The sequence below is a fragment of the Primulina tabacum genome, chromosome 10, assembly GCF_025594145.1.
Source record: "Primulina tabacum isolate GXHZ01 chromosome 10, ASM2559414v2, whole genome shotgun sequence".
NCBI lineage: Eukaryota > Viridiplantae > Streptophyta > Magnoliopsida > Lamiales > Gesneriaceae > Primulina > Primulina tabacum.
Window position 1 is genome coordinate 33,819,020 of NC_134559.1, and position 144,179 is coordinate 33,963,198.

The window sequence follows — 144,179 nt, forward strand, 5'->3', positions numbered from 1 at the left end:
TGACACATGGAACACATTGTGCACTCCTGCCAGATTCGGCGGTAGAGCTACACGATAAGCTAGTGTTCCTACTATGACAAGGATTTTGAACGGTCCTATGAATCTCATACTCAATTTGCCTCCCCTCCCAAATCTCATAACACCCTTCGTTGGTTCTTTACAAAGACATGGTCTCCCACAGAAAATTCGAGGTCCCTTCTTCTCTTATCAGCGTAAATCGTTTGACGACTTTGAGAAATCTTCATCATGTCCCAAAATTTGAATACTACTTCGGCAGTCAGCTGAAAATCTCTAGACCAAGTTCTAATCTCTTGCCAACCTCATCCCAATGAATAGGCGATCTATACTTTCTTCCATATAATGCCTCATAAGGAGCCATATCTGTAGACGACTAAAAGTTTTTTTATAGATGAACTCCACTAGAGATAGCTTTGATTCCCAATTTCCATGGAAATCAATAACATATGCACGCTACTCCTTTAAAATCTGTATCACCCTCTCAGACTGGCCGTCTGTGTGAGGGTGGAAAGCTATACTGAGTAGCAACTTCGTCCCCATTTCGGAATGCAAACTCTTCCAAAAGGACGATGTGAATCTCAACTTCTGTCAGGCACGATCGAAACTGGGATCCCTTGCAATATGACTATCTTCCGAATATAAAGTTTTGCGTACTGTGTCATAGAGAAATTCTTCTTTATCGGCAAAGTGCACCGAGTTGGTAAAACGATCAAAGATCACCCAAATGGCGTTAGAGCCTCTTAATGACCTCGGTAATCCAATTACAAAATCAATAGTAATATTCTCTCATTTTCACTAAGGAATAGGAAGTGGTTTGATCATCCCTGCTGGCCTTTGATGCTCTGCTTTCATATGCTGGAAAGTTAGACACTGCAGCACCCTTGCCCGAGCCAATACTAAAAAGAATAATAAGCATGCAACATTAAAACTTAATAACAAAAATTAAACAACGGAAACCAAATAACTTAATCATCTTACAACCCAAATGAAAACAGAACAATAACAGCAGTTTTAAAAATTAATACAACCATAAAGAAAACATAATTCTAAATGAGAAAAGAATAAACCATATAAAACCTCCACTGGATCGCTGCCAAAAACACAACTGCTCTAGCCACTGCCCTGGTCATCCCAACCATCCAACCTAAGACATGCCCCGTAGAATGGGGTGCCCAAGATGAAAACAAGGACGTGAGCGAAAATCGTCCAATACGAGAATGTACGAGTATACAAACTGATATGATGCATGTGAAATGCAATATGCTCGGATATAAAGGATCAAGTCAAGATACTCATACTTAGTCTAGAGGCACCTGAGTGTGTATCTTATCTGCCCTAGGCATTTTTTGGCTCTCACACTCATTATCAAGACGTGGACCTACAATGTCCAGGTTATCAGAGCCCACGGGTCTCGTCGGACACTGTAGCTCTCGATGCCCCATCGTCCACAATACAGAATAGGGATGAGCGACCCACAACAAACGAGGTATATATCAAAAGATATCAAGCTGAACATGATATTTCATGCATAATATGCCAAAGCAGTAAAACATTTATCATGCAACAGATAAATATGCAGCATATAAATATGTATACTACTCTTTGATATCTCATTCAGTACATCATGTACCTCACTAAAACAATCTGAAAAAAAGCTCTAAACCTAGACAATACTAACATAATGAAATCACTATCAAACCAGATCCTGAATTACCAAACATGCTACAAAGTTCTCCCTAATGATTCTTAAATTACTATTTAAGGCTTTAGAATTATACCTGCGTTCGTCGTCAGCCCGCTGATGATGCCTTGATCCTTGTTCACCGACCCCTCGTTGAGTCGACACTACCTAAAAAACTTCTCGACACCAAATTGCCCTAGAAACTGGCTAGAAAACCTAAGGTATATGGCTAGAATTCTCTCTGAAGGATGCGACGTAGGAAACAAAAGAAATCAGCTTCCATTTATAGGTTGCATCCGGACTAGTTCAGAAAATCTAAATCAATCTTATCTGCGACATTTTAGAATCTCATTTGTCTAATTGGATTTCTCGGGATAATGTAATTCTGAAGTAGATTAGGTTATCCATTTTAAATTCGATGGATCCCAAAGCTTGATCCCAAATTATCATTTTCTTAATAATTCTTAATTAAAAAATCTTTGATTATCTCTTAATTTTACTCATCAAAATAAGGATTCAGGTCATTACATCATCCCTCCTTGCAAAGACTTCGTCCTCGAAATCAGAACTGAAGTACAATACAACTGAATAAAATACAACTCATTATTACAAAGATACAACTCAAAACAAAAATGTGGATACTCTGAGAGCATACGACTCTCTAATTCCCAAATCACCTCTGCAGTACCGCGACGTTGCCATTGCACTAGAACAAGTGGAATGGTCTTGTTTATGAGCTTTTTCTCTTTCCTACCTAGGATTAAAAGCGGCTGCTCGACATAAATCAAGTCTTCTTCAAATTGAACATCTCTTAGACCAATAACGTGCGATTCATCTGCTACATAACGTTGTAGCAACGATACATGAAAGAAATTATGAATGCTGGAGAGATACGACGGAAAATCCAATCGATACGCCAAATTTCCAACACATTTCAATATCTCGAAAGGTCCGATGAATCTTGGGACTAATTTTCCCTTGAGTCGAAATCTCATCACTCTGTGGAATGATGAAACTTTAAGGAAAAATTTTTCCCCTGACTGAAAGTGTACGGTAGACGTTTGGTATTCGCATAACTCGATTGACTATCTTGTGCAGTTTTAATTTTCTTCTTGATAAATTCAACTTGGTCAATCGATTGTTGCACTAATTCAGGTCCTTGCACTTGTCGTTCTCCTACTTCGTCCCAAAACAATGGAGTACGACAATGTCTACCATATGTTGCTTCAAACGGAGCCATATCAATGCTGTTGTGGTAGCTATTGTTATATGAAAACTCCAATAGCGGCGGATGATCATGTCATGCTGGTCCAAAATCCAAAGAACAAGCACGCAACATGTCGTCGAGTGTCTGAATAGTCCTCTCAAACTAAACATCGGTCTCTGGATGATAGGTAGTACTCATACTCAATGTCGTTCACAACGCTTTTTGAAAACTTCCCCAGAACATTGAGGTAAAGCGTGGGTCTCTGTCACTGACTATACTTATTGGCACACCATGATATTTAAGAATCTCTTGAATGTATAGTCTTGCCATGTGATCGAAACTGTATTCAAGACTATACGGAATGAAATGTGGTGAATTAGTCAGTCGATCTACAACAATCCTAATGGAATCACAATTCTTAGATGACAACGGCAAAAAAAAATCCATCGTTACATGCTCCCACTTCCATTCAATGATAGGATGATTCTGAAGTAATCTTCCTGGTCGACGATGTTCAGCTTTTACTTGCTGACAAACCAAACACTTAGCTACAAACTGGTAAACACTTGTCTTCATACCTTTTCAACAAAATCTGGTCTTCAAGTTCTTATACATTTTCATGCTTCCAAGGTGGATCTCAACTTACTCCTATGGGCTTGAGATAAAATCTCGTCTCTTAATTTAGAATCTTCTGGAACTATGATTCTTCCAGACAGAAACATGGTTCCGTCTGTTGGAAAACAAAGCTAGACGTGTTGTCTCCATTAGCTAACCTTGCTAACTATTTCACCTTGGAATCAGAAAATTGAGCTTCTCTGATTTTGGCATACAACGTCGGTTCAAATAAAATGCTCGTTACTCGAATGTATTCCATTTCTTTCTTATGACGGAAGTGAAATCCCAAAGAACAACAATCTTGGATTACACTTGATATGAAACTTTTCTGAAGTGCATATAATCTCACCTTGCGACTAAGAGAATCAGTTGTAATATTCGCTGATCCTAGATGAAACTTATTTCGCAATCAGAGTCCTTTAACAAATCCATCCATCTTCTTTGGCGCATATTCAACTATGCTTGAGTAAAGATATACTTCAAACTCTTGTGATCTGTAAAAATTTAAAATCTCTCTCTGTAGAGATAATGTCGCAATATCTTTAAAGCAAACACAATCGCGGTCAATTCCAGATCATGAACTGGATAATTATCTTCATGCTTTTTCAACTGTCTGAATGAATATGCAATCACATGACCATTATATGTTAAAACACACCCAAGTCCTTGAAGTGATGCATCAGTGTACACAATGTACCCTCCTGATCCAAATGGCAGAGCTAAAACTGGTGCAGTTGTCAAACTTTGGCGCAGTTCATTGAAACTATTTTCACAATCATGTGTTTATTCAAAATGCACATTCTTACACGTCAGCTGTGTCAATGGTTTGGCAATCTCAAAAAATCTTGAGATGAATCTCCGGTAATAACCTGCCAAACCTATGAAACTTCTTATCTCTTGAGCTTATTCCGGTCGTGCCCTACTCAACACTGCATCGATCTTGCTAGGATCCACTCATATCCCATCTTTGGATATAACATGTCCCAAGAAGACAATTCTGTCGAGCCAAAACTTGCACTTGTTCAAATAGCATACAGTTAGTGATTCCTTAAGGTTAGCAACACAATCCTTAAATGTTGTGCATGATCTTTAATGCTACGAGAGCATACCAGTATGTCATCAATAGAGACAATGACAAACTTGTCAAGATACTCCTGGAATACTCGGTTCATCGAATCCATAAATGCTGCTGGAGCATTAGCCAAACCAAAAGGAATCACAAAAAACTCGTAATTCCCATACCCTATTCGAAACGCAGTCTTAGGGATATCATGTTGATGAACTCGAAGTTGATGATATCCAGACCGTAAATCGATCTTCGAGTACACTAAAGTCCCTTGCAGTTGATTAAAACAAATCATCAATCCGTGGTAACGGATATTTAACTGTCTTTAATCTATGCAAATCCGCATAGACCCATCCTTATTTTTAACGAACAACACTGGTGCTCCCCAAGGAGACACACTGGGTCTAATTTACCCCTTGTCAAGAAGATCTTTTAACTATTGTTTCAACTCTTTCATCTCTGTTGGTGCCAATCTATAAGGCTCTCTGGAGATAGGTGCGGTTTCTGGTACCAATTCTATCTCCGCTTCCACTTCTCTCTTTGGAGGAAATCCAAGAATTTCATCGGGGAAAACATCAGGAAATTAATCAACAACTGGAATGTTCTTCAAATCGATTACATCATTCGATACGTCCACGGCATAAATGAGGTATCCCTCTCCTCTTTTCGCTAAAGACCTTTGTGCCTTTACAACAGACACTACTGGAATTGGAGTTCGAGCTCGCTCACTGAAGAAGAACCGATTCTTGTCTCCTTCTAGACGAAACTGAACGAGACATTGGTATCAATCTACAGTCGCTATATAATTAGTCAAAAGGTCGATTTCCATAATACAATGGAAATCTTCCATAGCCAACATCAAAAAAATTGGCAGACAAGTATTTTCCCTCGAACTTTAACAAACAATTTACTACAATTCGTTTAGCTAAAACCTCTTGTCCCATATATGTAGACATCAACATCAAGACTTCTAATGACACGTAGGGTAGTTTATGCTTCTTAATAAACATTGATGCTATGAATGAATGCGATGCCCCAGTGTCAATTAATACATATGCAGGAACACCACATAAAAGAAAATTACCTGCAATGACTCTCTCGTTTTGTTCCTCAGCTTGTTCTTGGTTTAGGGCAAACACTTGCCCCTGGACTCGTGGGTGTTGCTGAGATCCTTGTGATATTCCTTCACGAAAAGAACCTTGAGCAGGAAAACATTTCTGTTGCACAGTGGCCACAGACTATTTTCCACTGTAAGACCCTGTCATAGAACCTCCCCCTCTACTCTGATCCTCCAAGTTAGGACAATCCCTCTTCAACTGACCCAAATCACCACAAGTGAAACAAGCACATGTCACTCTTCGACAATTATCCATCTGGTGATTGCCTCCGCAGTGGCCACATTGCAGGTTTTTCCTACCAGAACTGTCTACCCTTCCAGAACCGGAAGAAGAAGAAGATACAGAATTCTTGAAAGACTGACCCCTCGGTCCCAACGAACTAGAATTTTTTCTATCTTGCATAGCCTTCCTCCTAGCAATACTGATCTAGGTTTGACGAAAACGATTCACTAATACTTCGTACGAAGCAGGATCATCACTGAAAAAAACTCGATCAAAAATCTCTTGGTTGAAACCATTCAAAAAGTGAGAATATTTTGTTGCAGAATTCTCAATGATGTGAGGAGCATACGGCAATAGATCCGTAAAATGCTTTTGGTAATCCACAATGCTCGAATCTCCTTGCTTAATGGTCAACAGTTCCATATCCTTCGCCTAACGAAGAGCTGGCGGAAAGTGATGATTGATGAAGGCCTGACAGAAATATTCCCAACAAATCCGCCCATGCTGCTGAACTAGAATTGCAGAAACTTGTTTCCACCATTTCCGAGCTTTTCCTTGGATCATGAATTTAGCTACCTCCATCTTCTCGTCCTCATCATAGTGCAATACTCGAAAACACTGCCCCATGATATCAACCCAAGATTCAGCAACATCAGCATTCTCATCTCCGGCCAACGATGGAGGTCCAATCTTCATGAAATCCATAATGTTAACACGGTTCCTACGTCTCCTTTCATCATTATCTCGGTGACGTCTTCCGTCATGATATCTACGACGATATTCTTGGCCAGCATCATCGTCGGCATAACGGCCATGTCCCACACTTCCGTGACTGCTTCCATCTCCTGACATCTGAAAAGAAACCAAAATCAACCTCTAATTCCTCGATATAGAATTACTAGTGTCCCAAAAATCTTTGAATGATCTGATAACACTAAATGTAGCGCCTTTACCTGAGCCACTACTAAACAGACTAATAAGCATGCAACATTAAAACTTAATAACAACAATTAAACAGCGGAAATCAAATAACATAATCATCTTACAACCCAAACGAAAACATAACAATAACAATAGTCTTAAACATTAATACAACCATAACGAAAACATAATTCGGAACGAGAAAACAATAAGCCACATAAAACCTCCACTGGATCACCATCGAAAACCCAACTGCTCCAGCCACAGCCCTGGTCGTCCGAACTGTCAAACCTAAGACCTGTCCCATGGAATGAGGTTCCCAAGATGAAAACAAGGACGTGAGCGACAATCGCCTAATAAGAGAATGTACGAGTATACAAACTAATATGATGCATGCGAAATGCAATATGCTCGGATATCAAGGATCAAGTCAAGAATCTAATGCTCAGTATGGAAGAACCTGAGTATGTAGTCTCTGATCTGCCCTAGGCATGTTTTGGCTCCCACACTCATTATCAAGACGTGGACCTATAATGTCCAGGTCATCAGAGCCTGTGGGTCCTGTAGGACACTGTATCTCTCAATGTCCCGTCATCCACAATACAGAATAGGGCTGAGCGGCCCCAACAAATGAGGTATATCTCAAAAGATATCAGGCTCAACATGATATGTCATGCATAATATGCCAAAGTAGTAAAACATGTATGATGCAACAGATAAATATGCAGCATATAAGTATATATATAACGCTTGGATATCTCAGTCACTACATCACGTACCTCACTAAAACAATCTGACAAAAATCTCTGAACCTAGACAATACCAGCATAATGAAATCACTATCAAACCAGACTCTGAATTACCAAACATGCCACAAAGTTCTCCATAATGATCCTTAAATCACTATTTAAGGATTTAGCATTATACCTGCATTCGTCGTCAGCCCACTGATGATGTCTCGATCCCAGTTCACCGACCCATCCTCGAGTCGACACTAGCTCCAAAACTTCTCGACACCAAATTGCCATAGAAACTGGCTAGAAAACCTAAGATGTATGGTTAGAATTCTCTCTGAAGGATGCGGTGTAGGAAACAAAATAAATCAGCTTCCATTTATAGGCAGCATCCGGACTAGTTCACAAAATTCGAATAAATCATATCTGCCATGTGTCAGAATATCATTTGTCCAGTTGTATTTCTCGGGATAATGTAATCTGAAGAAGATTGGGTTGTCAATTTTAAATTCGGTGGATCCCAAAGCTTGATCCCGAATTATCAATTTCTTAATAATAATTAATTAACAACTCTTTAATTATCTCTTAATTTGTATTCATTCAAAATAAGGATTCAGGTCATTACAGACACTCGGATACAAAACGTCGAATGTCTCGTTTATGTTTGGCCACCAATAAAGCATATGCAAGTCTCTATACATCTTAGTACTCTCTGGATGAATGGAATATAGTGAGGTATGTGCCTCTGACATGATATCTCCTCTAATTGAATCAACACTAGGCACCCAAATCCTCCTTCTATATCTTACAATTCCCTCGACCACCGTATAAAGCTTACTACCTTTAGATTCATCTATCGGTCTCTATATATGCATCTGCTCATCAAACTAAGGTCCACTAAGGATGTGGTCTATCAAGGAAGACTGTATTGTTAAGGTGGATAACCTAGGAGCTCTACCCCTAGAATAAATCTCAAGATCAAACATCTGAATCTCTAACTACATAGGTCTCTGTATTTAAAGTTGTGCTACAACTGCTACTTTTCTACTCAAGGCATCTGCAACAATGTTAGCATTTCTCGGATGATAGCTAATGTCACACTCGTAGTCTTTCACCAATTCTAACCACCATCTATGTCGCATGTTTAACTTTTTTGCGTGAAAAAATATTTGACTCTCTTGTGATCGGTAAATATCTTGCATTTCTCACCATACAAGTAGTGACTCCATAATTTCAAGTCAGAGACAATGGCGGCTAAACCAGGATCATGAGTCGGATAATTCTTTTCATACACCTTCAACTTTCTAGAGGCATACGCAATTACTCAATCATCCTGCATCAAAAAACGCCTAAACCGGACTTAGATGCATTGGTATATAACACAAAGTCACCTTGCTCTGATGTCATGGCTAAAACTAGTTGTTATAAGAGATTGCTTCAAAGTATAGAAGCTCTTCTCGCATTCAACACTCCACACAAACTTAGCATTCTTCTTTTTCAACAAGGTAAGTGGCAATGCAATCGAAGAGAATCCTTGAATGAATTTTCTGTAATAACTCGCCAAGCCTAGAAAACTACGAATCTCAGATGCCTTCTTCGGTACTATCCATTCCTTCACAGGTTCTACTTTGGACGGATCGACCTCAATACCACTGCTAAAGATAAAGTGACCCAAGAATGATACTTTCTCCAACCAAAACTCACACTTGCATAATGTTTCAAGCAAATTTTTGCTCTGTGCTCCTCCTAGCTCTTTGAATAGATGAGGATGTCATATACGAATACAATGAAAGAATGATCCAAGTAAGGCTGAAACTCCTGATTCATGAGATCTATGAAGATCGATGGAGCATTTGTCAACTCGAACGACATTACCAAAAAATCGTAATGCTCATAGCGAATTCTGAAAGTTGTGTTATGCACATCTGCGTCCTTCACATTCATCTAATGATACCCAGAGCGGAGATCTATTTTGGATAACACTGTCGCTCATTGTAACTGATTGAATAAGTCTTGGATCCTCGGTAATGTGTACTTGTTCTTCACTGTAACTAAGTTCAACTCATGGTAATCAATACAAAGTCTTATGCTTATGTCCTTCTTTTTCACTAATAGCACTGTTGCGCCCCAATTTGAACAACTAGGGCGAATGATTCCCTTATATAGTAGCTCATGTATCTGCTGTTTGAGATCTTTCATTTCTGCAGGCGCTAACCGATATGGTGCCTTGGAGATTGTCATGGTACCTAGCATAAGTTCAATAGAAAACTCCACCTCATGCTCGGGTGTAATACCAACAATGTAGTCAGGAAATTCCCTGACCATTGGGACGTCTGATATCGACCAACTTGTTGAAACAAAGGCTGAATTAATGCTCGCTAAGAATGCTTGAGATCCCTTATGCAGAAGCTTCCTTTCCAGAACGCATGATATCATTCGAGGCACATTTCATCATCCATCTGGATTGAATACGAATCTCTCCAGGCCCAGTGGTACAACTAACACCGACCTTTGCTGAAAGTCAATTAACACCACATGTCTCTCACAAAATTAGTAGCTGACAATTTTTCCTCAGATGGGACTATCATAGAATAATTTACGTCAAGCCTAGTGGGCTTGACACCCAAATAGCTCACAAAGTTGTCTGATATAAATGAATGAGTAGCCCCAAAATCTAACAAAACATTCGTGGCAACTCCCGCTATAAAGATCCATCTTGAGATATTATTAACATAGCACTATGCAAAAAAATTCTCAAAGGACTATACTTCACATGCACAGACTGAATCATCTATCCATAATTTTTTTTTAGAAATTCATCATGCTATTATCCAAAAAGTTTGAACCATGCATCCCAAATTCTAATAATTATAACGTGCTGAATTAATTATAATACAAGTAAGGAGAGTAATGTTTGGGTTTGCCTTCTCAGCAAGAATAGCAAAGTCTTGCCCATGAGCCTGCTGCTTCCACTGAGGGAAATATTTGAGCATATGACCAAGAGCTCCACACTTAAAGCATTAGGCTGTCCCCCATAAGCAAGCTCCCTCATGCTGGCAATTGCACTTCAGGAACACAGGATAAGCATTAGGCTTCTGAGTAGCCTTCTTGTGGGGTTGCTGTCCATTTCCTTTGAACTTCCCCTGAAATGGCTTCTTACTCGGCTGTTGAGGCTGATGATGAGGCGCATGATAAGGCCTCTTGCCCCGCTTGTTGTCCCTATGATCATGCTCGGCTGCTAAGGCTCTAGTTAAAGCAACAGAGAAGGCCATAGGACCAGCCACACGAACATCACGACGCAAGATTGGCACAAAATGACACCAATACTCGAACTTTTTCACAAACTCTGCCACATAGCGGTCCCCCTACCTCAGCGTCATATATTCCCTAGTCACACGGAAGCGGACATCTTCAGTGAAGTACTTCGAATAAAACACTTCCTTCAAGCCCTCTCATGTAAGGGTCTAAAGGTTCACAGTCATTCATACTCCTTCCCACCATAATCTAGCATCATCTTTTAGCAGATAGGTGGCATATATAACTCCGTCGGCATCTTGCGATTCCATAAAAGTAAAGATCATCACTATGGACTTAATCCAAAGCTCTGCCACCAAAGGATCTGTCGTCCACGCAAAGTCCTTGGGGACCATCTTGCGAAAGCGCTCATAAACTGCTTCAGGCCTCGTCCTTCTCCCCACCTCGGCATTGTTCCTAGCGAACTGTGCAAAGAACTGGGTCATGCCAGCAAGCATCTGTGCCTGAAGATCAATTAAGAACACTTAGGCACCATATGAATCCTATTAGAACTAGTGCCCCATCTTGTTTAGTTTTTCCTCCTGATGCATCTAATTTCAACTTTAAACCTCAAATTATTCAAATTTTACCAAATTTTCATGGCTTAGATTCTGAAAATATATATTTACATCTAAGAGAATTTGAGGAAGTTTGTAACACTTATAATGATCAAAATTGTAGCATAATTATAGTTCGATTAAAGCTTTTCCCTTTTTCTTTAAAAGATAAAGCTAAAACATGGCTACAAAATTTGAGATCGAGTTCAATAAGGTCATGGAAAAAAATGCAACAACAATTTCTTAAAAAGTTTTTCCCTTCCCATAGAACAAACTCTTTTAAAAGACAAATTACAACTTTTTCTCAAAAACAAGGAGAAATATTTTATCAATGTTGGGATAGATATAAATAATTACTTAATATATGCCCACATCATGGTTTTGAAACATGGAGAATAGTTTCTCACTTTTATGAAGGTCTTATACCTAACGATAGGCAAATGATAGAATTCATGTGTAATGGAACTTTTGAAGATAAAAACCCAAATGAAGCTATGGAGTATTTGGATTCATTAACAGAAAATGCTCAAAATTGGGATAATATAGGCACAATAGAACCACTAACAACTTAAATCAATAATTCAACAAATGGGGGTGGTATCTATAATCTTAAAGATGATATAGATATTCAAGCTAAACTTGCATCTTTAGAAAGAAAAATTGATTCATAAGAAATGAAAAAGAGTGGTCAATTAAAAAGTATTCAAGAAATTGTTTGTCATATATGTGATACACATGATCATTCTACAAAAGATTGTCCAACATTACCTTCATTTAAAGAATGTCTCCATGAACAAGCAAATTAAGTTAACAATTATAAAAAACCAATACTAGATCATTTTTCACCATCATATAATCCTGGATGGAAAAATCATCCTAATTTTAGTTGGAGGAATGATAATAATGCTCAACCCTCACAACAATATTTTCAAAATAACCAAAATCATCAAGGTTATATTCCTTATGTTACATTTCCAAGAAAAAACTTTGAAGATGTAATTCATGCATTTATCCAAAAGCAAGAGTCTATCAATATTAAAAACAGTCAATCTATGAGCGATTTGAAAGAAACTCTTGCAAAATTTGCATCTGCACTTAATGTTCATGAAAAAGGAAAATTTCCATCTCAACCTCAACCTAATCCTAAAAATCAAAATCAAGAATTAAAAAATGAAAAAATTGATCAAATAAAATATGTTATTACCCTTAGAAGTGGTAAAATAGTTAATGATCCATATAGTAATGAAAACAAGGATCATTTAAATTCAAAGAGTAAGGATGATAATCCTGATACTTTTGAGAATGATGATACCTTAAATTCTAAGAATAATATGGAAAATGATAAATCATCTGAAATAGTAAATGAGTCAAATAAACCTCCACCATTTCCTCATGCATTAACAAATCATAAAAACAAAAAAGTGATTCTGATATCTATGAAGTTTTTAAACAAGTAAAGATAAATATTCCAGTACTAGATGTTATTAAACAAGTACCTTCCTATGCAAAATTTTTAAAAGACTTATGTACTGTGTTGCATGTGAAGAAGAAAGCATTCTTGGCCGAACAAGTAATTTCTATTCTTCAAAACAATTCTAGTTTAAAATATAAAGATCCTGGTTGTCCAACAATTTCATGTATTATTGGAGAAAATAAAATTAAAAAAGCTTTGTTAGATTTGAGAGCAAGTGTGAATTTACTTCCTTATTTAGTTTATGAAAAACTTAATTTAGGAGAATTAAAACCCACTTCTGTTACTCTATTACTGGCGGATAGGTCAATCAAAATACCTAGAGGTATTGTAGAAGATGTATTGGTTCAAGTTGATAAATTCATATATCATGTAGATTTTATTGTTTTGGATACACAACCAATAGAAGTACATAATGAAATTCCAGTAATATTGGGATGACCATTTCTAGAAACATAAAATGCTTTAATTAATTGTCGAAATGGAATAATGAAATTGTCTTTTGGAAATATGACTCTAGAACTTAATGTGTTCAATTTATGTAAACAACCAAGTATAAATGAAAATGAATATGATAATGAAATAGAAACAATTGTGGAAGAAAATGTACAAGAAGAAAATCAACAATCTGAAGTTTTTTCAATTGAAAGTTGAGTCTGAAAATAATTTTAAAGAAGATAATACAAAACTTGAATTAAAAGTTTTACCATTAGAATTGAAATATGTATTTCTTGGTGAAAACAAAACATTCCCTGTTGTAATTTTTTCCACTCTTTTACCAAATTAAGAAGAAGATTTAATTAACTTACTTAAAAAATATAAAAATGAAATTGGATGGACTTTGAAAGATATAAAAGGTATAAATCTTTTAATTTGCACACATAGAATTCACTTGGAAGAAAATGATAAAACATATCAACAACCACAAAGAATGTTAAGTCAACATATGAAAGAAGTTGTTAAGAATGAAGTATTAAAAATATTAGATGCTGGAATTATCTATCCAATCTCAGATAGTAAATGGGTAAGTCCAATACAAGTAGTACCTAAAAAGTCAGGCATCACTGTTATAAAAAATGAAAAGGGAGAGTTATTACAAGCAAGGATTCCATCTAGTTGGCGTATGTGTATTGATTATAGAAAATTAAACGATGCAACTAGAAAAGATCATTTCCCACTACCATTTTTAGATCAAATTCTAGAAAAAGTAGCAGGTAATTCTTATTACTGTTTTCTTGATGGGTATTCGGGGTATTATCAAATACATATATAATTAGAAGATCAAGAAAAAACTACTCTCACTTGTCCTTTTGGAACTTTTGCATTTAAAAGAATGTCATTTGGTTTATGTAATGCTCCGGCTACTTTTGAAAGATGCATGTTAAGTATTTTCAGTGATATGATTGAAGAATTTGTAGAAGTTTTTATGGATGATATAACTGTTTTTGGAAACTCATTTGAAAATTGTCTTAAAAACCTAGAAGAAGTATTAAAAAGATGTGAAGAAAAATGTAGAGGCCCGAAATTCGTACTTGAAAATTTGCGGAAAAATTTGAAATTTTCTTTTTAAATAATTAAAATGCCTCATAAACTGATAAAAAGATTCAATGTTTAAAGTAGCAGCGAAAGTAAACAATGTTTTCAAAATAACAACTTAAAATAATTCAACAAAATAAAGATGCTGAGTTTGAAATAAAATAGTAAATGCTGAAAATGAGGTCCTCGGGTTCCTACTACTGCCGACCCAAGATGACTCACTGGTCCCCGCCCTCTGTCCCGACCTCATCAGTACCTACAACAATCAAGTCTAGTGAGTCTAAAGACTCAGCATGCATATATCATAAATAACAAGTAATAATAATAAAATAGCATGCATGGTAAAAATATCATGAGTCCGGCGTAACGTAAAAATATCATGTTATTAGAAATTATAATACGTGCATAACTGAACTGAAAATCATAAGTGAAATGTTTGCTCAATCGAGCCCTGTCATAAAATAACATGTCATAAATTTTCTGTTGTGAATATGTTCTACGCTAGTGGCCCCTGAACTGAACTGAACTGAATCGCCTGATCAGACTAAACCACAGTATACTAGGCGGTAGAGATCTACCATTACATGAACATGAACTGAACCAGTCAATGACCACCGGATGAAATAATAATCCCATGATAAGCTGCTATCCCATGAAGTGAGGTGGCCGCAAGTAATATCGCATATATCTCAAAAATAAACTTTTATATTTTCGCATGTACTATAATTAAAAAACATAATTAAATATCCTTTATTATTTAACCAAATGGGTTGGATCGTTCTAAGGCTCGCTGCGACCTAATTCTAACATGAAAAATATGCAAATGATTTAACTTGACCAAAACTTGTAATTGAATCCAAAAACGAGACAATTACGCCCAACAATTTAATATTTAATCATGACTCCGTGCCAACCCGAACCAACACCGAACCATCATTTAGTCATGATTAAAATACCCCTAAAATGATGAAATAATGCCCCTAAAATTACAGTACTCGAAATTTTGGTGAATGGAGGCCAAAACATGAAACGCTCTTTCGAGAGTCACTTTGGCACCTTGCACCGTAAATTCTCGTACGACCTCTAAACTTAAATGAATCACGAACAGCCAAAAAATTGACCTTCTTAACTCAATGAGGCACTGTCCAGTCCTAGGCCAAAGGATAAATGCCAACCAAGAACTCAAACGAGCCTCTGAACCGAAGCACAACTTGCTGTCACAAAAATACAGTAGCAGCGCTTGCGTTCCTTTGCGTTGTTTGCAAAGCTAATGGCCATTGGGGCTTGAACCACCAACCAGAGCCTCTTCCCAACATCTTAAGGTGTGGCTTAAACCATGGCTAAGGTCCCTAGGCCAGCCAAAAACCAAGCAATACCATGGATCACACGAAACTCCCACTCGAGAGGCGAATCTGCGCGCATGGGGAGAATTGCTTTGTTTGCTGTCATGGACCATTCCAGTTGCCATTTTATTGACCATGGCATGATCTAGATATCAAGGGGTATGGTGTGAACCAGGTCTAAGGGCCAAAGGCCAACCAAGGTCCACCCCAAACTACCAAAACCGAGAGTACACATGCAGAAATTGAAAAAGGGGTCGAAGGGGGGGTGCTTGTCTTGTTTTATTTTGAAAAACCGATGTAGCCATGGACCAAGTCTTAAAAGGCCGACTTGGCCTCGTCTTAGACATAACAAGGAGATGTTCTAACCATGGCTATAGCCCCTAGGGCAGCCAAGATCAGAAACATCACCCTTGACAGCAAACTGAAAAATTCGAGACTCATTGTGACACTAGGGAAGAGTTGCTGTCATTTCTGATTTCCAGCATGCATGGCGCTTGAACTAATGGACCAACATGGTCTTGACACACCATAGTACGTGTCTAGGTGCAGCCTTGGGAGCCTAGGGTCGAGCCACCCACCTGAAATCATCAAAACAACCGAAACAGTGAAGAGCACAAGGAAGACAAGAAAATCTGTACATGTTTTCAAAGGAATGCCTTGAACAATTTCGGTTTTTGCTTCATAAAAATCATTATCATGAAATGTTTAAAAATCATATTATGACTTGATTGAAGAGTGAAAGAAAATATAAACATGCCTGGATTTGTTTTGAACGAAAAACAAATGAAAACAACGACTATGCGGCGCGGAGGAGGCAGAGTGCTCTTCACTTTCTCACTCGATTTTCTCTCTTGTTTTCTCAAGGCCTTCTCACGATTTTTCCTCTCTGAAACCTACTGGATTTCGGTGATATGGTGAGGGAGAAATGGCTAGGAAGAAATGAGGGAAGGTTGCTAGATGAATGGGACTTAAATGGCAAGATAAATCATTCTATCCTAGAATTTGTTAGATGGTTTGATATCAAAGGATTTGAAGGGTATCAAGGAGTGCACTTGTTCGATTTTTGAGTCTACGAAAAAGTGAGAAAAATTGTTTGATCATTTATTTGTTGGTGATTTAAAAGTGGGGGAATTATCTAACAAGAAAAGGATTAGGAAAGAATCAAAGAAATGGGTTGTCAAATATTTTTGATCTAGAAAAGGAGGGGGCCGATTTTTATCAACTAAGGTAGGGTAGGAAATTGCTTAATTATTAATTAAATGAAGATTTAAAATGAGAGGATTATCTATGCCATGAAAGGATTAAGGAAAAATATCAAAATGGAGAGTTGACAATTAATTAAATCTTTAAAAGTGAAATGGCCGAAAATTTGAATAAAATTGAGGGAAAAATATTTCTTAAATATTGTATTTTAAATCTTTAGTGTTTTATATACTCATTAAATATTTTAGTGAATTAAGAAATTAATTATTGAACTTTATTTACTACTTAACTCAAATTATTTAAATAATTCCTTAAACATTCTTTTACATTAAATTAACTTATTATTTATCTTAAATAAATTCTAGGAATGTTTTCTTAATATTAAATTTTATCTCAATACTCCAACTCCAGTCCGACCTCACTTAAATAACTGAAAAGATAATAACTAAACTACTGCATAAAATAATTAAATTTAAAGAAAATAATTTAAATACTCATGCATAAAAATCATATTAATTTAAATACTAGAAATTATGCATGCTTATACGTACACTGATTTACGGGTTCTACAACTCTCCCCCCTTAAAAGAATTTTCGTCCTCGAAATTAAAACTTACCGAATAACTCGGGATACCGACTCCTCATCTCTGGCTCAGGCTCCCACATAGCTTCCTCCTCTGAATGATTAAGCCATTTGACTTTCACTCGCTAAACCAACTTGTTCCGAAGCTTCTTTTCCTGTCTGTCTAAGATTTGCACTAGTCTCTCTTCATATACAGGTTCGGAGTGAGCTGCAACGGCTCAAAGTTCAAGACATGCGAAGGAATTTCCATATACTTCCTCAGCATAGAGACGTGGAAAACATTGTGTACTCCGGCCAGATTGGGCGGAAGAGCAACACGATAAGCTAGCGTCCCAACTCTGTCGAAGATCTCAAATGGTCCAATGAATCTCGGACTAAGCTTCCCTTTCTTCCCAAATCGCATGACACCCTTCATAGGTGCTATCTTCACAACGACATGGTCGCCCACGGCAAACTCTAAATCTCTCCTCCTCTGATCCGCATAACTCTTCTGTCGACTCTGAGCAGTCCGCATCCTATCACGAATCTTGACTACTACATCGGCAGCCTGCTGAATGATCTCCGGACCCAACTCTAATATTTCCCCTAATTCATCCCAATGAACAGGCGATCTGCACTTACGACCATATAGTGCTTCAAACGGAGCCATACCTATAGACGACTGGAAGCTGTTGTTATAGGTGAACTCTACTAATGGCAAGTTCGACTCCCAACTCCCAGAGAAATCCATAACACAAGCACAGAGAAGATCCTCCAAAATCTGAATAACTCGCTCTGACTGCCCATGTGTCTGAGGGTGGAAAAAGCTGTGCTAAATAACAAATTCATACACATAATCGAATGCAAACTCTTCCAAAATGAGGAAGTGAATCTGGGGTCTCTGTTAGATACGATAGAAGCTGGAATACCATGAAGTCAGTGTAACGACCATGGGCTATCCCGATCTTGGGCTCCCTCGGGGGCCTTGTCCCAACTTGGGTTCCCTCTGGGGCCTTTTCCCTCACGGGCTTTCCACATGCGTCATTACTCATAGGACTCTCCACACCAGGTTGGTGGAGTGATACCTCCCCAAGTCTCGAACCCATGACCTCCTGGCATAAGTACATAGTTCAAAGAGACTTGGTACCAGCTAGCCCAACTGGTACCAAGTCTTTTTGAACTATGTACTTATGCCAGGAGGTCATGGGTTCGAGACTTGGGGAGGTATCACTCCACCAACGTGGTGTGGAGAGTCCTATGAGTAATGACGAATGTGGAAAGCCCGTGAGGGAAAAGACCCCAGAGGGAACCCAAGTTGGGACAAGGCCCTCGAGGGAGCCCAAGATCGGGATAGCCCATGGTCGTTACAATAAAAGGCGCCTCTTATTGTAACGACCCATTATAGGCCCAGTGGACCGCCCATACGGCCCACTGCCCTGATCGACCCAAGGCTATCCCGATCTTGGGCTCCCTCAAAGGGGCCTTTTCCCTCACGGGCTTTCCATAGGCGTCGTATGAGTTACTCATAGGATCTCCCCCTGCCTACCAAGGGGTTTCTTTCGCCTCCCCAGGACTCGATCCCATGACCTATAAGATAAGTACATAGATATCAAGAGTCCTGGTACCAATTGAGCTACTAGGGCGGGGGGTGATCGCCGGTGCCATCAGTTGCACGGACAATGAGCGGCTCCTGGCAGGCTTCTAGGTGGAGAGAATATGAATGAACCGACCCACATGGGAATGAGAGGGATTCCGAGACTGTTCAATGTAATGGACTGTACAGTGTAAGAAGGCTTAAAAAGATTTGATTGGTACTACTCATATCACGAAAGTGCATCTTCTTTTCGGTAGCTCATCACATAAAAACTCCAAAGTTAAGCGTGCTTGACTTGGGGCAATTTTGGGATGAGTGGCCTCCTGGAAGTTTCCCAGGGTGCATGTGAGTGAGGACATAAGCACGCTGGAAAGACTCGTCTTGATACAGTGAGGACAATCGTCGAATCTGGGACGTTACAAGTGGTATCAGAGCCTATGATCTTGTAAAGGGTTGTATTACTACTTCTCTCGAGAAGCTCATGAAGTCACGTCATCGGTCTGTAAGTTTTACGATTACGCATTTAGTTTAAAGCATGAAATATTTTTACATCATGATTGCATGAAATATTTTATGTCAAGATTACGATTATGAAGTATATATTTAAATTTAAAGAAATAGTGGAATTATGCATGTTGGTTACGTATGGTTTATAATTATGGAACAGCATGCCTCCTAGACGCATTATTGATCGCACGGGAGGTGATGAGCATCGTCATGAGGACGAGGAGAGAGATCTACTACCACCCCCTCCACCAGACATGAATGCCCAGATGCTAGCTGGGATGACTCAGTTCTTCGCACAATTTGCGGGGAACAATGCAGTGGGAGCCAGACAGACGGGGCCGGAGGCTATCTATGAGCGGTTCATGAAGATGCGACCGAAGTAATTCTTAGGGACGTCAGATCCTATGGCTGCCGAGGGCTGGATTAAGTCCCTTGAGGTTATTTTCGAGTTCATGGGGCTCGAAGATGGAGATAGGGTTCGTTGTGCGACTTATCTGTTTGGAGGAGACGCTTGTCTGTGGTGGGAAGGTGCATCTGTAGCTTTGGATTTGGCTACTTTGAGCTGGACGCGTTTCACAGAGGTATTATATACTAAATATTTTACTGAAGAGGTGCGTTCCAGGTTGACCACGGAGTTCATGACCCTGAGGCAGGGAGACTTGACTGTTACAGAGTTCATCCGTAAGTTCGAGAGGGGATGTCATTTTGTACCCATAATTTCTAATAATGCTGGAGCCAAATTGAGGCATTTTCTGAATGGTCTCGGCCGATCTTGCGCCGTGATGTTAGGGTGGCTGGCCCTACTACCTATGATGTTGCTGTTTCCAGAGCTCTAGTGGCAGAGCAAGACCATAATGATATTGAGCGCGATCACCAGGGTAAACGACCATTTCAGGCACCACACCATCCTCCTCAGCAGCAGCATCAGAATAAGAGACCTTTCCACGGTCCACCCAGGATCAGAGGGCAGCAGCAGCAACAGCAGGGACGAGCAGTCCCGAGGACAGTGGAGTATCCAGTCTCTGCCAAGTGCTCACATCGTCATGCTGGGACTTGTATGTATGGTACGGGAAAGTGTTACAAATGTGGTAGTACTGACCACATATTGAAGAATTGCCCTCAAAAGAATCTGCCTAACCAAGGCAGAGTTTTTGCTCTCCATGATGTGGAGACTAACCCGGAGACGATGCTCATGACAGGTATCCTAAATCTTTAAGTTGTATTTGAAGTTTAATGTGTTGGGTTAAGATTTTGAACTTAGAATTTATGATAGGATTGCATGTTCTAATCAGTGTTAGCTACGGGAATTTAGGTTAAAAGAACTTTGACCTTTGCATGTCTATAAGCATAGTTCTTGTAAAAATATTGGGTTTAGCATGATATTCCAATCTTTCAGGGAGAATATTTATAGCCGGTTCGGCTACGAAAGCCTTGATAGATTCAGGGGCTACTCATTCATTCATTTCAGAAACCTTTGCAAATTCTCTCAAGATCAAGACAATTGGGCTAGACATAGCGTATTCAGTAGCATTACCTTCCGGAGGGGAGATGACAGCTACTAATGTGATCCGAGATATAGACCTTGAACTTCATGGTAATCTTGTGTATGCGGATCTTATCGTTTTGCCCATGCCAGAATTTGACATCATTCTGGGTATGGACTGGCTTTTGAGGAACAGAGTTTTGTTTGACTTGCAGCGGAGATCTATTCTAGTCCGACCGCCTGGGATGGAGCAATTCTTAATCCAACAAGACAGGTAATTTCATTTACCGCGCATGATATCTTGTGTCCAGGCTAGAAAGCTCATACATAGAGGGTGCCGAGCATTTTTAGCTACTCTTGTATCTGTTCCCGAGAAGCCCAAACAGTCAGCATCCGATGTTCCTATTGCCCGGGACTTTCTAGACGTTTTTCCTGATGATGTCACTGGTTTGCCACCGGTGCGAGAGGTGGAATTTTCTATTGAGCTTATGCCAGGTACCACACCGATATCGAAAGCACCATACCGATTAGCACCGACAGAGAGGGCAGAACTCAAGAAACAGATTCAGAAACTTCTTGACAAGGAATTTATTCGTCCGAGTTTTTCGCCATGGGGCGCGCCAGTCTTATTTGTGAAGAAGAAGGATGGTTCGATGAGGCTCTACATTGATTACCGGGAGTTGAACAGAGTTACAGTGAAGAACAAATACCCACTTCCGAGGATTGAAGATTTATTTGATCAATTGCAGGGAGCTTCCGTATTCTCTAAGATTGATCTGCGTTCTGGGTATCATCAGTTACGGGTGAAAGACGCCGATGTTCTCAAGACTGCTTTTAGGACTCGTTATGGCCACTTCGAGTTCCTTGTGATGCCGTTCAGTTTGACGAATGCGCCAGCGATCTTCATGGATCTCATGAATCGCGTGTTTCAGCCATATCTTGATCAGTTCGTGATAGTATTCATAGACGATATTCTCATATACTCAAAGAATCAAGAGGATCACAGCAGACATCTAACCACAGTACTGCGGACCTTGCAAAAGAACAAGTTATTCGCAAAGTTCAGTAAGTGCGAGTTCTGGTTAGAGAAGGTGGCGTTTTTAGGCCACGTCGTTTCTAGCAGCGGTATTGAGGTAGACCCGGCGAAAGTTGCAGCAGTCAGAGATTGAGTTGTGCCGCAAAATGCATAAGAGATCCGTAGTTTTCTTGGGCTAGCGGGATACTATCGGAGGTTTATTTCGGGATTCTCCTCCATTGCAGTACAAAGACCTGCAGTTATTATATTGGTAGCCAGGAATGAAGAGAGATATCAGACGTTTTGTATCCGAGTGTCTGACGTGTCAGCTAGTGAAAGCGGAACATCAGAGACCTGCAGGTATACTCAAGCCCCTTCCTATTCCCGAGTGGAAGTGGGAGAATTTTACCATGGACTTCGTTGTCGGTCTGCCGAAGTCAGTCAGAGGGTCGAATGCTATATGGGTGATCGTTGATCGTCTTACGAAATCAGCCCATTTCTTGCCTATTAATACAACTTTCTCCATGATCCAGTATGCAGAGTTATATATCCGGGAGATCGTCAGACTTCATGGTATTCCCGTTTCTATAGTGTCTGACCGAGATCCTAGATTCACTTCATCATTTTGGAAGAGTCTACATTCAGCTATGGGTACCAAGTTGTTGTTTAACACGGCTTTTCACCCACAGACAGATGGTCAGTCCGAGAGAGTTATCCAGATTTTGGAGGATCTTCTTCGTGCATGTGTCCTCGATTTCTCCGAGAGTTGGGAATCAAAGTTGCCATTGGTGGAGTTTACCTATAACAACAGTTTTCAGTCGTCTATAGGTATGGCTCCATATGAAGCACTGTACGGTCGTAAGTGTAGATCGCCTATTCATTGGGATGAAGTAGGAGAGAGAGCAGAATTTGGTCCGGAGATTGTGCAGCATGCTGCTGATGTAGTAGTCAAGATCCGTGATAGGATGAGGACTGCTCAGAGTAGACATAAGAGTTATGCGGATCAGAGAAGGAGAGATTTAGAGTTTGCTGTTGGTGACCATGTTTTCGAGAAGATTGCACAGATGAAAGGTGTCATGCGGTTCAGGAAGAAAGGGAAGCTCAGTCCGAGATTCATTGGACCATTTGAGATCCTCGACAGAGTTGGGACATTAGCTTATCGTGTTGCTCTGGCCGGAGTACACAACGTGTTTCACGTCTCCATGTTGAGAAAGTATATGGCGAATCCATCGCATGTCTTGAACTTTGAACTGTTGCAGCTCACTCTGAACTTGTCTTATGAGGAAAGACCGAGCAAATCTTAGACAGACAGGAGAAAAAGCTTCGGAACAAAATGGTCAAGCTAGTGAAAGTCAAATGCTCAATCATTCGGAGGAGGAAGCTACGTGGGAATCTGAGCCGGAGATGTGGAGTCGTTATCCCGAGTTATTCGGTAAGTTTTAATTTCGGGGACGAAATTCCTTTAAGGGGGGTAGAGTTGTAGAACCCGAAAAATCAGATTACGTATAAGTCATGCATAATTTCTATTATTTAAATTAAAAATGAATTTTTATGAATATATGAAGTGTTTTACTTATTTTAAAAGTAGATGTTTAGTTTTATCTTTTCAGGATAAATACGCGAGGTCGGACCGGAGTTTGGAGATTTGAGATAAGATTAATAATAAGAAAAGTATTCCTAAATTTAATTTAAGTCAAGAAATAATTTAATTTAAAGAAAAAGAATGTTTTTGGGATTTAATAAATTAATTGGAGCTAAGTAATTAAATAAGTTCTCTTAGATGCAATATTTAATTAAAGCTTAAATTAAAATATGTGGACAAATGGGGATAAATTAATCTAGGCCTAGTATATTCAAGAAATGTAAAACCTAACATTTTAATACCTAATTATTAAACCAAGCAATGCCATGCAAGAGTTTATCCTAAATTAAATTGTTAATTCACTAAATTATATAATAGGTGTATTAAACCTCAAGCATTTAAAATACAAGATTTAAACAACCTTGTACCATACAATATTAGTAGAAATTCGGTCAACTCCTTAAACAAAATTCAAATGCTTAGTAAAGCTCATTCAAGTCACCTCTAAATAGTCTTCATGGTGTTTTCATTTCCCACTTTTAAATTCAATAATTATGGGTAAAACAAGCACCATAATTCACCTCATAGCTCCTCAATCCATTATACTAGCAATTTAACTTGAATCGTGGAGCAAGAATACAAGAATGAGAAAAGCTACAGCCAAGAGTGTGAAATAATTCAAATGCCATTCAAAATTCCATTCACTTGTAACCTTCAACTAAATGCACTTCAAGACCCATTAATCCCCACTTATAACATTCATCTTCATTACTTACATATCCTACACCCATATGCTCGAAAATATCAGAAGGAATCAGCTGCTAAAATCGTGAAAACAGCAGCAATAAAACAAGAAAAGAAGAAGCAATTCAAATTCCTTCAACTTCTTGACTAGTAACCCCCAACTTAATGTATATTATGGCACCTTTAACACCTCCTATAACACTCATATTTAGTGTCTAGCAAACCCACACTCTCACATTCGAAAATATCAGAGATACAGCAGCTTAGAATCGAGATACAGTAGCTGAAACAAGAAAGGAATCCAACTCCGACTCCGCCGCTCGTATTCGTCATATTGATTTGTTTTTTTTTGCAAAACAAATTCCATGCATGTATATGTTATTTCTTTGCTCTTCAATCAAGTCATATTAGATATTTTAATTCAGTATATGATCAAGATTTATGATACAAAACGAAATGCTTCAGCAACTTTGCAAGAAACCTGCACAAGGCACCCACGACTTTTGTTCTAACTTCACGGGTTGAGATGTTTTGTGGATTACAGGGTGTTGCTTCGTTTCCAGGCACACATGGATACTTCTAGGCATGATTTAGAGTGTGTTAGGGTGTTGTTGGTTCATTGGTTTACATCCATACACACTCAAACGAAGAAATGACTGCAACTTTTCCTTAAGTGCAGAATTTGAGTCAAAGTTTATCATTTGTGCGTTTAGGGTGTGTGTTCGAATCTTGGATGTCCTAGGGACTGTAGCCACAGTTAGAACCCTCCCTTATCATGTCTAGGACGTGACCAAGTCAGTCTTTCCATGCTTGGTTCAGGGCTCTTCAGATTTTTTTACAGCAACATAGCATACGTCCCACAGTTTTCAAAGGTCTGAATTTTTGGGGGAGTACACTTCGGTTTTGGGTGTGTTGCTTGGATTATGGTTGGCTTGTAGCACATAACCACGGTTCATACAACACTCCATCATGTTTAGATCGATCAATGGTCAATCAAATGGCCACTGGAACGACACTAGACAATAAAACCATTCAATACACTCCATTGCACAGAATTTGGGTTCTCGGCTAGTATGTTTCAATGTCCTATGTGTTTGCTTGGTTTGTGATTGGCTTTTAGCCCTTAGTCATGGTCCAAACCATACCTGTCTCTGGTTGGTGGTTCAAGCCCCAATGGTCATGAGATTCACAAATTGATCAAAACAAGCAAATTGCTACTGCTGCATTTTTACAGCAGCTATGGGTTGCGGTTCAGGAGGTGGTTTGAGTTCTTGGTGGGCTTTTAGCCTATGGTCTTGGACTGGACAGTACTTCAATGAGTTAGAAAAGTCGTGTTTTTGGTCGTTTGTGAATTGGTTGAGTTTAGAGGTCGTACGAGAATTTACGGTGCAATGTCCCAAAATGACTCTCGAAAGAGTGTTTTATTTTTTTGGATTCCATTCACCAATTTCGTGTACAGCTATCATCATAAACATTTTTCAGTATGTTAGGGGTATTTTAATCATGGTTAAACATCGGTTTAATGTTGGTTCGAGTTGGTATGAAACCATGATTGAAAAATTAAGTTGTTGGTCATAATCGTCTCGGTTTTGATTCATTTGTCAAGTTTTGGTCAAGATAAGGTTTATTTGCATGTGTCACATATTAGAATTAAGTCGTAGCAAGCCTGGGAACGATCCAAATCATCCGGTAAAAATAAGGTTACAATTATATTACGTGCATAAAAATATAAAATGTTTATTTTTGAGATTTATGCGATATGTCTCGTGGCCACCTTACATTTATGGGTTTGGAAGTCGGTAGGCGCAACCGAGGACCTCTCCACTTGGTGACTTACGACCTGTTTACGATTATGTATGGGTACGGATATCCAGTCCAAGGGCTGTGGTGATCTCTACCGCCCAGTATACTGTGGTTTAGTCTGATCAGGTGCTCACGTTATGTTATGGGCCACTTGCTTAGAAACATTATCTCTAACAGAAAATTATGATATGATATGACAGAGCTCTATTGAGCAAAGCTTTTACGTATGATTTTCAGATATGCACGTAGTTATAATTATTCATGATACGATTTTCACCATGCGCTTTACGATACCATATTTTTACGTTGCATGCGATTTTATGATATATTTACTTGTTATTCACAATATATACATTTTGAGTCTTTAGACTCACTAGACTTGATTGTTGTAGGTATTGATGAGGTCGAGACTGCGTGCGGAGACCAGTGAGCTATTTTGGGGCAGCAGTAGTAAACCCGAGGACCTCACGTTTTAGTTTATGTACCTTTTATTGTTCAAATTAAATTTTATTATGTTGGATTATTTTAAGTTGTTGTTGGAAACACAATGTTGACTTCCGTTGTTATTTTTAAAGTTAAAATTATTTACATGTTTATTTTATAAATGAGACAAGATAATTATTTATGTAGAAAATTTTTAATAATTCCGCTAGAATATGAATACGAAATACGGGCCTTTACAGTTGGTATCAGAGCCGACCTCTCTTAGTACGGTGTGGTTCGGGGACGAACCAAGCGGAAGCTGGTGGGCATGTGAGGCCCGGGGCCGAAGAGGGCGGGGGTGATCGCCGGTGCCATCAGTTGCACGGACAATGAGTGGCTCCTGGCAGGCTTCTAGGTGGAGGGAACATGAATGAACCGACACACACGGGAATGAGAGGGATTCCGAGACTGTTCAATGTAATGGACTGTACAGTGTAAGAAGGCTTAAAAAGATTTGATTGGTACTACTCATATCACGAAGGTGCATCTTCTTTTCGGTAGCTCATCACATAAAAACTCCAAAGTTAAGCGTGCTTGACTTGGGGCAATTTTGGGATGGGTGACTTCCTGGAAAGTTTCCCAGGGTGCGTGCGTGTGAGGACATAATCACGCTTGAAAGACTCGTCTTGATACAGTGAGGACAGTCGTCGAATCTGGGACGTTACAGTCGGACTATCTCCCGGATATACAACTCTGCATACTGAATCATGGTGAAAGTCGTCTTGATAGGCAAGAAGTGCGCTGATTTGGTAAGACGATCAACGATCACCAAATAGCATTTGATCCTCTGACTGACTTCGGCAAACCGGTCACAAAGTCTATGTGACATTCTCCCACTTCCACTCGGGAATGGGAAGAGGCTTGAGCATACCTGCTGGTCTCTGATGCTCCGTCTTCACAAGCTGACATGTCAAACACTCGGACACAAAACGTCTGATGTCTTTCTTCATCCCAGACCACCAATACAACAACTGTAGATCTTTGTACATCTTCGTACTCCCAGGGTGAATAGAGTACGGAGACATGTGGGCCTCTGATAAAATATCTGCTCGAATAGAATCACTGCTAGGAACCCACATTCTGTCGCGATATCTCACAATACCGTCGCTAACTGTATACAAGACACTGCCCTTGGCCTCATCTCTCTGCTTCCACTTTGCCAACTGCTCATCTGCTGACTGCCCACTGCGAATACGGTCTAGAAGAGAGGACTGAATCGTCAAAGTAGATAGACGGGGAACTCTACCTTGAGAATAAGTCTCTAGATCAAACCTCTGCATCTCAGACTGAAGAGGTCTCTGAATCGTCAAATGAGCCATCACTTCGACCTTCCTGCTCAATGCATCCACAACTACATTAGCTTTGCCTGTGTGGTAGCTAATGTCACAGTCGTAATCCTTCACTAACTCCAACCAACGCCTCTGACGCATATTCAGCTCTTTCTGCATAAAGAAGTACTTGAGGCTCTTGTGGTCGGTAAAGATCTGGCACATCTCTCCAAACAAATAATGCCTCCAAATCTTCAGGGCAAAGACCACGGCTGCCAACTCTAGATCATGGGCAGGGTAGTTCTTCTCATGGATTTTCAGCTGACGAGAAGCATACGCTATCACCTTCCCATGCTGCTTCAATACTGTGCCTAGACCGAGTTTCGAAGCATCGGTATATAGAACAAACTCGCCGGGCCCTGACGGCATGGCCAAAACTGGTGCTGAGATAAGAGCTTGCTTCAAAGTATCGAAGCTCTTTTGACACTCCTCGCTCCACACAAATTAAACATTCTTCTTGGTCAATGATGTGAGTGGAACTGCGATGGAGGAGAATCCCCGAATAAAATTTCGATAATATCCTGCTAGCCCAAGGAAACTGCGGATCTCTGATGCATTCTGCGGCACAACCCAATCTCTGACTGCTGCAACTTTCCTTGGGTCCACATGAATCCCGCTACTGGAAACAATGTGGCCTAAGAACGCCATCTTCTCTAACCATAACTTGCATTCACTGAACTTGGCGAATAACTTATGCTTCTGCAAGGTCTGCAAAACTGTGGTCGAATGTCTGCTATGATCTTCCTGATTTTTCGAGTAGACAAGAATGTCGTCTATGAACACTATCACAAACAGGTCAAAATACGGCTGAAATACGCGATTCATGAGATCCATGAAGATCGCTGGAGCATTCGTCAAACCAAACGGCATCACAAGGAACTCGTAGTGGCCATATCGAGTCCTAAAAGCGGTCTTGGAAACATCAGTGTCTTTCACCCTCAACTGGTGTTAACCAGAACGCAGATCAATCTTGGAGAATACCGAAGCTCCCTGCAACTGATCAAATAAATCCTCAATCCGCGAAAGTGGGTACTTGTTCTTCACTGTAACCCGGTTCAACTCCCGGTAATCAATGCAAAGCCTCATAGAACCATCCTTCTTCTTCACAAACAAGACTGGCGCGCCCCATGGAGAAATACTCGGGCGAATGAACTCCTTGTCCAGAAGTTCCTGAATCTATTTCTTAAGTTCTACCATCACTGTCGGTGCTAGTCGGTATGTTGCTTTTGAGATCGGAACTGTACCAGGCATAAGCTCAATGGAAAACTCCACATCTCTCTCAGGTGGCATACCACAGACGTCCTCAGGAAAAACGTCTAAGAAGTCTCTAACAATCAGAACATCTGAAGCTGACTCACTGGGTGCCTCGGGGACAGATATAAAAGTTTCTAACAACGCCCGACACCCTCTATGCATGAGCTTCCTAGCCTGGACACAAGGTATATGCACGGTAAAGGAAAGTACATGTCTGGTTCGAATAAGAACTGCGTCATCCCAGGTGGTCGGACTAGAACAGATCTCCGCTTAAAGTCAATCAAAACTCTGTTCCGTAATAGCAAGTCCATCCCTAGAATGATGTCAAACTCTGGCCTCGGCAGTACGATAAGATCCGCATAAAAAAGATTGCCATGAAGCTCGAGGTCTATTTCTCGGATCACATTGTTAGATGTCATCTCCTCTCCAGAAGGCAGTACTACTGAATACGCCACATCTAACCCAACGGTCTTGACCTTGAGGAAGTTAGCAAAGACCTCCGAAATAAACGAGTGAGTAGCCCCTGAATCTATCAAGGCTTTCACAGCGGAACCGGATATAAAAATTCTCCCTGAAAGGTTGGAACATCAAGCTGAACCCAATAATTACTAGAACTAACTTATAGACAGGCGAAGGTCAAAGTTCTTCTAACCTAATTCCCGAAAATAATACTGAGTAGAGCATGCATTCCTATCTCAATTCTAAGTTCAAAATATTAACCCAGATTCCCAAAACATCAAATTTCAAATATAAACTTAAAGATGTAAGACACCTGTCATAAGCATGGTCTCCAAGTTCGTCTCTGTCGCATGAAGGGCAAAAACTTTGCCTTGGGTAGGCAGAGTCCCACGAGGGCACTGCAGAAGTAAGTGGTCTGAACTACCACACTTATAACTATTCCCTGAGCCATACATACATGCTCCAGGATGGCGGCGTGTGCACTTGGGACAGACTAGGTGCTCAAAGGTCCTCGGGACTGCACGTCCCTGCTGCTGCTGCCGATGTCCTCTGTTCTTGGGTGGGCCGTGGAAAGGCCTCTTGTTCTGATGCTGCTGCTGAGGAGGAGGAGGACGATGTGGTACAGGAACCGGTCGCTTACCCTGACGATCCCTCTCAATGTCATGCTGGTCCTGCTCTGCAGCTAGAGCTCTGGAGACGGCAACATCATAAGTAGTAGGGCCAGCCACCCTAACATCGCGGCGCAAGATCGGCCGCAGACCATCCATAAAATGTCTCAGTTTGGCTCCAGCATCATGGGCGATCAGGGGCACAAAGTGGCAACCCCTCTCAAACTTACGGACGAACTCCGTAACAGTCAGATCTCCTTGTCACAGGGTCATGAACTCCCTGGTCAACCTGGAACGCACCTCATCAGTAAAATATTTGGAGTAGAATATCTCCGTGAAGCGCGTCCAACTCAGTGTAGCCAAGTTCAAAGCTACTGATGCTCCTTCCCACCATAGGTGTCCATCTCCTCCGAATAGATAGGTGGCACAACGAACTCAGTCTGCATCTCCAAGCTCCATGAACTCGAAGATAAGCTTGATGGACTTAATCCAGCTCTCGGCAATCATGGGATCAGACGTCCCTGAAAACTCCTTCGGACGCATCTTCATAAACCGCTCATAAGTAGCCTCGGGCCCTGTCGGCCTGGCTGCCACAGCATGGTTCCTCGCAAACTGTGCGAAGAACTGAGTCATCCCAGCTAGCATCTGGGCATTCATGTCAGGTGGAGGGGGTGGAGGTCCGTTCCTCTCCTGTCTCTGATCCTTCCTGTCCTCCTGGCGAGGCTCATCATCTCTCGTACACTCAAGAATGCGTCTAGGGGGCATACTGTTCCATACATAACCCATACGTAACTAACATGCATAATTTCTATTATTTCTTTAAAATTTAAATAAATACTTCATAATCATAATATGAAAGTTAAATATTTAAAGCATGCTGTTAAAATATTTCATGCTGTAAACGAAATGCGTAAATGTAAAACTTACAGATCGTAGACGTGACTTCGTGAGCTTCTCGAGGTCAGTAGTAGTACAACCCTCTACAAGAACATAGGCTCTGATACCAGCTGTAGAGGCCCGAAATTCGTACTTGAAAATTTGCGGAAAAATTTGAAATTTTCTTTTTAAATAATTAAAATGCCTCATAAACTGATAAAAAGATTCAATGTTTAAAGTAGCAGCGGAAGTAAATAATGTTTTCAAAATAACAACTTAAAATAATTCAACAAAATAAAAATGCTGAGTTTGAAATAAAATAGTAAATGCTGAAAATGAGGTCCTCAGGTTCCTACTACTGCCGACCCAAGATGACTCACTGGTCCGCGCCCTCGGTCCCGACCTCATCAGTACCTACAACAATCAAGTCTAGTGAGTCTAAAGACTCACCATGCATATATAATAAATAACAAGTAATAATAATAAAATTGCATGCATGGTAAAAATATCATGAGTCTGGCGTAACTTAAAAATATCATGTTATGAGTAATTATAATACGTGCATAACTGAACTGAAAATCATAAGTGAAATGTTTGCTCAATCGAGCCCTGTCATAAAATAACATGTCATAAATTTTCTGTTGTGAATATGTTCTACGCTAGTGGCCCCTGAACTGAACTGAACTGAATCGCCTGATCAGACTAAACCACAGTATACTGGGCGGTAGAGATCTACCAATACATGAACATGAACTGAACCGGTCAGTGACCACCGGATGAAATAAAAATCCCATGATAAGCTGCTATCCCATGAAGTGAGGTGGCCACAAGCAATATCGCATATATCTCAAAAATAAACTTTTATATTTTTGCACGTACTATAATTAAATAACATAATTAAATATCCTGTATTATTTTACCAAATGGGTTGGATCGTTCCCAGGCTCGCTGCGACCTAATTCTAACATGAAAAATATGCAAATGATTTAACTTGACCAAAACTTGTAATTGAATCCAAAAACGAGACAATTACGCCCAACAACTTATTATTTAATCATGACTCCGTGCCAACCCGAACCAACACCAAAACATCATTTAGTCATGATTAAAATACCCCTAAAATGATGAAATAATGCCCCTAAAATTACAGTACTCGAAATTTTGGTGAATGGTGGCCAAAACATGAAACGCACTTTCGAGAGTCACTTTGGCACCTTGCACCGTAAATTCTCGTACGACCTCTAAACTTAATTGAATCACAAACAGCCAAAAACATGACCTTCCTAACTCAATGAGGCACTGTCCAGTCCGAGGCCATAGGCTAAATGCCAACCAAGAACTCAAACGAGCCTCTGAACCGAAGCACAACTTGCTGTCACAAAAATACAGCAGAAGCGCTTGCATTCCTTTGCGTTGTTTGCAAAGCTAATAGCCATTGGGGCTTGAAACACCAACCAGAGCCTCTTCCCAACATCTTAAGGTGTGGCTTAAACCATGGCTAAGGTCCCTAGGCCAGCCACAAACAAAGCAATACCATGGATCACCCGAAAATCCCACCTGTGGGGACCCGGACGCTAATCATGTTCTTAATCATCATTGGGAAAAATTAATCAATTAAAATAAATAGGGTCTAAATATTTTTTTCTTTAAAATACGAGAGTACGCAGCATATGAAATAAGTCCTATCTCATTTGCAAGATCACTATTCAGATATAAGTACAAGTCCTGTACAATCATAAATCATAATAACTATTGTTTCTTCACTACATCTCAGGTGATATAACAGATGTACTCCTAAGTCCGGATCTCCATGCTAACTGTATTCTCTCATCCTCTTCTTGACCCTGATCCAGCCCCACCTGTTGTCATGCACACATACAAAACAAGACAACAGCCGGATAACTCCGGTGAGAATAAATCCCAGTATAAACAATGTAAACATGCAATCATATAGAAACGTATACAAAAGCATATAACAAATATCATTCACATGCAGCCAATCAACAAACATGTATGATATCAAAACTGTAAATCAACTAGTCGTATCAGACTTGACTCAAACAACGCGTCGTCTCAGACTCGACTCAATTCTAACCTAGGGATCCCAATGTCTGGATATTGATAATTATATCGAATCTCAGTCGATAGGAGTGAATCAACCCTAAACGGCATCGATATAATTCATATATCCAGTGTCTGGGCGAAACAGCCGCATAATTGACGAATCAGCCAATAATTAAGCGAATCGGCCAATAACTAGACGAATCAGCCAGTAATTAAGCGAATCAGCCAAAGTTTAGACGAATAAGTCGATAACTAGACGAATCAGCCAATAACCAAACGAATCAGCCGGTGACTAGGCGAATCAGCCAATGACTAAACGAATCAATAGTCAATACATGCAGTGGCTATAAATCAATTGACTACAAACATCAATATCATCAATTACAAATATCAATGCAATAAACTAAGTATGTGATTTAGGGAAACTCGAGTCAAACCTCACTCGAGTTGTGCAATCCCAACTCAACATTAATTTATACATTTTATTATGTCGCTCTGATACAATCGAAGTCTCGACTCAAAATCTGTCAATGTTCAATCTGGCAATGACAATATCAATACACTGTATCAATATTCTATTCAAATCAAAACATCCTCGTCTTATCAAATTCTGACGGTACAACAGTACAATCCTGCGATACCGGTGATACCACACCAGTATATACTAATTCCAATAACTTATAATCAACCACCGTACGAATCTCACATCACATCTCAGTCAATTTAACTCTGAAATTCATAACAATTCCATAGTCAATTTGTTTCTTAATCTGACTTCGATTCTATGATGTCTACTATGTCAAGAACACTATATATGAATTGTATCTGATTCTGGACATAGCATAATTTCAAATCTTAACAAAACGTAACAAAACTTACGTCCTGTTGTAGCTGTCGTTGCTAGGAACACGGTGCCGTACTCGGATTCAAATTTGGACAGACGGATTGATCGCAAATCGAATTGAACGTAATTCCCCCGGAAGCCCTCGTTCCTTTTCTTATTTTCTGAATTCTGAACGAATTCAATGACATATATATATATCCAAGTGCATGTAAAGATACGTGTCCCATTCTCCATGATTTTCAGTCGGCGCTCGGGCAGTTATAAACTACCGCTCGGGCGCCGAACACTCTGCCTGGTACTCGGCTTGTTACCTGTAAGGCTTGAGTTTATTAGTCTTCATTGGTGTGATACTCGGAAGATATGAGCATGCATGACATGCAACGGGAAGGATTAAGGGAGATGAGATGAGGAAATATTCAAAATAGGACAGAACAGATGGCGCATATGCACGAAGAAATGAGCGACAATTCCAGAAGCATCGGCGCACATGCGCGAGATAAGGCGCGCATATGCGCGACCAACCAGAGACATTGGCGCACATGCGCGAGATAAGGCGCGCATATGCGTGACACCTCCAGAAGCTTTGGCGCATATGCGCGAGGTGTTAAGATTTGCATTGCCGAGACCAGTAGGTCTCGCGCATATGCGCGGGTGATGTCGCGCATATGCGCGAGACGTGTACTCCAAAGGATGAGCCATGTGTTCTTAGCCATGCAATATATATATAGATTTGTTTCATTCTTCCTCAATTCATCAGCAAGAACCGAACGAATCCAGAGAAAAGCTTCACTTTTATTAGGCTCTTAAATTGTGATTTTGAAAGATTCATACATCCAAACTTTAATCCGATTTCGGTTTTGAGCTCCTCTCTTCAAGGGCTAAAAGAGGATGTAAGTATCTTTAAATTTCAACATGTTCTGAAAGGTAAAAGTTGAGGAAAGATCGATATGATTGAAATTATATGTTCTTGAGATTACGGACATCGTAGAAACGCAACCGGATCGAAGAACGGACGTTGTATGCTATTGTAACTATTTTCCAGCATGTTTAGAGTTAAGTTAAGCAGATTTTGAGTACCAGCATATGCTTATGATGATGATTATGAGTTGAGACTTATGAATTTTTGATATATGTGAGAGTTGGATTGACCGGTATTGAGAAATTACGTCGTTATGCCGTCAAATGGTACCGAGGTCAAGTATTGAATTGGATATGTGTTGATTGAGATTAGAGATTGATAGAATACATATCAATATTTCCATTTCAGATTTGATATTGACAGATTCGTCTTCGAGACTTCGACTACGATAGAAATTGTGTGACGAAAGGTATAATTCATGTTTTGTTTGGGGAAGACACAACTCAAATGAGATTCAATTTGAGTTTCCCAACCAAATCACATACTAGAATTGTTGTTTATCTTTTGATATGAATTTGATTTATTTATATATTTATATTCAAATCTCTTTATATGATGATGTCTTGTTTATAGATTTATATTCAAGCCTTTGAGATAGGAAAGTCATTGGCTGATTTGCCAAACTAGATGTTCGGTGGTATCGACGCTTCGGATCAGATTTCCTCCGATTGTAGACATTCGATACAGACAGGGTCGAAGTCTAGGAATAAGACGTACAGTTACCCCGATTGGGAGGGTAGGTAACAGACAGTGACGTCTTATTCACACCGAGATCCGTAGAGTAGAGTCGAGTCGAGTCAAGATATGATTTGATTTGAATTGCATGTTGATATAGATTGGTTTCATAGACTATGGAGCCCATTGTTATTACTTTCACGCATGATTTATGATTATGTATTAGCATGCATACATGTTTTATACTGGGATATATTCTCACTGGAGTTTCCGGCTGTTGTTATGCCTGTATGTGTGCACAACAACAGGTGGGGTAGGATCTGGGTCACGACAGAGATGAGATCGAGATAGCGTGGTGACTACGGGCGCAGAAGATCACTAGTAGTTTGTGCATGTGATATGTAATGTATTTAATTACTGGTTTGTAGAATATAGATAAAACAAGACATGTATATTATGTTTGTGTAATAAAATAAATACAGACCTTGTGCTTGTTTACAGACATTTGAATTAATGTTAAAAAGCAAAATTTTGACCCACATTTTTGAATAAAAATCCGATTAATCCCGAAAAGAATTGAGTTAGAGTCCGGGTCCCCACAACAGGTGGTATCAGAGCAGTAGGTTCTGTAGACTGAGATAGAATAGAATGAGCGGGGTAGATCGAGTCTTCTTCCTTGCTTTTGATGTGCTAGCATGATTTTTTGCTTTCCCTATTACATGTTGTATTGTTATTTGAATTTAGTTACAGCATGTACTTGTAAAGACTGAATCAGAACCGATTCTGGATCAGAGGTATATGATTAGAGGAGGACTGAGACAGATTGTATATACTGTGTACTAATCTGTTTGATAATCAGATTATGCCGCCTAAAAGGATACCACAACCAGCTGCAGGGCAAGTGCCAGAACAGGGTAGTACGTCAGGTGCTCAGATGGATGTTACAGCTACACCTATGGAAACCTTATTGAAGAGATTTCAATCATTCCATCCTCCGACTTTGAAGGGCACGTAAAATGCAGTGGATTGTGAGAGCTGGCTCGACGATATAGAGATGTTGTTTGAATCTCTAGCCTATAAAGACGAACGGAGAGTGAAGTTGATTGGGCATCAATTACGAGAAGTGGCAAAAAGTTGGTGGCTCACAACGAAACGAGCCCTGGAGCATAGAGGTATCGATATTACTTGGAAAGTATTTAAAGATGAGTTTTATCAACGGTTCTTTCCAGTGTCGTATCGAAAAGACAAAGGGGCCGAATTTGCCAACTTGAGACAGGGGCAGTGGAACATAGAGTAGTATGTTGCCAAGTTTTCTTCTTCTGCTCCGATTTGCGCCACACGTGGCATGAAATGACGAAGCGGTCGCGGACCAGTTCATCAATGGTTTAAACCCTGATATTTTTACTTTGGTGAACACGGGACGACCCAACACCTTTTCTGATGCACTGAAAAGAGCGAAGGGAGCAGAAGCTGGCTTGATTACGCAGCGAGGGGCTTCCTATAGTGCTCAGAGTCAGAGTAGTGGCAAGATAGTGGAATTAGTAGTAGTAGCAAGAAGGATTTTCTGAAAGCAAAAGGCAGACAGTTTAAGAAGTCAGGGAGCAGTTCGTCGAGCTCCAGTGGGTCAAGACAGAGAGGTCCTGGCCAGAGTGCAAAGTATACTCGTGTTTATTGCAGTTCTTGTGGTGGTAGGCATGCCACTGAGCAGTGTCAGGGAGTGATGGGCAGATGTAACATATGCAGGCAGCAGGGACACTTTGCTAGAGTTTGTCCCCAGAGAGGTGCACAGCGATCCCAGAGTGCAGCGTCCTCTGCATCAGTGCCTCAGATTGAGAGACAGACATCTGTACATTCATTCCAGCCACCATCTGCACAATCCCAGCCTAGAGCCAGAGGTGGCCAGACAGTGAGCCAACCTCCTAGACAGCAGGCTAGGGTGTTTGCACTGACCGAGGAGCAAGCCCAGGAAGCGCCAGATGATGTGATTGCAGGTAACTGTTTTCTTTGCGGTTATCCTGCATATGTGTTGATAGACACAGGTGCATCGCATACATTCATCTCTGAACGTTTTGCATTATTGCATTCATTACCTGTTGAGTCATTGTCGACTGTAGTATCTATTTCTTCTCCGTTGGGAAATGGTCTTGTATCTGTGACTACAGTTAGAAATTGTATATTACAATTCGAGGGTCATGAGATTGACTTAGATTGCATTGTTCTTGGTTTGGCTGATTTTTATTGTATTGTTGGGATTGATATTCTAACCAAGTACAGAGCCACCGTAGACTGTTTCCACAAGATAGTCAAATTCAGACCTGAAATGGCAGAGGAGTGGAAATTCTATGGGAAGGGTTCCAGATCTCGGATTCCCTTAGTATCTGCTTTGACTATGAGGAGATTGTTGCAACAAGGAGCAGAAGGGTTCCTTATTTATTCAGTAGATTTACTGAAGCCGATCTTGACGTTGGCAGATTTGCCAGTGGTTTGCGAATTTGCGGATGTATTCCCAGAGGAAATTCCAGGATTACCTCCAGTCCGAGAGGTAGATTTTAGCATTGATCTCATTCCAGGTACCATTCCTATTTCGAGAGCTCCGTATAGGATGGCATCGATAGAGCTGAAAGAATTGAAAGCACAACTAGAAGATCTTCTAGCCAAGGGATATATCAGACCTAGTGTGTCTCTTTGGGGCGCACCAGTGCTATTTTTACGGAAGAAAGACGGTTCTATGCGATTATGTATTGACTACCGGCAACTGAACAAGGCGACGGTAAAGAACAAGTACCCATTGCCTCGCATTGATGATTTATTTGATCAGTTGCAGGGATCCTCTGTTTATTCCAAGATCGATTTGAGATCTGGATATCACCAGATGCGAGTACGAGATATTGATATACCAAAGACAGCATTTCGAACCAGGTATGGACATTACGAATTTATTGTCATGCCTTTTGGTTTAACGAATGCTCCAGCGGTGTTTATGGGACTGATGAGCCGAGTCTTTCAGAGGTACTTGGATGAGTTTTTAATTGTTTTTATTGATGACATTCTGGTTTATTCTAAGAGTATGACTGAGCATGCCGATCATTTGAGAATTGTGTTGCAAATATTGAGAAATGAAAGATTATATGCTAAACTGTCAAAGTGTGAATTTTGGCTGAGACAGGTTGTTTTCTTGGGTCATATCATATCTGGAGATGGTATTTCTGTGGATCCGAGTAAAGTTGAAGCTGTGATCAGTTGGCCGCGACCGACTACGGTGCCTGAGATACGCAGTTTCATGGGTCTAGCAGGGGGTACTATAGACGATTCATCAAAGATTTTTCCAGTATTGCGAAGCCGATTACCCAGCTGACACAGAAGAATGCACCATTTGTGTGGTCTGAGGATTGCGAGTCTAGCTTCCTAGAGTTGAAGAAGAGGCTGACCAGTGCACCTATTTTGATGATTCCTTCAGGTACTGGCGATTTCGTTGTATATTGTGATGCATCCCACAGAGGGCTAGGATGTGTTCTTATGCAGCGGGGTCATGTAATCGCATATGCCTCTAGACAGTTGAAGCCACATGAGACCCGATACCCAATTCATGATCTTGAATTGGCGGCTATCGTATTTGCATTGATGATCTGGCGTCATTATCTCTATGGCGAGAAGTTTGAAATTTACTCTGACCATAAAAGCCTGAAGTATCTGTTTTCTCAGTAGGAGTTGAACATGAGGCAGCGTAGATGGCTTGATCTACTGAAAGATTTTGATTGCGAGATCAAGTACTATCCTGGAAAGTCAAATGCAGCAGCGGATGCCTTGAGTCGAAAGCTAGTAGACCTCTACGACTTGCTTCGATTCAAGTTGAACCAGATTTGATTATGCGAATCAAAGAAGCGCAGAGAACTGATCAGAATATTCAGAAGTCGATTCAAATGGTCAGATCAGGACATCAGTCAGAATATCAGGTACATGATTATGTTCTGTACGTGAATGACCATCTTGTAGTGCCAGATGTATCAGAATTGAAACAACAGATTATGTCAAGAAGCGCACTGTAGTCGGTTCAGTATTCATCCTGGTGGCAAAAAGAAGTACAACGATCTAAAGACACAGTTCTGGTGGAAACAGATGAAGTCAAACATTGTCGAATTTGTGTCTAAGTGTTTAAATTGCCAACAGGTGAAGGCTCAGAGAAAGAAGCCCGGAGGTTTACTTCAGAGTTTGTCTATTCCAGAATGGAAATGGGATCACATTTCCATGGATTTCGTGACGAAGTTATCTCGATCATCCCGAGGCTGTGACGCGATTTGGGTCATTATTGACAGATTAACCAAATCAGCGTGTTTTATTCCATACAGAATGACATACCGACACGATCAGATTGCTGAGATATATGTCAGAGAGGTAGTCAGATTGCATGGTGTGCCGAAGTCTATCGTATCAGACCGTGATCCACGATTCACTTCTCACTTTTGGCACAGTCTGCAGCAGGCTTTAGGTACGACATTGCACCTGAGCACTGCTTATCATCCCCAGACTTGTATATTTTGTTAATAATATTGGATGATGGTTTAATGTTTAAATTTGAAAAAATGGTTATGGCAAGATTTAGTCATATCTTTATTTTTATACATGTTAATTGTTTATGTTTCCCTTTCGAATGTTAATGCTTCCGCATATGTGATTTCTTTAAATTTAAGTTTCATGGGAGTGGGTTGTTTCAGGACTTGACCGTGATAAACAACATGTTAACCCCCGACTTGACCCCGAAACAAATCTTGTCAAGAAGTATGAATTTCCCTAAACAATAGAAGGTGCGGACCTTGATTAAAACATAGTTCAACGTTTCCCAATCAAACTTCATAACATCTAAATTAACTTTTAGTATACTTAGGACATAACGACTTAATAGTACCCAAAGGAAGCAAGAGCACCTAAATTTGAAGCCCAAAATTCGTCTGAAGCAGCGCAGCGGCATTGCATGTGCGTACGAGCAGCGCTGCAGCGCTTCTGGGCACGTACGGGCAGCGCTGCGGCGCTGCAGTGCTAGTTCTGCGCGAATCAACCCAAAATTCTGCACAAGAGTTCCCTTTGACTTCTAATGCATGCACAACCTCACCAACCCGAGACAACACCCCATAATTCACATGATCACCCCATTGGACACTCCTAAACACACAAAGGAACACACGACGATTTTCAACGAAGCCTGCAACACAAGAAACTCAAGAACACATTTTTATAAAATCACAATTTGAGCAGTCCCACGAAAACGATGATAAATCACTCATTTCTTATCCAAATATTTCAAATTTTACTGTCAAATCGAAGGTAGCAAAAAGTTCTACGTTTTTATATGTTGAAAGTGTTTCCAGAAAATCGACCGAAAATTCGCAGCATTTAAAATGACAGCAAATTTTTAGTTTCAGATATAAAATCGTTTCAAAACCGATCCAACAAATTTTGCTCAAACGTTTTACAACATACATGGATTTTTACGTATAATAAACATAAGAACATATAATATAACAAGATCGATGCAGAAACAATAGATTATACATGACTTTTGATAATTAACGTTACCGAAACGACGACACCGAAGCGGAAAAGATGCGAGGGTTGATCCGGAATGATTTGTGGCTCGATTAACTTGAAGAAAAGTGATGAAAACATTCTGGAAAATTGGAGAGGGAGGGGCGGCTGCACTTGGCTCTTAGAACCCGAGCTTTTCTTCAAAACAAATGGAAATGAAGAGGCAAGGAAATGTGTGTGTATGTTTTAACGTGTATGTGTGTGTGTAAATGTGTGTGCGTGTGTTTTTAATAATTAGGGGATAAAATTGTGCTTAAATATTAATTATAAACTAATTAAAATACTAACATTCCTCTAACTTCAAATAACATCTCTTAATTTAAAATAAAATGTACAAGTGACAAATCTTTAAAAACTTTAAAGTCATAAATCATCTAATAATTAAATTAGGCTTTTAAAATGCTAAAAATTAAATAAACCTTTTAAAATACCCCAAACCCAACTTAAAAGAAAATACCACATTTTAAAAAGTGTCAAAATCGTCGCCGGTCTCTTTTCTTCGGTCCCGCATCGAATAATCGCCCGAAACATGAAACTCAAAAAACATTTTAACGTGCATCACATAAACATAAATAATTTAAATAATGTAATTTCATAAATCATGCATCTCAAAAACTCATTTTAAACTTGATTAAATAATTTAACAATTAAATAAATCCATGGGTTTTACGTGTGCTGATTTTGGGCTCTACAGTTCCTCCCCCACTTAAATAAATTTCGTCCTCGAAATTAAGTCTTACTAAACAACTTTGGGTTGCGAATTCTCATATTTGTCTCGGTCTCCCAAGTGGCCTCCTCCACTGATTGATTTAGCCACCGGACCTTGACGAGCTTAGTTACTTTGTTCCGAAGTCTCCTTTCCTGTCGCTCGAGGATTTAGCAGGCCTTTTCTCATATGACAGATCTGGAGCAAGCTGCAACGGCTCTTAATTCAAAACATGCGAAGGATTTGCTAGGTAATTCCTCAGCATCGAAACGTGGAACACATTGTGTACAACGGCCAGATTCGACGGTAGGGCTACACGATAAGCTAGTGTCCCAACTCTATCAAGAATCTCGAACGGTACAATAAATCTCGGACTAAGCTTGCCTCTCTTCGCAAATCTTATAACACCCTTCATAGATGCTATCTTTACGAAAACGTGATCACCTACGGCAAACTCAAGATCCCTTCTCCTCTTGTCAGCATAACTCTTTTGACGACTCTGGGCGGTCTTCATCTTGTCTCGGATCTTGAACACCATGTCTGCAGTCTGCTGAACAATCTCTGGACCAAGTTCTGATCTCTCAACGACTTTATCCCAATGAATCGGCGATCTGGACTTCCTCCCATACATTGCCTCATAGGGAGCCATACCTATGGATGATTGAAAACTGTTGTTGTAGGTAAACTCCACTAGAGGTAACTTAGCTTCCCAATTCCCATGAAAATCGATCACACAGGCTCGCAACCAATCCTCCCAAATCTGAATCACTCTCTCAGACTGGCCATCTGTCTGAGGGAGGAAAGCTGTACTGAATAGCAACTTCGTCCCCATGGCTGCGTGCAAACTCTTCCAAAAAGACGATGTGAACCTCGGGTCCTTGGCTGACACAATAGAAACTGGGATTCCGTGCAATCGAACTATCTCCTTGATATAGAGCTCCGCATACTGCGTCATGGAGAAAGTCGTTTTCACTGGCAAGAAGTGTGCCGACTTAGTAAGTATATCCACTATAACCCTAATGGCATTAGATCCTCTGACGGACCTCGGCAAACCAACAACGAAGTCCATGCTGATATTCTCCCACTTCCACTCGGGAATAGGGAGTGGCTTAAGCATCCCTGTTGGCCTCTGATGCTCCGCCTTCACCTGTTGAAAAGTGAGACATTCAGACACAAATCGGCGGATGTCTCGCTTCATACCTGGCCACCATTACAGGATCTCAAAATCCTTGTACATCTTGGTACCTCCCGGATGAATGGAATATGGAGATGTATGTGCCTCTGTCAGAATATCCTCTCTGACCGAATCAACACTAGGCACCCACATCCTTTCTCTGCACCTCACAATACCATCGGACACTGTGTAGAGTACACTACCTTTGGCTTCATCCTTCAGTCGCCATTTTTGCAACTGCTCAATTGAAGGCCGACCTCTATGGATTCGGTCAAACAAAGAAGAGCGGACTGTCAGAGTAGACAGCTTAGGAGCCCTGCCCTTTGGATTAACCTCTAAATCAAACCTCTAAATCTGTGACTGAAGAGATCTCTGCGCTGACATCTGTTCTACTACTGCAACTTTTCTGCTCAAAGCATCTGCCACAACATTAGCTTTTCCCGGGTGGTAGCTAATTTCGCAATCGTAGTCTTTCACTAACTCTAACCATCGTCTTTGTCTCATATTTAGTTCTTTCTGCGTGAAGAAATACTTGAGACTCTTGTGATTAGTAAATATCTGGCATTTCTCGCCGTACAAATAATGCCTCCATATCTTCAACTCAAAGACAACGACAGCTAACTCAAGATCATGAGTCGGATAATTCTTCTCATGCACTTTCAACTGTCTAGAGGCATAAGATATAACCCGACCATGCTGCATCAAAACTGCGCCTAGACCGAGCTTAGATGCATCAGTGTAAGGCACAAAATTGCCTTGCCCGGCTGGCATGGCTAACACTAACGCTGAAATAAGAGCTTTCTTCAAAGTATCGAAACTTTTCTGAAATTCATCACTCCATACGAATTTATCATTCTTCTTAGTCAATGAAGTGACTGGCACTGCAATCGAATAAAATTCCTGAATAAATTTCCTGTAGTAGCCTGCTAAGCCTAGGAAACTGCGGATCTCTGATGAATTTTTTGGCTCAACCCATTCCTTAACTGCTGCTACCTTAGCTGGATCCACCTCGATACCACTGCTAAATATTACATGACCCAAAAACGCAACCTTATCCAACTAAAATTCACTCTTACTGAATTTTACAAACATCTTGCGACTCTGCAAGACCTGCAAAACTGTACCCAAATGCTGACTGTGCTCTTCATGGCTCTTCGAGTAAATGAGAATGTCGTCAATGAATACTATGAAGAACTGGTCTATGTAGGGCTGAAAAACTCGATTCGTCAAGTTCATAAATATAGCTGGAGCATTAGTCAGTCCGAACGGCATCACTAAGAACTCGTAATGCCCATATCTGGTTCTGAAGGCCGTCTTATGAATATCTGCATCTTTTACCTTCAGTTGATGATACCCTGACCGAAGATCTATCTTAGAGACAACTGTAGCTCCCTGCAACTGATCGAACAAGTCCTCGATCCTTGGAAGTGGGTATTATTTTTGATCGTTACCTTGTTCAGTTCTCGGTAATCGATACACAGTCTCATGCTCCGATCTTTTTTCTTTACAAAGAGCACTGGTGCACCCCATGGTGAGAAACTAGGGCGAATAAATTCTTTGTCAATGTGGGGACCCGAACTTAATTCAATTCTTAATCACTTTCTAGGAATAATTATTCAATTAAAATAGACAGGGTCTAAATTTTTTTTTTAAATACGAGAGTACACAGCATATGAAATAAGTCTTATCTTATTTACAAGATCACTATTCAGATCTAAGTACAAGTCCTGTACAATCATAATTCATAAAAACTACTGTTTCTTCACCACATCTCAGGTGATATAACAGATATACTCCTAAGTCCGGATCTCCACGCTAACTGTCTTCTCTCATCCTCTTCTTGAACCTGATCCAACCCCACCTGTTGTCATGCACACATACAAAACAAGACAACAGTCGGATAACTCCGGTGAGAATAAATCCCAGTATAAACAATGCAAAAATGCAATCATATAAAAACATATATTAAAGCATAATAAGGATATCATTAACATGTAGCAAATCAACAAACATGAATGATAAATAACATTTTAACATATTAAATCATAATCTTTTAAAATAACATTTTGACATTATAAATCATAAACATTTAAAATAATATTTTGACATAATAAATAATAAAAACATCCATAAACATTTAAAATAATCATATTAGCATATTAAACAGCATTCAGGACACTGCCATTACGTTTACTAATTTTCGGGTGTAAAATTTTCGTTTTACTCCTAGACATAAAATTTAATGTTTTTGACATTTTCTTAATTTCATTGACTCTAAAATATCCCAAATAAATATTTAAGCTTACATAAATTTTCTCATATTTTTATTTGGCTTAAATCGATGACTTTTAAATTAATCTTTAAATATAACGTACTAATGCCTTTTAATCCCGAATTAAACCAAACTTTAATATAAAATTCCCATATTTAAAAATTATACTTTCAGTAATTATTTGAGCTTAAATATAATTTTTCATAATTTTATTCAGCTTAGAACTAGGCGTTTCAATTAATTCTTTAATTAACATTTCGAGCGGCGATTAAATCCCGGATGAATTCAAAACTCATTATTTTCTTCCCAAATTTTAAACATAACATTTTCATTATTTATTTCACCATTGTGAGCCATGAACCATACCCGTGGACCCATGGTTCCAATTTTTCTTCCTAAATTTTTGTTTTTGACACCTATTCAAACACACAGAGCCATCTCCCAAATTAGTCGAGCCACGCCCGATCCACCTCGAGCCAAACTCGAGCCAACCCATCTAGGAACCCTACTAACCAAGCCCAAACCTCTGACCAGCCCCTTAAACCCTCGAAAAGCCCACTGCCCGTGACCCCTTCTTGTGCGTGCGTGAGTTTTGGTACAAGAGGACTCTTCTCCTTCTAGGGAACTTACAACCCCCTAAACATCTACCAGCACTGACCCTCATCGAGCCTAGACCACCCTCAGACTCTATCCAGACAAGCCCTGCCACTTGAACTCACGCACAATGCATCTGAATTCAGAAGACCCAAGCTGCGCGTCTTGTGCTTCTTCACCCCCTCTCGAACCAGCGGCCAACCCAGCCACTCTAGCCCCTAGACCAGCCCTTGTCCAACACTCTAGGATCCTGATGGACTTCCATAGCTCGCCCAAGCCCCAGCAGCGCGCCTTTTAGCCGCTGCTGCACACACACGAGCGTGGGGGATAGTCCCTCTTCACGTTGACTCTTCCCCAGCCCCAAGCTCGAACCCTAGTTGCCCTAGGACCCAAATCAACCCTAGACCAAGACCACCCTGACCCTGACCCTGCCCTGGAAAAGCCCCCTTGCCCCCATGCAAACCATCGAGCCCGTGCATCACGACAACCAAAAAACTTCGGCCCTACCTCCCTTGCTGCCCACGCTTCCAGCTTTGTTTTCTAGTTGTGTAGCCGGTTGTGGTGTTCTAGGACTCTCATGAACCATATAAAACATGACACTAATAAGTCCTAATCATGGCAGCCCCTTTTACAAAACTATAAACATGTTTTTGAATCCAATATCAAGAGTTAAACACATGCATATGCATAGTTACGAAAATTGTGAGTTGTGTGACTTCTTTTCATTCAAAAAATGATCAAATCAATATTATGGTGTGATGGATGATTAAAGGAAATAATATGGCGTGCCTTTACGTATTTAACGCATGATTATTCGTTGACGATTGAAAAACGACGACACGAAGATCCTTGGCTAGAAAACCCTTTAAGGCTTCGACTTTTCCTCTTAAAAATATGATTTGTGTGTGTCGTGAATATTGGGAGAGTTTTTATTGTAAAAGGGTGGTGGGCATGTGATATGTAGGTTATGGGGTCAAAATTACATATTAAATAGTTAATAAAGTACTAACCAAACTTAGGCCCATTAACCATGTTAATTAGGTCCATTAGTGCTTAATTAAAATATTAAAAATAATTTTGTTTAAGTAAGTTTGTGAATTTATTAGCCGGGTTGCCAAAACGTTTGTATTTTTTTTGAAAAACCAACACCGATAAAATTTATGTCCCGGCGTATAAAATCACCTCAAAACTCCTTATTTTAAAAATTATGAAATAGAATCAATCATATTTTAAATAATTAAAAACAATTATTTAATAAAAACATTTTCTTTTTTTCAGCCTTCGGTCTCTGTTCCTTGATCGCAACTTGAATAACCTTTAAAAATATATTTTAATGCAACCATGTTGAAAAATATATTTTAAACATGAAAATATGCACATCATAATTAATTTATGCAAGTAAAATAATTAATTGAAATACAAAAAGAATTTAATAATCATGTGCATGTGGTTCGCGTGGACATTTAAATTTTCGGAGCGTTACAGGTCATCACCTCTAGTCTCCTCAACCATGTCATCTGCATAAATTAAGTCTAGTAAGTCTAAAGAGTCAGCATGCATAAATCGTGAATAACGAATACTACAAAATAAAAATTCATGGAATTTAAACATACTTGATATGTAAATTACTCATGCATAAATAAATATGACGTGACTTCCTGCATAAACATGTTTAGCTTGACATAACATAAACTTAAACATTTTGTGTAAAATTCTGCTAATTGAAATGTGGCACCGTAACATAGTTCTTTTGATCAAACTAACACCACAGCTCTTGGCCGGCAAGGATCACCACAGCCCTTGGACTAGATATCCACTATCAATCATAAGATAAGTTAGAAAGGTCCCTAGGATGTTCTCCAACTTCTAGACCCGTACATGCGTAATTTCGCCACAAGAGAACTTACATACCTCAAAATAAATATTTTTACTCACTATATTTATTTAAGAATGCCGTGGACCTCGTTGGATTGACCCTCGGACCCGCTGCCACCACTTAAACTTACAATTCAAAGCATCCCATAAACTTTCATCTTACCTGTACAACTTCCGAATAAAATAAAACGACTTGCGACTTTCCCCCACGACTCGGGACTTGACTCAACCTTGAAAATCAATCTAACACACTGTCCATAGCCATAGAATCACCTCTGGAACATCCCAAAACCATCCTGAAACAAGACAAGCAACTCTAGTCTCTATACGGCCCTTTTTTGACACGTTCGGATTCTATACGGATCCAAAATTATCACGGCTCGAACCAGCCCTAGACCATGACCTTAGAACCTAACCAAGCCACTAATATAGTTCTTACCAACTCAGGTGACACGTGGAAGTCGTGGAGAAACCGGCCGTGACATGCCCTTCCCCCGCCTTCACGCTCGTGCTGCCCCTTTTTGTCTCAAGCGACTTTCCTATCAGACCAGCCCATAAACGACCAATACCAGACTCAATTTAACACCCTAAGAAACAGTCCAGACCCTAGCCATGAGCCCTATCCCAGCTCGAACATGCCCCAACTAGCCGAACACCGAAAACAGCCCCCACGCGCACAAAACAGCAGCTTGCGCTCCACCTTTTGTTTCGTGCTACCAGAACACTTCCGACCCTTCAAGGGTAGATAAAAAACATCTAAACACATCCCCATACATAACAGAAACAACACAGATTATATGCACGAATCAAACATATGAAAAACTCATGAAAACTTGAATGATCTTGGGCAGAAAAATTTCAACATGCAAATTCATGTTTTGATTCAAATATTTAATGTAAAAAAATGTTTTTCAAGCATAAATATAATCAAACAATATTAAATAACAAGATTGATGCGTGAAGAAAGATTTAGAACATGTCTTTGCGTTTAAACGCTCGAATAAACGAATAGGAGCGTGAGGAAATGTAGCGATGAACGAAGGACGATTGCTAGACGTTTTCCTTGCCAAAAATTTGTGAAAATTCACCAAACTATTGTACGTAGAAGTGGAGAAGTGGAGGAGGCTACTTGGAGGCCAAACCCTAGTTTTCTTGTTTTTGTGTTTTTTAGTGTGTGTTCGGGAGTATGTGTGTTTGTTTTTATTATTTTTTTAAAAAAAACTTGACAAATTAATTATATTCTAACTAAACAAATTTTTTTAAGTCTTAAAATAATTTAAAAGCATATTAAACATCATGCTCAAGAATAAAATCTTCTATTTATGAAAATTTTCTAATATCATGCTTAAAAATATTTTAATTCATTTAATAATTTAAATTTGACTTTAAAATGATAAAATTCGTAAATCGTTTAAAATAAATACTTATTGGCTTAAATCTGAATACGTCTCTCATCATATGACAGGTTCGGTGAAAGCTACAACAATTCAAAGTACATGTGATGGATTCATCATATACCTCCTCAGCATTGACACATGGAACACATTGTGCACTCCTGCCAGATTCGGCGGTAGAGCTACACGATAAGCTAGTGTTCCTACTATGACAAGGATTTTGCACGGTCCTATGAATCTCAGACTCAATTTGCCTCCCCTCCCAAATCTCATAACACCCTTCGTTGGTTCTTTACAAAGACATGGTCTCCCACAGAAAATTCGAGGTCCCTTCTTCTCTTATCAGCGTAAATCGTTTGACGAATTTGAGAAATCTTCATCATGTCCCAAAATTTGAATACTACTTCGGCAGTCAGCTGAAAAATCTCTAGACCAAGTTCTAATCTCTTGCCAACCTCATCCCAATGAATAGGCGATCTATACTTTCTTCCATATAATGCCTCATAAGGAGCCATATCTGTAGACGACTAAAAGTTTTTATTATAGATGAACTCCACTAGAGATAGCTTTGATTGCCAATTTCCATGGAAATCAATAACATATGCACGCTACTCCTTTAAAATCTGTATCACCCTCTCAGACTGGCCGTCTGTGTGAGGGTGGAAAGCTATACTGAGTAGCAACTTCGTCCCCATTTCGGAATGCAAACTCTTCCAAAAGGACGATGTGAATCTCAACCTCTGTCAGGCACAATCGAAACTGGGATCCCTTGCAATATGACTATCTTCCGAATATTAAAGTTCTGCGTACTGTGTCATAGAGAAATTCTTCTTTATCGGCAAAGTGCACCGACTTGGTAAAACGATCGAAGATCACCCAAATGGCGTTAGAGCCTCTTAATGACCTCAGTAATCCAATTACAAAATCAATAGTAATATTCTCTCATTTTCTCTAAGGAATAGGAAGTGGTTTGATCATCCCTGCTGGCCTTTGATGCTCTGCTTTCATATGCTGGAAAGTTAGACACTGCAGCACCCTTGCCCGAGCCAATACTAAAAAGAATAATAAGCATGCAACATTAAAACTTAATAACAAAAATTAAACAACGGAAACCAAATAATTTAATCATCTTACAACCCAAATGAAAACAGAACAATAACAGCAGTTTTAAAAATTAATACAACCATAAAGAAAACATAATTCTAAATGAGAAAAGAATAAACCATATAAAACCTCCACTGGATCGCCGCTAAAAACACAACTGTTCTAGCCACTGCCCTGGTCATCCGAACCATCCAACCTAAGACATGCCCCGTAGAATGGGGTGCCCAAGATGAAAACAAGGACGTGAGCGAAAATCGTCCAATACGAGAATGTACGAGTATACAAACTGATATGATGCATGTGAAATGCAATATGCTCGGATATAAAGGATCAAGTCAAGAATCTCATACTTAGTCTAGAGGCACCTGAGTGTGTATCTTATCTGCCCTAGGCATTTTTTGGCTCTCACACTCATTATCAAGACGTGGACCTACAATGTCCAGGTTATCAGAGCCCACGGGTCTCGTCGAACACTGTAGCTCTCGATGCCCCATCGTCCACAATACAGAATAGGGATGAGCGACCCACAACAAACGAGGTATATATCAAAAGATATCAAGCTGAACATGATATTTCATGCATAATATGCCAAATCAGTAAAACATTTATCATGCAACAGATAAATATGCAGCATATAAATATGTATACTACTCTTTGATATCTCATTCAGTACATCATGTACCTCACTAAAACAATCTGAAAAAAATCTCTAAACCTAGACAATACCAACATAATGAAATCACTATCAAACCAGATCCTGAATTACCAAACATGCTACAAAGTTCTCCCTAATGATTCTTAAATTATTATTTAAGGCTTTAGAATTATACCTGCGTTCGTCGTCAGCCCGCTGATGATGCCTTGATCCTTGTTCACCGACCCCTCGTTGAGTCGACACTACCTACAAAACTTCTCGACACCAAATTGCCCTAGAAACTGGCTAGAAAACCTAAGGTATATGGCTAGAATTCTCTCTGAAGGATGCGACGTAGGAAACAAAAGAAATCAACTTCCATTTATAGGTTGCATCCGGACTAGTTCAGAAAATCTAAATCAATCTTATCTGCGACATTTTAGAATCTCATTTGTCTAATTGGATTTCTCGGGATAATGTAATTCTGAAGTAGATTGGGTTATCCATTTTAAATTCGATGGATCCCAAAGCTTGATCCCAAATTATCATTTTCTTAATAATTCTTAATTAACAAATCTTTGATTATCTCTTAATTTTACTCATTCAAAATAAGGTTTCAGGTCATTACATCATCCCTCCTTGCAAAGACTTCGTCCTCGAAATCAGAACTGAAGTACAATACAACTGAATAAAATACAACTCATTATTACAAAGATACAACTCAAAACAAAAATGTGGATACTCTGAGAGCATACGACTCTCTAATTCCCAAATCACCTCTGCAGTACCGCGACGTTGCCATTGCACTAGAACAAGTGGAATGGTCTTGTTTATGAGCTTTTTCTCTTTCCTACCTAGGATTAAAAGCGGCTGCTCGACATAAATCAAGTCTTCTTCAAATTGAACATCTGTCAGACCAATAACGTGCGATTCATCTGCTACATAACGTTGTAGCAACGATACATGAAAGAAATTATGAATGCTGGAGAGATACGACGGAAAATCCAATCGATACGCCAAATTTCCAACACATTTCAATATCTCGAAAGGTCCGATGAATCTTGGGACTAATTTTCCCTTGAGTCGAAATCTCATCACTCTGTGGAATGATGAAACTTTAAGGAAAAATTTTTCCCCTGACTGAAAGTGTACAGGTAGACGTTTGGTATTCACATAACTCGATTGACTATCTTGTGCAGTTTTAATTTTCTTCTTGATAAATTCAACTTGGTCAATCGATTGTTGCACTAATTCAGGTCCTTGCACTTGTCGTTCTCCTACTTCGTCCCAAAACAATGGAGTACGACAATGTCTACCATATGTTGCTTCAAACGGAGCCATATCAATGCTGTTGTGTTAGCTATTTTTATATGAAAACTCCAATAGCGGCGGATGATCATGTCATGCTGGTCCAAAATCCAAAGAACAAGCACGCAACATGTCGTCGAGTGTCTGAATAGTCCTCTCAAACTAAACATCGGTCTCTGGATGATAGGTAGTACTCATACTCAATGTCGTTCACAACGCTTTTTGAAAACTTCCCCAGAACATTGAGGTAAAGCGTGGGTCTCTGTCACTGACTATACTTATTGGCACACCATGATATTTAAGAATCTCTTGAATGTATAGTCTTGCCATGTGATCGAAACTGTATTCAAGACTATACGGAATGAAATGTGGTGAATTAGTCAGTCGATCTACAACAACCCTAATGGAATCACAATTCTTAGATGACAACGGCAAAACAAAATCCATCGTTACATGCTCCCACTTCCATTCAAGGATAGGATGATTCTGAAGTAATCCTCCTGGTCGACGATGTTCAGCTTTTACTTGCTGACAAACCAAACACTTAGCTACAAACTGGTAAACACTTGTCTTCATACCTTTTCAACAAAATCTCGTCTTCAAATTCTTATACATTTTCATGCTTCCAAGGTGGATTCTCAACTTACTCCTATGGGCTTGAGATAAAATCTCGTCTCTTAATTTAGAATCTTCTGGAACTATGATTCTTCCAGACAGAAACATGGTTCCGTCTGTTGGAAAACAAAGCTAGACGTGTTGTCTCCATTAGCTAACCTTGCTAACTATTTCACCTTGGAATCAGAAAATTGAGCTTCTCTGATTTTGGCATACAACGTCGGTTCAAATAAAATGCTCGTTACTCGAATGTATTCCATTTCTTTCTTATGACGGAAGTGAAATCCCAAAGAACAACAATCTTGGATTACACTTGATATGAAACTTGTCTGAAGTGCATATAATCTCACCTTGCGACTAAGAGAATCAGTTGTAATATTCGCTGATCCTAGATGATACTTATTTCGAAATCAGAGTCCTTTAACAAATCCATCCATGTTCTTTGGCGCATATTCAACTATGCTTGAGTAAAGATATACTTCAAACTCTTGTGATCTGTAAAAATTTAAAATCTCTCTCTGTAGAGATAATGTCGCAATATCTTCAAAGCAAACACAATCGCGGTCAATTCCAGATCATGAACTGGATAATTATCTTCATGCTTTTTCAACTGTCTGAATGAATATGCAATCACATGACCATTATATGTTAAAACACACCCAAGTCCTTGAAGTGATGCATCAGTGTACACAATGTACCCTCCTGATCCAAATGGCAGAGCTAAAACTGGTGCAGTTGTCAAACTTTGGCGCAGTTCATTGAAACTATTTTCACAATCATGTGTTTATTCAAAATGCACATTCTTACACGTCAGCTGTGTCAATGGTTTGGCAATCTCAAAAAATCTTGAGATGAATCTCCGGTAATAACCTGCCAAACCTATAAAACTTCTTATCTCTTGAGCTTATTCCGGTCGTGCCCTACTCAACACTGCATCTATCTTGCTAGGATCCACTCATATCCCATCTTTGGATATAACATGTCCCAAGAAGACAATTCTGTCGAGCCAAAACTTGCACTTGTTCAAATAGCATACAGTTAGTGATTCCTTAAGGTTAGCAACACAATCCTTAAATGTTGTGCATGATCTTTAATGCTACGAGAGCATACCAGTATGTCATCAATAAAGACAATGACAAACTTGTCAAGATACTCCTGGAATACTCGGTTCATCGAATCCATAAATGCTGCTGGAGCATTAGCCAAACCAAAAGGAATAAAAAAAAACTCGTAATTCCCATACCCTATTCGAAACGCAGTCTTAGGGATATCATGTTGATGAACTCGAAGTTGATGATATCCAGACCGTAAATCGATCTTCGAGTACACTAAAGTCCCTTGCAGTTGATAAAACAAATCATCAATCCGTGGTAACGGATATTTAACTGTCTTTAATCTATGCAAATCCTCATAGACCCATCCTTATTTTTAACGAACAACACTGGTGCTCCCCAAGGAGACACACTGGGTCTAATTTACCCCTTGTCAAGAAGATCTTTTAACTATTGTTTCAGCTCTTTCATCTCTGCTGGTGCCAATCTATAAGGCTCTCTGGAGATAGGTGCGGTTTCTGGTACTAATTCTATCTCCGCTTCCACTTCTCTCTTTGGAGGAAATCCAAGAATTTCATCGGGGAAAACATCAGGAAATTAATCAACAACTGGAATGTTCTTCAAATCGATTACATCATTCGATACGTCCACGGCATAAATGGAGGTATCCCTCTCCTCTTTTCGCTAAAGACCTTTGTGCCTTTACAACAGACACTACTGGAATTGGAGTTCGAGCTCGTTTACTGAAGAAGAACCGATTCTTGTCTCCTTCTAGACGAAACTGAACGAGACATTGGTATCAATCTACAGTCGCTATATAATTAGTCAAAAGGTCGATTTCCATAATACAATGGAAATCTTCCATAGCCAACATCAAAAAAATTGGCAGACAAGTATTTTCCCTCGAACTCTAACAAACAATTTACTACAATTCGTTTAGCTAAAACCTCTTGTCCCATAGATGTAGACATCAACATCAAGACTTCTAATGACACGTAGGGTAGTTTATGCTTCTTAACAAACATTGATGCTATGAATGAATGCGATGCCCCAGTGTCAATTAATACATATACAGGAACACCACATAAAAGAAAATTACCTGCAATGACTCTCTCGTTTTGTTCCTCAGCTTGTTCTTGGTTTAGGGCAAACACTTGCCCCTGGACTCGTGGGCGTTGCTGAGATCCTTGTGATATTCCTTCATGACGAGAACCTCGAGCAGGAAAACATTTCTGTTGCACAGTGGCCACAGACTATTTTCCACTGTAAGACCCTGTCATAGAACCTCCCCCTCTACTCTGATCCTCCAAGTTAGGACAATCCCTCTTCAACTGACCCAAATCACCACAAGTGAAACAAGCACATGTCACTCTTCGACAATTATCCATCTGGTGATTGCCTCCGCACTGGCCACATTGCAGGTTTTTCCTACCAGAACTGTGTACCCTTCCAGAACCGGAAGAAGAAGAAGATACAGAATTCTTGAAAGACTGACCCCTCGGTCCAAACGAACTAGAATTTTTTCTATCTTGCATAGCCTTCCTCCTAGCAATACTGATCTAGGCTTGACGAAAACGATTCACTAATACTTCGTACGAAGCAGGATCATCACTGAAAAAAACTCGATCAAAAATCTCTTGGTTGAAACCATTCAAAAAGTGAGAATATTTTGTTGCATAATTCTCAATGATGTGAGGAGCATACGACAATAGATCCGTAAAATGCTTTTGGTAATACACAATGCTCGAATCTCCTTGCTTAATGGTCAACAGTTCCATATCCTTCGCCTAACGAAGAGCTGGCGGAAAGTGATGATTGATGAAGGCCTGACAGAAATATTCCCAACAAATCCGCCCATGCTGCTGAACTAGAATTGCATAAACTAGTTTCCACCATTTCCGAGCTTTTCCTTGGATCATGAATTTAGCTACCTCCATCTTCTCGTCCTCATCATAGTGCAATACTCGAAAACACTGCCCCATGATATCAACCCAAGATTCAGCAACATCATCATTCTCATCTCCGGCCAACGATGGAGGTCCAATCTTCATGAAATCCATAATGTTAACGCGCTTCCTACGTCTCCTTTCATCATTATCTCGGTGACGTCTTCCGTCATGATATCTACGACGATATTCTTGGCCAGCATCATCGTCGGCATAACGGCCATGTCCCACACTTCCGTGACTGCTTCCATCTCCTGACATCTGAAAAGAAACCAAAATCAACCTCTAATTCCTCGATATAGAATTACTAGTGTCCCAAAAATCTTTGAATGATCTGATAACACTAAATGTAGCGCCTTTACCTGAGCCACTACTAAACAGACTAATAAGCATGCAACATTAAAACTTAATAACAACAATTAAACAGCGGAAATCAAATAACATAATCATCTTACAACCCAAACGAAAACATAACAATAACAATAGTCTTAAACATTAATACAACCATAACGAAAACATAATTCGGAACGAGAAAACAATAAGCCACATAAAACCTCCACTGGATCGCCACCGAAAACCCAACTGCTCTAGCCACAGCCCTGGTCGTCCGAACTGTCAAACCTAAGACCTGTCCCATGGAATGAGGTTCCCAAGATGAAAACAAGGACGTGAGCGACAATCGCCTAATAAGAGAATGTACGAGTATACAAACTAATATGATGCATGCGAAATGCAATATGCTCGGATATCAAGGATCAAGTCAAGAATCTAATGCTCAGTATGGAAGCACCTGAGTATGTAGTCTCTGATCTGCCCTAGGCATGTTTTGGCTCCCACACTCATTATCAAGACGTGGACCTATAATGTCCAGGTCATCAGAGCCTTTGGGTCCTGTAGGACACTGTAGCTCTCAATGTCCCGTCATCCACAATACAGAATAGGGCTGAGCGGCCCCAACAAATGAGGTATATCTCAAAAGATATCAGGCTCAACATGATATGTCATGCATAATATGCCAAAGTAGTAAAACATGTATGATGCAACAGATAAATATGCAGCTTATAATTATATATATTACGCTTGGATATCTCAGTCACTACATCACGTACCTCACTAAAACAATCTGACAAAAATCTCTGAACCTAGACAATACCAGCATAATGAAATCACTATCAAACAGGACTCTGAATTACCAAACATGCCACAAAGTTCTCCATAATGATCCTTAAATCACTATTTAAGGATTTAGCATTATACCTGCATTCGTCATCAGCCCACTGATGATGTCTCGATCCCAGTTCACCGACCCCTCCTCGAGTCGACACTAGCTCCAAAACTTCTACGACACCAAATTGCCATAGAAACTGGCTAGAAAACCTAAGATGTATGGTTAGAATTATCTCTGAAGGATGCGGTGTAGGAAACAAAATAAATCAGCTTCCATTTATAGGCAGCATCCGGACTAGTTCACAAAATTCGAATAAATCATATCTGCCATGTGTCAGAATATCATTTATCTAGTTGTATTTCTCGGGATAATGTAATCTGAAGAAGATTGGGTTGTCAATTTTAAATTCGGTGGATCCCAAAGCTTGATCCCGAATTATAAATTTCTTAATAATACTTAATTAACAACTCTTTAATTATCTCTTAATTTGTATTCATTCAAAATAAGGATTCAGGTCATTACAGACACTCGGATACAAAACGTCGAATGTCTCGTTTATGTTTGGCCACCAATAAAGCATATGCAAGTCTCTATAGATCTTAGTACTCTCTGGATGAATGGAATATAGTGAGGTATGTGCCTCTGACATGATATCTCCTGTAATTGAATCAACACTAGGCACCCAAATCCTCCTTCTATATCTTACAATTCCCTCGACCACCGTATAAAGCTTACTACCTTTAGATTCATCTATCGGTCTCTATATATGCATCTGCTCATCAAACTAAGGTCCACTAAGGATGCGGTCTATCAAGGAAGACTGTATTGTTAAGGTGGATAACCTAGGAGCTCTACCCCTAGAATAAATCTCAAGATCAAACATCTGAATCTCTAACTACATAGGTCTCTGTATTTAAAGTTGTGCTACAACTGCTACTTTTCTACTCAAGGCATCTGCAACAATGTTAGCATTTCTCGGATGATAGCTAATGTCACACTCGTAGTCTTTCACCAATTCTAACCACCATCTATGTTGCATGTTTAACTTTTTTGCGTGAAAAAATATTTGACTCTCTTGTGATCGGTAAATATCTTGCATTTCTCACCATACAAGTAGTGACTCCATAATTTCAAGTCATAGACAATGGCGGCTAAACCAGGATCATGAGTCGGATAATTCTTTTCATACACCTTCAACTGTCTAGAGGCATACGCAATTACTCACATGCTGCATCAAAAAAACGCCTAAACCGGACTTAGATGCATTGGTATATAACACAAAGTCACCTTGCTCTGATGTCATGGCTAAAACTAGTTGTTATAAGAGATTGCTTCAAAGTATAGAAGCTCTTCTCGCATTCAACACTCCACACAAACTTAGCATTCTTCTTTGTCAACAAGGTAAGTGGCAATGCAATCGAAGAGAATCCTTGAATGAATTTTCTGTAATAACTCGCCAAGCCTAGAAAACTACGAATCTCATATGCCTTCTTCGGTACAATCCATTCCTTCACAGGTTCTACTTTGGACGGATCGACCTCAATACCACTGCTAAAGATAAAGTGACCCAAGAATGATACTTTCTCCAACCTAAACTCACACTTGCATAATGTTTCAAGCAATCCTAGCTCTTTGAATAGATGAGGATGTCATATACGAATACAATGAAAGAATGATCCAAGTAAGGCTGAAACTCCCTGATTCATGAGATCTATGAAGATCGATGGAGCATTTGTCAACTCGAACGACATTACCAAAAAATCGTAATGCTCATAGCGAATTCTGAAAGTTGTGTTATGCACATATGCGTCCTTCACATTCATCTAATGATACCCAGAGCGGAGATCTATTTTGGATAACACTGTCGCTCATTGTAACTGATTGAATAAGTCTTGGATCCTCGGTAATGTGTACTTGTTCTTCACTGTAACTAAGTTCAACTCATGGTAATCAATACAAAGTCTTATGCTTATGTCCTTCTTTTTCACTAATAGCACTGTTGCGCCCCAATTTGAACAACTAGGGCGAATGATTCCCTTATATAGTAGCTCATGTATCTGCTGTTTGAGATCTTTCATTTCTGCAGGCGCTAACCGATATGGTGCCTTGGAGATTGTCATGGTACCTAGCATAAGTTCAATAGAAAACTCCACCTCATGCTCGGGTGTAATACCAACAATGTAGTCAGGAAATTCCCTGACCATTGGGACGTCTGATATCGACCAACTTGTTGAAACAAAGGCTAAATTAATGCTCGCTAAGAATGCTTGAGATCCCTTATGCAGAAGCTTCCTTTCCAGAACGCATGATATCATTCGAGGCACATTTCATCATCCATCTGGATTGAATACGAATCTCTCCAGGCCCAGTGGTACAACTAACACCGACCTTTGCTGAAAGTCAATTAACACCACATGTCTCTCACAAAATTAGTAGCTGACAATTTTTCTTCAGATGGGACTGTCATAGAATAATTTACGTCAAGCCTAGTGGGCTTGACACCCAAATAGCTCACAAAGTTGTCTGATATAAATGAATGAGTAGCCCCAAAATCTAACAAAACATTCGTGGCAACTCCCGCTATAAAGATCCATCTTGAGATATTATTAACATAGCACTATGCAAAAAAATTCTCAAAGGACTATACTTCACATGCACAGACTGAATCATCTATCCATAATTTTTTTTTAGAAATTCATCATGCTATTATCCAAAAAGTTTGAACCATGCATCCCAAATTCTAATAATTATAACGTGCTGAATTAATTATAATACAAGTAAGGAGAGTAATGTTTGGGTTTGCCTTCTCAGCAAGAATAGCAAAGTCTCGCCCATGAGCCTGCTGCTTCCACTGAGGGAAATATTTGAGCATATGACCAAGAGCTCCACACTTAAAGCATTAGGCTGTCCCCCATAAGCAAGCTCCCTCATGCTGGCAATTGCACTTCAGGAACACAGGATAAGCATTAGGCTTCTGAGTAGCCTTCTTGTGGGGTTGCTGTCCATTTCCTTTGAACTTCCCCTGAATGGCTTCTTACTCGGCTGTTGAGGCTGATGATGAGGCGCATGATAAGGCCTCTTGCCCCGCTTGTTGTCCCTATGATCATGCTCGGCTGCTAAGGCTCTAGTTAAAGCAACAGAGAAGGCCATAGGACCAGCCACACGAACATCACGACGCAAGATTGGCACAAAATGACACCAATACTCGAACTTTTTCACAAACTCTGCCACATAGCGGTCCCCCTGCCTCAGCGTCATATATTCCCTAGTCACACGGAAGCGGACATCTTCAATGAAGTACTTCGAATAAAAGACTTCCTTCAAGCCCTCTCATGTAAGGGTCTCAAGGTTCACAGTCATTCATACTCCTTCCCACCATAATCTAGCATCATCTTTCAGCAGATAGGTGGCATATATAACTCCGTCGGCATCTTGCGATTCCATAAAAGTAAAGATCATCACTATGGACTTAATCCAAAGCTCTGCCACCAAAGGATCTGTCGTCCACGCAAAGTCCTTGGGGACCATCTTGCGAAAGCGCTCATAAACTGCTTCAGGCCTCGTCCTTCTCCCCACCTCGGCATTGTTCCTAGCGAACTGTGCAAAGAACTGGGTCATGCCAGCAAGCATCTGTGCCTGAAGATCTGGTGGTGGACGTGGAGAGGGAACCCTTTCCTCCTCATGGCCCTCACGATTCTTACGATCATCCACACATCTAGGAAGCATATTGTTTCACAACCCAACATGTTGATGAAAACTTAAAATTAATAATTTGTTATATGTTAAAACCTATATTTTAAAATTTAAGTTTCATTAAAATTATAAAATTATGTTATTTTAGTATTGTTTGTTTGTATTTAATTTTCTTACTAAATATGTTTTATTTTCAGGTTTTCTACGTGTTGGTAAAATAATGATAACTCAAGCTACAAAATTCAAAAGGAGGTGATTCAAACATGTTTGGAATCCTTGAGAAATTTTCTACAACTTTGCAGAAGACATGATTGCTTAAAAAATTCATGAACATGATCAAATTGTGCAAATATCAAAACGAGGACAGATTTACTTTTATTATGACCAGCATATAGTAAAAAATCATAACTATTTCAATATTTAACCAAATGAGGTGAACCAAAAAGCCAAAATCATCTACAGACAATTCCCCACATGTTTTCTGTTTTGAGCAGAGTCAAATTCGGTTATTAAAGTCGTGGAACATAGCATTGAAAGAAGGGCCATGGAATTGAAGTTGGACGAGACAAAAACTACTATTACAACTACATGGTATTAATAAAATTTTTCACCCTTTCTCTCATTTGGCCTATAAATAGAGGCCTTGTGCTAGCTTGAGAATCATTCTATCCCATTGTAAAATATAGTGTGTTTGTATAAAAGTTTTAAGTTTCAATATATTTTTCATTTTCCCAAATATGAGTGTTGATTAAAAGTAAGCTCATGGAAAGCTAAATCTATTATGTCAAGGTGAAGAGGATGAATTCTTGGTGAAGTAAGATTGTTTATATTTTGTATATTCTTTCTTTATTTATTTTCATTTAGCTAACTTTTTTTTATTGTAGGTATAATAATGAATTATTTGTTGTTATCAATTTACACCAAATGATTGATACCATTAAAGTGGCCGTTATCTTGATTTGTTGTTTAATTTTGATACAATAAATATTTCATCAACTATTATTATTGTTATATAATATATATATATATATATATATATATATATATAATTATATCATATATTTAATTTAGACAATAGCGTGGCTCTGCCGGTTATTCTAAATGCAATATTATGATTTAATACTAACATCTAACAATCTAACATTTACTTTATCGCAACTAACTTTTATTTTTGCATCTAACTTTTACTTTACTGCAACTAACTTTACTTTCCCGCAACTAAATTTTATTTTATCGCAACTAACTTATTAAATCATATATTTCATTTAGGCAATAGCCTGGCTCTGCCGGTTGTTCTAAATGAAATATAATGATTTAATTTAACATTTACTTTATGCAATTATATATTTATATAGTTATATATATAATCATAGGTATCATATATAAAATATCGGTTAATTCGGTATTTTCTATAGTGGGAACTATATTATATTATATGTGTGTTTAATTATTTAATTTTCTTGGAAACATTATTTATGGTGGTTTCCTTTGTTTTACTTTTAGTTAAATAATATTACATAAACCAAGAATAAATCCTTTAGCCTTGACAAAATTTATAATTTGTAAACTTTATTCTTGAATTTTGTAATTTATAAATTAATAAATGTAAACTAAAAATAACCTCTCTGTGGATCGATCTCGTACTCAGGAAATATATTACTTGCAGAAAACCTACACTTGGGTGAATTATAATTTAAGTAGTAGCAAGTTTTTGGCGCCATTGCCGGGGAGGTATAAATTAAATTTATAGTTGTTATTTATGTTTTATTTATAAGTATTGTGTTGTTTTTACTTGTATGAGTATTTTGAGTCGAAAAAAAAAGTGGTAGACTTATTCGAGTATATCTGAAAATAATTTAAACATGGATGATAATTCAAATAATCAAGATAATGATAAAAATAATAATAATCATCATCATCATCAAGAACATGATCAATTAAGAACACTTAGGCACCATATGAATCCTCTTAGAACTAGTGCCCCATCTTGTTTAGTTTTTCCTCCTGATGCATCTAATTTCAACTTTAAACCTCAAATTATTCAAATTTTACCAAATTTTAATGGCTTAGATTCTGAAAATATATATTTACATCTAAGAGAATTTGAGGAAGTTTGTAACACTTAAAATGATCAAAATTGTAGCATAAATATAGTTCGATTAAAGCTTTTCCCTTTTTCTTTAAAAGATAAAGCTAAAACATGGCTACAAAATTTGAGATCGAGTTCAATAAGGTCATGGGAAAAAATGCAACAACAATTTCTTAAAAAGTTTTTCCCTTCCCATAGAACAAACTCTTTTAAAAGACAAATTACAACTTTTTCTCAAAAACAAGGATAAATATTTTATCAATGTTATGATAGATATAAATAATTACTTAATACATGCCCACATCATGGTTTTGAAACATGGAGAATAGTTTCTCACTTTTATGAAGGTCTTATACCTAACGATAGGCAAATGATAGAATTCATGTGTAATGGAACTTTTGAAGATAAAAACCCAAATGAAGCTATGGAGTATTTGGATTCATTAACAGAAAATGCTCAAAATTGGGATAATATAGGCACAATAGAACCACTAACAACTTAAATCAATAATTCAACAAATGGGGGTGGTATCTATAATCTTAAAGATGATATAGATATTCAAGCTAAACTTGCATCTTTAGAAAGAAAAATTGATTCATAAGAAATGAAAAAGAGTGGTCAATTAAAAAGTATTCAAGAAATTGTTTGTCATATATGTGATACACATGATCATTCTACAAAAGATTGTCCAACATTACCTTCATCTAAAGAATGTCTCCATGAACAAGCAAATTATGTTAACAATTATAAAAAACCAATACTAGATCATTTTTCACCATCATATAATCCTGGATGGAAAAATAATCCTAATTTTAGTTGGAGGAATGATAATAATGCTCAACCCTCATAACAATATTTTCAAAATAACCAAAATCATCAAGGTTATATTCCTTATGTTACATTTCCAAGAAAAAACTTTGAAGATGTAATTCATGCATTTATCCAAAAGCAAGAGTCTATCAATATTCAAAACAGTCAATCTATGAGCGATTTGAAAGAAACTCTTGCAAAATTTGCATCTGCACTTAATGTTCATGAAAAAGGAAAATTTCCATCTCAACCTCAACCTAATCCTAAAAATCAAAATCAAGAATTAAAAAATGAAAAAATTGATCAAATAAAATATGTTATTACCCTTAGAAGTGGTAAAATAGTTAATGATCCATATAGTAATGAAAACAAGGATCATTTAAATTCAAAGAGTAAGGATGATAATCCTGATACTTTTGAGAATGATGATACCTTAAATTCTAAGAATAATATGGAAAATGATAAATCATCTGAAATAGTAAATGAGTCAAATAAACCTCCACCATTTCCTCATGCATTAACAAATCATAAAAAACAAAAAAGTGATTTTGATATCTATGAAGTTTTTAAACAAGTAAAGATAAATATTCCAGTACTAGATGTTATTAAACAAGTACCTTCCTATGCAAAATTTTTAAAAGACTTATGTACTGTGTTGCATGTGAAGAAGAAAGCATTCTTGGCCGAACAAGTAATTTCTATTCTTCAAAACAATTCTAGTTTAAAATATAAAGATCCTGGTTGTCCAACAATTTCATGTATTATTGGAGAAAATAAAATTAAAAAAGCTTTGTTAGATTTGAGAGCAAGTGTGAATTTACTTCCTTATTTAGTTTATGAAAAACTTAATTTAGGAGAATTAAAACCCACTTCTGTTACTCTATTACTGGCGGATAGGTCAATCAAAATACCTAGAGGTATTGTAGAAGATGTATTGGTTCAAGTTGATAAATTCATATATCATGTAGATTTTATTGTTTTGGATACACAACCAATAGAAGTACATAATGAAATTCCAGTAATATTGGGATGACCATTTCTAGAAACATAAAATGCTTTAATTAATTGTCGAAATGGAATAATGAAATTGTCTTTTGGAAATATGACTCTAGAACTTAATGTGTTCAATTTATGTAAACAACCAAGTATAAATGAAAATGAATATGATAATGAAATAGAAACAATTGTGGAAGAAAATGTACAAGAAGAAAATCAACAATCTGAAGTTTTTTCAATTGAAAGTTGAGTCTGAAAATAATTTTAAAGAAGATAATACAAAACTTGAATTAAAAGTTTTACCATTAGAATTGAAATATGTATTTCTTGGTGAAAACAAAACATTCCCTGTTGTAATTTTTTCCACTCTTTTACCAAATTAAGAAGAAGATTTAATTAACTTACTTAAAAAATATAAAAATGAAATTGGATGGACTTTGAAAGATATAAAAGGTATAAATCTTTTAATTTGCACACATAGAATTCACTTGGAAGAAAATGATAAAACATATCAACAACCACAAAGAATGTTAAGTCCACATATGAAAGAAGTTGTTAAGAATGAAGTATTAAAAATATTAGATGCTGGAATTATCTATCCAATCTCAGATAGTAAATGGGTAAGTCCAATACAAGTAGTACCTAAAAAGTCAGGCATCACTGTTATAAAAAATGAAAAGGGAGAGTTATTACAAGCAAGGATTCCATCTAGTTGGCGTATGTGTATTGATTATAGAAAATTAAACGATGCAACTAGAAAAGATCATTTCCCACTACCATTTTTAGATCAAATTCTAGAAAAAGTAGCAGGTAATTCTTATTACTGTTTTCTTGATGGGTATTCGGGGTATTATCAAATACATATATAATTAGAAGATCAAGAAAAAACTACTCTCACTTGTCCTTTTGGAACTTTTGCATTTAAAAGAATGTCATTTGGTTTATGTAATGCTCCGGCTACTTTTGAAAGATGCATGTTAAGTATTTTCAGTGATATGATTGAAGAATTTGTAGAAGTTTTTATGGATGATATAACTGTTTTTGGAAACTCATTTGAAAATTGTCTTAAAAACCTAGAAGAAGTATTAAAAAGATGTGAAGAAAAATGTAGAGGCCCGAAATTCGTACTTGAAAATTTGCGGAAAAATTTGAAATTTTCTTTTTAAATAATTAAAATGCCTCATAAACTGATAAAAAGATTCAATGTTTAAAGTAGCAGCGAAAGTAAACAATGTTTTCAAAATAACAACTTAAAATAATTCAACAAAATAAAGATGCTGAGTTTGAAATAAAATAGTAAATGCTGAAAATGAGGTCCTCGAGTTCCTACTACTGCCGACCCAAGATGACTCACTGGTCCCCGCCCTCTGTCCCGACCTCATCAGTACCTACAACAATCAAGTCTAGTGAGTCTAAAAACTCAGCATGCATATATCATAAATAACAAGTAATAATAATAAAATTGCATGCATGGTAAAAATATCATGAGTCCGGCGTAACGTAAAAATATCATGTTATTAGAAATTATAATACGTGCATAACTGAACTGAAAATCATAAGTGAAATGTTTGCTCAATCGAGCCCTGTCATAAAATAACATGTCATAAATTTTCTGTTGTGAATATGTTCTACGCTAGTGGCCCCTGAACTGAACTGAACTGAATCGCCTGATCAGACTAAACCACAGTATACTAGGCGGTAGAGATCTACCATTACATGAACATGAACTGAACCGGTCAATGACCACCGGATGAAATAATAATCCCATGATAAGCTGCTATCCCATGAAGTGAGGTGGCCGCAAGTAATATCGCATATATCTCAAAAATAAACTTTTATATTTTCGCACGTACTATAATTAAAAAACATAATTAAATATCCTGTATTATTTAACCAAATGGGTTGGATCGTTCTCAGGCTCGCTGCGACCTAATTCTAACATGAAAAATATGCAAATGATTTAACTTGACCAAAACTTGTAATTGAATCCAAAAACGAGACAATTACGCCCAACAACTTAATATTTAATCATGACTCCGTGCCAACCCGAACCAACACCGAACCATCATTTAGTCATGATTAAAATACCCCTAAAATGATGAAATAATGCCCCTAAAATTACAGTACTCGAAATTTTGGTGAATGGAGGCCAAAACATGAAACACTCTTTCGAGAGTCACTTTGGCACTTTGCACCGTAAATTCTCGTACGACCTCTAAACTTAAATGAATCACAAACAGCCAAAAAATTGACCTTCGTAACTCAATGAGGCACTGTCCAGTCCGAGGCCAAAGGCTAAATGCCAACCAAGAACTCAAACGAGCCTCTGAACCGAAGCACAACTTGCTGTCACAAAAATACAGTAGCAGCGCTTGCGTTCCTTTGCGTTGTTTGCAAAGCTAATGGCCATTGGGGCTTGAACCACCAACCAGAGCCTCTTCCCAACATCTTAAGGTGTGGCTTAAACCATGGCTAAGGTCCCTAGGCCAGCCACAAACCAAGCAATACCATGGATCACCCGAAACTCCCACTCGAGAGGCGAATCTGCGCGCATGGGGAGAATGGCTTTGTTTGCTGTCATGGACCATTCCAGTGGCCATTTTATTGACCATGGCATGATCTAGACATCAAGAGGTATGGTGTGAACCAGGGCTAAGGTCCAAATGCCAACCAAGGTCCACCCCAAACTACCAAAACCGAGAGTACACATGCAGAAATTGAAAAAGGGGTCGAAGGGGGGGTGCTTGTCTTATTTTATTTTGAAAAACCGATGTAGCCATGGACCAAGTCTTAAAAGGCCGACTTGGCCTCGTCTTAGACATAACAAGGAGATGTTCTAACCATGGCTATAGCCCCTAGGGCAGCCAAGATCAGAAACATCACCCTTGACAGCAAACTGAAAAATTCGAGACTCATTGTGACACTAGGGAAGAGTTGCTGTCATTTCTGATTTCCAGCATGCATGGCGCTTGAACTAATGGACCAACATGGTCTTGACACACCCTAGTACGTGTCTAGGTGCAGCCTTGGGAGCCTAGGGTCGAGCCACCCACCTGAAATCATCAAAACAACCGAAACAGTGAAGAGCACAAGGAAGACAAGAAAATCTGTACATGTTTCAAAGAAATGCCTTGAACAATTTCGGTTTTTGCTTCATAAAAATCATTATCATGAAATGTTTAAAAATCATATTATGACTTGATTGAAGAGTGAAAGAAAATATAAACATGCCTGGATTTGTTTTGAACGAAAAACAAATGAAAACAACGACTACGCGGCGCGGAGGAGGCAGAGTGCTCTTCACTTTCTCACTCGATTTTCTCTCTTGTTTTCTCAAGGCCTTCTCACGATTTTTCCTCTCTGAAACCTACTGGATTTCGGTGATATGGTGAGGGAGAAATGGCTAGGAAGAAATGAGGGAAGGTTGCTAGATGAATGGGACTTAAATGGCAAGATAAATCATTCTATCCTAGAATTTGTTAGATGGTTTGATATCAAAGGATTTGAAGGGTATCAAGGAGTGCACTTGTTCGATTTTTGAGTCTAGGAACAAGTGAGAAAAATTGTTTGATCATTTATTTGTTGGTGATTTAAAAGTGGGGGAATTATCTAACAAGAAAAGGATTAGGAAAGAATCAAAGAAATGGGTTGTCAAATATTTTTGATCTAGAAAAGGAGGGGGCCGATTTTTATCAACTAAGGTAGGGTAGGAAATTGCTTAATTATTAATTAAATGAAGATTTAAAATGAGAGGATTATCTATGCCATGAAAGGATTAAGGAAAAATATCAAAATGGAGAGTTGACAATTAATTAAATCTTTAAAAGTGAAATGGCCGAAAATTTGAATAAAATTGAGGGGAAAATATTTCTTAAATATTGTATTTTAAATCTTTAGTGTTTTATATACTCATTAAATATTTTAGTGAATTAAGAAATTAATTATTGAACTTTATTTACTACTTAACTCAAATTATTTAAATAATTCCTTAAACATTCTTTTACATTAAATTAACATATTATTTATCTTAAATAAATTCTAGGAATGTTTTCTTAATATTAAATTTTATCTCAATACTCCAACTCCAGTCCGACCTCACTTAAATAACTGAAAAGATAATAACTAAACTACTGCATAAAATAATTAAATTTAAAGAAAATAATTTAAATCCTCATGCATAAAAATCATATTAATTTAAATACTAGAAATTATGCATGCTTATACGTACACTGATTTACGGGTTCTACAACTCTCCCCCCTTAAAAGAATTTTCGTCCTCGAAATTAAAACTTACCGAATAACTCGGGATACCGACTCCTCATCTCTGGCTCAGGCTCCCACATAGCTTCCTCCTCTGAATGATTAAGCCATTTGACTTTCACTAGCTAAACCAACTTGTTCCGAAGCTTCTTTTCCTGTCTGTCTAAGATTTGCACTAGTCTCTCTTCATATACAGGTTCGGAGTGAGCTGCAACGGCTCAAAGTTCAAGACATGCGAAGGAATTGCCATATACTTCCTCAGCATAGAGACGTGGAAAACATTGTGTACTCCGGCCAGATTGGGCGGAAGAGCAACACGATAAGCTAGCGTCCCAACTCTGTCGAAGATCTCAAATGGTCCAATGAATCTCGGACTAAGCTTCCCTTTCTTCCCAAATCGCATGACACCCTTCATAGGTGCTATCTTCACAACGACATGGTCGCCCACGGCAAACTCTAAATCTCTCCTCCTCTGATCCGCATAACTCTTCTGTCGACTCTGAGCAGTCCGCATCCTATCACGAATCTTGACTACTACATCGGCAGCCTGCTGAATGATCTCCGGACCCAACTCTAATATTTCCCCTAATTCATCCCAATGAACAGGCGATCTGCACTTACGACCATACAGTGCTTCAAACGGAGCCATACCTATAAACGACTGGAAGCTGTTGTTATAGGTGAACTCTACTGATGGCAAGTTCGACTCCCAACTCCCAGAGAAATCCATAACACAAGCACAGAGAAGATCCTCCAAAATCTGAATAACTCGCTCTGACTGCCCATGTGTCTGAGGGTGGAAAAAGCTGTGCTAAATAACAAATTCGTACACATAGTCGAATGCAAACTCTTCCAAAATGAGGAAGTGAATCTGGGGTCTCTGTCAGATACGATAGAAGCTGGAATACCATGAAGTCGGTGTAACGACCATGGGCTATCCCGATCTTGGGCTCCCTCGGGGGCCTTGTCCCAACTTGGGTTCCCTCTGGGGCCTTTTTCTCACGGGCTTTCCACATGCGTCATTACTCATAGGACTCTCCACACCAGGTTGGTGGAGTGATACCTCCCCAAGTCTCGAACTCATGACCTCCTGGCATAAGTACATAGTTCAAAGAGACTTGGTACCAGCTAGCCCAACTGGTACCAAGTCTCTTTGAACTATGTACTTATGCCAGGAGGTCATGGGTTCGAGACTTGGGGAGGTATCACTCCACCAACGTGGTGTGGAGAGTCCTATGAGTAATGACGAATGTGGAAAGCTCGTGAGGGAAAAGACCCCAGAGGGAACCCAAGCTGGGACAAGGCCCTCGAGGGAGCCCAAGATCGGGATAGCCCATGGTCGTTACAATAAAAGGCGCCTCTTATTGTAACGACCCATTATAGGCCCAGTGGACCGCCCATACGGCCCACTGCCTTGATCGACCCAAGGCTATCCCGATCTTGGGCTCCCTCAAAGGGGCCTTTTCCCTCACGGGCTTTCCATAGGCGTCGTACGGGTTACTCATAGGATCTCCCCCTGCCTACCAAGGGGTTTCTTTCGCCTCCCCAGGACTCGATCCCATGAACTATAAGATAAGTACATAGATATCAAGAGTCCTGGTACCAATTGAGCTACTAGGGCGGGGGGTGATCGCCGGTGCCATCAGTTGCACGGACAATGAGCGGCTCCTGGCAGGCTTCTAGGTGGAGAGAATATGAATGAACCGACCCACATGGGAATGAGAGGGATTTCGAGACTGTTCAATGTAATGGACTGTACAGTGTAAGTAGGCTTAAAAAGATTTGATTGGTACTACTCATATCACGAAAGTGCATCTTCTTTTCGGTAGCTCATCACATAAAAACTCCAAAGTTAAGCGTGCTTGACTTGGGGCAATTTTGGGATGAGTGACCTCCTGGAAGTTTCCCAGGGTGCATGTGAGTGAGGACATAAGCACGCTGGAAAGACTCGTCTTGATACAGTGAGGACAGTCGTCGAATCTGGGACGTTACAAGTGGTATCAGAGCCTATGATCTTGTAAAGGGTTGTATTACTACTTCTCTCGAGAAGCTCATGAAGTCACGTCTTCGGTCTGTAAGTTTTACGATTACGCATTTAGTTTAAAGCATGAAATATTTTTACATTATGATTGCATGAAATATTTTATGTCAAGATTACGATTATGCAGTATTTATTTAAATTTAAAGAAATAGTGGAATTATGCATGTTGGTTACGTATGGTTTATAATTATGGAACAGCATGCCTCCTAGACGCATTATTGATCGCACGGGAGGTGATGAGCATCGTCATGAGGACGAGGAGAGAGATCTACTACAACCCCCTCCACCAAACATGAATGCCCAGATGCTAGCTGGGATGACTCAGTTCTTCGCACAGTTTGCGGGGAACAATGCAGTGGGAGCCAGACAGACGGGGCCGGAGGCTATCTATGAGCCGCTCAATGAAGATGCGACCGAAGTAATTCTTAGGGACGTCAGATCCTATGGCTGCCGAGGGCTGGATTAAGTCCCTTGAGGTTATTTTCGAGTTCATGGGGCTCGAAGATGGAGATAGGGTTCGTTGTGTGACTTATCTGTTGGAGGAGACGCTTGTCTGTGATGGGAAGGTGCATCTGTAGCTTTGGATTTGGCTACTTTGAGCTGGACGCGTTTCACAGAGGTATTATATACTAAATATTTTACTGAAGAGGTGCGTTCCAGTTTGACCACGGAGTTCATGACCCTGAGGCAGGGAGACTTGACTGTTACGGAGTTCATCCGTAAGTTCGAGAGGGGATGTCATTTTGTACCCATAATTTCTAATAATGCTGGAGCCAAATTGAGGCATTTTCTGAATGGTCTGCGGCCGATCTTGCGCCGTGATGTTAGGGTGGCTGGCCCTACTACCTATGATGTTGCTGTTTCCAGAGCTCTAGTGGCAGAGCAAGACAAGAATGATATTGAGCGCGATCACCAGGGTAAACGACCATTTCAGGCACCACACCATCCTCCTCAGTAGCAGCATCAGAATAAGAGACCTTTCCACGGTCCACCCAGGATCAGAGGGCAGCAGCAGCAACACCAGGGACGAGCAGTCCCGAGGACAGTGGAGTATCCAGTCTCTGCCAAGTGCTAACATCGTCATGCTGGGACTTGTATGTATGGTACGGGAAAGTGTTACAAATGTGGTAGTACTGAACACATATTGAAGAATTGCCCTCAAAAGAATCTGCCTAACCAAGGCAGAGTTTTTGCTCTCCATGATGTGGAGACTAACCCGGAGACGATGCTCATGACAGGTATCCTAAATCTTTAAGTTGTATTTGAAGTTTAATGTTTTGGGTTAAGATTTTGAACTTAGAATTTATGATAGGATTGCATGTTCTAATCAGTGTTAGCTACGGGAATTTAGGTTAAAAGAACTTTGACCTTTGCATGTCTATAAGCATAGTTCTTGTAAAACTATTGGGTTTAGCATGATATTCCAATCTTTCAGGGAGAATATTTATAGCCGGTTAGGCTACGAAAGCCTTGATAGATTCAGGGGCTACTCATTCATTCATTTCAGAAACCTTTGCAAATTCTCTCAAGATCAAGACAATTGGGCTAGACATAGCGTATTCAGTAGCATTACCTTCCGGAGAGGAGATGACAACTACTAATGTGATCCGAGATATAGACCTTGAACTTCATGGTAATCTTGTGTATGCGGATCTTATCGTTTTGCCCATGCCAGAATTTGACATCATTCTGGGTATGGACTGGCTTTTGAGGAACAGAGTTTTGTTTGACTTGCAGCGGAGATCTATTCTAGTCCGACCGCCTGGGATGGAGCAATTCTTAATCCAACCAGACAGGTAATTTCATTTACCGCGCATGATATCTTGTGTCCAGGCTAGAAAGCTCATACATAGAGGGTGCCGAGCATTTTTAGCTACTCTTGTATCTGTTCCCGAGACGCCCAAACATTCAGCATCCGATGTTCCTATTGCCCGGGACTTTCTAGACATTTTTCCTGATGATGTCACTGGTTTGCCACCGGTGCGAGAGGTGGAATTTTCTATTGAGCTTATGCCAGGTACCACACCGATATCGAAAGCACCATACCGATTAGCACCGACAGAGAGGGCAGAACTCAAGAAACAGATTCAGAAACTTCTTGACAAGGAATTTATTCGCCCGAGTTTTTCGCCATGGGGCGCGCCAGTATTATTTGTAAAGAAGAAGGATGGTTCGATGAGGCTCTGCATTGATTACCGGGAGTTGAACAGAGTTACAGTGAAGAACAAATACCCACTTCCGAGGATTGAAGATTTATTTGATCAATTGCAGGGAGCTTCCGTATTCTCTAAGATTGATCTGCGTTCTGGGTATCATCAGTTACGGGTGAAAGACGCCGATGTTCTCAAGACTGCTTTTAGGACTCGTTATGGCCACTTCGAGTTCCTTGTGATGCCGTTCAGTTTGACGAATGCGCCAGCGATCTTCATGGATCTCATGAATCGCGTGTTTCAGCCATATCTTGATCAATTCGTGATAGTATTCATAGACGATATTCTCATCTACTCAAAGAATCAAGAGGATCACAGCAGACATCTAACCACAGTACTGCGGACCTTGCAAAAGCACAAGTTATTCGCAAAGTTCAGTAAGTGCGAGTTCTGGTTAGAGAAGGTGGCGTTTTTAGGCCACGTCGTTTCTAGCAGCGGTATTGAGGTAGACCCGGCGAAAGTTGCAGCAGTCAGAGATTGAGTTGTGCCGCAAAATGCTTCAGAGATCCGTAGTTTTCTTGGGCTAGTGGGATACTATCGGAGGTTTATTTCGGGATTCTCCTCCATTGCAGTACAAAGACCTGCAGTTATTATATTGGTAGCCAGGAATGAAGAGAGATATCAGACGTTTTGTATCCGAGTGTCTGACGTGTCAGCTAGTGAAAGCGGAACATCAGAGACCTGCAGGTATACTCAAGCCCCTTCCTATTCCCGAGTGGAAGTGGGAGAATTTTACCATGGACTTCGTTGTCGGTCTGCCGAAGTCAGTCAGAGGGTCGAATGCTATATGGGTGATCGTTGATCGTCTTACGAAATCAGCCCATTTCTTGCCTATTAAGACAACTTTCCCCATGATCCAGTATGCAGAGTTATATATCCGGGAGATCGTCAGACTTCATGGTATTCCCGTTTCTATAGTGTCTGACCGAGATCCTAGATTCACTTTATCATTTTGGAAGAGTCTACATTCAGCTATGGGTACCAAGTTCTTGTTTAACACGGCTTTTCACCCACATACAGATGGTCAGTCCGAGAGAGTTATCCAGATTTTGGAGGATCTTCTTCGTGCATGTGTCCTCGATTTCTCCGAGAGTTGGGAATCAAAGTTGCCATTGGTGGAGTTTACCTATAACAACAGTTTTCAGTCGTCTATAGGTATGGCTCCATATGAAGCACTGTACGGTCGTAAGTGTAGATCGCCTATTCATTGGGATGAAGTAGGAGAGAGAGAAGAATTTGGTCCGGAGATTGTGCAGCATGCTGCTGATGTAGTAGTCAAGATCTGTGATAGAATGAGGACTGCTCAGAGTAGACATAAGAGTTATGCGGATCAGAGAAGGAGAGATTTAGAGTTTGCTGTTGGTGACCATGTTTTTGTGAAGATTGCACCGATGAAAGGTGTCATGCGGTTCAGGAAGAAAGGGAAGCTCAGTCCGAGATTCATTGGACCATTTGAGATCCTCGACAGAGTTGGGACATTAGCTTATCGTGTTGCTCTGGCCGGAGTACACAACGTGTTTCACGTCTCCATGTTGAGAAAGTATATGGCGAATCCATCGCATGTCTTGAACTTTGAACTGTTGCAGCTCACTCTGAACTTGTCTTATGAGGAAAGACCGAGCAAATCTTAGACAGACAGGAGAAAAATCTTCGGAACAAAATGGTCAAGCTAGTGAAAGTCAAATGCTCAATCATTAGGAGGAGGAAGCTACGTGGGAATCTGAGCCGGAGATGTGGAGTCGTTATCCCGAGTTATTCGGTAAGTTTTAATTTCGGGGACGAAATTTCTTTAAGGGGGGTAGAGTTGTAGAACCCGAAAAATCAGATTACGTATAAGTCATGCATAATTTCTATTATTTAAATTAAAAATGAATTTTTATGAATATATGAAGTGTTTTACTTATTTTAAAAGTAGATGTTTAGTTTTATCTTTTCAGGATAAATACGCGAGGTCGGACCGGAGTTTGGAGATTTGAGATAAGATTAATAATAAGAAAAGTATTCCTAAATTTAATTTAAGTCAAGAAATAATTTAATTTAAAGAAAAAGAATGTTTTTGGGATTTAATAAATTTATTGGAGCTAAGTAATTAAATAAGTTCTCTTAGATGCAATATTTAATTAAAGCTTAAATTAAAATATGTGAACAAATGGGGATAAATTAATCTAGGCCTAGTATATTCAAGAAATGTAAAACCTAACATTTTAATACCTAATTATTAAACCAAGCAATGCCATGCAAGAGTTTATCCTAAATTAAATTGTTAATTCACTAAATTATATAATAGGTGTATTAAACCTCAAGCATTTAAAATAAAAGATTTTAAAAACCTTGTACCATACAATACTAGTAGAAATTCGGTCAACTCCTTAAACAAAATTCAAATTCTTAGTAAAGCTCATTCAAGTCACCTCTAAATAGCCTTCATGGTGTTTTCATTTCCCACTTTTAAATTCAATAATTATGGGTAAAACAAGCACCATAATTCACCTCATAGCTCCTCAATCCATTATACTAGCAATTTAACTTGAATCGTGCAGCAAGAATACAAGAATGAGAAAAGCTACAGCCAAGAGTGTGAAATAATTCAAATGCCATTCAAAATTCCATTCACTTGTAACCTTCAACTAGATGCACTTCAAGACCCATTAATCCCCACTTATAACATTCATCTTCATTACTTACATATCCTACACCCATATGCTCGAAAATATCAGAAGGAATCAGCTGCTAAAATCGTGAAAACAGCAGCAATAAAACAAGAAAAGAAGAAGCAATTCAAATTCCTTCAACTTCTTGACTAGTAACCCCCAACTTAATGTATATTATGGCACCTTTAACACCTCCTATAACACTCATATTCAGTGTCTAGCAAACCCACACTCTCACATTCGAAAATATCAGAGATACAGCAGCTTAGAATCGAGATACTGTAGCTGAAACAAGAAAGGAATCCAACTCCGACTCCGCCGCTCGTATTCGTCATATTGATTTGTTTTTTTTTTTGCAAAACAAATTCCAGGCATGTATATGTTATTTTTTTGCTCTTCAATCAAGTCATATTAGATATTTTAATTCAGTATATGATCAAAATTTATGAGACAAAACGAAATGCATCAGCAACTTTGCAAGAAACCTGCACAAGCCACCCACGACTTTTGTTCTAACTTCACGGGTTGAGATTTTTTGTGGATTACAGGGTGTTGCTTCGTTTCCAGGCACACATGGATACTTCTAGGCATGATTTAGAGTGTGTTAGGGTGTTGTTGGTTCATTGGTTTACATCCATACACACTCAAACGAAGAAATGACAGCAACTTTTCCTTAAGTGCAAAATTTGAGTCAAAGTTTATCATTTGTGCGTTTAGGGTGTGTGTTCGAATCTTGGCTGTCCTAGGGACTGTAGCCACAGTTAGAACCCTCCCTTATCATGTCTAGGACGTGACCAAGTCAGTCTTTCCATGCTTGGTTCAGGGCTCTTCAGATTTTTTTACAGCAACATAGCATACGTCCCACAGTTTTCAAAGGTCTGAATTTTTGGGGGAGTACACTTCGGTTTTGGGTGTGTTGCTTGGATTATGGTTGGCTTGTAGCACATAACCACGGTTCATACAACACTCCATCATGTTTAGATCGATCCATGGTCAATCAAATGGCCACTGGAACGACACTAGACAATAAAACCATTCAATACACTCCATTGCACAGAATTTGGGTTCTCGGCTAGTATGTTTCAATGTCCTATGTGTTAGCTTGGTTTGTGATTGGCTTTTAGCCCTTAGTCATGATCCAAACCATACCTCAGGATGTTGGTAAGAGTCTCTGGTTGGTGGTTCAAGCCCCAATGGTCATGAGATTCACAAATTGATCAAAACAAGCAAATTGCTACTGCTGCATTTTTACAGCAGCTATGGGTTGCGGTTCAGGAGGTGGTTTGAGTTCTTGGTGGGCTTTTAGGCTATGGCCTTGGACTGGACAGTACTTCAATGAGTTAGAAAAGTCGTGTTTTTGGTCGTTTGTGAATTGGTTGAGTTTAGAGGTCGTACGAGAATTTACGGTGCAATGTGCCAAAATGACTCTCGAAAGAGTGTTTTATTTTTTTGGATTCCATTCACCAATTTCGTGTACAGCTATCATCATGAACATTTTTCAGTATGTTAGGGGTATTTTAATCATGGTTAAACGTCGATTTAATGTTGGTTCGAGTTGGTACGGAACCATGATTGAAAAATTAAGTTGTTGGTCATAATCGTCTCGATTTTGATTCATTTGTCAAGTTTTGGTCAAGATAAGGTTTATTTGCATGTGTCACATATTAGAATTAAGTCGTAGCAAGCCTGGGAACGATCCAACTCATCCGGTAAAAATAAGGTTACAATTATATTACGTGCATAAAAATATAAAATGTTTATTTTTGAGATATATGCGATATGTCTTGTGGCCACCTTACATTTATGGGTTTGGAAGTCGGTAGGCGCAACCGAGGACCTCTCCACCCAGTGACTTACGACCGGTTTACGATTATGTATGGGTACGGATATCCAGTCCAAGGGCTGTGGTGATCTGTACCGCCCAGTATACTGTGGTTTAGTCTGATCAGGTGCTCACGTTATGTTATGGGCCACTTGCTTAGAAACATTATCTCTACCAGAAAATTATGATATAATATGACAGAGCTCTATTGACAAAGCTTTTACGTATGATTTTCAGATATGCACGTAGTTATAATTATTCATGATACGGTTTTCACCATGCGCTTTACGATACCATATTTTTACGTTGCATGCGATTTTATGATATATTTACTTGTTATTCACAATATATACATGTTGAGTCTTTAGACTCACTAGACTTGATTGTTGTAGGTATTGATGAGGTCGAGACTGCGGGCGGAGACCAGTGAGCTATTTTGGGGCAGCAGTAGTAAACCCGAGGACCTCACGTTTTAGTTTATGTACCTTTTATTGTTCAAATTAAATTTTATTATGTTGGATTATTTTAAGTTGTTGTTGGAAACACAATGTTGACTTCCGCTGTTATTTTTAAAGTTAAAATTATTTACATGTTTATTTTATAAATGAGACAAGATAATTATTTATGTAGAAAATTTTTAATAATTCCGCTAGAATATGAATACGAAATACGGGCCTTTACAGTTGGTATCAGAGCCGACCTCTCTTAGTACGGTGTGGTTCGGGGACGAACCAAGCGGAAGCTGGTGGGCATGTGAGGCCCGGGGCCGAAGAGGGCGGGGGTGATCGCCGGTGCCATCAGTTGCACGGACAATGAGCGGCTCCTGGCAGGCTTCTAGGTGGAGGGAACATGAATGAACCGACCCACACGGGAATGAGAGGGATTCCGAGACTGTTCAATGTAATGGACTGTACAGTGTAAGAAGGCTTAAAAAGATTTGACTTGGTACTACTCATATCACGAATGTGCATCTTCTTTTCGGTAGCTCATCACATAAAAACTCCAAAGTTAAGCGTGCTTGACTTGGGGTAATTTTGGGATGGGTGACTTCCTGGAAAGTTTCCCAGGGTGCGTACGTGTGAGGACATAATCACGCTGGAAAGACTCGTCTTGATACAGTGAGGACAGTCGTCGAATCTGGGACGTTACAGTCGGACTATCTCCCAGATATACAACTCTGCATACTGAATCATGGTGAAAGTCGTCTTGATAGGAAAGAATTGCGCTGATTTGGTAAGACGATCAACGATCACCAGATAGCATTTGATCCTCTGACTGACTTCGGCAAACCGGTCACAAAGTCTATGTGACATTCTCCCACTTCCACTCGGGAATGGGAAGAGGCTTGAGCATACCTGCTGGTCTCTGATGCTCCGTCTTCACAAGCTGACATGTCAAACACTCGGACACAAAACGTCTGATGTCTTTCTTCATCCCAGACCACCAATACAACAACTGTAGATCTTTGTACATCTTCGTACTCCCAGGGTGAATAGAGTACGGAGACATGTGGGCCTCTGATAAAATATCTGCTCGAATAGAATCACTGCTAGGAACCCACATTCTGTCGCGATATCTCACAATACCGTCGCTAACTGTATACAAGACACTGCCCTTGGCCTCATCTCTCTGCTTCCACTTTGCCAACTGCTCATCTGCTGACTGCCCACTGCGAATACGGTCTAGAAGAGAGGACTGAATCGTCAAAGTAGATAGACGGGGAACTCTACCTTGAGAATAAGTCTCTAGATCAAACCTCTGCATCTCAGACTGAAGAGGTCTCTGAATCGTCAAATGAGCCATCACTTCGACCTTCCTGCTCAATGCATCCACAACTACATTAGCTTTTCCTGTGTGGTAGCTAATGTCACAGTCGTAATCCTTCACTAACTCCAACCAACGCCTCTGATGCATATTCAGCTCTTTCTGCATAAAGAAGTACTTGAGGCTCTTGTGGTCGGTAAAGATCTGGCACATCTCTCCAAACAAATAATGCCTCCAAATCTTCAGGGCAAAGACCACGGCTGCCAACTCTAGATCATGGGTAGGGTAGTTCTTCTCATGGATTTTCAGCTGACGAGAAGCATACGCTATCACCTTCCCATGCTGCATCAATACTGTGCCTAGACCGAGTTTCGAAGCATCGGTATATAGAACAAACTCGCCGGGCCCTGACGGCATGGCCAAAACTGGTGCTGAGATAAGAGCTTGTTTCAAAGTATCGAAGCTCTTTTGACACTCCTCGCTCCACACAAATTAAACATTCTTCTTGGTCAATGATGTGAGCGGAACTGCGATGGAGGAGAATCCCCGAATAAAATTTCGATAATATCCTGCTAGCCCAAGGAAACTGCGGATCTCTGATGCATTCTGCGGCACAACCCAATCTCTGACTGCTGCAACTTTCCTTGGGTCCACATCAATCCCGCTACTGGAAACAATGTGGCCTAAGAACGCCACCTTCTCTAACCATAACTTGCATTCACTGAACTTGGCGAATAACTTATGCTTCTGCAAGGTCTGCAAAACTGTGGTCGAATGTCTGCTGTGATCCTCCTGATTCTTCGAGTAGACAAGAATGTCGTCTATGAACACTATCACAAACTGGTCAAAATACGGCTAAAATACGCGATTCATGAGATCCATGAAGATCGCTGGAGCATTCGTCAAACCAAACGGCATCACAAGGAACTCGTAGTGGCCATATCGAGTCCTAAAAGCGGTCTTGGAAACATCAGTGTCATTCACCCTCAACTGGTGATAACCAGAACGCAGATCAATCTTGGAGAATACCGAAGCTCCCTGCAACTGATCAAATAAATCCTCAATCCGCGGAAGTGGGTACTTGTTCTTCACTGTAACCCGGTTCAACTCCCGGTAATCAATGCAAAGCCTCATAGAACCATCCTTCTACTTCACAAACAAGACTGGCGCGCCCCATGGAGAAATACTCGGGCGAATGAACTCCTTGTCCAGAAGTTCCTGAATCTGTTTCTTAAGTTCTACCATACTGTCGGTGCTAGTCGGTATGGTGCTTTTGAGATCGGAACCGTACAAGGCATAAGCTCAATGGAAAACTCCACATCTCTCTCAGGTGGCATACCACAGACGTCATCAGGAAAAACGTCTAAGAAGTCTCTAACAATCAGAACATCTGAAGCTGACTCACTGGGTGCCTCGGGGACAGATATAAAAGTTTCTAACAACGCCCGACACCCTCTATGCATGAGCTTCCTAGCCTGGACACAAGGTATAATGCACGGTAAAGGAAAGTACATGTCTGGTTCGAATAAGAACTGCGTCATCCCAGGTGGTCGGACTAGAACAGATCTCCGCTTAAAGTCAATCAAAACTCTGTTCCGCAATAGCAAGTCCATCCCTAGAATGATGTCAAACTCTGGCATCGGCAGTACGATAAGATCTGCATAAAAAAGATTGCCATGCAGCTCGAGGTCTATGTCTCGGATCACATTGGTAGATGTCATCTCCTCTCCAGAAGGCAGTACTACTGAATACGCCACATCTAACCCAACGGTCTTGACCTTGAGGAAGTTAGCAAAGACCTCCGAAATAAACGAGTGAGTAGCCCCTGAATCTATCAAGGCTTTCACAGCGGAACCGGATATAAAAATTCTCCATGAAAGGTTGGAACATCAAGCTGAACCCAATAATTACTAGAACTAACTTATAGACAGGCGAAGGTCAAAGTTCTTCTAACCTAATTCCCGAAAATAATACTGAGTAGAGCATGCAATCCTATCGCAATTCTAAGTTCAAAATATTAACCCAGATTCCCAAAACATCAAATTTCAAATATAAACTTAAAGATGTAAGATACCTGTCATAAGCATGGTCTCCAAGTTCGCCTCTGTCGCATGAAGGGCAAAAACTTTGCCTTGGGTAGGCAGAGTCCCACGAGGGCACTGCAGAAGTAAGTGGTCTGAACTACCACACTTATAACTATTCCCTGAGCCATACATACATGCTCCAGGATGGCGGCGTGTGCACTTGGGACAGACTAGGTGCTCAAAGGTCCTCGGGACTGCACGTCCCTGCTGCTGCTGCCGATGTCCTCTGTTCTTGGGTGGGCCGTGGAAAGGCCTCTTGTTCTGATGCTGCTGCTGAGGAGGAGGAGGACGATGTGGTACAGGAACCGGTCGCTTACCCTGACGATCCCTCTCAATGTCATGCTGGTCCTGCTCTGCAGCTAGAGCTCTGGAGACGGCAACATCATAAGTAGTAGGGCCAGCCACCCTAACATCGCGGCGCAAGATCGGCCGCAGACCATCCATAAAATGTCTCAGTTTGGCTCCAGCATCATGGGCGATCAGGGGCACAAAGTGGCAACCCCTCTCAAACTTACGGACGAACTCCGTAACAGTCAGATCTCCTTGTCTCAGGATCATGAACTCCCTGGTCAACCTGGAACGCACCTCATCAGTAAAATATTTGGAGTAGAATATCTCCGTGAAGCGCGTCCAACTCAGTGTAGCCAAGTTCAAAGCTACTGATGCTCCTTCCCACCATAGGTGTCCATCTCCTCCGAATAGATAGGTGGCACAACGAACTCAGTCTGCATCTCCAAGCTCCATGAACTCGAAGATAAGCTCGATGGACTTAATCCAGCCCTCGGCAATCATGGGATCAGACGTCCCTGAAAACTCCTTCGGACGCATCTTCATAAACCGCTCATAAGTAGCCTCGGGCCCTGTCGGCCTGGCTGCCACAGCATGGTTCCCCGCAAACTGTGCAAAGAACTGAGTCATCCCAGCTAGCATCTGGGCATTCATGTCAGGTGGAGGTGGTGGAGGTCCGTTCCTCTCCTGTCTCTGATCCTTCCTGTCCTCCTGGCGAGGCTCATCATCTCTCGTACACTCAAGAATGCGTCTAGGGGGCATACTGTTCCATACATAACCCATACGTAACTAACATGCATAATTTCTATTATTTCTTTAAAATTTAAATAAATACTGCATAATCATAATATGAAAGTTAAATATTTAAAGCATGCTGTTAAAATATTTCATGCTGTAAACGAAATGCGTAAATGTAAAACTTACAGATCGTAGGCGTGACTTCGTGAGCTTCTCGAGGTCAGTAGTAGTACAACCCTCTACAAGAACATAGGCTCTGATACCAGCTGTAGAGGCCCGAAATTCGTACTTGAAAATTTGCGGAAAAATTTGAAATTTTCTTTTTAAATAATTAAAATGCCTCATAAACTGATAAAAAGATTCAATGTTTAAAGTAGCAGCGGAAGTAAATAATGTTTTCAAAATAACAACTTAAAATAATTCAACAAAATAAAAATGCTGAGTTTAAAATAAAATAGTAAATGCTGAAAATGAGGTCCTCAGGTTCCTACTACTGCCGACCCAAGATGACTCACTGGTCCGCGCCCTCGGTCCCGACCTCATCAGTACCTACAACAATCAAGTCTAGTGAGTCTAAAGACTCACCATGCATATATCATAAATAACAAGTAATAATAATAAAATTGCATGCATGGTAAAAATATCATGAGTCTGGCGTAACGTAAAAATATCATGTTATTAGAAATTATAATACGTGCATAACTTAACTGAAAATCATAAGTGAAATGTTTGCTCAATCGAGCCCTGTCATAAAATAACATGTCATAAATTTTCTGTTGTGAATATGTTCTACGCTAGTGGCCCCTGAACTGAACTGAACTGAATCGCCTGATCAGACTAAACCACAGTATACTAGGCGGTAGAGATCTACCATTACATGAACATGAACTGAACCGGTCAATGACCACCGGATGAAATAATAATCCCATGATAAGCTGCTATCCCATGAAGTGAGGTGGCCGCAAGTAATATCGCATATATCTCAAAAATAAACTTTTATATTTTCGCACGTACTATAATTAAAAAACATAATTAAATATCCTGTATTATTTTACCAAATGGGTTGGATCGTTTCCAGGCTCGCTGCGACCTAATTCTAACATGAAAAATATGCAAATGATTTAACTTGACCAAAACTTGTAATTGAATCCAAAAACGAGACAATTACGCCCAACAACTTATTATTTAATCATGACTCCGTGCCAACCCGAAGCAACACCAAACCATCATTTAGTCATGATTAAAATACCCCTAAAATGATGAAATAATGCCCCTAAAATTACAGTACTCGAAATTTTGGTGAATGGAGGCCAAAACATGAAACGCTCTTTCGAGAGTCACTTTGGCACCTTGCACCGTAAATTCTCGTACGACCTCTAAACTTAATTGAATCACAAACAGCCAAAAACATGACCTTCCTAACTCAATGAGGCACTGTCCAGTCCGAGGCCATAGGCTAAATGCCAACCAAGAACTCAAACGAGCCTCTGAACCGAAGCACAACTTGCTGTCACAAAAATACAGCAGCAGCGCTTGCATTCCTTTGCGTTGTTTGCAAAGCTAATGGCCATTGGGGCTTGAACCACCAACCAGAGCCTCTTCCCAACATCTTAAGGTGTGGCTTAAACCATGGCTAAGGTCCCTAGGCCAGCCACAAACAAAGCAATACCATGGATCACCCGAAAATCCCACCTGTGGGGACCCGGACGCTAATCATGTTCTTAATCATCATTGGGAATAATTAATCAATTAAAATAAATAGGGTCTAAATATTTTTTTCTTTAAAATACGAGATTACGCAGCATATGAAATAAGTCCTATCTCATTTGCAAGATCACTATTCAGATCTAAGTACAAGTCCTGTACAATCATAAATCATAATAACTATTGTTTCTTCACTACATCTCAGGTGATATAACAGATGTACTCCTAAGTCCGGATCTCCATGCTAACTGTCTTCTCTCATCCTCTTCTTGACCCTGATCCAGCCCCACCTGTTGTTATGCACACATACAAAACAAGACAACAGCCGGATAACTCCGGTGAGAATAAATCCCAGTATAAACAATGTAAACATGCAATCATATAGAAACGTATACAAAAGCATATAAAAAATATCATTCACATGCAGCCAATCAACAAACATGTATGATATCAAAACTGTAAATCAACTAGTCGTATTAGACTTGACTCAAACAACGCGTCGTCTCAGACTCGACTCAATTCTAACCTAGGGATCCCAATGTCTGGATATTGATAATTATATCGAATCTCAGTCGATAGGAGTGAATCAACCCTAAACGGCATCGATATAATTCATATATCCAGTGTCTGGGCGAAACAGCCGCATAATTGACGAATCAGCCAATAATTAAGCGAATCAGCCAATAACTAGACGAATCAGCCAGTAATTAAGCGAATCAGCCAAAGTTTAGACGAATAAGTCGATAACTAGACGAATCAGCCAATAACCAAACGAATCAGCCGGTGACTAGGCGAATCAGCCAATGACTAAACGAATCAATAGTCAATACATGCAGTGGCTATAAATCAATAGACTACAAACATCAATATCATCAATTACAAATATCAATGCAATAAACTAAGTATGTGATTTAGGGAAACTCGAGTCAAACCTCACTCGAGTTGTGCAATCCCAACTCAACATTAATTTATACATTTTATTATGTCGCTCTGATACAATCGAAGTCTCGACTCAAAGCCTGTCAATGTTCAATCTGGCAATGACAATATCAATATACTGTATCAATATTCTATTCAAATCAAAACATTCATGTCTTATCAAATTCTGACGGTAAAACAGTACAATTCTGCGATACCGGTGATACCACACCAGTATATACTAATTCCAATAACTTATAATCAACCACCGTACGAATCTGACATCACATCTCAGTCAATTTAACTCTGAAATTCATAACAATTCCATGATGTCTACTATGTCAAGAACACTATATATGAATCGTATCTGATTCTGGACATAGCATAATTTCAAATCTTAACAAAACGTAAAAAAACTTACGTCCTGTTGTAGCTGTCGTTGCTAGGAACACGGTGCCGTACTCGAATTCAAATTTGGACAGACGGATTGATCGCAAATCGAATTGAACGTAATTCCCCCGGAAGCCCTCGTTCCTTTTCTTATTTTCTGAATTCTGAACAAATTCAATGACATATATATATATCCAAGTGCATGTAAAGATACGTGTCCCATTCTCCATGATTTTCAGTCGGCGCTCGGGCGGTTATAAACTACCGCTCGGGCGCCGAACACTCTGCCTGGTACTCGGCTTGTTACCTGTAAGGCTTGAGATTATTAGTCTTCATTGGTGTGATACTCGGAAGATATGAGTATGCATGACATGCAACGGGAAGGATTAAGGGAGATGAGATGAGGAAATATTCAAAATAGGACAGAACAGATGCGCGAAGAAATGCGCGACAATTCCAGAAGCATCGGCGCACATGCGCGAGATAAGGCGCGCATATGTGCGACCAACCAGAGACATTGGCGCACATGCGCGAGATAAGGCGCGCATATGCGTGACACCACCAGAAGCTTTGGCGCATATGCGCGAGATGAAGTGCGCATATGCGCGAGGTGTTAAGATTTGCATTGCCGAGACCAGTAGGTCTCGCGCATATGCGCGGGTGATGTCGCGCATATGTGCGAGACGTGTACTCCAAAGGATGAGCCATGTGTTCTTAGCCATGCAATATATATATAGATTTGTTTCATTCTTCCTCAATTCATCAGCAAGAACCAAACGAATCCAGAGAAAAGCTTCACTTTTATTAGGCTCTTAAATTGTGATTTTGAAAGATTCATACATCCAAACTTTAATCCGATTTCGGTTTTGAGCTCCTCTCTTCAAGGGCTAAAAGAGGATGTAAGTATCTTCAAATTTCAACATGTTCTGAAAGGTAAAAGTTGAGGAAAGATCGATATGATTGAAATTATATGTTCTTGAGATTACGGACATCGTAGAAACGCAACCGGATCGAAGAACGGACGTTGTATGCTATTGTAACTATTTTCCAGCATGTTTAGAGTTAAGTTAAGCAGATTTTGAGTACCAGCATATGCTTATGATGATGATTATGAGTTGAGACTTATAAATTGTTGATATATGTGGAAGTTGGATTGACCGGTATTGAGAAATTACGTCGTTATGCCGTCAAATGGTACCGAGGTCAAGTATTGAATTGGATATGTGTTGATTGAGATTAGAGATTGATAGAATATGTATCAATATTTCCATTTCAGATTTGATATTGACAGATTCGTCTTCGAGACTTCGACTACGACAGAAATTGTGTGACGAAAGGTATAATTCATGTTTTGTTTGGGGAAGACACAACTCAAATGAGATTCAATTTGAGTTTTTCAACCAAATCACATACTAGAATTGTTGTTTGTTTATCTTTTGATATGAATTTGATTTGTTTATAGATTTATATTCAAATCTCTTGATATGATGACGTCTTAATTATAGATTTATATACAAGCCTTTGAGATAGGAAAGTCATTGGCAGATTTGCCAAACTAGATGTTCGGTGGTATCGACGCTTCAGATCAGATTTCCTCCGATTGTAGACATTCGATACAGACAGGGCCGAAGTCTAGGAATAAGACGTACAGTTACCCCGATTGGGAGGGTAGGTAACAGACAGTGACGTCTTATTCACACCGGGATCCGTAGAGTAGAGTCGAGTCGAGTCAAGACATGATTTGATTTGAATTGCATGTTAATATAGATTGGTTTCATAGACTATGGAGCCCATTGTTATTACTTTCACGCATGATTTATGATTATGTATTAGCATGCATACATGTTTTATACTGGGATATATTCTCACTGGAGTTTCCGGCTGTTGTTATGCCTATATGTGTGCACAACAACAGGTGGAGTAGGATCTGGGTCACGACAGAGATGAGATCGAGATAGCGTGGTGACTACGGGCGCAGAAGATCACTAGTAGTTTGTGCATGTGATATGTAATGTATTTAATTACTGGTTTGTAGAATATAGATAAAACAAGACATGTATATTATGTTTGTGTAATAAAATAAATACAGACCTTGTGCTTGTTTATAGACATTTGAAGTAATGTTAAAAAGCAAAATTTTGACCCACATTTTTGAATAAAAATCCGATTAATCCCGAAAAGAATTGAGTTAGAGTCCGGGTCCCCACAACAGGTGGTATTAGAGCAGTAGGTTTTGTAGACTGAGATAGAATAGAATGAGCGGGGTAGATCGAGTCTTCTTCCTTGCTTTTGATGTGCTAGCATGATTTTTGCTTTCCCTATTACATGTTGTATTGTTATTTGAATTTAGTTACAGCATGTACTTGTAAAGACTGAATCAGAACCGATTCTGGATCAGAGGTATATGATCAGAGGAGGACTGAGACAGATTGTATAGACTGTGTACTAATCTGTTTGATAGTCAGATTATGCCGCCTAGAAGGATACCACAACCAGCTGCAGGGCAAGTGCCAGAACAGGGTAGTACGTCAGGTGCTCAGATGGATGTTACAGCTACACCTATGGAAACCTTATTGAAGAGATTTCAATCATTCCATCCTCCGACTTTGAAGGGCACGGAAAATGCAGTGGATTGTGAGAGCTGGCTCGACGATATAGAGATGTTGTTTGAATCTCTTGCCTATAAAGACGAACGGAGAGTGAAGTTGATTGGGCATCAATTACAAGAAGTGGCAAAAAGTTGGTGGCTCACAACGAAACGAGCCCTGGAGCATAGAGGTATCGATATTACTTGGAAAGTATTTAAAGATGAGTTTTATCAACGGTTCTTTCCAGTGTCGTATCGAAAAGACAAAGGGGCCGAATTTTCCAACTTGAGACAGGGGCAGTGGAACATAGAGTAGTATGTTGCCAAGTTTTCTTCTTTGCTCCGATTTGCGCCACACGTGGCAGGAAATGACGAAGCGGTCGCGGACCAGTTCATCAATGGTTTAAACCCTGATATTTTTACTTTGGTGAACACGGGACGACCCAATACCTTTTCTGATGCACTGAACAGAGCGAAGGGAGCAGAAGCTGGCTTGTTTAGGCAGCGAGGGGCTTCCTATAGTGCTCAGAGTCAGAGTAGTGGCAAGATAGTGGAATCAGTAGTAGTGGCAAGAAGGATTTTCTGAAAGCAAAAGGCAGACAGTTTAAGAAGTCAAGGAGCAGTTCGTCGAGCTCCAGTGGGTCAAGACAGAGAGGTCCTGGCCAGAGTGCAGAGTATACTGGTGTTTATTGAAGTTCTTGTGGTGGTAGGCATGCCACTGAGCAGTGTCAGGGAGTGATGGGCAGATGTAACATATGCAGGCAGCAGGGACACTTTGCTAGAGTTTGTCCCAAGAGAGGTGCACAGTGATCCCAGAGTGCAGGGTCCTCTGCATCAGTGGCTCAGATTGAGAGACAGACATCTGTACATTCATTCCAGCCACCATCTGCACAATCCCAGCCTAGAGCCAGAGGTGGCCAGACAGTGAGCCAACCTCCTAGACAGCAGGCTAGGGTGTTTGCACTGACCGAGGAGCAAGCCCAGGATGCGCCAGATGATGTGATTGCAGGTAACTGTTTTCTTTGCGGTTATCCTGCATATGTGTTGATAGACACAGGTGCATCGCATACATTCATCTCTGAACGTTTTGCATTATTGCATTCATTACCTGTTGAGTCATTGTCGACTGTAGTATCTATTTCTTCTCCGTTGGGAAATGGTCTTGTATCTGTGACTACAGTTAGAAATTGTATATTACAATTCGAGGGTCATGAGATTGACTTAGATTGCATTGTTCTTGGTTTGGCTGATTTTGATTGTATTGTTGGGATTGATATTCTAACCAAGTACAGAGCCACCGTAGACTGTTTCCACAAGATCGTCAAATTCAGACCTGAAATGGCAGAGGAGTGGAAATTCTATGGGAAGGGTTCCAGATCTCGGATTCCCTTAGTATCTTCTTTGACTATGAGGAGATTGTTGCAACAAGGAGCAGAAGGGTTCCTTATTTATTCAGTAGATTTACTGAAGCCGATCTTGACGTTGGCAGATTTGCCAGTGGTTTGCGAATTTGCGGATGTATTACCAGAGGAAATTCCAGGATTACCTCCAGTCCGAGAGGTAGATTTTAGCATTGATCTCATTCCAGGTACCGTTCCTATTTCGAGAGCTCCGTATAGGATGGCACCGATAGAGCTGAAAGAATTGAAAGCACAACTAGAAGATCTTCTAGCCAAGGGATATATCAGACCTAGTGTGTCTCCTTGGGGCGCACCAGTGCTATTTTTACGGAAGAAATACGGTTCTATGCGATTATGTATTGACTACCGGCAACTGAACAAGGCGACGGTAAAGAACAAGTACCCATTGCCTCGCATTGATGATTTATTTGATCAGTTGCAGGGATCCTCTGTTTATTCCAAGATCAATTTGAGATCTGGATATCACCAGATGCGAGTACGAGATATTGATATACCAAAGACAGCATTTCGAACCAGGTATGGACATTACGAATTTATTGTCATGCCTTTTGGTTTAACGAATGCTCCAGCGGTGTTTATGGGACTGATGAGCCGAGTCTTTCAGAGGTACTTGGATGAGTTTTTAATTGTTTTTATTGATGACATTCTGGTGTATTCTAAGAGTATGACTGAGCATGTCGATCATTTGAGAATTGTGTTGCAAATATTGAGAAATGAAAGATTATATGCTAAACTGTCAAAGTGTGAATTTTGGCCGAGACAGGTTGTTTTCTTGGGTCATATCATATCTGGAGATGGTATTTCTGTGGATCCGAGTAAAGTTGAAGCTGTGATCAGTTGGCCGAGACCGACTACGGTGCCTGAGATACGCAGTTTCATGGGTCTAGCAGGGTACTATAGACGATTCATCAAAGATTTTTCCAGTATTGCGAAGCCGATTACCCACCTGACACAGAAGAATGCACCATTTGTGTGGTCTGAGGATTGCGAGTCTAGCTTCCTAGAGTTGAAGAAGAGGCTGACCAGTGCACCTATTTTGATGATTCCTTCAGGTACTGGCGATTTCGTTGTATATTGTGATGCATCCCACAGAGGGCTAGGATGTGTTCTTATGCAGCGGGGTCATGTAATCGCATATGCCTCTAGACAGCTGAAGCCACATGAGACCCAATACCCAATTCATGATCTTGAATTGGCGGCTATCGTAATTGCATTGAAGATCTGGCGTCATTATCTCTATGGCGAGAAGTTTGAAATTTACTCTGACCATAAAAGCCTGAAGTATCTGTTTTCTCAGTAGGAGTTGAACATGAGGCAGCGTAGATGGCTTGATTTACTGAAAGATTTTGACTGCGAGATCAAGTACTATCCTAGAAAGTCAAATGCAGCAGCGGACGCCTTGAGTTGAAAGCTAGTAGACCTCTACGACTTGCTTCGATTCAAGTTGAACCAGATTTGATTATGCGAATCAAAGAAGCGCAGAGAACTGATCAGAATATTCAGAATTCGATTCAAATGGTCAGATCAGGACATCAGTCAGAATATCAGGTACATGATTATGTTCTGTACGTGAATGACCATCTTGTAGTGCCAGATGTATCAGAATTGAAACAACAGATTATGTCAAGAAGCGCACTGTAGTCGGTTCAGTATTCATCCTGGTGGCGAAAAGAAGTACAACGATCTAAAGACACAGTTCTGGTGGAAACAGATGAAGTCAAACATTGCCGAATTTGTGTCTAAGTGTTTAAATTGCCAACAGGTGAAGGCTGAGAGAAAGAAGCCCGGAGGTTTACTTCAGAGTTTGTCTATTCCAGAATGGAAATGGGATCACATTTCCATGGATTTCGTGACGAAGTTATCTCGATCATCCCGAGGCTGTGACGCAATTTGGGTCATTATTGACAGATTAACCAAATCAGCGTGTTTTATTCCATACAGAATGACATACCGACACGATCAGATGGCTGAGATATATGTCAGAGAGGTAGTCAGATTGCATGGTGTGCCGAAGTCTATCGTATCAGACCGTGATCCACGATTCACTTCTCACTTTTGGCACAGTCTGCAGCAGGATTTAGGTACGACATTGCACCTGAGCACTGCTTATCATCCCCAGACAGACGGACAGTCAGAGCGGACTATCAAGACTTTAGAGGACATGTTGAGAGCTGTAGTGCTAGAATTTGGCACAAGTTGGCAAGATTCACTACTGTTGTGTGAATTCTCATACAACAACAGCTATCAAACGAGCATAGAGATGGCACCGTTTGAAGCTTTGTATGGCAAGAAGTGCAGATCTCCTCTATATTGGGATGATATCTCTGAGGCACCAGAACTTGGGCCTGATATGATTCGTGATATGACTGAGAAAGTGAAAATAATCCAGAAAAGAATGAAGACGGCACAAGATAGACAGGCCAAGTATGCCAATATCAGACGTAGACCATTAGTATTTGAACAGGGAGACAGAGTATTCTTGAAGATTTCACCTTTTCGAGGCGTTGTCAGATTTGGCAAACGCGGGAAGTTGTCTCCTAGATACATCGGTCCATATGAGATTCTTGAAAAGATTGGCGATCGAGCATATCGATTGGTTCTTCCTCCTTCTCTATCCGGGATACATGACGTTTTTCATGTATCAATGTTGCGAAAATATATGCCTGATGATTCTCATGTCATTCGGCCTGACGAAGCTGAGCTGGATCAGACGTTGAGTTATGTTGAACAACCGATACAGATTCTTGATCGGAAAGAAAACAGCTCAGAACGAAGACTATTCCTTTAGTAAAAGTCCAGTGGAGTCGTCATGGCATCGAAGAAGCGACTTGGGAGACAGAAGAAGATATGAGAAAGAAACATCCCGAGCTATTTACATGACGTAAGTAATCCTTCAGTTTTGATTATATTACTTTTTATGTATGATTCAATAGATTGCCTACAATTTCGAGGACGAAATCATTTTTTAGAGGGGGAGAAATGTAAGGCTTGAGATTATTAGTCTTCATTGGTGTGATACTCGGAAGATATGAGTATGCATGACATGCAATGGGAAGGATTAAGGGAGATGAGATGAGAAAATATTCAAAATAGGACAGAACAGATGGCGCATATGCGCGAAGAAATGCGCGACAATTCCAGAAGGCGCACATGCGCGAGATAAGGCGCGCATATGCGCGACACGTCCAGAGACATTGGCGCACATGCGCGAGATAAGGCGCGCATATGCGTGACACCTCCAGAAGCTTTGGCGCATATGCGCGAGATGAAGCGCGCATATGCGCGAGGTGTTAAGATTTGCATTGCCGAGACCAGTAGGTCTCGCGCATATGCGCGGGTGATCTCGCACATATGCGCGAGACGTGTACTCCAAAGGATGAGCCATGTGTTCTTAGCCATGCAATATATATATATAGATTTGTTTCATTCTTCCTCAATTCATCAGCAAGAACCGAACGACTACAGAGAAAAGCTTCACATTTATTAGGCTCTTAAATTGTGATTTTAAAAGATTCATACATCCAAACTTTAATCCGATTTCGGTTTTGAGCTCCTCTCTTCAAGGGCTAAAAGAGGATGTAAGTATCTTTAAATTTCAACATGTTCTGAAAGGTAAAAGTTGAGGAAGGATCGATATGATTGAAATTATATGTTCTTGAAATTATGGACATCGTAGAAACGCAACCGGATCGAAGAACGGACGTTGTATGCTATTGTAACTATTTTCCAGCATGTTTAGAGTTAAGTTAAGCAGATTTTTAGTACAAGCATATGCTTATGATGATGATTATGAGTTGAGACTTATGAATTGTTGATATATGTGAGAGTTGGATTGACCGGTATTGAGAAATTACGTCGTTATGCCGTCAAATGGTACCGAGGTCAAGTATTGAATTGGATATGTGTTGATTGAGATTAGAGATTGATAGAATATGTATCAATATTTCCATTTCAGATTTGATATTGACAGATTCGTCTTCGAGACTTCGACTACGATAGAAATTGTGTGACGAAAGGTATAATTCATGTTTTGTTTGGGAAAGACACAACTCAAATGAGATTCAATTTGAGTTTCCCAACCAAATCACATACTAGAATTGTTGTTTATCTTTTGATATGAATTTGATTTGTTTATAGATTTATATTCAAATCTCTTGATATGATGACGTCTTAATTATAGATTTATATACAAGCCTTTGAGATAGGAAAGTCACTGGCAGATTTGCCAAACTAGATGTTCGGTGGTATCGACGCTTCAGATCAGATTTCCTCCGATTGTAGACATTCGATACAGACAGGGCCAAAGTCTAGGAATATGACGTACAGTTACCCCGATTGGGAGGGTAGATAACAGACAGTGACATCTTATTCACACCGGGATCCGTAGAGTAGAGTCGAGTCGAGTCAAGACATGATTTGATTTGAATTGCATGTTGATATAGATTGGTTTCATAGACTATGGAGCCCATTGTTATTACTTTCACGCATGATTTATGATTATGTATTAGCATGCATACATGTTTTATACTGTGATAGATTCTCACCGGAGTTTTCGGCTATTGTTATGTATGTATGTGTGCACAACAACAGGTGGGGTAGGATCTGGGTCACGACAGAGATGAGATCGAGATAGCGTGGTGACTACGGGCGCAGAAGATCACTAGTAGTTTGTGCATGTGATTTGTAATGTATTTAATTACTGGTTTGTAGAATATAGATAAAACAAGACATGTATATTATGTTTGTGTAATAAAATAAATACAGACCTTGTGCTTGTTTATAGACATTTTAATTAATGTTAAAAAGCAAAATTTTGACCCACATTTTTGAATAAAAATCCGATTAATCCCGAAAAGAATTGAGTTAGAGCCCGGGTCCCCACATTATCCATTGGCGCTCGGGCGGTAATTTTCTACCGTTCGGGCACCGCAGATTCTGCCCGAATGGTATTCTTATTGAACACTGGCGCTCGGACGGTCATTTCCTACCACTCGGGCGCCAACAGTTCTGTCAAAACATTGTACTTTTCATATGTTTTGCCCAGTCAGGTCTCGGAATGGCCCGGCTATAATCACCTCAGTTCATAATCAATAATTCATCTCAGTTTACAATAGTCAAATTCTCGGGCATTACATTTCTCCCCCCCTAAGATATGATTTCGTCCTCGAAATCACAGGCAATCAAATCATATCATAAGAAGGTATAACAGAAGAAGCTAGGTAACATAATTCACATCAGTGAAATAACTCTGGAAACTTCCGCCTCCGATCTGACTCAGTTTCTCAGATAACTTCTTCAATGCTATTACGACTTCACTGGATCCTCATAAGTGGAATAGTCTTCGTTCTAAGTTGCTTATTCTTTCCGATCAAGAATCTGAATCGGCTTTTCAAAATAGCTCACTGTCTCATTCAATTCAACTTCGTCTTGTTGAATCATATGTGAAGTATCTTGCATGTACTTCTACCATAAAACTACATGAGAGACATCATGTATTACGGATAATGAAAGCGGTAAAGTGAGTCGATAGGCACGATCTCCTATCTTCTCAAGAATCTCATACGGCCCAATCTATCGTGGAGACAACTCCCCTTTCTTGCCAAATCGGACAATTCATCTGAAAGGTAAAATTTTCAAAAATACTCGGTTTCCAGCCTCAAATACCAACGGTCGTCGTCGGACATTGGCATATTTGGCTTGTCTGTCTTGGGTTGCCTTCATTTTCTTCTGAATCAGCTTCACTTTCTCAGTCATATCTCTGATCATGCCAGGTCCGATCTCAGGAACCTCATAGATATCATCCCAATAAAGAGGGGATCAACATTTCATTTCCTACAACGCTTCGAAAGAAGTCATTTCAATACTTGTCTGATAGCTGTGGTTGTACGATAATTCATAAATGACAATAAATCATGTCAACCAGTGCTAAAATCCAGCACTACAGTTCTTGGATATTCTCCAGTATCCGGATAGTTTGCTCCGACTATCCGTCAATCTATAGATAGTATGTGAAGGAGTTTATAATATATTCTGCCATAAATACAGAATCAACCGAAAATCATGGTATGATATAGTCAATTTTTGGCATTCAATGCAGTCTAATCACTCTTCTGACATAACTCTTGATCGTCTGATCTTATCTGTACATCATCCTGTACACCTAATATATGCAGATTCAAGCATTCTATCAACACCTTTTCAGCTATCAAAATGCATACCGCATAAATTTTTGCACACTGTCTGGCAATATTTATCATTTTAAATTCTGAACATCTGGAACAACAGATTGGTTATTCATATACAATACAGTATTACTTAACTGATTCAAACACGGATTCAAAACAAAAGCAAGCTTCAATCAGATTCAAAACATCACTCATCGGTACTGATCTGTTAAACTCATAAACCGCAAATTTTTGACACTGATATCCACCTCGGCCAAATAATTCCGGTTTAATTCTGCTAAATTCAACAGATACATCATCTTCAGATATAACACACCCTGAATGCAATCTGTCTCAATCAGGATGCAATCTGTTTCAGATATCAAATCAAGGCTAAAATCAATCTCTCTGATTGGAATCGAATCAGAAGTCTTATCAGGGAAAACATTATTAACTTTCTTATCATTGGTAAATCAGCCAATGATAGATTCAACTTCAGTAAATCAACTGAATACATAAGGAGTCCCTCTGTTCTTTTCTGTAATAATCGAGTCATAGATAGTACGAATTATCAAAGGAATTCTCAATCTAGAATCCTTATCGTACACTATTCATCCCTTGGCCATCTCTGGTCCGATTCTCACCATCTTCTGGAACTAATCTAGGGTAGCTATGTACTTGGTCAGCATATCAATATCAGTAATGCAGTCTCAAAACCAGACAATACTAGTACAATACAAGCAACCACACGATCTAACTCAATCTCATTCTCATCCTACTGTAGTATACGATATTTTACAGAATTTAGTGATATAAAAACTCTCCCCAACTAGTCAAGAGATACACTACAGTAGAATAAAAACTCAACAGGTAATGCATGACTCAATGCAAATAGTTCAAAAATAAACATATGGGAAGCATCTGTATTCATCAATACAAAAGCAGGATAACTACATCAAGAACAGTTACCTGCAACATCATCATCTGGTGCTTCCTGAGCCTGCTCCTCAGTCAAAGCAAATACTCTGGCCTGCTGTCTAGGAGGCTGGCCAACTGTCTGACTTCCTCCTGGCCTCTGCTGTGACTGAGATAGTGCTGGATGAAATGAAGGAACAGCAGCTGATCGTATACTCCACTGTGCCGCTGATCCAAGTGATTCGGCTCTCTGGGATCCTTGAGAACCCTTCTGTGGACACACTCTGGCAAAATGTCCCTGTTGTTTGCAGAAGTGGCAACTACCAAGCACTCCTTGGCATTGCTCAGTGGAATGTCTCCCTCCACAATTTCCGCAGTAAACTCCGGTATATCTCTGTTCGGAACCACTGGAGCTAGCAGAACTGCCGCCAGACTTCTTAAACTGCTTTCCTCTAGCCTTCAGAAAATCTTTCTTCCTACCACTGCTACTGTCACTCTCGAATCGGGGAGGTGGTTGCTATGGTCTCGATTCTAGAGGAACAGATGCAGCTCCTCTCTGCCTTATCAGGCCCGCTTCAGCGCCCTTTGCTCTATTCATGGCATCAACAAAGTTATTCGGTCGCCTTGTGTTCACCAATGTAAATATATCGGGATTCAAGCCATTGATGAACTGATCAGCAACGGCTTCGTTATTTCCAGCCACATGTGGAGCAAACTTCAACAAGGTAGAGAACTTGGTCACATATTCTTCAATGTTCAGCTGACCCTGTCTCAAATTGGAAAATTCCGCCCCCTTGTCTTTTCTGTACGACACTGGGAAAAATCTCTGATAAAACTCAGTTTTAAATACATCCCAAGTAATAGTCGTACCCTGATGCTCCAAGGCCTTCTTCATCGTAATCCACCAGTTCTTTGCAACATCAAGCAACTGGTGCCCAATCAATTTAATTCGACGCTCATCACTGTAATCCAGTGATTCAAACAGCATTTCAATGTTATCTAACCAACTCTCACATTCAACTGATGTCTCAGTACCCTTCAGAGTCGGTGGTTTGAATGACTGAAACCTTTTCAATAACGTTTCCATCGGAGTTGCTGTCACATCCATTGGAGGATTCGATGTGCTACCATGTTCTGGTATTCTTCGAGGAGGCATATCTGATAATCAAATGGATTAGTACCCCAATCCAATAAACCTGTTTCACTTCAGTTCCCTCCTCCGATTATCTTACTGCTGATCGAGAATCGGTTCAAATTCGTTCCCAAAAATACATATTACACAATCAAATCAGATAAGTCAAGTAACATGTATTATATAACGCAGTAAAGCATGCTAGCAATCACAAGCAAGGAAAGAAAACTCAATCTACCCCGCTCACTAGCTTCTATCTCGGTCTAAAGGATCTATGGCTCTGATACCACCTGTTGTGGGGACCCGGACGCTAATCATGTTCTTAATCATCATTGGGAATAATTAATCAATTAAAATAAACAGGGTCTAAAATTTTTTTCTTTAAAATACGAGAGTACGCAGCATATGAAATAAGTCATATCTCATTTGCAAGATCACTATTCAGATCTAAGTACAAGTCCTGTACAATCATAAATCATAATAACTATTGTTTCTTCACTACATCTCAGGTGATATAACAGATGTACTCCTAAGTCCGGATCTCCACGCTAACTGTCTTCTCTCATCCTCTTCTTGACCCTGATCAAGCCCCACCTGTTGTCATGCACACATACAAAACAAGACAACAGCCGGATAACTCCGGTGAGAATAAATCCCAGTATAAACAATATAAACATGCAATCATATAGAAACGTATACAAAAGCATATAACAAATATCATTCACATGCAGCCAATCAACAAACATGTATGATATCAAAACTGTAAATCAACTAGTCGTATCAGACTTGACTCAAATAACGCGTCGTCTCAGACTCGACTCAATTCTAACCTAGGGATCCCAATGTCTGGATATTGATAATTATACCGAATCTCAGTCGATAGGAGTGAATCAAACCTAAACGGCATCGATATAATTCATATATCCAGTGTCTGGGCGAAACAGCCGCATAATTGACGAATCAGCCAATAATTGAGCGAATCAGCCAATAACTAGACGAATCAGCCAGTAATTAAGCGAATCAGCCAAAGTTTAGATGAATCAGTCGATAACTATACGAATCAGCCAATAACCAGACGAATCAGCCGGTGACTAGGTGAATCAGCCAATCACTAAACGAATCAATAGTCAATACATGCAGTGGCTATAAATCAATAGACTACAAACATCAATCTCATCAATTACAAATATCAATGCAATAAACTAAGTATGTGATTTAGGAAAACTCGAGTCAAACCTCACTCGAGTTGTGCAATCCCAACTCAACATTAATTTATACCTTTTATTTTGTCGCTCTGATACAATCGAAGTCTCGACTCAAAGCCTGTCAATGTTCAATCAGGCAATGACAATATCAATATACTGTATCAATATTCTATTCAAATCAAAACATCCCCGTCTTATCAAATTCTGACGGTACAACAATACAATCCTGCGATACCGGTGATACCACACCAGTATATACTAATTCCAATAACTTATAATCAACCACCGTACGAATCTGACATCACATCTCAGTCAATTTAACTCTGAAATTCATAACAATTCCATAGTCAATTTGTTTCTTAATCTGACTTCGATTCTATGATGTCTTCTATGTCAAGAACACTATATATGAATCGTCTCTGATTCTGGACATAGCATAATTTCAAATCTTAACAAAACGTAACAAAACTTACGTCTTGTTGTAGCTGTCGTTGCTAGGAACACGTTGCCGTACTCGGATTCAAATTTGGACAGACGGATTGATCGCAAATCGAATTGAACGTAATTCCCCCGGAAGCTCTCGTTCCTTTTCTTATTTTCTGAATTATGAACGAATTCATTGACATATATATATATATATCCAAGTGCATGTAAAGATACGTGTCCCATTCTCCATGATTTTCAGTCGGCGCTCGGGCGGTTATAAACTACCGCTTGGGCGCCGAACACTCTGCCTGCCGAACACTCTGCCCGGTACTCGGCTTGTTATCCATTGGCGCTCGGGCGCCACAGGTTCTTCCCGAATGGTATTCTTATTGAACACTGGCGCTCGGGCGGTCATTTCCTACCGCTCGGGCGCCAACAGTTCTGTCCAAACATTGTACTTTTCATATGTTTTGCCCAGTCTGGTCTCGGAATGGCCCGGCTATAATCACCTCAGTTCATAATCAATAATTCATCTCAGTTTACAATAGTCAAATTCTCGGGCATTACACTACCCGAGAGGCGAATCTGCGCGCATGGGGAGAATTGCTTTGTTTGCTGTCATGGACCATTCCAGTGGCCATTTTATTGACCATGGCATGATCTAGACATCAAGGGGTATGGTGTGAACCAGGGCTAAGGGCCAAAGGCCAACCAAGGTTCATCCCAAACTACCAAAACCGAGAGTACACATGCAGAAATTGAAAAAGGGGTCGAAGGGGGGGGTGCTTGTCTTGTTTTATTTTGAAAAACCGATGTATCCATGGACCAAGTCTTGAAAGGCCGACTTGGCCTCGTCTTAGACATAACAAGGAGATGTTCTAACCATGGCTATAGCCCCTAGGGCAGCCAAGATCAGAAACATCACCCTTGACAGCAAACTGAAAAATTCGAGACTCATTGTGACACTAGGGAAGAGTTGCTGTCATTTCTGATTTCCAGCATGCATGGGGCTTGAACTAATGGACCAACATGGTCTTGACACACCCTAGTACGTGTCTAGGTGCAGCCTTGGGAGCCTAGGGTCGAGCCACCCACCTGAAATCATCAAAACAGCCGAAACCGTGAAGAGCACAAGGAAGACAAGAAAATCCGTACATGTTTCAAAGAAATGCCTTGAACAATTTCGGTTTTTGCTTCATAAAAATCATGATCATGAAATGTTTAAAAATCATATTATGACTTGATTGAAGAGTGAAAGAAAATATAAACATGCCTGGATTTGTTTTGAACGAAAAACAAATGAAAACAACGACTACGCGGCGCGGAGGAGGCGGATTGCTCTTCACTTTCTCACTCGATTTTCTCTCTTGTTTTCTCAAGGCCTTCTCACAATTTTTCCTCTCTGAAACCTACTGGATTTCGGTGATATGATGAGGGAGAAATGGCTAGGAAGAAATGAGGGAAGGTTGCTAGATGAATGGGACTTAAATGGCAAGATAAATCATTCTATCCTAGAATTTGTTAGATGGTTTGATATCAAAGGATTTGAAGGGTATCAAGGAGTGCACTTGTTCGATTTTTGAGTCTAGGAACAAGTGAGAAAAATTGTTTGATCATTTATTTGTTGGTGATTTAAAAGTGGGGGAATTATCTAACAAGAAAAGGATTAGGAAAGAATCAAAGGAATGGGTTGTCAAATATTTTTGATCTAGAAAAGGAGGGGGCCGATTTTTATCAACTAAGGTAGAGTAGGAAATTGCTTAATTATTAATTTAATGAAGATTTAAAATGAGAGGATTATCTATGCCATGAAAGGATTAAGGAAAAATATCAAAATGGAGAGTTGGCAATTAATTAAATCCTTAAAAGTGAAATGGCCGAAAATTTGAATACAATGGAGGGGAAAATATTTCTTAAATATTGTATTTTAAATATTTAGTGTTTTATCTACTCATTAAATATTTTAGTGAATTAAGAAATTAATTATTGAACTTTATTTACTACTTAACTCAAATTATTTAAATAATTCCTTAAACATTCTTTTACATTAAATTAACTTATTATTTATCTTAAATAAATTCTAGGAATGTTTTCTTAATATTAAATTTTATCTCAATACTCCAACTCCAGTCCGGCCTCACTTAAATAACTGAAAAGATAATAACTAAACTACTGCATAAAATAATTAAATTTAAAGAAAAGAATTTAAATCCTCATACATAAAAATCATATTAATTTAAATACTAAAAATTATGCATGGCTTATACGTAGTCTGATTTACTGTGTTCTACAAAAAAAATCTTGTTTTAAATTGGAAAATTGTCATTATATGGTTAAATCTGGGATTGTTTTAGGACATGTGATATCTGAAAAAGGAATTGAAATTGATAAAGTCAAAGTTGATGTTATTGCTAATTTAACATCACCAAAAACGGTCAAAGAAGTTCGATCATTCTTGGGTCATGCAGGATTTTATAGAAGGTTTATAAAAAATTTCAGTATAATATCTAAACCAATTTCAAATATTTTAACAAAATATACACAATTTGAATAGACTCAGAAATGTGAAAATGCTTTTAAAAAAATAATTAATTTTTTAATTACATCACCTATTTTACAACCTTCAGATTGGTCTTTACCATTTGAATTGATGTGTGATGCAAGTGATTATGCTATAGGAGCTGTGTTAGGACAAACAAAAGAAGAAAAACCTTATATAATTTATTATGTTAGTAGAACATTAAATAGTGCTCAAATAAATTATTCTACTACTGAAAAGGAATTACTTTCCGTTGTATTTGCATTAGATAAGTTTCGATCTTATTTAATTGGTTCTACTACTATTGTTTATATAAATCATTCTGCCATAAAATATTTATCAAATAAACAAGATGCTAAGCCAAGATTAATACGGTGGATTTTATTGTTACAAGAATTTGATATTATAATTAAAGATAAAAAGGTAAAGAAAATGTCGTAGCCGATCATTTATCTAGAATAATGACTGAATCATCTCATAATGAAAAACCAATAAATGAAAATTTTCGAGATGATCAATTGTTTTATGCTACTATTATGCCATGGTTTGCTAACATTGTAAATTTTCTTGTAACAAATAAAATGCCTTCTCATTGGAATCACGGGATAAGAATAAATTCTTGATAGAAGTAAAAAAAATTTATTGGGATGATCCTTACTTGTTTAAGTATTGTCCTGACCAAATTTTTCGACGATGCATACCCGACAATGAAGTAAGTAATGTTATTAAATTTTGTCATTCTGAAGCATGTGGAGGTCAATTTTCACCCAATAAAACAGCTACAAAAATCTTACAATGTTGATTTTATTGGATGTCTTTATTCAAAGATACGCATTCTTTATTCAAAGATACGCATTTATTTTGCAAATCTTGTGAAAACTGTCAGAAGATGGGATCAATTTTAAAAAAGAAACATGATGCCTTTAAATCCAATCATAATTATTGAAATATTTGATAGTTGGGGGGTAGATTTTATGGGTCCATTTCCATTATCTTTTAGATTTACCTACATTTTAGTCGTTGTTGATTCCGTTTCAAAATGAATTGAAGCAATTGCACGTAGAGCTAATGATCATAAAGTTGTTATAAAATATTTAAAAGAAAATATTTTTAGCCGATTTGGAATACCTAGAGCAATAATTAGTGATGGGGCAAGTCATTTTATAAATAAATCATTTTCTTCTTTGTTAAGAAAATACGGCATTACACATAAAGTATTTACCCCATATCATCCTCAAAGTAATGGTCAAGTTGAACTTGAAAATAGAGAAATTAAACAAATTTTAGATAAAACAGTTAATCCAAATCGAAAAGATTGGTCTTTAAGATTAACTGATGCATTATGGTCATATAGAACTGCATTTAAAACATCATTAGGATGTCACCATATATGTTAGTTTTTGGTAATCATTGTCATTTACTGGTTGAACTTGAACATAAAGCTTATTGGGCAATTAAAACATTTAATATTAATTTAGATGATGCATCTAAATTAAGAAAATTGCAATTAAATGAACTTGAAGAATTAAGAAATGATGGATATGAAAATTCAAAGATTTATAAAGATAAAATTAAAGCCTTTCATGATAAAAATATTATGAGAATGTCATTTGAAATTGGACAAAAAGTTTTACTTTATAATTCTCGTTTGCATTTATTTCCAGGAAAACTAAGATCGAGGTGGTCAGGACCATTTATAGTTAAATTTGTTTATCCTCATGGTGCTGTTAATATTGAAAATCCTAAAAATAATGACGTGTTTAAAGTTAATGGGCAAAGACTTAAGCTTTTTATAGAAAATGAAATTCTCAATGATGAGTTTATGCCTTTATATGATCCACAATAGTTGTTTGATATTTTCATTTTTTTTTTTCAGATTCTAGTTCATTTCCCGATTAAGTGGCGGATAACGGTACTCCGTGACTGTTTAAGTCGGTTTCTTCAGTTTTCCCAAAATAATTGAAATATATATATAATAATAATAATAATAATTTTAAAAAAATATGGATGTGTGTATTATGAATCTTCGTAAATATTTTGCTTGTTTACCTGATAATGCTGAAAAAAATATATAAAGCTAGATGTGAGCGATTAAGGTTGATGATGTCTTATGGCATACCGAATGATGTCCATTTGATAATTGAAGCAAAAGTCCGATTGGTTGGGGAAGTAAGTGAAATAATAATAAGACATATGCCAGGATTTGGTAAAAGCATATATGCCAAAAAGCGAAGAGCTAAACATATAGGTGGATGTCATAAATGTGCAAGGTTGACTTGTAAGGGGAAATGCAAAAATGTTGGAATGACATCAATGAATAGAGAAGATGAAATTTTATTCATTAAGAATGGTCTGAGTAAAGAGCCTTTCGATAATTTTCTAGAGGTTCTTGATACGCATTCTAGTGGGTACGTGCAAAATGAACTTATTAAACTATGGTGGCAATTTCAACATGAGGAATATCAATATGGACGGTGGAATCAGCCTTACAAAGATCCTACTGTTGTAACGCATATCTGTTTAGATAAGTAAATATATATATATACAATTTCGTCTTGGGAATCTGACGATAAAAAACCCTGTTTGCCAATTTATAAGAAAATTGGATGAGAAGCATATCCTCGACTCATAGAAGGCGTTGAAGCCGTTACAGAACGTAAAATCAGAGGAAGATGTGAGCCACAATCACAACTACGCTGTATATATGTGTTTTAATATTATGTCATTTTTAATTTTTTTACTAATAATAATTTCCTGTTCAAATATTGACTTTTGGCATGATACGGTTATAAATTCATATGATGTGATCTAACAATTACAGAAAATATATTTCTAAACATGTCAACATCCACGGTAAGTAAAATAAAAAATATTTGTGTATTTTGTGGATTTAGTGCAGGAAAAGATTTAATGTATGAAGAAGTAGCAGAAAAGCTTGGCATAACACTTGATAAAAAAAAGATTCATTTGGTATATGGTGGTGGTGAAGTTGGTCTCATGGAAAAAGTTGCAAAAGCTGCGCATGCAGGTGGAAGTGAAGTCTTAGGCATTATTCCGATTATCTTAGCCAGTCCTACTGGACCAACAATAGGAGAAGAAATGAAAGAAGACAACGTGTATGAACGAATTACTCAAATGATTGAACATTCAGATTCTTTCATTGCTTTGCTTGTAGGTTTCGGTACTTTAGAGAAAATATTTCATACTGTTTGCTGGGCACAATTAAATATCCATCATAAGCCAATTGGTTTGTTAAATATTAACAACTATTATGATAAACTGTTATCGTTTCTTGATTATGTTATCGAACAGGGATTTCTTTCATTAGCTTCACGAATGATGTTAGTTTCTGCTACAAGTGAGGGTGAACTTATTGATTTACTGCAAGGATTTAGTCATGAACCAGATCCATTCTTATCTCAACTTAATTGGCCAACATCCAAGAGTAAGAAAATAAAATTCATGTGATGCTAAACCTGTTATTCAACAGTATTTTTTCTAATTTTTTTTTAAGGTATAAATAATTTCTTCTTCTTCTTCTCCTCTTAGTTTTTTATTATATGATAATAAAAATATATACTTATATATAGTAATAATATTAATAATTTTTAGTTCAATGTGGAGTAAGGTGTCAGTAAAATGCACCTGAGACGCATTAGTTAATAATTATTGGAAAATCACAATACACTAGATTTTAATATTCATTATTTTCAAATTACAGACTACAAGAAAAATTAGTTTTTCATATTTACTAATTTATACATATATATATATATATATATATTTTTGATCAATTAATATAAAATGTATAATAGATGTGTTTATTTATTTATATATATAATTGTGTGTGTTTTCAAATAAAATAATTTCTAAAATTTTTATGAGAATATAGTTAAAAGATATGGTTTTTATGGTTGTTGACATGTATAATTAAAAGAATTCTTTTTATAAAAGTATAATATATGCTCACACATCTTTTTTGAGTAAGTGGTGAGAAATGAGAAAATAATTAATAAACTTTTATTGATTATTAAAAAATGGTTAATTACAAAAATATAACTCCCCTAAAAAAATATTTATTCAAAAAAGAAGAAGTAAATAAATAACGGACTTCAAAGTACTTTATTCATTGTAATTTATTTTTTTTCTAGATTTGATTGATGTACTATCAATGTGTTGTAAAAACAACTATCAATGTGTTCTTAAAAAAACAAACAAACAAAAAAACAAAAACTAAAACAAAAAGATTTGTTTGTGCTATATAAGTTTCAAAGGTAGTCGGATGTATCCGTTAGATAATGTTTTTATATATATATAGATATTTATGGTAGAATGTTTGGATAAAAAAGATTTATGTTATTGTAAAATTTTGCAGTCAAGTTATTTAAAAAAAAAGAAAAAAAGAGAAAAAAAAACAAAAGAAATGGGATTTTATTCTTTGTAAATTTTCCTATTTTGTTTTCAATATTAGTTTATTTAATTGTCTGCTTTAATAATTAGCTTTTTTCAATGAGAGTTAATATTGATTCCAACTCCATGAGTGAAAACTAGCTATTCATTAAATATTTTGACCTGAAAAAATATATGGAGTTGAGGCTTTTACATAATATTCTTGATATTATACATGTTATGGTGGGTGATGTGAATTATCTTTTTGACTATATTATTATAAAAAATTTAGAAATTTAAAAATTATATATATATATATATGAAATAAGAATAATAATAAAAATACATCTAATTATATATTATTATATTAAACAAAAAATATTATATATATATATATAAATCGGTATATGATTTTGTTTTTAAAATAAATATGTTTGTATATTTGAATATATAAAAGGAATAAAGAATCTAGTTTGTGATTTTCTGATAAATTTTATTTTATTACTAAGGGACTAGTAATAAGATAGTGTAGGGGTGTGATGAAACTTAAAATTAATAATTTATTATATGTTAAAACCTATATTTTATAATTTAAGTTTCATTAAAATTATAAAATTATGTTATTTCAGTATTGTTTGTTTATATTTAATTGTCTTACTAAATATGTTTTATTTTCAAATTTTCTACATGTTGGTAAAATAATGGTAACTCAAGCTACAAAATTCAAATGAAGGTGATTCAAACATGTTTGGAATTCTTGAGAAATTATTTACAACTTTGCAGAAGACATGATTGCTTAAAAAGTTCATGAAGATGATCAATTTGTGCAAATATCAAAAGGAGGACAGATTTACTTTTACTATGACCAGCATATAGTAAAAAAATATAACTATTTCAATATTTAACCAAATGAGGTGACCCAAAAGGCCAAAATCATCTACAGACAATTCCCCACATGTTTGCTGTTTTGAGCAGAGTCAAATTCGGTGATTAAAATCGTGGAACATAGCATTGAAAGAAAGGGCCATGAAATTGAAGTTGGAGGATACAAAAACTACTATTACAACTACATGACATTAATAAAATTTTTGATCCTTTCTCTCATTTGGCATAAAAATAGAGGCATTGTGCTAGCTTGAGAATCATTATATCCCATTGTAAAATATAATGTGTTTGTATAAAAGTTCTAATTCCAATATATTTTTCATTTTACCAAATATGAGTGTTGATCAAAAGTAAGCTAATGGAAAGCTAAATCTATTATGTCAAGGTGAAGAGGATGAATTTTTGGTGAAGTAAGATTGTTTATATTTTGTATATTCTTTCTTTATTTATTTTCATTTAGCTAACTTCTTTTTATTGTAGGTATAATAATGAATTATTTGTTGTTATCAATTTACACAAAATGATTGATACCATTAAAGTGGTTATCTTGATTTGTTGTTTAATTTTGATACAATAAATATTTCATCAATTATTATTATTGTTATATTATATATATATGTATATATATATTTTTATCTAATTATATCATATATTTCATTTAGACGATAGCGTGGTTCTGCCGGTTGTTCTAAATGCAATATTATGATTTAATACTAACATCTAACAATCTAGCATTTATTTTATCGTAACTAACTTTTATTTTTCGCATCTAACTTTTACTTTACTGCAACTAACTTTTACTTTCTCGCAACTAACTATTATTTTATCGCAACTAACTTATTAAATCATATATTTCATTTAGGCAGTTAATTTAACATTTACTTTATGCAATTATATATTTATATATATAATCATAGGTATCATATATAAAATATCGGTTAATTCGGTATTTTCTATAGTGGGAACTATATTATATTATATGTGTGTTTAATTATTTAATTTTCTTGGAACCATATTTATGGTGGCTTCCTTTGTTTTACTTTTAGTTAAATAATATTACATAAACCAAGAATAAATCATTGAGCCTTGACAAAATTTATAATTTGTAAACTTCATTCTTGAATTTGGTAATTTATAAATTAATAAATTTAAACTAAAAATAACCTCTCTGTGGATCGATCTCGTACTCACGAAATATATTATTTGCAGAAACCTACACTTGGGTGAATTATAATTTAAGTAGTAGCACATGTAATCAACATGCATAACAATAATATTCAAATAACATACTAAATGTGATTTAAAACTTAAACACAAAACTCGTATGTTAATATTTATTATATTTAAAATCGTAAAAACTTACAGACTTGAGACTTGACTTGCTGAGCTTCTCGAAACTGGCAGTAGGCACAACTCTTTATCAAGACCTTGCTCTGATACCAACTGTAACGAACCTCACTTACTACTTAAAATTTGCAAAAAATCCAATTTTTCTGTCTAAATAAATCAATAACTCTTAACTTTTAAACTCAATAAAAACATATACATCATTTTCGAAGATTCCAAAAATAAACCTAAAATTCAAAAAAAAATATAAACAATTAAAATTCTAAAATTTTGATGCATTAAAAAAAATGATCTACGTCGATATCCATAAAATAATTTAAAACATCCAAAGAAATAATTTGTTTCCCAACCAAAATGCAATAAAATAAAACAGAGTATTAAATCAGTTTTAACATGCATAAAGCTCATAAACTGCAAGATCATCGAGCGTGCAATTCCTATGGTCCGAGCCTGCTCACTGGACATCACCTCAAGTCACCTCAACAACTTCATCTGCATCAATCAAGTCTTGCGAACGTAAATTACCTAGGTATAAATAAATATGACGTGACTTTCCTGCATAAACATTTTCATAAAACATGCTTCGGTTGACATAACATAAACTTAAACATTTTACGTAGAGTTTTGCTCATTGAAATGTGGAAACATAACATAATTCATTTGATCAAACTAACACAGCGCTTGGCTGGAAAATATGATGGGATCGGTTCTAAACACATTTGATGGTGCTTCAAACACAATATTCTTAAAGAGCTGCAGTAGCTCGTGTTGTAAGAACGTAAACACCGATGAATTAAATCGAGTTTGGTTTTAAACCAAGCGGAAAATACTTGAATAAATCATTCGTTAAGAAAGCTGATCAGTTTAAAGCTTTTAGCTTGTGTAAACTGATTAACTGAAAATAAGAGGGATCAGTTCTTGCTTGTATCAATTCAGTTATGGTGAGAACTGAACTGATATCAGCTCGAACTAATCAAATCAGTTTAAAACAAAAGTTAAACAGTTAAATACACAATATATGTTTATGGATGTTCGGACATTTCAACTGCTCATACGTCACCCCTTCTACCACCTCGGGTAGGATCCACTAAAAAACATTGATTTACACAACACCTTGTACAAACACACTCACCTTAGGACTTACGCTACTGCCTAACTGAATTCCTAGTTTAGACTGAAGGCAGCACCTTTCCAGCCAACACTTGTTTAATGTCTATGAGTCAAAGGCTACATACACAAGTTTAACTTCTTTTTGCAAGACTCACTCAACTAATCAGTACGCTCGATTCTCTGTGTATATGTGAGTGATGGTGTGTGCGTGTGTGTGAGAACTAATCTATGAATACAACACGAAAGTGTTCTCACGCACTGAGGGAATTGTGCTTCTAATCTAAGCCGATGACACGTTGAAGTGTTACCTCAAATCTAGGCTAGTTGCTTCTTGTAAGCTGATATGCACACTTCTTTTTTCACAACCTTTTATTTCCACACACTTCATTTCCTCTTATTTTCTTATTGTTGTTGATGGTCTTGATCTTGTATATATGGAAGCAATGTAACCGTATATCAAGACTCATCAAATATGTTCGTAGCAGTTTGAATCCGTTCCTCGAAATTTGTGTCTTGTACTATCTGACAGCCATTCTGGAACGTATTGACTTTATGCTCTGCTGCAACGTTCATTTTTTCCTTTGATCGAACATTTGCTTTTATACCGTTGTGCACAGCTGGATTACACTTTAGATAAGCTTGTCGTGTTCTGCAAAATGGTCGGCTCCTAACTGATACTTTGAACTTGTCAGCCGAACTGGCCTTGAACCGGTTTTGTGAAATCAGTTGGCTAGTCAAATAAATAGATTTAACTGATTGAGTTGAAATGGTCTGTTGGGCTCTTCATTAGTTGAACTCTTCATCAGCTGGCCGGGCTTCTGAAGGTCTTCCGTTGAATCACCTATCAACTAAAATGGTCTTTGATATTTAAGTTGGATAGGTTCAGTGTGAACAATCAGTTGGTACTTTTAGTTTGCTTCTCGATAGTTTCAATTTTGCCTCGGTAACTGATGAGTTCCCAGCCTGATCAGTTTCAGCTTTCTACGCACTTAGGTAAATTTATTAAAAACAAAATAACAAGTTTTGTTAACATCAAAATCAAGATTGCAACATTAAATAATCCAACAATCTCCCCTTTATGATGATCACAAAACTTGAGCAAATAAAGCGTTTTAAAAATAAAAACTTTAAACAATTAATATTTCCCCCCCTTTGTGAAAATCAAAATCGTTTAAAAAAATTTAAGCGAATAAAAAGAAATTTTCAATTCGAGGGATAACATATTTAAAAACAGTTAAAAAAAACTCTCCCTCAAGAACTGAATTAAAAACTCCCCCTTAAAAATATAATTATTTATGCTATTTAAAAAGAGATTTAGCATCATTTAACATTCAAGCAGCTTAGGCAACAAAAATGAAGATAGCATTTTAGTTACATAGAAATTAATTGGATAAACATGATGTTTATTTAATCAAATACTCGTCCCTTGCATCATACATTTAAGAACACCAACAAATGTAAGGAAAATTGCTACTGCAATAGCAAATTTTGAACAATATCAAATATCAGTAAGTTTATACATAATAGAATTAGATATACCAATAACTGATTGCCTTGAATCCTTTGAAATGCTGCATCGATCTTGAGTTTCTTCGCTAGAAGAATATCTAATTGCCTTGGACTTGATCTTTGTGCTGGCTAAGTGGTCTAGCTGATGCAAACTGGACACAACTAATGCTGAACCGCATTGATCATCTACTCTTGATATGATATGGCAATGAAACGGCGGTATACTGCTGATGATTAAACTCCTAATCATCCAACATTTCGACTGGTGGTTGGATTTCGTCTGTTGATCAGCTGAACTCGTAGGCTGGCAACTGAAAACTTCTCCGCTGAACGGTTTAGCTATTCTGCTGTCAGTTTGGACTCAAAACCCTGCAAGCTGTTAAAACAACAAAATTAAGGATTCGAGATAAGCGGCTACAATGTTAGTTGTAGATACTAAAATCTTTTCTCTTCCCACGACAAAATCATATAAAAATTTTAAGAGGATTTTGAATGTCATTTTAAATATCATTTTAAAACATATTTTAAAATATTCGTTTTAAAATTTTCTTCTTAAAACAACTATCTCTGATACCAATTAATGGGATCGGTTCTAGGCACCTGCGTGGGTGGTTCAAACACAATATTCTCAACGAGCTACAATAGCTCATGCTCTAAGAATATAAACACCGATGAATTAAATCGAGTTTGGATTTAAACCAAGCGAAAAACACTCGAAGTAATTCTTCGTTAAGAAAGCTGTTTGGTTTAAAGATTTTAGCTTGTGTAAACTGATTAACTTAAATAAGGGGGATCAGTTATTGCTTGAATCAGTTCAGTTATAGTAAGAACTGAACTGATATCAACTCCAACTGATTAAATCAGTTTAAAACATACGTTAAACAGTTAAATACACAATATATGTTCATGGATTTTTGGATACTTCAACTGCTCCAACGTCACCCCTTCTACCACCTCGGGCAGGATTCATTAGAAGACATTGATTTATACAACACCTTGTACTAACCTACTCAGCTTAGGACTTATGCTACTGCCTAAATAAACTACTAGTCTTGATTGAAGGCAGCACCTTTCCAGCCAACTCTTGTTTAACGTCTATGTGTCAAAGACTACATACACAAGTTTAATGTCTTTCTGCAAGACTCACTCTACTAATCAGTACGCTCGATTCTCTCTGTATATATGAGTGATGGTGTGTGCGTGTGTGTGAGAACTAATCTATGAATATAACATGAAAGTGTTCTCACACACTAAGAAAATTGTGCTTCTAATCTAAGCTGATAACATGTTGAAGTGTTCGCTCAAATCTGGGTTGGTTGCTTCTTGTAAGCTGATATGCACAATTCTTTTTTCGCACCCTTTTATTTCCACACACTTCATTTCCTCTTATTTTCTTATTGTTGTTGATGGTCTTGATCTTGTATAAATGGAGGCAATGTAACCATACATCAAGACTCATCAAATATGTTCGTTGCAGTTTGAATCCGTTCCTCGAAACTTGTGTCTTGTACTTTCTGACAGCCATTCAGGAGCGTATTGACTTTAAGCTCTGCTGCAACGTTCATTTTATCCTTTGATCGAAAATTTGCTTATATACCGTTGTGCACAGTTGGATTCCACTTTAGATAAGCTTGTCGTGTTCTGCAAACTGATGGGCTCCTAACTGATGCTTTGAACTGGTCATCGGAACTAGCCACGAACTGGTTTGGTGAAATCAGTTGGCTCGTCAACTAAATAGATTTAACTGATTGAGTTGAACTGGTCAGTTGGGCTCTTCATTAGTTGAACTCTTCATCAGCTGACCGGGCTTATGAAGGTCTTCCACTGAATCACCTATCAACTGAAATGGTCTTTGATATTTAAGTTGGACTGGTTCAGTTTGAACAATCAGTTGGTACTTTCAGTTTACGTCTCGATAGCCTCAATTTTGGCTCGGTAACTAATGAATTCGCAGCATGATCAGTTTCAGCTTTCTGCGCACTTTGGTAAATTTATTAAAAAAAAAATAACAAGTTTTGGTAACATAAAAATCAAGATTGCGATCATGAAATGTTCCAACAATGTCTACCTTTATGATGATCACAAAACTTGAGCAAATAAAGCGTTTTAAAAATAAAAACTTTAAACAATTAATAATATCCCCCTTTGTGCGAATCAAAATCGTTTAAAAACATTTAAGCGAATAAAAAGAAATTTTTAGTTCTAGGGATAACATATTTAAAAACAGTTAAAAAAAACTCCTCCTCAAGAACTGAATTAAAAACCTCCCTTAAAAATGTAATTATTTATGCTATTTAAAAAGAGGTTTTAGCATCATTTAACATTCAAGCAGTTTAGGCAACAAATTTGAATATAGTAGTTCAGTTACATAGAAACTAATTGGATAAACATGATGTTTATTTAATCAAATACTCGTCCCTTGTATCATACATTTAAGCACACAAACATGTGTAAAGAAAATTGATACTACAATAGCAAATTTTGAACAACATTAAATATAAGTCAGTTTATACATAATAGAATTAGATATACCAATAACTGATTGTCTTGAATGTTTTGAAATGCTGCATCGATCTTGAGTTTCTTTGTCAGAAGAATATCTAATTGCCTTGGACTTTATCTCTGTGCTGGCTAACTGGTCTAGCTAATGAAAACTGGACACAACTGATGCTAAACCGCATTGATCATTTACTTTTGATCTGATATGGCAATGAAATGGCGGTATACTGCTGATGATTAAGCTCCTAATCATCCAACATTTCAGCCGGTGGTTGGGTTTCTTTTGTTGATCAGTTGAACTCGTAGGCTGGCAACTGAAATCTTATTCGCTGATGAGTTTAACTATTCTGTTGTCAATTTGGACTCAAAACCCTGCAAGCTGCTATAATAAAAAAAATTATGGATTCGAGAAAAGTGGCTATAATATTAGTTGTAGATACAAAAATCTTCTTTCTTCCCATGACAAACTCATATAAAAATTTTAAGAGGATTGTTGTAACGTTCGAAAAACCAACCTACCTAAACCACATTCATGCAAAATTCTTTTAATTGCTTAATTGTTTTATTTAATTTGTTTTAAATTCTAGCATGATATTTATTATATGATTAAATATATGATTGCATGATTAAATGATAATATGACATGATTTCATGAAATTAAAGATTTAGTACCGGGATCGATCGAAAGTTCTATTCATGCATAATATAATGAAAAATGGATACAAATTTTACCCGAATATTCGATAATAGGCAAGGGAAAGGAGACCGTTGACGACCAAGACAAGAAAATATATTTTTTATTAAATAATGGCAAGGATTCCTAATATGATTAAAAATGATTTAATTTTCCTAAAAAATGTTGGAGTTCGAATTATTTTACAAGTCGAGCTCAATTTTTCCCGGGATGCTGATTTTGGGCAAAAAAGAAGTTTTAGAAGATCAAAAATATTATTTTATGGAAACTAATTTTATAAAATTTTATTATTTAATTAATTAAGTGTTATTGAGCCCAATTTAATCAATTTAAGTAGGCCCAATTACCCTTAAGTTGCAAGCCCGAAACCAAAGCCCATTTAACTTGCAAATTAAATTATAAATATGCTTCCTAGGTCCTTGAAACCTCATAATTCACCTACACCAGCCGAAAAACACACAGCACACACCTAAAAAATTCGAAAATAAGGTTGGGAAAGAAACGCTTGTGTTCTTCGTCGTCCGGTCGTCCAACGTCGCACCCTCGTCGAAGATCGTATATTCGAGCGTTATAAACGCAAAGGCATGTTTTCTAAACCCTTTTAAACATCATACAAATCATAATATGTGTGTTTTAATTGTTTATGCATGAAAAATATGATTGTTGAATTATTTTTACAGTAGATCGTATATTTTCAAAAACGCGACGATTTTACGTTTATTCTAAAAACGTTATGAATCCAAATGTTAAGCTGCCAATATATGATAAAAATATGAATATATTAGGGACAAAACACGATAAAATAATCAAGAGAACATACTGGAACCGTGGGCAAGGAACCAAAGAAGGGCCGTGGGTTTTGTTTGGTCTTTGATGGTGCAACGTTCGGTTTGCTGTGCATGGGGCAAGAGGGCTCGACCAGGTCTAGTGGTTGGGTCCTAGGGGTCATGTAGAGCCCAAATTTCATACACGTAAAACTCATGCATTTATTTAATTATTATTAAATCATTTAAATTATTTTAATCTGAGTTTAGCAGTGCATGATTTAATTAAATGCATTATTTTAAATTATTTATGACTTAGTGATGCACGTTAAAATGTTTTTCGAGTTTCATGTTTCAGGCGATTATTCGAGGCGTAATTGAGGAAAAGACCGGTGACGATTTTTGGCAATTTTTAAATGTGGTAATTTTATTTTAGTCGAAGATGGGGCGTTTTAAATAATTTATTTAGCCTTAGCACCTTTATGCCTAAAATTATTTATTTAGTGAATTTTAGAATTTTAAAACTTTTAAAGTTGGCTTTGTGCAAGTTATTTTAAAGTTAGAGATTTTATTTAATTAGTGGAGGATTAGCATTTTATTTGCATGTTAATTACGCATTATAGCAATAATTTATTCCCTAATTACTATCTAAACCCACGCCACACACACACTTACCTATGTTACACACTTTTTCACACACTGATATCGGCAAAACACACACACACTATCACAATTCAATTTTTATTAATTTTGAGAGAAGAAACCTAGGGTTCTCCTTCCCCAAGAGCAGCCGCCCCCTTCCCCTTTATTTTCCAGCAAGTTTTCGGCAACTTTATTGCCAGAAAAATCGAGCCAAGTCGTCTCGGATCGAGCCTCGCACCGTCTCCGCTTCGATATCGTCGTTTCGGTAACGTTTGATATCATAAGGCACGTATATTCTGTTCTTGCTGCATCGATCTTGTCATAGTATGAATTTTGATGTGTTTTGTGTGAAAACATGTGAATGATTCGTAATAGTTTGAGCAGAAATTGTATTGGACGTATTTTGAAGTAGTTTTGAATCTCAAAAATTCATTTTTACTGTCTTTTCGAATATTGCGATTTTTCATTCGGGATTTTGAGAAAACTTTCAACACGAAAAATGTAGAACTTTTTGATGCCTTCGATTTGATATAAAATTCGAGATTTTGGACAAAAAATGAGTGAGTTATGATGTTTTTCGTGAGACTGCTCAAACTGTGAATTCCAAAAAATTTTGTTATTGATGCGTTTCTTGAAGTTTTATGTTGCAAGCTTTGTTGGGGATCAACGGGCAATCGTTGCTGCGTCTAGGTATGATTTTTATAATGTTGGGTTGGTATTTGGATCACCGTTCGTGTCGTTAGGCACCAGGTTGAATCAAAAGTCGTAGGGAGAATAATGGTGACGAATTTCAGGTCGTGTCATTGTTGTTGTTGATTGTTGCTCCTTGGAACAATTTTAATGGCTTACTTGGGTTGGTACAATGCCGTAGTGTACAAGGATGTGTCTCGGGGTATCGATCCGTGGTCATTTGGTTTGGTTGGGGAGATAGAAACATCACACTAAGTTTTGCACGCACGTTTCGTCGTTCAGTGTCTAGTCGGACCCGTACACGGACCCTTACACGGGGTCCGTGCCTTTGTTATTCCTTCAGTGTCGTTTTTGCGAGTCAGCACGGACCCCTACACGGATGAGGGCACGGGGTCCGTGCCTTTGTGTTACACTCGATGTATGTTTGCAGTGCCTACACGGATGTTCACCCGGACCTCTCCACGGGGTCCGTGCCTTTGTTCCTTCAGGAGTGTCATTTTTCCGCACCTACACGGACCCTTACCCGGACCTGGGCACGGGGTCCGTGTACCTTCAGTTTTGGGTTAAATTCTTTTATCACTTAAGGTTCGGTTCGAGGTTTTATGCTATGGTTTAATACGATGTTTTACAAGATCGAGTCATGGGAAAATCTAGAACGTCCTAATGGATAGAATGAGCTTGTGAGTAAGCATTATTTCGAAGTCTAAGTTATGCAAGTTAGGTATGAAATTTCATGTTATTATGTGCAGCAACGACCCCAAACGAGATCCAACGAATCCCTCAACGCCAATAAGTATGATGACGTGCAAAAGAAAACATTTTAAAGTTTTGAGGTATGCTAATTGCTTTGTGACCAAATGTATGAATGGGTTTGGAAGTCGGTGAACGTGGCCGAGGACCTCTCCGCCCCGTTAAACTTATGAACAGGTTCAGATCGGGATTGGAAAGCGTTAAACTTATGAACAGGGACCAATCCACCCGTTAAACTTATGAACGGGGATCTTATGTATGCGGCAGTGGATACGTCCCTGTCAGCCCAGTACTGTGGTGTGTCTGATCAGGCCTTATTATGTTATGGGTCACTTACTTTGAAACATGCCTCTACGCAAAATTATGCTTTATACCCTCAAGTTTATGTTACGAGAATGTTTAAGAAAAGCTCATGTTGATGGCACGTCTAAGTTAAGCTCACGATGTTCAAGTTTCAAGCATGTTAAATTCAAGTTCAAGTATGTATGTTCTATTTTTAAAGTTGCATGCGGTTTTATTATGTAGTACTCGCTATTTCCCAGTTTATACGTGTTGAGTCTTTAGACTCACTAGACTTGATCGATGCAGGTGAGTATGTTGATGAGGAGACAGGAGGTGGCGACCAAGGGACAGGCTTGGACTGAGCGGGAGGCTAATCCGAGGACCGCAATGTTTATGTTTTTATGCAAATGTTAATTTACTATAATTTCATGTTTTGAGGGAAACACTTTGAGCAAACCTTTTGTGAGCAAATTTTATTGAAGTTATTTTGAGCAACCATGTCTTATGGAGGACTTGGTTGAGATATTTTATGGCAAACTTTGAAGGTTATGTTATGTTTAAGAAAATTTTAAATTTTTCCGCAAATTTTGAACGGTAAAAGTACGGTACGTTACAGTTGGTATCAGAGCCAGGTTCTTGTAAAGGGTTACGCCTACCGCCAGCCGCAAGAAGCTCACAAAGTCACACCTCAAGTCTGTAAGTTTTAAAGTTTTAAAAATTTATGCTATGTAGTATGCAGTAAGCCATGATTTCAGCATGTTCATGTTTAAGTTCAAATTTCGTGCATCGTATGTCATTTATATCATATTCATGCATGTTGGGTTTACGTGTTGGGTAATTCATTTGAACAGTATGACTCCTAGACGTATGATTAACCGGGAAGCTAGGGAGGAGGACAGGGAGCCTCAACATGAGGGAAGATCCAATCCTCCACCACCACCTCCAGATATGCAGGCGCAGATGCTTGCTGGTATGACGCAATTCTTCGCACAGTTTGCGAGGAACAGACTGATGTAGGCCCCGAGGAGAGGCCTAGACTAGAGGCAGTATATGAGAGGTTCAGGAGGATGAGTCCGAAGGAGTTTTCGGGTACTACTGACCCGATGGTAGCTGAGGGATGGATCAAGTCCATCGAGGTAATATTTGACTTTATGGAGCTGACTAACGCTGACAGGGTCATATGTGCTATATTCTTGCTGTCAGGGGACGCTAGATTATGGTGGGAGAGCGCATCAGTGGCAGTGAACTTGCAGATTTTGTCTTGGACTGAATTCAAGGAAGTGTTCTTCGCCAAGTACTTTACTGAGGAAGTACGCTCCCGCCTGACCAGGGAATTTATGACAATGAGGCAGGGGGGACAGCAGCGTGGCAGACTTTGTCAGAAAGTTTGAGAGAGGGTGTTACTTTGTACCCCTCATTTCGAATGATGTCCAGGCAAAGCTGAGACATTTCATGGATGGATTGCGGCCAATCTTGCGCCGTGATGTGAGGGTAGCTGGCCCCACTTCCTATGCAGTCGCCGTATCTAGGGCTTTGGCGGCAGAACAAGACCAGCGGGACATTGTGGTCGATAGGCAGGGCAAGAGGCCCTATCAGGCACCTCGTCTTGAGGAATCTTCGTAAGTCATTAAGAAACTTAGGATTAAGTGGATATGAGTACTTGAATTAGGTTATTTAAGACTACTTTGATTGTGTAAGCTTTAATTTCAAGTTTATGAAATAGGTGATTATACGGGGATATTTGATAAAATAAAAACAAAAGAGAATTAGTTGTATTCAACATAGGTTAGCAATGGTCGAATATTAAGATTTTTATTGAGTAAGAAATTTAAAATCTTTATATGAGGATTCTATAATTCTGTGGGTTATAAGCGAAGTTGATTTATTAGAATTAGTCCATCATTAACATGGGAAAACTTATTAAGCTTTACACGTTAGAATGAATTAAGTACTGAGGATACGTCAAAGTGTGACATTCGTTCCAATGAGGAGGGTTTAAGTTTCTTAGGCCTCAACTATAATGTAATTGGGAAGGAAATAGTTTAAGCATGTGTTTGATGCTAGGAAGGTTTTATTATCTAAGCAGAATATCGATAATGTATATTTTGGGGTTTTATGGATTAATGTTACTCGAAATTTAAGATTTGCAACAATCTTTATTTGGGATGTACTTATAAATGGCTAAGTTACGTAAGTTTGGTGTCGTAAGGTAAAGATTCGATTCAAGGATATTAGGTCAATGTTATTACTGGGTTAAGATAAGGTTTAACTTTTGAGTGTAGAACCAAGGATAGAAGCTGATCAGTAACTTTTGGTGCTAAGATTTCTTAGGTTGAACTGCATAAATGCTAAGGTAATAGATCGATGAACATTACGAGTATAGTATAAGGAAAGTGAGATAAGATAAGTTTGAATCTCCATTTCTAATATTGGGAATTGTGAGAAAAGTCAGAATTCGAGGTCATAGTAAAGTAAAACTAAGACAACCTTCAGGACTAGATATGAACATTACGAGTTTTTAGCGACTAATGCTCCAGCTATTTTTTTAGGGACTTGATGAACCAAGTATTTTGCCCTACCTAGATCAGTTCGTCATAGTGCTCATTGACTACATTCTTATCTACTCGAAGAGCCATGAGGAGCACGTTCAGCATTTGAGTACAATGTTGCAGGTTTTGCAGAGTCGCAAGTTATTTACGAAGTTCAGTAAGTGCGAGTTTTGGTTGCAGAAAGTAGCGTTTTTGGTTCATATAGTGTCTAGCAGTGGTATTGAAGTGGATCCAGCAAAAGTAGCAGCCGTTAAGGAATGGGTTGAGCCAAAGAATGCATCAGAGATCCGCAGTTTTCTTGGTTTTGCCGGTTACTACCGTAAGTTCATTCGGAGATTTTCATCCATAGCAGTGCCACTCACTTCACTGACCAAGAAGAATGCTAAATTTGTGTGGAGTGATGAATGTCAGAAGAGCTTTGATACTTTGAAGCAAGCTCTTATTTCGGCGCCAGTGCTAGCCATGCCAACAGGGAAAGGTGAATTTGTGCTTTATACCGATGCATCTAAGCTCGGATTAGGCGCAGTGTTGATGCAACAAGGTCGGGTTATAGATTATGCTTCCAGGCAGTTGAAGGTGCATGAGAAGAACTACCCGACACACGATTTAGAATTAGCCGCAGTCGTCTTTGCGTTGAAGATTTGGACACAACTACTTGTATGGCGAGAAGTGACAGATTTTCACTTACCACAAGAGTCTGAAATACTTCTTCACGCTGAAGGAACTAAACATGAGACAGAGGCGATGGTTGGAACTGGTGAAGGACTATGATTGCGAGATTAGCTACCATCCGGGAAAAGCTAATGTTGTGGCAGATGCCTTGAGCAGGAAAGTTGCAGTCATAGCTCAGTTATCAGTGCAGAGACCTCTTCAGTTTGAGATTCAGAGGTTTGGTTTGGAAGTATACCGTAAGGGCAGAGCACCAAGGCTGTCTAATCTGATAGTCCAGTCTTCTCTGCTAGACCGTATCCTGGACAGTTCAGTCTTCAGATGAGCAATTACTGAAATGGAGACTGAATGACAAAGCCAAGGGCAGTGTTCTTTACTCAGTGTCAGATGGTATCATGAGATACATGGGCAGAATGTGGGTGCCTAGTGTTGATTCGATCAGACAGGATATTCTGACAGAAGCACATGCATCCCCGTATTCTATTCATCCAGGAAGTACTAAGATGTACAAGGACCTGCAGATCCTGTATTGGTGGCCAGGGATGAAGAGAGACATCCGCAGATTCGTATCAGAATGTCTTGCTTGTCAGCAAGTGAAAGATGAACACCAGAGGCCAGTAGGGATGCTTAAGCCGCTCCCTATTCCAGAGTGAAAATGAGAGAATATCACTATGGACTTCGTCGTTGGTTTGGCTAGATCAGTCAGAGGCTTTAATGCCATTTGGGTTATTGTGGATCGACTCACGAAGTCAGCGCACTTTTTGCCAGTAAAGACGACTTTCTCCATGACGCATTATGCGGAGCTTTATATCAGGGAGATAGTTCGTTTTTATGGGTTCCCAGTTTCAATTGTGTCCGACAGGGACCCGAGGTTTACGTCGTCCTTCTGGAAGAGCTTACACGCAGTCATGGGAACGAAGTTGCTTTTCAGTACAGCTTTTCACCCGCAGACAGATGGTCAGTCTGAGCGAGTGATTCAGATTTTAGAGGATTTGCTGAGAGCCTGCGTGATTGATTTTCAAGGAAATTGGGAGTCTAGACTACTTCTAGTGGAGTTCACATACAACAACAGCTTCCAAGAATCTATTGGTATGGCTCCCTATAAGGCGTTGTATGGGAGGAATTGCAGATCACCGGTTCATTGGGATGAAGTTGGTGAGAGAGCAGAACTTGGTCCAGAGATAGTTCAGCAGACTGCAGACGTGGTGGTCAAGATTCGTGACAGAATGAAGACTGCCCAAAGCCGTCGGAAGAGCTGTGCTGATAAGAGGAGGAGAGATCTCGAGTTTGCCGTTGGTGATCACGTTTTCGTTAAGATAGCACCTATGAAGGGTGTTATGAGATTTGGAAAAGAGGCAAACTGAGTCCGAGGTTCATTGGGCCGTTTGAGATTTTGGACAGAGTTGGGACACTAGCCTATCGTGTTGCCCTTCCGCCGAATCTGGCCGGGGTGCACAATGTGTTCCATGTCTCGATGCTGAGGAAATATTTGGCTAATCCTTCGCATATTCTGAGTTATGAGCCGTTGCAGTTGGCTCCAGACCTGTCATATGAGGAGAAACCGATCCAAATCCTAGACAGGCAAGAGCGTAGACTCCGGAACAAAGTGACTAGGCTAGTCAAAGTTCGGTGGCTAAACCAATCAGTGGACGAAGCCACATGGGAGTCAGAGGCAGATATGAGACTTCGCTACCCGGAGTTGTTCGGTAAGACTTAATTTCGAGGACGAAATTTTTATAAGTGGGGGAGGAACTGTAGAGCCCAAATATCTTACACGTAAAACCCATGCATTTATTTAATTATTATTAAATAATTTAAATTATTTTGATCGGAGTTTAGCAGTGCATGATTTAATTAAATGCATTATTTTAAATTATTTATGACTTAGTGATGCACGTTAAAATGTTTTTCGAGTTTCATGTTTCAGGCGATTATTCGAGGCGGAATTGAGGAAAAGACCGGTGACGATTTTTGGCAATTTTTAAATGTGGTAATTTTATTTTAGTCGAGGATGGGGCGTTTTAAATAATTTATTTAGCCTTAGCACCTGTATGCCTAAATTTATTTATTTAGTGAATTTTAGAATTTTAAAACTTTTAAAGTTGGCTTTGTGCAAGTTATTTTAAAGTTAGAGATTTTATTTAATTAGTGGAGGATTAGAATTTTATTTACATGTTAATTACGCATTATAGCAATAATTTATTCCCTAATTACTATCTAAACCCACGCCACACACACACTTACACATTTTACACACTTTTTCACATATTGATATCGGCAAAACACACACACACTATCACAATTCAATTTTTATTAATTTTGAGAGAAGAAACCTAGGGTTCTCCTTCCCCAAGAGCAGCCGCCCCCTTCCCCTTTATTTTCCAGCAAGTTTTCGGCAACTTTATTGGCAGAAAAATCGAGCCAAGTCGTCCCGGATCGAGCCTCGCACCGTCTCCGCTTTGATATCGTCGTTTCGGTAACGTTTGATATCATAAGGCACGTATATTCTGTTCTTGCTGCATCGATCTTGTCATAGTATGAATTTTGATGCATTTTGTGTGAAAAAATGTGAATGATTCGTAGTAGTTTGAGCAGAAATTGTATTGGACGTATTTTGAAGTAGTTTTGAATCTCAAAAATTCATTTTTACTGTCTTTTCAAATATTGCGATTTTTCATTCGGGATTTTGAGAAAACTTTCAACACGAAAAATGTAGAACTTTTCGATGCCTTCTATTTGATATAAAATTCAAGATTTTGGACGAAAAATGAGTGAGTTATGATGTTTTTTGTGAGACTGCTCAAACTGTGAATTCCAAAAAATTTTGTTATTGATGCGTTTCTTGAAGTTTTATGTTGCAGGCTTCGTTGGGGATCGACGGGCAATCGTTGCTGCGTCTAGGTATGATTTTTATGATGTTGGGTTGGTATTTGGATCACCGTTCGTGTTGTTAGGCACCAGATTGAATCAAAAGTCGTAGGGAGAATAATGGTGACAAATTTCAGGTCGTGTCGTTGTTGTTGTTGATTGTTGCTCCTGGGAACAATTTTAACGGCTTACTTGGGTTGGTACAATGCCGTTGCGTACAAGGATGTGTCTCGGGGTATCGATCCGTGGTCATTTAATTTGGTTGGGGAGGAAACATCATACTAAGTTTTGCACGCAAGTTTCGTCGTTCAGTGTCTAGCCGGATCCGTACACGGACCCTGACACGGGGTCCGTGCCTTTGTTATTCCTTCAGTGTTGTTTTTGCGAGTCAGCACGGACCCCTACACGGATGAGGGCATGGGGTCCTCGCCTTTGTGTTTCACTCGATGTATGTTTGCAGTGCCTACACGGATGTTCACCCGGACCACTCCACGGGGTTCGTACCTTTGTTCCTTCAGGAGTGTCATTTTTCCGCTCCTACACGGACCCTTACCCGGACCTGGGCACGGAGTCCGTGTACCTTCAGTTTTGGGTTAAATTCTTTTATCACTTAAGGTTCGGTTCGAGGTTTTATGCTATGGTTTAATACGATGTTTTACAAGGTCGAGTCATGGGAAAATCTAGAACGTCCTAAGGGATAGAATGAGCTCGTGAGTAAGCATGATTTCGAAGTCTAACTTATGCAAGTTAGGTATGAAATTTCATGTTATTATGTGCAGCAACGGCCCCAAACGAGATCCAACGAATCCCTCAACGCCAAGTAAGTATGATGACGTGCAAAAGAAAATATTTTAAAGTTTTGAGGTATGCTGATTGCTTTCTGACCAAATGTATGAATGGGTTTGGAAGTCGGTGAATCGTGGCCGAGGACCTCTCCGCCCCGTTAAACTTATGAACGGGTTCAGATCGGGATTGGAAAGCGTTAAACTTATGAACAGGGACCAATCCACCCGTTAAACTTATGAACGGGGATCTTATGTATGCGGCAGTGGATACGTCCATGTCAGCCCAGTACTGTGGTGTGTCTGATCAGGCCTTATTATGTTATGGATCACTTACTTTGAAACATGCCTCTACGCAAAATTATGCTTTATACGCTCAAGTTTATGTTACGAGAATGTTTAAGAAAAGCTCATGTTGATGGCACGTCTAAGTTAAGCTCACGATGTTCAAGTTTCAAGCATGTTAAATTCAAGTTCAAGTATGTATGTTCTATTTTTAAAGTTGCATGCGGTTTTATTATGTAGTACTCGCTATTTCCCAGTTTATACGTGTTGAGTCTTTAGACTCACTAGACTTGATCGATACAGGTGAGTATGTTGATGAGGAGACAGGAGGTGGCGACCAAGGGGCAGGCTTGGACTGAGCGGGAGGCTAACCCGAGGACCGCAATGTTTATGTTTTTATGCAAATGTTAATTTACTCTGATTTCATGTTTGAGGGAAACACTTTGAGCAAACCTTTTTTGAGCAAATTTTATTGAAGTTTTTTTGTGCAACCATGTCTTATGGGGGACTTGGTTGAGATATTTTATGGCAAACTTTGAAGGTTATGTTATGTTTAAGAAAATTTTAAATTTTTCCGCAAATTTTGAACGGTAAAAGTACGGTACGTTACAGGTCATGGTTAGGTCCTAGGAAGAGTTGTAGCATGGATAGGACTCGTGGTTCAGGCTGGGGAGGAGTCCACGAAAGCAAGGACTCTCCCCAAGCACTTCTCGCGCTGGATCAAGGGGGTGACCGAGTGTTTCAGAGGGTGGTTCGGTTTGGGGCTGGGCTAGGTGGTCCATCATGGTCCTAAGGTGATGGGAAATGGTCGGGCTAGGGGTTGGAGTGGCTGGGCAGCGCTGTGGTTTGAGCAAAACGTGGAAATCGTGAGAAGCACCGCGGAGGTGCGCTGCTGCTGACTTCTTGTATAGGGGCTCACGGTTCAGGGTGGGCTCTAGCTAGGTAGTCCAGTAGGGGCTAGGGACAATGAGTCAGGGCTAGGATGGGGCCTGGTGCAGCCAGGGCTCGTGGTGGCTCGAGGGAGATGAGGACCGAGACCTTAGGAACAAGGGAAAAAGCTAGCGTGCAGGTTGTGTACTTGCTTCAAGGGGTTCGCTGCTTGGGTCCAGGGCTTGAGCTGGTCTGGGTAGGGTCTGGACGTTGTCCAGGGTTGATTAGGGTCAGGTTGGCTCGGTGGTGGCTCTGCTAGAAGTGTCCTAGTGGGCTAAGAGTCTTGGTGTAGGCTAGGAGTCACGCACAGATTGTGTAGCTTGGTTCCAGGAGAGTTCGGTTGAGCTAGGTTCTGGTTCTATGGGCTGGGCTTGGTCAGGAGGGTGCTTAGGTTTGTTGGCTAGAGTTTGGCTCGAGGTGGCTCGGGCGTGGCTCGAGTATTTTGGGAGATGGCTCGGTGTGTTACTATAAGGGTCAATTTCGAAAATAATACAACAAAAATTAAATCCATGGGTCCACGGGTGTGGCTCATGACTTGGAAGGATAGAATAAATAATATAAATGTTATGTTTAAAATTTGGGATATAAAAATGAGTTTTGAAATTATTCGGGATTTAATCGTCGCATGAAACGCTAATTAAAGAATTAAATGAAAAGTCTAGTTTTAAGCTTTATAAAATTATGAATTATTATTTAATCTTAAAAAATTATTTAGAATAATCCCATGTCATTAAAAGTGAGAAAAAGATAAATTCAAGAATTTTTACGTCGAGGTGCAAAACGGTAATTTATAATTAGGAAAATACGTAAACGCTTGACAGCGTCCCGAAGGATCATAACGCATGTTAAATGATATTATATGATTTAAAATGATGATTTTGATGATAATATATATTTTTAGGATTTATGGTAAAACTGTGCAATTTATACTGTTTAAAATGATATTTTTGGAAAGCTCTTTTATTTTATGATTTTTAAAGAAAATGAAAAATATTTTGACGGATGTGAATTGACTGTGACAAAAGGTTCCAGAGGGAACCCATTTATGGGAAAAGGCCCTAGAGGGAATCCATTTGTGGGAAAAGGCCCCCGAGGAAACCCGTCTATGGGAAAAAGCCCCCGAGGGCACCTCGACAATCGTATTTCCATGGTGGAGCATAGTGCACAACCCCATGGGCTATGTGGAGCAGAAGACTGATCAGTTGACCGATGATAAAGCTAGTCACTTTCAAGAATCAAACTTCACCCAAAATGATATATGATTGAAAGCTTATGATAAAAATGATTCTTATGATATATGATTTATGATGAGAATTAAAACTATTTTTGAAAATGAAATATATATGCCTGAATCTTAATTTAAAGGATTTATTTACGCTTAACGTTATTTTAAAATGATTTTACGATTTATGATTTAATTATGCTAAAATGATTTTAAATGGTTTATATATGTTCAAAAGATATTTTAAATAAAAATATGATTTTAATACATGTGAATGTATATGTATTATTTGCTATCCATGTTTAGAACATGTTGAGTTTTTAGACTCACTAGGTTTGTATGATGCATGTTTGGATTATTTATGGGAGGTGCTGACGCTTGAGTGGATCGAGTGCAGCAGTACACACCTGAGGGCCTTTATGTTTCCGCACTAGCTAGATAGATAAAGGATTTAAAGATTATGTTAATGATTTTTATTAGAGATATTTTAATGCTTAATTTTATTGTTAGCCGATCTTTTTAAAAATCGATTTAGGAATTTTGGTTAGTCGATGATTTATGATTTTATTTTATACACTTGACATTTAAATTGTTAAATTATTATGATTCATGATTATATTAAATTATTTTATTTAGTAATTTATAATTTATGATTTAAAATTAGAGAAAAAAATAGAGGTCGTTTCAATTGTCATTTTAAATATTATTTTGAAACATATTTTAAAATATCAGTTTTAAAATTTTCTTCTTAGAACTGCTAGCTCCGATACCAATTAATGGAATCAGTTCTAGGCAACTGCGAGGGTGCTTCAAACACAATATTATCAATGAGCTACAATAGCTCATGCTCTAAAAATGTAAACACCAATGAATTAAATCGAGTTTGGCTTTAAACCAAGCAGAAAATACTCAAAGTAATCCTTCGTTAAGAAAGCTGATCAGTTTAAAGCTTTTAGCTTGTGTAAACGGATTAACTGAAACAAGGAGGATCAATTTTTCTTGTATCAGTTCAGTTATGGTGATAACTGAACTGATATCAACTCAAACTGATTAAATTAGTTTAAAACATAAGTTAAAAAGTTAAATACACAATATATATTTATGGATGTTCGGATACATCAACTGCTCCTACGTCACCCCTTCTACCACCTCGGGTAAGATCCACTAGAAGACATTGATTTATACAACACTTTGTACAAACCCACTCAACTTAAGACTTATGCTATTGCCTAACTGAACTCCTAGTCTAAACTGAAGGCAGCACCTTTCCAGCCAACACTTGTTATAATGTCTATGAGTCAAAGGCTACATACACAAGTTTAACTTCTTTTTGCAAGACTTACTCAACTAATCAGTACGCTCGATTCTCTGTGTATATATGTGAGTGATGGTGTGTGCGTGTGTGTGAGAACTGATCTATGAATACAACATGAAATTGTTCTCACGCACTAAGGAAATTGTGCTTCTAATCTAAGCTGATAACACGCTGAAGTGTTCCCTCAAATCTGAGTTGGTTGCTTCTTGTAAGCTGATATGCACACTTCTTTTTTCGCACCCTTTTATTTCCACACACTTCATTTCCTCTTATTTCTTTATTGTTGTTGATGGTCTTGATCTTGTATATATGGAGGTAATGTAACCGTACATCAAGACTCATCAAATATGTTTGTTGCAGATTGAATCCGTTCCTCGAAATTTGTTTCTTGTAATATCTGACAGCCATTCTGGAACGTATTGAATTTAAGCTCTGCTGCAACGTTCGTTATTGTCCTTTGATATGACATTTGCTTTTATACCATTGTGCATAGCTGGATTCCACTTTAGATAAGCTTGTTGTGTTCTTCAAACTGGTCAGCTCCTAACTGATGCTTTGAACTGGTCAGCTGAACTGGCCTTGAACTGGTTTTGTGAAATCAGTTGGCTCATCAACTAAACTGATTTCACTGATTCAATTGAACTGGATAGTTGGGCTCTTCATCAGCTGGCCGGACTTCTGAAAACCGTCGCAAATTATACCTACCAAAACGGATAAAAACCGTTGTCGTTGAACGGACTTTCAACAACACCCTCAGTTACAACAGTTTTAAAAAGGCTACGTTTTATCCGTTGTCGTATGACGTTTTTGTTGTAGTGTCTTCTAAAATTGTAGTGTCTTCTAAAAATTTTATCAACTGAGCTGGTCTTTGATATTTAATTTAGACTGGTTCAGTTTGAACAATCAGTTGGTACACTCAATTTGCGCCTCGATAGCTTCTATTTTGGCTTGGTAACTGATCAGTTTGAAGCCTTATCAGTTTCATATTTCTATGCACTTAGGTAAATTTAATATAAACAAAATAACAAGTTTTGGTAACATCAAAATCAAGATTGAGAATATGAAATATTCCAACAAAAGATCACCACAGTCCTTGGAGTGGATATTCACTACCAATCATATGATAATTATAAGATAAGTTGGACAAGGAATACCGTGGGTTCAGTTTTAAAAATCATTTTGTAACAACAAAGTAATTAGTGAATCCCAATTGTCATATATTATAACTATCGTGTTTCATGGCTGAGACAAGAAATTAAGGAGATCAATAATCGGATCCATCCTCGGCTTTATACATTAATTGAATTCACTGTAGAAGCAGTCAAATAAATACGATTAAAATCTGATTTGCGCAGTTTTGGAACAATGCGCATATGCATGCGAATAAAATTTTTAATATGATAAACCTAATTATATTGTAAACAAATATAATGCATTTACGACCGATTACTTTGTTACGATATAATGCATGGAAGAGACATGAATCGTATTTGAATTGCCTCTGAAATGTCTTCTTACTCGGCTAGTTTTGGAAATGGTTGGATCCACATACGATACATGATAATTATGAATAAATTAAAATTTCATGCAATATTTTATATTCCTTCCATCGACTACAAAATCGAACAATCCATCACCTTCACAACTTTACTCCTCCCATTTTCATAAAAGAAGAATAATATTATCTTCCATGATCGTGTGGCATACCGTACCATAATAAAACCTAAATTATATATATATATTAAAATCTACCCACCTAACCAAAATGAAATGCATGTTCTTTCCTCGCAAATTTAATTTTAATATGTTTAACATGAAATATAATATAATTTTAAACAAAGTATTATTGGATAAAATATTTTATAATGAAAATTTGTCCAAATTATTATTCTTTGCTCTTGGAAGGTTTACAATATTTATAGTCCAAAAACCCACAGTTTAGGCATTTCATATTACAAGTTACAAAAAAAGTAGATAGTATATTGATCAAATAAAAAAATTCTTTTAATTTATCTAAACAAAAATAAACCGGGACGAAATTCAATTTGTGTTGTTATATGATCATTCAATGTTAATTTAAAATCAATTTATTTTAATTTTATGTATTCGGTATCTAATTAGTTTTCCTATTGAAGCTCATTTCCGAAAACTATTTAAAATACGTTTGCATGTAAATCACAATATTTTTTATATTTATGCTTGCTCACATGAATTATATTTAATAGTTGCAAAAAATGCATAAAAATTATAAATTTAGGCACAAGTACTTATACAACAACACGTGTCTTATAATTATGATCTGATTTATATATTTGTTGCAAAAAAGTGACAAAAAATAGTTAAAATTATATATATATATTATTATATTTTTAGAAGACAAAAGTGATATGTATCTTGCTTACCTCATGGATTGATTTTCGTATCAAATGCAACAGCACTAACACTGCTCCACAAAAGCAAAGTAAATTTTTTGGAGTAGAATATGTAGCCCCCCTGTCAAGGTGGCTTAAAATGAGTTGTTTAGCCAATAATGCTAAATCTGAAAAAGAAATTTCAAAATAATATATAAATTATAACTAATTAAACTCGTAAATTGCTAATCCTTAAAAAAAAGATTAGAAGTTCTAAATATGGGTTAAGCTAAGCTTCTGCTGATTATCATTGATATATTATTTGAGATGGTTGAATTAATTTAAGTACGGATATCGAATTTGTTAGAGTAGATGTCCTGCAAGCCAACGGTTAATGGCTAGGGAATTTATTGACTCAAGTGTAATACACAATCTTTATTTTAATATAATTTAACTTTTCATGGTCTTGTTTTACTTTATCTGTATATCCATGCAATCAGCATAGATAAAGTCCTTGATTATACTTTAATACAAATGAATCGTAATTCGATGTTGAAACTCATTTGTAAACACTGTATGATCTAAATTCGTTCCTAGTCGATTCAGCCGCCTAAAACATGGATAAAGGTCGCTTGAGCTCGAGACTAGCATCTGTGATGTTGTGTACTGCGTTTCTTGGTAAGGGCATAGAGATGTCCAAACATGCAGATGAGTAGTCATATGATGATTATACCGAACAACCCTCCATCGGACTTTCCAAGTGAATATCATTCATCGAGAGGATAAGTCCGTGGTTATGATTGTACACCATTAGTCCTTACGACCCGGGACAACACTGAGGCTCTATATGCTAGGGCTGTGCTTTGACTCGTTTACCGGCTCCAGGAGAGTCATCAGGTGACGAGGTTGGGTACAGTTGCGACACATATAGGAGCCAGTGCATTGTAGTCGGGGATTCACCGCTCACCTGTGGGTGTGGATATCCTATGTGATATGATGAAATTATAGTGCGTGAAATCTCTGGCCAGAGTATGAGATGTACGTTAGAGAAGGAGTTCTCCAACCGTACATGCGATGCCACCATTTATAGTTATCACATAGTTATCGAATTATTATGCAACCCTCGATGTACCAATGGTTGCAGATTCGATCGGGATATATGAGATGAAGGGACCGTACTGTACGTTAATCATAATCGACTGGTTCTTGCAGGCACTATCAGTGATACGTAGGGGATCATGGGGCGATGCTACTAGATGCTCTCACCATGATCCGATGGGTGCAATCAGAAATGAGTTCTGACATTCTTAATCAAGGTGTTGATGAAAAGAATGGGGCTAACTAGGATAATCTCGAATAAGAAAAAATATTATTCTGAATCACAAAGAGTTGTGAACACACAGCTAGCTGTATCCCTGAACCATTAAGAGTCACACAAGTACTGGATCATTTGTTCCTGTTGAGAAAATAAATTCAAATAGTTGAATTTATATATTATTATAGTAAATTGAAGGAGTTGAATTTATGATAATTAAATTTTGAAAAATAAATTCAAGTAGTTGAATTTATGAGATAGTAAATTCAAGAAGTTGAATTTATGAAATATTGAAAGAATAAATTCAAAGGGTTGAATTTATAAAGTTTGAGAATTTAATTTATTTAACTCAAAAGTTGGATTTATTAAATATTAAATTTTAGAGGTGATAAAATTCAAGGAGTTGAATTTGTAATTTTAATAATAAATTCAAATGTTGAATTTATAAAAGATTTAATTTATTAAGCTCAAAAGTTGAGTTTATTAAATAATAAATTAAATATAATGGGAAGTGTGTTTAATGGGCATGTAGGAGTACAATCCAACATACTAAATAATTAAAGTTTTAATGGACTTTGATTAATTAAACTAGTTGTACTAGTCCAATTAGTTAATCAAGCCCATTAATGTTATTTAACAGGCCCATGTATTATTTTATGATAATTAGGTCATGGAGGCTTTATTTAAGTAGGAGACTTAAACCCTAGCCTCCATAACACACCATCATTTTCGAAAAAAAAACCTCCTCCTTCTCTCCACAATATTTCGGCCACCCTCTTTGCAAAAGGAGATTGACCCGCCCCTCGAATTTTCGATCTCAACGAAAAATCTCTTCTAACTTTTCTAGTGCAAATTAGAAGAGTAACAAATCTACTAGTCGTAGACCTAATTAGAAGGATTGAAGGAAAGAGTTTTTGAAGATAGTTCGTAGGGATTCATCAGTAGCTAGATCCGCCTATACCGGATTAGTTGGAGCCAAGTGATTTAATTCACTAAAGGTATAATTCTAACACCCTGTGAATATTTTTGTTAAAATCATACGAGCGCCCAAAGCAAAACATATTTTGATTGTCAAAATAAATAAAAAATTTTAAAACTTCCGCTGCGTTTGGGCGTGTAGAAAACCCAGATCCAACAGTGGTATCAGAGCCAAGGTTTTCTAGATCGTATGGTTTTGATATTGAATAATTTGTTTCTAACCACACAAGAAAAATTTTCAGAAAATTATAGCAACAAGAAAATTTTTTTTTGTTTTTTTTCAGAAAACAAAAATTTTTTTTTTTAATCTGCCCGGAACTATTCCGGGCAGTTTGTGTGGATAGGGACGCGCACGGCAACACGAAGCGCGCAGCTCGGGGCGTCCAGACGGCAGCGCAGAAGCGCGCGCGCGTGGCGCAGGACGCTTGCGAGCAGATGGAAGCGCGCAGCGTGGGGACGCCAGCGCGCAGCGCCGCACGCACCTGTGCGCGTCCTGCGCGCACAGGGACTGCCGCCACTGCTCGAAACGTTCAGGCAGTGCGGGCGGCTGCCCGGGATTGTTTCGGGAACTATTCTGCATAATCGGATTGAATTGTTTGTGCCTAGAGTGTGATTTTCTGATTTTTTAAAACTTTGGATTAAATTGATATTTTATGAAAATTATTTCAATTTTTTTTTTTGAAAAATTAATTTTTAGAAAATTAATAATTTTCTTGGAAAATAAATAATTAGAATATGATTTTAATTATTTATGGTAAAAATGAGTTTTACAAGAAATAAATTATTATTGATTTAATTGGAAATTAAATAAAGGTGTTTATTTAATTTATTAAATTCTTTAATAATTTTGGTTGTTAGTAATAAAATTATTTGATGTATGATTTATCAGTTAATTAAATTTTTTTAATTAATTGATGTTAATATTTGATATTAAACGCATGAAGGATGATCGAGAGCCTTGACCAATGTGTTAGGTGTATGTTAGGATATTTTACTGTTTTATTCGTTTTGTTAATATTTGATATTATTAAAGTGGGCCTGATTTATGGCCCGTTCCCACTCCCATGAAATGTATCCCTTATGTGCCATGACTATTTAAATGTAATTATTAGAAATAGTTGGAGATCAAGACTGGAAGATGGTGGGCCCGACGAACGAGATGAAGACATGTAAAATATTGGAAGATCTTGTAATAGTTACATTTGCATCCCTGCATTCACCTAGGTTTTGAACCTGGATCCATGTTTGGCTCACATGGATCTAATAGTGTTGGCAATCGATCATCCTTGTTTATTGTTGAATGTCATATTATGATATATGCGATATATAGTAGCATGCATGCATGTATATTATTAAATAATATAGTTGCATGAATCCGGCAAACATACAAACTCGTGGCACGTGATTTTAAAATTAAAATGATGAGACAATTTTAAAATTGAAATCCCTCATTTTGAATATGATTCAAAATTTATATCAAACCGTAAAAGTAAAAATTAAAAGAGTTTAATTTTTCCTTGCCTTCCATCAACCGTGGTTGCATGTTGATCGCTACCCGCGGACAGTGTCTGGCTCATATTATTGGGAAGGCCTAGACGTTGGAAAGTTGTGACTTCCGCCGGACATATGATGTGAATTAAGTAGAACTCCCATGACTTCGGCTCATATTATTGGGGGAACTCATGGCGACCGTCTACTACAATTCAATATTGATGGGTCGGTTTGACACGCGAAACTAAACAGCGTCATATTATTGAGTCTTTATTAAACGTGAGGTAAAACACGCGGAGTTTGCATAGGGATGCAATTGGATTCTACTTTTAGAAATTATAATTGGCTGATATTATTCGGGATTATAATTGGCTAATTGGACTCTACGTGCCCACTAAGAAAATACGATTTTTCTTTTTCATCAGAGGGTGGTGAAAATGTCAAAATAGTGGGAGGGAGATTTATAAAATAAAATCCATATTTTATATCTTAAAATTATTTTAAAATAATCAACAACCATTATTATGTTTTTGTATCAGTATATTTTCAATTTCGTCACGTAATACATTTCTGTTATTAACAAGCTAACAGAATCTAATTTTCAAGACTGGTTGGGAAATTGTTCTGAATTCGGAGAAAATGACATACACACTAATGTCAGTCCTGCTGAACTGACAAAGCATGCAAGATGGTAGGACTATAGTATGCAAGCTAAAGTGTAACATGCTCGCTTCTATATCAAATGAACTGTAGGGACAGTTTGAGAAAATGTTGAATGCTGCTAACATTCGAATACACATGCAAGAGTTGCATGGTACATGAAACCCGTACATTGATGCACACTACTTTCAAGGAGCTCATGACTACACACATGCAATATGGGGCTCTAGCCCATGAGCATGGTGTACATATGACTGTGCTTATTGAGAATGTGGTGGGCCTGGAATATATGATTCCTAACGAGTTAATTGATAACATCAATTTGTTGTTTTTCTCTTTCTCATTTGACGGGGTTATGGTGAACTTCAAGTTGAATAAGATATATGATAGCCTTGAAGAGCTAGTCAATACTCTTATAACTTATGAGATCACCATAAAATAAGAAAATTGTTGTTTTTATAATGGGCCTCTCGTTGGACGAAAAATGACCCAAAAAGTAAGGGAAAGAAATGTTATGCCCCTCACAAGAAAAACAATTCCAATAATAGGCAAACTCTGAAAGACACTTAAAAGGCCTACAAAGCCCGATAAGTTTGAACATATTTATTTCACTACAAGAAGTCCGAACATAAGAAATTATATGTGCCAGAAATGTTCTGGAAATGATAAGTGAATGTCTAAGTAAACATAATTTCAACAACAAACAAAAGAAAGTTAGATGATCCAAATCCCACACAAATATGGCACGCTAGACTAGGTCATATTTCTCAAAGAAGGATGAACAAGCTAGTGGGAGAATACATGTTTGACTTGTCATACATAAATTCTCTACTTACCCGTGAGTCCTGTCTGAAAGGAAAAATGACCAAGACTCCATTCAATGAAAACGTGGAACGTGCACATGGTCTACTGCATTTGATCCACACAGACGTTTGTGGCCGCCCGCTAAGAGTTAGCACAAAATATGGGCAATCCTACTTCATTACCTTTACTGATGACCATTCGAGGTATTGGTATGTTTATTTGATGAAACACAAATCTGAAGAATTTGAAAGGTTCAAAGAATTCAGATCTGAAGTAGAAAAACAGCTAGAAAGAAGTATTAAGACACTTCGATCTGATCGAGATGGAGAATACTTGAGTGCTGAAATTTTGGATTATCTAAAAGAGAATGGGATTCTCTCACAGTGGACTCTACCAGAAACACCACAATTGAATGGTGTTTCTGAACGTCGAAATCGAACCTTGATGAACATGGTTCGATCCATGATGAGATTCACTGAATTGCCTACATCGTTTTGGGGCTTTGCGCTTGAAACTGCGGCAATGTTGTTGAATAATGTCTATGCTAAAGCAGTTGATAAAACACCATATGAAATATGGATGGGAAAAATTCCCAAATATTCTTACAAGAGAATATGGGGATGTCCTGCTTACGTGAAGCAGACAGTGGGAGACAAATTGGATAGTAGATCCACTTTGTGCTACTTTGTAGGATATCCAAAGAATTCTGTTGGATATTATTTTTATCATCCCATTGAAGAAAAAGTGTTTGTTTCAAGAAATGCCACCTTTTTGGAAAAGGAATTTCTATTAGATAGAAAAGGCAAGACTATAGAACTTGAAGAAATTCAAGATATTCCCTCAACTACAGAAGTTGAACCCATTTCCCAAGAACCAGTAGTTGAAGTACAAGCTCCTAGGAGGTCTGATAGAGTTATTAGACCACCTGCAAGATATACACTTCTTCATGAACAAGGTCATGATGAGCCTTGTGTTGGATGTGATCCAATGAACTTTAAAGAAGTAATATCTGATACTGATTCAAGAAAATGGCTTGAAGCCATTTAGTCAGAAATGGACTATATGTATTCAAACCAATTCTGGATATTAGTGGATCCACCTGAGGAAATCGTTCCCATAGGATGTAAATGGATCTATAAAAGAAAGCTTGGGGCGGATGGGAAGGTAGTGACCTTCAAAATAAGACTACTTGGAAAATGTTATACTCAAAGGCAAGGAGTTGTCTATGAGAAAACTTTTTCACCAGTTGCTATGTTTAAGTCAATTAGAATACTACTAGCCATAGCAGCATAGTATGACTATGAGATACGACAAATGGATGTAAAACTGCAATTCCTCAATGGAGACATCAAAGAGAAAATTGATATGTCTCAACCTGAGGAATACACATCAGTGGGAAGTGAGCATAAGGTATGCAAACTTCAGAGATCAATATATGGTCTCAAGCAGACGTCAAGGAGTTGGAATGTAAGGTCCGAGATTTTAACATTTTAATCCGAGATTATTTAATTTACGAATTTTGGAATAATGAATTAGATTCCACGGTTTTTGTAATTAGTAGGATTGAAATTGAATTAAAAAGAGTTTTGAGGACCAAATCCAAATAATGAAGATTTCAGGGGCTAAAGTGCAATTAATGATTTGAGTGGGACACTTGTCACCACCATGCACTTGATATGTAAAAAATCTTCATTTTCTTCTTAATTTCCAGAGAAAGAATCGAGGGAAGAGCTTCGTGAAATTCTCAAACTTCATTTTAACTTAGAAATTTGATTGTGCCAAATCCGGTTATCAGAATTTCGATCCGAGCACAGTTTTATGATCATCTCGTCGATAGCTACTACAAGATATAAGTTTTATTGAGTTCTGTTATCATTTGAAATTATGATATTGGAGAAATTGTTATTTGATTATTATTATGTGTTCTGAGAATACTAGACATCGTAGAATCGAAGTCAGATCGAAGAACAGATTGATTATGGAATTGTAATGATTTTCTGATTATATCGATTGAAATTGGACAAATTTGGATTATTGATTGATTATGGATTGTATCAGATATTGATTTTGATTTGTAATTGATATCTGTTGATATTGTATTGACGGGGTTATCAGGATTGTGCCGTTATGCCGTTGATTTTGAATTAGATTCGGATTGATCGGAGTTAGTATTGAATTGGGAATGGAATGTTGATATTGCTATTCTCGATATGTCATTTCAGATTGACAGAGACAGTCTTGAATTCAGAACTTCCCATTTCTTCAGACCGAGACTACGAACGAAAGGTATAAGTCAATGTGGAACCGAGGAAAACGACTCGAGTAGGATATACTTGAGTTTTCCTAAATCACATACTTGTTGTTATTATTTACATTGATTTGAATTGATATGCTTGTTCTATTGATTTATAGAAGCATGTATTAGATGAGTATTAGACGAGTGATCTTGTGATATAAGTGCCGATAGTGATGGAATCGTCACTGGCACATTGCACATTGTCACAAGATAGTGAATTGGTGATAGTGCCACAGTCTGTGACGGATAGGTCAAGACACCGGATGTTTGGTTATATCGATTGAATAGAATTGGAGTTTCTTCTATTACTGAATTCGATATAGGAATGCCAACGTCTGGAAACCGGGATCCCTAGACTAGGATTGAGTCTAGTCTGAGACGTGGAGTCACGAGTCTGATTAATGATTTTATATTGATTATATTTCAGATTCTGATACATGTTAGTGATATTTGTTACATGCTTTACATTGTTTAAATGATTGCATATTTCGTTGATTTATACTGGGATGTATTTCTCACCGGAGTTATCCGACTGTTGTCGTGTTTGTACGTGTGCATGACAACAGGTGGGACAGGATCAGGGTCGAGGAGATGACGAGAGATCATGATTAGAGTGGAGGCCACGGACTTTGACGTTGCTGTAGATAGGATTCAACACTGGACAATTAGTTGTTAAACCTTAGTTTGAGTTGATGTTTATAGTACAAAACTTGTACTTTAATGCTGATATGTATATTAGAATGTATTTCATTACGTTCCGCACTTAATACTGTATTTAAAAAAAATTAGACCCTGTTTATTATAATTAAATTGTCCCAATGATGATTAAGAACATGATTAGCGTCCGGGTCCCCACAACAGGTGGTATCAGAGCGATAGATCCTTTAGACTGAGATAGGAGCTAGTGAGCGGGGTAGATTGAGTTTTCTTTCCTGCTTTTGATTGCTAGCATGTTTTACTGCTTTATAACGCATGTTTATCTGTTTATCTAATTTGATTTGAAAACATGTGTTATTGAGAATGAATCAGAACCGATTCTTGATCAGCAGTAAGATGATCCAGAGGAGGATTGAAACAGATTTATGGTATTTGGTTGCTAACCCTTTTGATAATTAGATATGCTTCCTCGAAGAGTACCGGAACAGGGTAGCACTTCGAATCCTCCAATGGATGTGACAGCAACTCCAATGGAGACATTGTTGAAGAGATTTCAGTCATTCCATCCACCTACACTGAAGGGTACTGAGACTTCAGTTGATTGCGAGAGTTGGTTAGACGACATTGAGATGCTGTTTGAGTCCTTGGATTACACTGATGAGAGGAGAGTGAAACTGATAGGGCACCAGTTGCATGATGTGGCAAAGAACTGGTAAATTACAACCAAGCGAGCCTTGGAGCATCGAGATACTACTATTACCTGGAATGTCTTTAGAACTGAATTTTATCAGAGATTCTTTCCAGTGTCGTACAGGAAGGATAAGGGAGCATAATTTGCAAACTTGAGACAGGGTCAGTTGAACATCGAGGAATATGTGGCCAAGTTCTCTACACTGCTACGATTTGCTCCACATGTGGCCGAGAATGACGAAGCTGTTGCTGATCAGTTCATTAATGGCCTTAATCCTGAAATCTTTACCTTGGTGAATACCGGGAGACCGAACAATTTTACTGATGCTTTGAACAGAACCAAGGGAGCCGAAGCCGGTCTGATGAGACAGAGAGGAGCTTCGTTTGTACCTCCAGCACCGAGACCACAGCAACCACCTCCCCGGTTTGAGAGTGGCAGCAGCAGTGGTTGAAAGAAAGACTTCCTGAAAGCTAGAGGGAAGCAGTTTAAGAGATCTGGAAGTAGTTCATCCAGTTCTAGTGGCTCAAGACAGACTGGTCAGGACCAGAGTTATACAGGACCTTACTGTAGCACTTGTGGAGGGAAGCATTCCACTGAGCAGTGCCGAGGAGTGTTCGGCAGTTGCCGTATCTGTAGGCAGAAAGGACATTTTGCTCGAGTTTGTCTCCAGAGAGATTCTCAGAGATCACAGGGTGCCGAATCATCTGGATCAGCGGCACAGACTGATAGACGATCAGCTGCTGTCCATTCGTTCCAGCCAGCACCATCTCAACCACAGCAAAGGCCAGGAGGTATCCATACAGTGAGCCAACCTCCTAGACAGCAGGCCCGAGTATTTGCTTTGACAGAGGAGCAGGCTCAGGAGGCACCTGATGATCTTGTTCCAGGTAACTGTTTTATTCCTGGTTATCCTGCTTATGTATTGATAGATACTGGTGCATCGCATACATTCATATCTGAGCAATTTGCATTGATGCATTCCTTGCCTATTGAGTCATTATCTGCTGTAGTGTTTGTCTCTTCTCCATTGGGGACATGTTTGATATCAGTGAAGTCTGTTAAATCTTGTTTACTGCAGTATGATGGGCATGAAATTGAGTTAGATTGTATTGTGCTTGGGTTGTCTGATTTTGACTGCATTATCGGTATCGATATGTTGACCAAGTACAGAGCTACTGTCGATTGTTTCCACAAGATCATGAGATTCAGACCTGAGATGGCTGATGAGTGGAAATTCTACGGTAAGGGTTCTCGATCTAGAATTCCTTTGATATCCGTATTGTCTATGACTCGATTGTTACAGAAAAGAGCGGAGGGATTCCTTGTCTATTCAGTTGATTTACTGAAATCGAGTCCATCATTGGCGGATTTGCCAGTGGTGTGTGAGTTTGCTGATGTCTTTCCAGATGAGATTCCTGGATTGCCTCCGATTCGAGAGATAGACTTCAGTATTGAGTTGATGCCAGGTACAGTTCCGATTTCGAGGGCTCCGTACACAATGGCACCAATTGAGTTGAAAGAGTTGAAAGAACAGTTGGAGGATTTACTGGCCAAGGGATATATCAGACCGAGTGTGTCTCCTTGGGGTGTTCCAGTACTGTTCGTGAGGAAGAAAGACGGTTCGATGAGACTCTGTATCGATTACCGGCAATTGAACAAAACAACAGTAAAGAATAAATATCCATTGCCTCGCATTGATGATTTGTTTGATCAGTTGCAGGGTTCTTCAGTATATTCCAAGATCGATCTGAGGTCTGGATGTCATCTGCTGAGAGTCAGGGATTCTGATATCCCGAAGACAGCATTCAGAACAAGGTATGGACATTATGAATTTATTGTCATGCCGTTCGATTTGACTAATGCTCCAGCTGTGTTTATGGGTCTGATGAACCGTATATTCCAGAGGTATCTTGATGATTTTGTTATTATATTCATTGATGACATTTTGATTTATTCAAAGAATATGATTGATCATTCCGAGCATTTGAGAACTGTATTGAAAATTCTGAGGGCTGAGAAACTATATGCTAAACTGTCGAAATGTGAGTTTTGGTTGAGACAGGTTGTATTCTTGGGTCACATTATATCTGGAGACGGGATTTCTGTTGATCCTAGCAAGGTTGAGGCTGTGATCAGGTGGCCAAGACCGACTTCAGTACCCAAGATTCGTAGTTTTATGGGTTTGGCAGGATATTACCTGCGATTTATTAAAGATTTTTCTAGCATTGCCAAGCCAATTACTCAATTGACTCAGAAGAATTCTCCATTTGTTTGGTCTGGAGAATGTGAGACCAGCTTTCTTGAATTGAAGAAAAGACTGACTAGTGCACTGATATTGACTATTCCATCAGGTACTGGTGATTTTGTGGTTTATTGTGATGCATCTCACCGAGGATTGGGTTGTATTCTGATGCAGCGAGGGCATGTTATTACTTATGCCTCGAGACAGCTGAAGCCACATGAGACTCGTTACCCAATTCATGATCTTGAATTGGCTGCCATTGTATTTGCTTTGAAGATATGGCGACACTACCTTTATGGTGAGAAATTTAAAATTTATTCTGATCATAGGAGCTTGAAGTATCTGATTCCATAGTCCGAGTTGAATATGAGGCAACGAAGATGGCTTGATTTACTGAAAGATTTTGATTGTGAAATCAAGTACTATCCGAGAAAATCTAATGCAGCAGCAGATGCACTGAGTCGAAAGGTATGTTCTTTATCCTTATCGACGATTGGTGTTTCAAATTTGATAGAAGATTGTTGTTTGTCTGGATTGGTATTTGAGACAGATTATAGACCGATGAGATTATATGTTGTTCAAGCCGAACCAGAGCTGATTTTGAGAATTAAAGCGGCTCAGAAAGTTGATCAGAATGTGCAGAATTCGATATCGATGGTCAGAGTAGGGCATCGATCAGAGTATCAGGTACGAGATAGTGTACTATATGTGAATAATCGTCTTGTTGTGCCGAATGTTTCCGATTTGAAACGACAGATCTTATCAGAAGCGCATAGCAGTCGATTCAGTATTCACCCTAGTGGCAGAAAGATGTATAATGATTTAAAAAGACAGTTTTGGTGGAAACAGATAAAAGCTGACATTGCTGAATTTTTATCAAAATGTCTGAATTGCCAAAAGGTGAAAGCCGAAAGAAAGAAACCAGGAGGTATACTGCAGAGTTTATCTATTCCTGAATGGAAATGAGGTCATATTTCCATGGACTTTGTGACGCAGTTACCACGTTCCTCCAGAGGTTGTGATGCGATTTGGGTTGTGATTGACAGATTGACCAAATCAACATGCTTTATTCCGTACAAGATGACGTACACACATGACCAGATGGCCGATATTTATGTCAAGAAGTGGTCAGGTTACATGGAATGCCGAAGTCGATTGTATCAGACCGTGATCATTGGTTTACTTTGCACTTCTGGCAGAGTTTACAGCAGGCTCTAGGTACGAAGTTGCATCTGAGTACCGCATATCACCCACAGACCGACGGACAGTCAGAGTGGACTATCCAGACACTGGAGGATATGCTTAGAGCTGTAGTGCTTGATTTTAACACTAATTGGAAAGATTCATTGCCACTTTGTGAGTTTTCGTACAACAACAGCTATCAGACGAGTATTGAGATGGCTCCGTTTGAAGCATTGTACGGTAAGAAGTGCAGATCCCCTCTGTATTGGGATGATATCTCTGAGGTACCTGAGTTTGGACCTGATATGATTAGAGATATGACAGAAAAAGTAAAGCTGATTCAGAAGAGAATGAAGACAGCTCAAGACAGACAAGCCAAATATGCCAATGTTCAACGTAGACCGTTGGTATTTGAGGCAGGAGACCGAGTATTTTTAAAAATTTCACCTTTCAGAGGAGATGTCAGATTTGGCAAGAAAGGAAAGCTGTCTCCATGATATATTGGGCCGTACGAGATTCACGAGAAGATAGGAGATCGTGCCTATCGAATCGCATTACCGCCTTCTCTATCTGAAATACATGATGTCTTTCATGTATCTATGCTGCGGAAGTATCTCCCTGATGATTCTCACATTATTCAGCCAGATGAGGCCGAGCTTGATGAAAGTCTGAGTTATATCGAGAAACCGATTCAGATTATTGATCGTAAAGAAAAGAAACTCGGAACAAAGACCATTCCACTTGTGAAAGTGCAATGGACTCGTCATGGCATTGAAGAAGCTACTTGGGAGACTGAATCAAACATGAGACAAGAGTTCCCAGAGTTATTTCATTGATGTGAGCTTTCTGTTTAGCTTCTGTTATACCTTTTTATTGATATGATTTGATTGCCTGCGATTTCGAGGACGAAATCATGTCTCAGAGGGGGAGAATTGTAAGGCCCGAGATTTTATCATTTTAATCCGAGATTATTTAATTTACGAATTTTAGAATAATGAATTAGATTCCACGGTTTTTGTAATTAGTAGGATTGAAATTGAATTAAAAAGAGTTGTGAGGACCAAATCGCAAATAATGAAGATTTCAGGGGCTAAAGTGTAATTAATGATTTGAGTGGGACACTTGTCACCACCATGCACTTGATATGTGAAACAATCTTCATTTCCTTCTTAACTTCCAGAGAAAGAATCGAGGGAAGAGCTTCGTGAAATTCTCAAACTTCATTTTAACCTAGAAATTTGATTGTGCCAAATCCGGTTATCAGAATTTCGATCCG